The sequence below is a fragment of the Rhipicephalus microplus genome, chromosome 6 (genome assembly GCF_043290135.1).
Source record: "Rhipicephalus microplus isolate Deutch F79 chromosome 6, USDA_Rmic, whole genome shotgun sequence".
Taxonomy (NCBI): Eukaryota; Metazoa; Arthropoda; class Arachnida; order Ixodida; family Ixodidae; genus Rhipicephalus; species Rhipicephalus microplus.
In genome coordinates this window covers 177,422,405-177,566,583 of record NC_134705.1, presented here as the reverse complement: position 1 = coordinate 177,566,583, position 144,179 = coordinate 177,422,405, and the positions used below count along the sequence as shown (strand labels likewise).

The 144,179-nt window shown below is 47.5% G+C and overlaps 2 protein-coding genes across 2 annotated transcripts; one reads left to right on the top strand and one right to left on the bottom strand.

Annotated features, from left to right (window-relative positions):
* Positions 1 to 23,835: 23,835 nt before the first annotated feature.
* Positions 23,836 to 28,368, top strand: LOC119168291 (uncharacterized). The gene is made up of 3 exons (XM_037419694.2): positions 23,836 to 24,222; positions 25,074 to 25,586; positions 28,024 to 28,368. Exons 1-3 carry the CDS (start codon positions 24,014 to 24,016, stop codon positions 28,178 to 28,180), a joined length of 879 nt encoding a protein of 292 aa, XP_037275591.2. The 5' UTR covers positions 23,836 to 24,013; the 3' UTR covers positions 28,181 to 28,368.
* Positions 28,369 to 33,352: 4,984 nt separating this feature from the next.
* LOC142765689 (uncharacterized) lies at positions 33,353 to 142,397 on the bottom strand. The gene is made up of 6 exons (XM_075867131.1): positions 142,333 to 142,397; positions 61,688 to 61,785; positions 51,945 to 52,420; positions 45,379 to 47,075; positions 44,516 to 44,725; positions 33,353 to 41,937 (listed from the first exon to the last, which is right to left on the bottom strand). Exons 3-6 carry the CDS (start codon positions 52,389 to 52,391, stop codon positions 41,772 to 41,774), a joined length of 2,520 nt encoding a protein of 839 aa, XP_075723246.1. The 5' UTR covers positions 52,392 to 52,420; positions 61,688 to 61,785; positions 142,333 to 142,397; the 3' UTR covers positions 33,353 to 41,771.
* Between the last annotated feature and the right edge of the window lie 1,782 nt (positions 142,398 to 144,179).

Sequence of the window (144,179 nt, the reverse complement as noted above, 5' to 3'; positions counted from 1 at the left end):
GGCTTCCGAAGTCTGGCCGACTACAAGTTGGCGACCACGGCCAAGCTTGCCTCGTTCATCACCGGAGGGGGCGGCGGCCATGAGACCATCGTCGAAAAGGTACGATCGCGGGTCCAGGCGGCACGCGCGTCGACCCCTACGCCAGATCGGTACAGTACAAAGTGGGTAGGGAAGAGTATTTTTCCTACCTGTAAATGCCAACTCGTAAGCAATTACTGCTGAAAGTCGTGGCAACCGAGCACATGGACCTCGATAAGGAGAAAGTGGTTTACTTGTGATAGCTGCGGGTTGACGTTGATTACGCGAGGTTTCTGAGTGGGCACCTAAAGGCCTTAAGTATTGCCCACTGTCCCGAAATTGTGGGCTGACATTTGGCTCGTCTCGCCCACCAGTGCACGTTCATCGATGGGCGTACCTTCGTTCTTCTTCAGGACGACGTCGTGGATCCGGACGAAGGAGGGGCCGAGCTCGCCGCGGCCGAGCAGCCAGACGTCTCCGTGGAAGTGATCCAGCCAGCGGCGGTGCCAGCGGCGGTGCCAGCACCACCGCCATCGAAGCCTCAGGAGCTGCCCATCGAGGGTCCCGCGTCGACCGACCCTGTGTACGACTTCAAAAAGCAGTTCGCGCCGGGATACGCGGCCCTCGATTTCGCCAACCAGCTCGAAAAGAGCCGAATCGCTGCTCACAGCCGCACCACGCCGAAGCCCCAAAAGTTCGACTCTCAGGTCCTGCCAGTGCCTCTGGAAGACTACAAGGACTACGTCACCGGTGGCAACACCGGCGGATCGCTGATGCGAGTCGCTGTGGTGGCGCAAAACATCCCGAAGCCGTTCTACTCGTCACTGCCGCCGACCGCTCAGTTGTGGAACCAGCAGGGTGCGCCACAAACCCATTTGGGACAGCCTGCGGAACAGCAGCAGCAGCATCAGCCGCAGACCCAAGGCTCCAGGAACGCACCATCATCCCAGTCGTACTCCGGTGAACATCACCAGGCTCACATCTTCCCTTACGGAGGCTGGCCGACGGAGGGGCAACTCCCAGGCTACGTCGCGTATCCGTACTCTTCGTACCCCGTCGCCGACAGCGCAGGTACTGGCTCTGCTACCGAGCAAGCGACCGGTGAGGACCAAGCCACGCAGCTCGACACACAGCACGAAGGAGTCATTCCTGGTAGTCAGCTCCCCGAGCACTCCAAAGGTAAGTTGGGTGCCGTTCAGCCGCAATATGCTCGAGCTTGTCCACAACACAGTGCGACAGGCCCTCAGTATAAGCTTTTCTTCCCGCGAGCAAGTTTTATTCTTTGTTTCTTTTTCCAGCGCGACAAAAGATCAGGATTAAGACGTATGTGGCCGACAGATCTAGCCTTACCGAATTTGCAGGCAGACTGAATATGAAAGGCTATGTTTAGCTTAAATGAGTAACTACGCAGGACATGTTTGTTTTTCTTCAGACAGCCCAAATACTGATTGGACGCTCAAACTAGAAATTTTGGAAGTCAGCACTCGTTGGTGTCGCCATTTTTCGGTTCTTCGTACTCGTCTCGTTCGCGCCAAAAAAAAATTAATATCCGAGGTTTTACGTCCCGACACCACGATATGATTATGAGAGACGTCGTAATGGAGGGCACCGAAAGTATCGGCAATCTATTGTTCCTTTAAGTGCGCTTACACCGCACAACACGTGGGCCTCTACCACTCCGCCACCATTGAAATGCGACCGCCTTGGCCGGGATCAAATCCGCTGCTTTCGGGTGAGCAGTCGACTATACCGTTGCACCACCGCGGCGGCCTCTGCGTCGAAAATAAAGAACTTGCTCTAGACGTTGAACAAATCTACTCGCACTACAGTCGTGTTATTACGTCTTCCTTCTTTGCTTTTTATCCTCAACTAAAGCGTCCACTTAATACGAAGGTACGCCCGATGCCGAGCCCGTCCAGGAGACTGCCGAGCCCACGCCGGCCTCGCAAGTGGAGGAGAGTGGTGTGCCCGAGACCACCCAGGGACCCAGGAGCCGTCGTGAAGCGGCGCCCGAGGATGAAGTCGTCGACGTGACGGGCCGCCCCGACGGACCCGAGGCGGAGGAGCTGAGGAGCGGACCTCTTAAGGACATCAAAGTACTCGACCTCACGGAGTGCTTGGCCAAGGTCTTCTGCACGATGACAGCGCGACCGGGCGTCTTCGGCCCGCAGAGCGCCAACGTGACTGAATACTTGAGGTAAGCTTCGATAGCGTCCCCAAACCACTCGATAGGGGAGGGCTGTGGAAATTTCGACATTCACCTTCATTGAAAACGCGGCCGCCATGGCCTGGATTAGATGCTTGTATAGTACCTGTCTGCCCCATTCTGGCATGTTCGTCTTCATTAGCACTAATTTGATCTGTTAAAAAAAAGCTTTCATCTACCTATCACAGGCCAAGAAGCCTGTAGTTCAAAAAAAGACACGAAGCGGATTAAAGTGAGACACTGCTATCGCGCTCACGTATCATGACTAAACTCGCGCATAGATGCGCCTGCTCAGAAATAGCAGTGTCGCCAGTCAAATCTCCATGGTCTGCGCGAGAGCACTGGATGGTGTTGCTATCTCAGGCACTGTCCATTCCGAATAAACACAAATAGAGTTACGTCTATTTGTGTACGTCTATCATGCATGGTGTCGATATAAACAATTTTTATAGTTCCGTATTAAAACACCAGCATCTACGAAATTCTGAATACTAATCAGGGGTTCGCCACCCATCCTTAACCCCACTGGCCACAGAGCCACGCGTAGCAGTTCCAATAGATACTTACGCCAGATTTCCATCCAGCGTTGTTATGAAACTATACGGGTACGTTTTGTTGTCGTAGCCCCTATAGCTAATAGGGATTACCCCTTTCGTTGCCATGCTGGATGAAGCGTCATACGCTGTGGATGCTGTTGTCGTTGTTACCCATAGTTATGTGTAATAGGCGTTACCCATAGTTATGCGTAATTATTACCCGTTACCCGTGTCGCTTATCTTTCTCGCACTGATGATTTTCACCTCGTGATTTTCGTCTCGATGCAGGAGTCTGGATCAGGGGCGCAACGACCCGGGCATGGCCTTCTGGATGGAGGCGTCTGAAGCCGGCAGCTCGAGCCAAGACTGCGAGGCCCTGTACTACAGGTGCACCCTCCCAGCCGAAAAGCTGAAGGAACTCATCGACAACAGCTACGCTCTTTGAATCGCTCCTCTCAACTTGTACAGCAAATGTCCACTCGTCCAAACAGTCATCTGAACAGGGGGGCGTCGCCCACTGTTCAGTTGTGTAATATATGACCCAACTGTTTTTGTAAATAAAACGCATACACCGCATCCTCGCGTGTGAAGTCGAATTTCAATGGGAGTGCATCTGCTGGCGCTTGGTACTGGTTTCGTGTTAATTGACGTTTATTAGGCTGGAGTACATATACACTGTTTTCCCGGGTGTTCTTGTGGCGCGTACCGAGGTGACCGCTAGCTGCTAGGGCTTGTTAGTATAGTACATATTGGTCTGACTCTTGCGGGTCACGGAGAAAGGGTGGAACTCCACCTTGACCAGAAACAAAGAAAGCCATAGAACACTCCTCTTTGGGTCTGAGTGGGATCCGGAACGTAGGGTCTCTTTTTTGTTGTTGTTTTAAAGTCAAAAATGATTTTACTTTCGTTTGTGTCCCCCTGATCCATAATAATACCGGGGGTTTAACGTGCGAAAAACACGCTATGAATATGCGGGACGCCGTAATGGAGGGCTCGAGAAAGTTCGACCATCTTGTGCCCTTCATGGCGAACTTTGAAGTGAATCACCATGAAGGGCACCATCTGGTGCCCTTCATGGTGATTCTGTAGAGGCCCAGTACACGGGCCTCTACAGAATCGAACGCGCGACCTTCGAGTCACCAGCCGAGCCCCCTATTCGCCCGAGATTGGGCTGTAGGGGGCAGCACCGTCCCCGTGCTAGTGTGGATAAGCGGCCGGCGGTGCGCTTTCTGAGCGCTGCGAGCCGATTGCGTTGACTGCTATACCTACTGGTAATATATATATGCCGTCCATTGCTTAACGTATGCACGAAGCTCGCCGAACGTTACTATTACTTGTGACAGAAGCGCAGTCTGCCGTTAAAAAGGGATGCTCGCGCTTGACGACTGTCTGCGCTTTCGCGCTGCAGTGTGTCACGTTTATTGTATTTTTATTTTAGTTGTTGAGCTTGTGTCACGTCTACTATGCACTACTGTAGCATGACTGAATTCATTCTTCATGCACGCTGGTCATAATTACCCCCCCCCCTTCAAAAAAAAAAGAAGAAAGAAATTAGATATTTTTGGGCGATGAACCCAAAAATACAGCGATTACTCACCCACATTTTTGTTTTAATAATTTCTTCATGGAATGACAGCCAATAAGTTTATCCAGGAAAGCTGCGTGATTTACAGCGCTTGAGCACGCTTGTTCTTTCTCCTATAAGAGTAAAAAATGGTAATATTTCAGCCCGAAGCTTTCTTATATTGATTATCTGCATCATAATGATGGAAAGGTTCGATGAATTGGTAGTACAAAGGCTCTTTATTTTTTTATTTTTTTGAAGCGAATGTGTGTCCACTTCTTCCGTCGGTCTAGCACAACGCTACAAAAACTGTCAAGAAAATGTGAGAAAAAAGATGACTTCTTGAAATTATACGTCATATGTGAGGCACGTCGTCTGGAATAATTTTGACAATCTGGCCTCTTTTAAGCAACCCCAAATGTAAGAACAAGGGTGAGGCAATTGGAAACTCCAACCAAAAATTGTATTACAGCGGATGAGCCAGCGCTTGGTCCGGCTTCGAAACGTCGGTTTTCTGAATGCAATTTTTAGTTGCAGTTTTGGTAATTGCCTCATTCCTATCCCAACGAGGCAGACTTCTGCCAAATGTTCACCTTTGAGTCTGAGTCGACATGGGTCTGTGTATAGATGTCGCCCAATGCTAAACTTGCGCACGGCAACTCAAGTTTAATCAGCTCCGTGTCATTCAATTGAAGTACTGAAGTGTCAGAATTTACTATACAGCAGTGTCACTATGGGACTAGGACCGTACAATACAAGGTTATCTCAAGCACAATTAAAGCTCGTCGCATAACCGAAGCAAGAACACCACAATTTTGTTTTGAAGTATATACCTAACAACAATGCAAAAGTTTCGTTTATCTCTGAGTCGCTAAAACGCTGCATTGACACAATATTTATTATTCTTCGTGTTCGGGATGACGCCAAGTGCACTTTACGATGGGCTTCAGCTAAAAAGCGGCACCTACACCGACGTGATCCTTGCGAAAAGAGCTCTGACCGACTGGACTTGCTCTACGCCATCTACCGACACCGCCAAGAGCTCTCGCAAGTCTGTGCCTGAGTTTTCTATTTTCCATGCACTGCTTTGTATGTTTTTGCTTCAAGATACGTGTTCAAGTTTCAATTAACGGCTAAGGAGTAGCCGGCGCCATAATGGTGCGCCAACATCTCCTTATATATCATATCAATAAAAAAAAAAAAAGCTCTCGCAAGTGTGCCCCGTCCTCGGACTCCAGTGACCGTGTTTCCATCTTTCCTGTCTCTCCTATCCCCTCAGTTTGTTGTTGCTTCTTCCTCTTTTCTACACCTTTACTCCTACCCTTTTTATCCCTCCTCACCTCCATCCCTTGTGAGCTACTGTTGAGGTGTCGCTCACTGAAGCAGACAGTTACGGGGCTCACTTTTCTCTTCCTTTCGCTCTTAAGAATCACCTCTCTCTTATTGCGGTACATATATAGGCGAGCAAGGCCAAATGCTTCTGTAGACAGGGCTAGGCAAACGTACAATCAATTACTCTGCGTTAACAGAGTGGCACAAACCACGCTTTGAGCTCGAACATGATGTAGGCACACGTGCTATATAGCCTATGTGGATAGCAGGGAGCAATCCACACTAGGTGCGCTTCAGCCAGTGGCCACCAGGCGGTGACTCCACTCGATCTCGGGGTGATCCATCGCGGTGGGCATGTCCCCTTACCCCAAACACTGAGTAAGCGTTCAGAAGCATTCGCGCCTTTATGATTAAACTGGGGAGGAACCACACAACCAGACTGACATCTTCGTTCACCTTCTGTGCCGGTCCTCCCGACACAGGAGGTGGACCGCTTTGACAAAAAATGCTTGCCCAATCCGATCCAGGCATTTTGCTGCCCCATCGCATTTTATTGTAAACGAAATTAGGAGACGTTCGTTCAAACGTACAGTATAATCTCAATGAGGCGGACCCGCAGATACGAACTCGGTTAAGTTCTCCAGCCGAATTCCATTATTTTAAGTGGGCCGAAATTCGGATGTTCCGAACACTTTTTCTCATTGTGGCGGGTCGTATGTATGAACTTTTTAAGAACCGAAACCGTCGAGGGAAGGCAGAGAGCAGCGTGCTCGCCGCTTGGGAAGAACGCGTGCGGCCAGTGCACCGCACTATAACAACCGTACACTCTTAGAAAAAAAAGTGGTAGTACTTGCTAACTTTGGGGTAGTAACGGTTTGTCACATATGTTACAACCCTGGTAGTAAGAGCAGTTAGTAACGGCGAGGGCGGTAACAGTTACCACCTTTGCTGTTACTACCAGCATTTAGTAACTGTTACTACCCTAGCCGTCATCACCCATGGGCAGTAACTTTTAAAGGTTTCAAAAAAGTAGCAACCGATACTACCCTGTTCATTTATCATGGCATAGTTTTTTCTTCATTGCTAATGTTGGTCAATCAATGCCTCATTACTTCACAGCTTCTGGTAACCTTGCGTGGTGTGCAATGAACGCGAAGAATACATAGACCTAAGAAGTTCACTAACTTTTCCGCTACATTAGGAAGAACACGTGTGGTATATATAGCCCCTACTTTGCAGATGCATGTGTGTCATATGGAAGCATTTGTTTTTTTTTTTAATGAATTACAGCTAATGGTAATCTGCAGCACTATATCATACTACCTGACTACGTGTCTGTGGGGACGTAGCACAAGACCTTTAATCCGCCTTACTCTGGAAAAAATATATATGTCATATCTTTTTTATTGTAAAAGAGCCACAAAAAAGCATTATTTACAGTGGCCGAAACAAGGTACCGTATTTATTAACATAGTCTCAGTGCATTTGAATGCTTCACACAGCTAATATATCAGCGATTAAAAGATAATAATCGTTTTTGGAGTTTCACGTGCCAGAACAACAATAAATTTTCGAGAAACGCCGCAGTGGATTAATTGTGACCATCCTCCGGATTAATTGTGACCGTCTTGTGATTTTGAACCTTCTCTCTCGTTAATTTTCTGTAATTTACTAAGTTTGTTGTAATTGTCTATTACAACGCGTTTAGCACTTGCTTATGGTTTGTTGACTTGTACTTCTTCGTTTCGACAATATCAGAATGACGTTTACATATCTCGGTTGCGTAATTTAAACAATTTTTTCCTTATCTATGGATATCTCCTGCGTCATTTTTTCGTTTAATGATGATACGTCGAGACAATTCCTCTCATGAATTATCAGAATCGGAATCACACACTGTTTCAGATTAAATAGTCAGCAGCCGGGTAGCAAAAAGATAGTAACGAAGCAATAAAGGTAGTAACGGCTGCAGTTACTACCTCTTTCATTCCAGTTACTAACTGTTTACTAACATAGGTAGTAAACAGGTCGCAAAAAGTAAGTAACGGCTGCAGCTAGTAACTGTTCACTAACGTAGTTAGTAAACAGGTTGCAAACGGGTAGTAATGGTTCGAGAAAGGTAGTAAGTGCTGCAGTTACTACCTGTTTGCTTGCAGTTGCTACGTTTTTACTAACTTTTTTTTCTAAGAGTGTAGACGAAACTGTTGTTGCTCTTCGCGCTGTAATGTACGACGACGACGTAACCGACAGAACTCCAAAAGTACACGCACGTCGAAAGCTCGACCACAGCCAAAAACGACGTTGCTTTCCACAAACTCTGCGGACAAAACCGTGGCAAGTGGGATCATAGATAACAACAACAACAAAAAAACTACTTCGTTTTGAAGGCTCATGCGCAGCGAGCGCACGCGGATTGAAAACTGAACTACCGTTTTCAGCAGCTTCCGCGCGCGGTACCACGGTCGTGGTGATGCGATCAATAGCGACTATAGGCCCATTCTATGTTTGTAAACACAAGTAGGCCGATGTCGACATTATGGGTAAAAATATAGCTTCGTCCGCACTTAACTTCCGCCATAAGCGCTGAGGGCTGCGATGTGCGCCAAAAACAAAACTAAGTTGTGAGACGCGACTCACATCCAACCGCGACGCAGTTCGTTGGCATACCGTTTTTTTTTTTCCTCATTGCTTGACTGTGACACCACATGCACCAGAAACTGCGGTAGGCAGAGCGTCTTTCGCCGACCAAGACAGCGCCACCGCATTTTCGTGACGTAAGTCCGGTGGAATTTGTCTATACCCGAGGGCACACATCAAACGCAATGGTCTATAGATTAATGGTAATAATACAGATGTTAAAAAAGGCTAGAAGCGTCTTATCGTTCTTGTCCAAAGAACCTGAGATGGTCTACGTCTGCGTGCTTTGGCATTCAGTTTTCAGTTGGCCTCAAGCGAAGCTTTGACCCACGCTTTCCCGGCAGCCGGCTGCGCCGTCCCGTCTGTTCACGTCTGTTCCAGGAAAGCAAACGCGAGTTCTTTTGACCGAAATAGATTTTGCTTGCTGGTTGTTGAGGCGACGCGAAATTTCACGAGGTACGAATACTAGCGCACTCCGTTTGAGATCACACACCTTCTGCTGTTGGGAAACGTATACACCCTCGTGTGCTCGGCCACTCCAAGCATAAGACCGCAACGCCGACGTTTACGCCCCCCCCCCCCCCCCCCCCGTTTACGACGTTAAAGCCCCATCATTGAAAATCCCAAGGGGGGTTGGAATGCAATGGGTCTGTGGGCGGGGGTCCTGCGGCTTGAATTTCGCCCTCTATTGACCATCGGTACGAACACACAATATAATATGGCATGTTGGCATGGTTTCAAGCAGACTTTTTCACCAGAAAAAACTACAAAACTTGACTGTGCAACAGCTTTTAATTGTTATACACGATATATTGTTAGAATCAGTATATTTATAAGTGGGTTTGACTTACTAGCACTGGCGTTTACTAGCAGTGGCATAATATATACAAATAATGTTTGTAAAAGCGGTTGTTTTGTCCTTTTCGTTGTTTATCCGCATTTTGAAAAGTGAGCATAGAGCACGGAGTTCATTTTCATCTAGGCTAGCGTATTTATAACTAAAAAAAATTGTTTTTTTTCCTTCTGCATGTTTCTCTTGCGGTAGGAAGGTGCTACGATGCTGAAGACGGGCGCTGCATATTCATAAATGTGCGTGATTGGGTTTGACAGTAGCGCATCCCTCTAATTAAAATAGAGAATGCAATAAAAACAAAACGGCTTCACCCTATAGTCTAAGATAACAGCCCAGCCCCGCCGCGGTGGTCTAGTGGCTAAGGTACTCGACTGCTGACCCGCAGGTCGCGGCATTGAATCCCGGCTGTGGCGGCTGCATTTCCGATGGAGGCGGAAATGTTGTAGGCCCGTGTACTCAGATTTGGGTGCACGTTAAAGAACCCCAGGTGGGCAAAATTTCCGCAGCCCTCCACTACGGCGTGTCTCATAATCATACGGTGGTTTTGGGCCGTTAAACCACACATATCAATCAATCAATCAATCAATCAATCAATCAATCAATCAATCAATCAATCAATGGTTTCTATGTCAAAGCACCTACTCACCCAACAGTCAACTCTTTTTAATCAGAAGGAGGTTATCCGATTGGTGATTACAATCAAGCCACAAGAGAAATTTAATGCTTCACTACATAGTGATAATACTATACTGTATCACGGGTGACGACTCCGTCCTTATATATCCATTCATCCATCCACCGTTCATGTGATGCCACAGAAGGGTTCTCTATAGGCCACTTCTCTGGGCTGGTGGCGCATCATGGTGACCGTCGGTACTTTTCAAGTCATTCCCTAGCTACACCGTATCTGCGTTCTTTCGTGTTCTCCCAGTACTGTCTTCTTGTGTTCGCCAGAAGCGTCCAGGAGAAACGCAAAAAAACGCGAGGATTTGGGTATGTAAGCTGCTTTGGAGGCACCGACACTCTAATCCGATGGAGAACCCTCTCCTTCATGTGCACCGCACGTTCCAGCAAGAGTTTAAGCAGTGGCTACATCGACCACGGTGACTTCAAGGAAAAACTAAGAATAGGGCTTCGAAAAGAAGAAGAAAAAAGAAAACAAAAACGCTATTTTCGTTCTTCCTTTGAGGGGACGAGGGGAAGGGGTTGGCTTAGTGCCTGGGGAAGGGAGAATCGGTTGTTGAGATGTAGTGAGAAACAGAAACGAGCTGGATGCACAGCGTCGTGATTTGAACTCTGTGGACACCGGAGCAACCGGCTACATGGAAGAGAGGACCGCACGTTCCGCGAACCCAAAGTCTTGCAGAGGGTCAGGACGGATGCGCGACGTGGCAGCAAAAAAGACAGGATGGAACAAGTCGGCGCTTGTTCGGCCAGAGTGGATTTCACCTCGCACCAGCCATTGAATTTTCTCCGAATCGAGCTCAATTTCTGTCAGTTACTGTCAGATTTTTTAAACTTTTTCCCCCTTTTTTTCTGATACTGTCCTCGTTGTGCACCTCCTCTCGGTGCAGGCCCTCTCTAACTTTTCAGCCTCGCCTGTTTGCCTATCCTTCAGAAGATAAGCGAGGCGTGGAGGCTTAACCCTTTCAGACGCCAACTATTAAGAACTGTCTGTAAATGTGTCAAATCACTACAACGTTATTTCAAAGCACTCAATAATTATATATTGCAACAAAAAGAACGAGATAATTGTTGAATTTAAGTCTGCCTCAATAACTCGTTTTAGTTAAGTTCCAATTAAATATCTCTTCATCCTGAAGTCATCGATACTTACTTTTGGCATAAACAGAATCTAATCTCTGGCTAGAAGTATAGTGCAGATTTATTTTTGGTTATGTCAATTATGAGCAAGGAAAATTTCTGCTTCTCACATCGCTTGCAGGAAACTGCGCATCACATTACTCGTCAAACGTGGTAGTGCCTTCGGAAAAGTGATCATATATATCAGTACACGGCAAAATAAGGTCAAGTGAAGACAAATTAATCATGCAGGAGGTTCGATGCATTTAATGTGCTATATATCTTGAAAACGGGTGGCGTACACAAGTATGTACATGTACGTCTGAAAGGGTTGAGCAAGCTGTGAACCATCCTTTAACTAGAACCCGAACTTTGTGCATCTTCCTCCCTCTCTCCATTTTTTGCTCACTTCCTTACCTCCCAACCACCACCATTTACGCCGGCTCCGTGCGCAGACGCGTCATAGAGCAGGCACGCCTGGTCAAACCTAAATAGCGTGTGAAAGGGTTCCCAAATTGACAGGCGGCCGAGGTAAATCCGTCATTTTTTTCTCCCATTGCCTCTTGCGCCGCACAATAAGCTTTGTGGTCTTGACATTACGCATCTCTGCATTTTATAAATGAAGTAGCACACTACGTAATCACGCCGTATTGATGTTGCACCAAAATATGCGTAATATTTGTTTTTTGGTTGGCAATGTCAGCACGTATGGATGCAGAAATCAGATCAATATGGCTGGTCATTCCCCACCGGAAGACGACCAAGATTATTACTTACACACACACACACGCACACACACACATCATAATTTCTGCTTCGAAGATGCAAGATTCATCTTCGCTGGGCGAGACCTCCTTGAGATTCAGCTTCGCTGGGCGTGACCCCTTACGGGACGACATTAGGCTTTCCCATGGCAGAGTACCAAGTACTCTAAATCGTTAATTACTTTTTCTAAACACAATATCGGCGTCGAAGAATGACCACCGCCCGGTTATGCTCTCTCTCCGTCTGCCAGCGGTGACGCCGACGATTCACAGACCATTGCGTCTCGAATGCCGCGTCCTCCAGGACTCTTAGTCTACGAAAAATTGTCCCGACCGTTACGCGCATCGCTCATTGGCACGGATATAGCTGATTGGGATTGCCAAAAACAGTTGCGTCACCATTGCAGTGCGTCGGACCGAAAACATCATGCCCGTATTCCCAAAGACGCTTCATTGTTAATCCAAAAAACACGTATTGCCCACCGTGATCACAGCTCTTCCACCGTTATGCTGACATGGCAAGAGGAGCTCGTTGAACGGTATACCGACGTGCTAAGCGCGCTCCTTCGCTCTCGGCTGCAGCTTGGCGCAGTAGACGTGTACCGTGTGTGCACCCTGAAGTGCTAAGGTATGCACGCATGCTTCGTCCACCGGGCTCGCCTGCCCACTCGCTGAACTCTAGTGCGTCAGCTACTGCGGGTACGCACGACTTTCAGGCATTCACTCAACACTTTCACTCAATGGCTCTAGCTGTTGCTAGTGTCAGTCATCCAGCACCCGTTTCTTCGCATCCCCTGCTGAAAGTCTTACCACATGATTCCGACATGTCATATGACGATCTGCTATCACCGCCATCCGATGACGAAATGAATGGTGCATTAGACGCAATGAAACAGTGTTCGGCCCCCGGGCCTGACGGCCTCCCTGCAGAGTTTTATGTGCAGCTCTGGCCTATCATTGGTCTATTCATGTCACACGTCATTCGCAAGTGTTTTCAAGATATTACCCTTTCAGCCTCTCTCCATAGAGGCCGTATAACACTATAGTTCCCAAGAAAGACCCAAATTCTACGCGACCAAAAGATTGGCGCCCTATTACCCTGCTCTATATGTAGATTACAAGCTTTTGGTCAACATCCTGGTGTTGCGAATGAGTTCGTCTCTCACATCATTAATCGCTCCCCACCAGGTCTCTTCCGTTCCGGGCCGAAAAACACACACCCATACGTGGTTAACGCGCGCCATCATTCAATACACCATAGTCGATGTGCGCAAGGACTGTTAGTTTCCTTAGATCCGGAGAAGGCTTTTGATCTCATAGAACATGGCAACTTACTAGATGTTTTACATGCATTCGGATTCCCGGATAAGTTCATTGGCCTCATCCACGTGATGTACACTAATTCAGAAAGTATCCTTTTGATAGATTCCCGTGAAAGTCACCCTTTTCAAGTCACGCATGGGGTTACTTATCGCAGAAAAAAACGCAAGGTTCAAAGCTTTTGTGCGAGCGCTTCTTTGAAATCAAAGCAAAATATTTTGTACGCGTTGTCTGGATCCGATGTGTGGAGGACGTTGATAGTGAGCACCATTGAAACAAAGAGCGTCCCTCTTGAGACGTCAGGGGTTGAAGTGACGATGGGGGGGGGGGGGACAGTAGCGTGCGTGAATGGTGGGGAGAACGATATGCCTTTCGTGATCTCTTGGGCTCTCCATGGAAGGGTAGCACGCGGGCTTGTTGGCTTATGATTATCGCTTTGATCTAGCTCAGCGAAGAATAAGAACACACACGGAAAGAGCCATCTGACGACACACAGCGCTGACTTCCTACAAAATGCGTTTGGTCGAAGTTAGCGCTTTTGAGCACCTTTTCCTTAATCCGATTTCACGTAAGGCAGCTCTCATCGTGGGTCAGTGATTCTTCGTGGAAGATAGGCGAAACGAATTCTTCGCTACTTGCCAACATGCTTATGACTGATGACTTAGTGGGTGTAGGGACACTGGAAATGCAGCGAGCGCACTAAAAAAGTTTACTGCAGCACCGTGCAACAATGTATTCAAGACGCCACAGTAGCGACACCATGCAAAACTGGCAGAGAGTACATAAGATTTTGAACAGGCTGCCCCTGGGTTACGTAAGGTCTGGGTGTTAATTTACGCTATAAAACCAGTGAACGCGAAGTTTGAAGCATGAATCTCTTCAATGCTTTGACAGAAAAATCATGGGTTACAAAGGAACACACTTTTCGTGAGGTACAAACTCGCGATAAACGCCGGGGTGGCACATTTCAGCTTCGTTGGTTTACCCATAGGGCGGAGTGTTTGCGCGGTGATTAGGCTTATTTTTGTGTTGTTTTTCAGTCTGAAAAATCTTCTGTGCACTTTGCCTATCTACTCCCTTTCTCCAAACATTCTCCGCACTGACGAGTGTTTTTTTTTTTCCTTGTACAGTATGATTATAAGGCACGCCACAGTGAGAGACTCCGGGTTAGTTTTGCACGTCCGGTCGTTCTTCCAACGCGCACCGAAACGTAAGTCCGCAATAGTGTCTTCACATTTCGTCCACGTGAATATACTCCCGATGTGTTATGGAATCGGGCATACGCATGTTACCTGGCTTAACTACACCATAACAGTTATTAAGTCACCAAGGCAGTTTCACATCGATCCTTGTGCCTATTTATCATGTATTTCTACAGATGCTTCGAGTTGCGCTGTTCCTGTTCGTGCTGTCGCTGGTCCTGATGGCCGCCAGCGGCTTCTCGTCTCCGTTGGGCTCCATCCTTTCGAGATTGCGAAGCATAGCCGGCTACAAGATGGCGACCGCCGCGAAGCTGGCATCGTACATCACTGGAGAGCGTGCTAGCAAGGACGCTGTCACTTCGAAGGTAGGATCGTGGGCTTAGTCCAGTGGCGTAGCATACCGAGCCTGTGCCCCACCTCTTCAACCTCTTTTGACATTTTTGTTATAAATTCAATGTTCTATTCGGCGCTTGGTGGCACTTGACTTTTACAGCCAAACTTGCACGGCTTTTGTGCCACAGGTCTTTTGCATGACGCTCCTAACGGTGTACTCGCAAGACCGTCGAACTTCTTTTCTTTTAACCAACTTCCAGTGTCCAGTGTGTCCAACTTCCAGTGTCCAGTGTGAAATTCCAAAGTCCAGTGTGGAATACGCACCACTATACAATCTAGTATACGTGCCGGTTCATGTGAACATTATACCCATTCTTCACTCAGTCCACCAAAAGAACCACGTAACCTATAATGTAGACTCCAGGCCTCAGGTATATCCACTAAGCTTTTTTCCGACTATTGGCCTCTCAGTGAGAGGTGTCTTGCGTATAGCGAATTTTTCGCTGCCATGGCTACATGACTGAAATTGAATCGCACGAGCTTCATTGGCTCTTGTGTTGAATCAAATAGGGTCGCGCATTCGGCATTGAGATACGAGATCATACCTTCCCCGAAAGGAATTTCTATTTACGGCCCTGGTTTAGTCGACATGCAGATCGATCTCACTGTATACGTCAGCAGATTCATTATTGCGCAAGATGCACTGAAGCGGTTTCGACAAGCGTTCTGCTTATTGGGCGAGCTTGTGCGCCATATTCTTCTATTTCTTTAGCGCAACTCAGTGTGAGCATGAAAAAAATTAACATAAGGAAGGAACGAAAAAAAGATCAGCCGACAAGATTAGCGCTAATCTTCCTTGTGTATCTTGTCTTCATGCGCATATATACTGATCAACGCTCAAGAAATAGAGGAATACGGAATAGAAAAATTGGGGGAGAAGAGAGTCCTTCTTGTCAAAAGCTATTTTGCACTCGCGGTGATCCCCATTTTCGCTTTTGGTAAGTACCAATTTGTCCAGTGTGCAATGCGCCAAAACGAACCAGTCGCAAATTTGTCGGTGAAAGTATTCGCAATCAAGCTCACGGTTTAATTACTGTAGGGTTCCAAGAGCCTATAGTTTTCAATATGCTAGAGGCACTGCATAGAGAACCTAGAGGGGACAGCTGTGTAATATTCTTGACTGTCTGGATCATGGTGAAAAAGTAAAAGCAAGATGCCGATAAAAAAAACTTTCAAAATAACACACAGACGTTTTGGCTCCCGTACGAGGGCCTTGTTCATAGAACTAGGTGAACAAGGCCCCTGATCGGGAGCCGAAACATCAGTGTGTTATTATTTTTTTTTGTCACTGTCTTGCTTTTACCCTTTGACCGTAATTATTTTCGACCAGACGAGCTTTCGTCCAACTCTTGGTTCCCCTGTCTGAATATATTAACATGCGTCCAGGATTGAGTTACAGCGAGATCGAAACTCAACATGCCTTGTTCATTGACGTACTACTTTACTGATCGGGAGTTGGTGGATGATATTTGGCTCGTGCTTTAGTCTCGTCTACATGATATACATCGTTGATCGCTATACCCGTGGTGTACGCCTCGTGCTGCAGGATGTCGCCAAAGATTCTTACGAACGAGTCACCGTTCACGTCCCATCCGAGGAACCAGAGGCCTCTGTAGAAGTCGTACAGCAAGCGGGGCCGCCGCTGCCACCGCCACCGAAGCCGCAGGAGCTGCCCGTTGGCGGTCCAGCGTCGACCGACCCAGTGCACGACTTCAAGAACCAGTTCGGCGCTGGTTACGCTGCCCTGGACTTCGCTAACGAGCTCCAAGAGAGGCGCAAAGCTGCCGGCAGTGTCCCGATCACAAGGCCGCAGCACTTCGACGCTAAGGTCGAGCCCGGGCTCCAAAACCACTACAAGGACTACGCCGCCGGTGGCGACACCGGCGCCTACGGAGACTCCGCTCAACCTTGGAGCCAGCAGGGCGCGTCACATGTCCATTTTGAACACCCTATGGAACAGCAGCCACACCAGCCGCAGACCCACGAGTCCATGAATGAGCCATCGTCCCAGCCTTACTCCGGGGAACAGCACCAGGGTGCCATGTTTCCTTACACAGGCTGGCCGGCGGGAGGACAACCGTCCGGCAACGCCGCGTACCCGCACTCTTCGTACCACGTCTCCGACGCTACGGGTCCCGACTCTGCTCCCGAGCACGCGACAAGCGAGCACCATGCGACGCACTACGACAAACACTACGAAGAAGTCGTTCCGGGTAGCCAGGTCCCTCACCACTACAAAGGTAAGTTGTGCGTCGTACGTTGCAAGTCGAACGCCGTTCAGTAGCCATCTGTTCGAGCTTGAAGACAATACAGTGCAACTGTATATGCAAGTTTTCGTTTTCCGCTAGCGAGGCTTTTTTTTTTGTCGTTTTCTTTTTTCAGTTTGAGACAGGCGAGTACGAAATGCCAAGAAACGATAAGACAACCGCCGAGTGCCAACTACCAATGGTTTATTTTGAACGGCACCCAAGCTATACATATACCTAACTTTCAATCATATAGTTCTAAAAGGGTATCAGACAAACAGTCTATGCACATGCGTATACTGTATAGTTTAAGAGTCAGAATAAATGTTTTCCCCTCATAAATTGATAGCAACAGAGTACTGATACACCTAATACTCGCTTTTGCTTTAGCAAGGTTAAGTATACATATACTTGAACGCTTGATATGCACTGTTGGAATCCAGTGCTCATCTGTGTCATATAGTTTCTCGATCTTAAGTCGCCATCTGTATAACACTGGAAAAAATATTTGCTCATGAGCTTGAGCAAATCAACTAGCACTAGCATCCCACTGTTTATTCCTGCCTTTCGGTCCATGTTCTTAACTAAAGCATCGCATTACCGCCAAGGTACTCCCGATGCGGAGCCCGTTGCGGAAACTGCCGAGGCCGCGCCGGCATCACAAGTGACATATAGCGAAGGTCCAGAGAATCGCCAGGGACCCAGGTACCGTCGGCAAGCGGACATCGACGAGGATGACGTCTTCTACGTGAGAATACGCCACCCTGTACCCAAAGCTGACGTTGATCTTAGTGATCACGAGATGGAGGCCGAACCTGTCGCAGAGTGCGTGGCCAAGATCTACTGCACGATGGCAGCGCCACCGACAGTCTTCGGTCCACAGAGCACTAACATGACCGAATATTTGAGGTAAGCTTTCACCTGCAGGATATATAACTGGGGCTAGTTAATCTTGCATGGTAACACAGTCAAGTGACCGTGAAGAAAGGCGGATGCAGAGAAGGGTACCATTTGTCCTTGTAACCCTCGTCGTTGTGTATTCGTATTTATTGGCGCAAATTTTAATTGGTTAAAAGAACTTTCATCTACATTGGACAGCCTGAGAGAACTAGTTTAAAATGGACAGAAGGTAAGAGTTAATCATGGGTTGAACTTGCGAACAAGCTCAATATATCCGCACACATGCGCATGCTCTGAAACAGCAGCGCCATCAGGTATATACTTTGAATGGTACCATGGATAAGATTGACAACTACGCTAGCATGTTATGATTGTCCTTTAGATTGAAACAGCGCGAACAAGAAAGCTCACATTCTCAACTGATGGCGCTCACGCTTGTAAGAGAGGAAGAGTGGTGCGTCAAGTGTCATTTCAATTTTTTGGATGCTTCCTCTCCTATAAATACTTGCCGAATTGGCCTGATAATTTGTGATTGATGAGTGATTTTTTGAAAAGTGCTTTCATTAACGTTGCGATCGTATCGGTTCTTCGAGCACTTTCTCGAGGCACGTTAGCTTACAAAAAAGTCTCGAAATTCACGACGGAAAGTCTCATTGTGACAAAATTAATGAAACTGAAATATTGAACTCGATTTCCATCACAATTAATAAGCAATTGATGGTGCAATCTACGACATCGTAGTTCTCAGAGCACAATTTGTTGATCTAAGCAAATTCATTGTTTCCCTTTTGTGTCCTCTTAAAGGCGTAGCTATACTGACACCATTTTTCGAAGGTGAGTTTACTGTGCCTAATACGAATTTCCTTTGGGACGATGTAGCGAGTGCTAGAAAGGAAACTGATAGGTGTAACTTTTAAGAGACAAGAAGAGAGTAGAGTGGGTCAGGAAAAAAAAGGCGGGGTTAGGGATATCATAGTTGAAATCAAGCAGAAGAAATGGACATGTGGGCCGGGAACGTTGCCCATAGGCAGGATAACCGCTGGTCATCAAGAGTAACTGATTGGAATCCTAGGGAAGACAAACGCACGAAGGCGAGACAGAATGATAGGTGGGCCGATGAGGTTAAAAAGTTCGCAGGTATGAAAACACAAGACCGGATTGATTGGTGGATCATGGTTGAGGCCATTACCCTGCAGTGGGCGTAGTCAGGCTGCTGCTGCTGATGATACAAATATTCTGTCTACGGAGACGCCTTTAAACGAATGCGAACCTCAGGAGCTGCTGACAAGATATTATATTTTATTTTTCGTGGCACACCTTTACCGACATTGACCCTTTATAGCTTGGCGTCAGGCTACAGTACTGATTATGGTGAATTCACGCAGCAGCCTGGTTAGTTGCGATGACATTGGGTACATTCAAAATGGCTGCTGTCGCCAACGGAGTCACGGTGTGGAGCGGCCGTGAGAACGTCACGACGCCTAGCGCGTACACGTGACGAAAAGCTGAAGCCGCGTTGTGACGTCAGGGTGGAGTATTAACCGAAACTAGAAACAATAACGCAAGGTAACTACTTTCCTAGCGCGCATTCACGGTTAGCAGTAAATTTTCTAGGCTCTTGCGGGCGTCGCCTATCATTTTACGCAAAAAAAATCTACGAGTGAAAATTTTGGTGTCATTTTTAAGGTCTGACCACACATGTGCGTTTCAGCGTGTCACGCGCGGCTTTCTGACGTGGCGCCGCCCCTCTCTTTTTAGAGGGAGAGAGAACGGGGCATGCTCTCCCCTTCCATCTCCATAAGGAGAGGACGCGGCACGTGCCCTCTCCCTACACAGAGAGAAGGCGCGTGGCCACGCGAAGGTGGACGTTCTCTCTTTCCATATGGGAGAGGGCTCGGCGCTGCGTCGAAAAAGCACGCGCTGTTACGGATGATGTGGTCAGGCCTTTAGGCCGCGTTCACCTTTCGGAAGCGAAGAAGCGAAGAGAAAACGAAAACGCCAGAGCGGCCTGAAAAACACGACCGCGCGCGTCGATGTTGTTCGCATTCGTTCCGGCCCATCCCGCCGCCGCTGCTGTCGCTAGTGTCGCCTCCTTATCCGCTAGGCTTTCAGTTATTCAGGATGCGTTCTTCGCGCTTTTCCCCTTGTTTTTTTTTTCGTTTTGTTGTTATGACAAATATGTACAGATGAGAGTTACCAGTCAAGCTGATTCTTCTCACCCCAAAATTTTCATCTTCGTGTCACCGTTTTCTTTTTCTTCTGTTGCACGCAGGAATCCCGAGGTGGTGAACGGCAACCCGGACATGATCATCTTCAAGCAGGCGTCAGTTGCTGGTAGCGCGGATGAAGGCTGCAAAGCCCTGTTCGAAAAGTGCACCTACACCACCCAAAATTTGAAGGAAATTATAGACGGCAACTATCCATATAAACCACGTCTTTTAAACAGTCATAGTCATTTGTATAGCAAGTATAAATTGTAATTGTAAAGCAAGTATAGCAGTGTTTTTGTTGTACTTCTTATTGTTAAAGTTTTGACTCTCTTAAGTCTGTATTACATTTATTTCTTTAAATTATTCCACGTTGTTGCATTTTACTTGTACATATTTAACACATTTTCTGACAGGAGGTCCCCCTTCAGCCAAGTGCTCTGGGACCTTCTTCTGTACGTATTTGTAAGCATGTATGTTTTGTATGAAAGTAAATAAACTGAATTAAGTGTCCTCACGCCGAAATGGACGTCACTCATTTTTAATTGTCAATAAAACTCTCACAGTCAATTCACTTAAGACGACACGAAGGCACAAGCCACCGAGTCTTTTTTTTTCTTTCTTCTCAGTCGATATATTGAATCTACCCCATCTCCCGTCGAAAGCTTCGTGCAACTAACGTGGCTTTGCACGGCCCCCTAGATCGGAGGCACTTCACCTGCTTTTGCGTTGCCTCAGTGATCGGACCACCTTTGAACAAGCTAGGAAGTCATGTGACGGTACGTCACGTGGCTGGTGTGACAAATTTCGGCATTTTGTGAGTACATCGTGACGTCACCACGTCACTAAAACACATCGAGATGGCTGTTTGGTAATAGAGATTTGGCGATGGATAGCTTTCCAGTGCGCAGGAAATGTGATCAAAACAGAATAACATGAAAGAGACGAAGCGCAGATACAATTACAGGTGCGAGTTTATACACTATCGAATGGGGGAGGCGTGTGATGAGGAAATGAACTTGGCTAATAGCCCTTTCTAGGAATCGATGATTGATGCATGGTGTTTAACGTCCCAGAACCACCATATGATTATGAGAGCTAGACGCCGAAGTGGAGGGCTCCGGAAATTTCGACCACCTGGGGTTCTTTAACGTGCACCCAAATCTGAGCACACGGGCCGACAGCATTTCCACCTCCATCAAAAATGCAGTCGCAGCAGCCAAGATTCGATCCCGGGACCTGATGGTCAGCAACCGAGTACCTTAACAACTACAGACCACCAGTACGGGGCACCTTGTCTATCGTATCTCTTCTCATTGATAGAAGACCAACAAGTCTCGCAGCGGTGTGGTGCTGTCTGGGAAAACTTGGTGATTAGCGCCGTAACAAGATCGACAGTACGCTACACTCGCTCTAATACTTGAAAGGAATCCACCTACACACTTGGTAATGCGTATAAATTAAACTTCATTGAAACGATGTTCACCACATAGATGAGGTGTTGGCAAGAGACACTAGCATGCGGCACGAGACGCGAGCATGCGCAGCGAGAGTATGGACAGCACCGCCGACGCCGGATCCACGACACGGTGCTACTAAGAAATACTCCGCATATAAAACACCAGACGGTCAAATTCCCTTATTCCTTCCTTACGGCGTATCTCCATCATGTTGTGGTTTTGGGACCTAGAATCCCAGATATTATTGGCTTTGCAGCTACCATGTGGCGTGAGAGCGATCAGAGCTGATGTAGGATCCTTAGCGCTTGGTATGGTCACTGGAACGGGTGAACATTAGCGTTCTAGTGACATCACCTCAATGAAGAGGAGGCTCTTCTCGTGATTGATGCTCCTCGAGTAGACTTACCCCTGAAAATCCAGTCCTATCTGGCGTATTAGCTCGATGGGCCTTTCTAACGCATTACACCCGTTTACACGGGTGTAATGCGTTACAGTATTGATGCGATCCACCAGCTCCCGCATTGACGTAAACGCCGTCTATAAAAAAATGACGTTGGCTGTGTGCGCAAGTAGTCTCTCACGAAAACGGGGTCACGCTAAAGGTTAGTGAACAACTCCTCGACGTACACCAAATGTGTGTCGACGATGAATCACCAACTAAACTTTCCACATTTTTTAGTGTTTATGCGTTTTCCTAAAGATTTAAATTACTCCTACGATCTAAGATATTTTTGAGGATAGAAAATAATCATATTTGAAGTTGGAAAACAGGGGAAAATGGGGGATTTAAATGGCGTTAAACATTGATAATCTCACGAAAGGAGTTGTAAAGTACACAGAATGTGAAAAACTAGTTACATTGCCACCACCACCAGGGCCTGTTGTCAGATCATTGTTCAAATTTACAGCCCTCAAACGGAGGAGGCGTGGCAGGATGAACACAGCACAGGCACTGTGTTCCATCACGTTCCGTCCGTTTGAGCCATATAAATTCAAACAATGATGCATTGGCGGCCAACTAGCAAAAGTAATAGTGTCGTCTATCGGGCCGGCGACAAAGTCTGGGTATGGAGTCCTATCCGCCACCGGGGACTGTCTCAAAAATTGCCGAAGAAGCATTTGGGCCCCTACACAGTTTTACAACGCCTGAGCGACGTTAATTACGAGGTCGTTCCTGACAGCCCCTCGACAACTCGCCAGCAAAAACCAGAAATCGTGCACAGCCCCTCGACAACTCGCCAGCAAAAACCAGAAATCGTGCACATTGTGCGAATGAAGCCCTACTTTTCGGGCTGATTTACACCATACATCTACTACGCCATCTTTTGTAGAAGAGCATCAGGACGCTGCTCTCTGGAGGGGGGCAAATTCCACATTGAATATGCAGCACCAAGAGAACAACGAAGAACACGCGCAGCGAGAGAAGACAAGGTTCTCTTCCGATCACTTTGCCAGTGTTCTGGTACAATTAAAGTTAGTCTCCTGTATTCGACTGCTGATGTTTCTGCATTGTGACAGTGGTAGCAGAGAGCAGTACGACAAGCCCCAAGCGTGGATACGCTAAAGCAAGACGGAACGGTGAACTTGTTGGTACCGTATTGATTGATTGAATGATTGATATGTGGGGTTTAACGTCCCAAAACCACCATATGATTATAAGAGACGCCGTAGTGGAATGTTCCAAAAATTTTGACCACCTGGGGTTCTTTACCTTCCACCCAAATCTGAGCACACGGGCCCACAACATTTCCGCCTCCATCAGAAATGCAACCGCCGCTTGTTGGTATTGGTTCATGCTTACATTCTTACATATTAGATGCACAAAAAGGACAAAGACAAAGTGTACCACATGAGCTCTTTGCTCAGAAAGAAGGCTTCATTACTGCAACAGAAAGTAGATACATAAACCCGACGCTTGTCTGATGCCCACGCATGCGCACAGTTTGGACAAGCCAAATATGCTGATGATGAACAAGGAGTCAACCCTTTCCCCTTTCCGCCCACCAGCTACCTGCTTTCCTCGAATAGCTTCACTTCACACAGGCACTGCGCCGGGCTCCCGACCGGGTTGCAGAAATTAGGTGCCTTTCCTTATCTTCTAACCACTACCACCACCACCACTTCACGGGCCGACATGACCAAAGATGGATGGCTGATGTATGTGGACGCTCTCATGTTGTGTACTTTGTTCTTGCCTTTTTTGCGCTTCTATATTATAAGCTTGATACGTTAACGTTCCGCGAAGTCACTCCTTCAATCTTTCCCACGCGTTGTATCGGCCCCACACGGGACCTCTGATAGACAGCTGATTGGTCAAGAATGTTTGTGTGACTTCGCTTACGTCCTGGTCACGTGTTGAGACTGATAATGGTCCCCCCCCCCTTTTTTTTTGGCAGCAATGTTTTGCATATGTGCTCGCGTCGGGCCCTCGCAGTGTGACCTCCCGCCTTGGGAACGTATCGCGATGCGAGGCGATTGGCCGCGGCGTCATAATCACGGAGAGGAAAAAAAGCCTCGGCACTCACAACCCGCCTAGCCGCGCACCCGTAAGGCTCGCTCGAAAGGGGCAGCCATGAATGCGAAAATGTGCCTCGTCATGCTTCTGTTCCACTGCTGCGGCGCCCACGAGCCGTTCCCGGGCAACTCGCCGCTCTCGTGGATCAGGAGGCGCATCTTCGGCACGGCCAACAACGAGGAGCGCTTCGTCAACCGCTTGGCCACCGCTACTCAGAGCCTGGTGACCCTCATGAACGACCCAGTCGTACTCGCGGAGCTCAACAGGTTTTTTTCAACTTGCTTCGTAACGTGCTTTCGCCAGAGTTGCGAATTCTTTTCGTCTAGTCTACTTCTGAAAAGAATGAGAGATGCCGTTATGCTGAGCAGCGTATTGATGAACATACGTTAAACTGAAAATGTCATCGGAGCCAGTTCAGTCGACTTGTCCTGGTGAAGGCAGAAACCTCAAGGCAGTTTTTTTTTTCCCGTTCGAGTGTTGTTGTTTGTCCACAAACTTTGAGTTAGCGTTATGCCGCATACCGCAGTTATAAAGCGTGAGAGGCCAGATAGGTGTATCCTCCTTTTTTGCCGGTGCAAGATCTCGGCCAAATAGGGAATGAGTAGCCTTTTTAAACTTGTTCTCCTCAAGGGTACTAAGTGAAAACGAACAAGCGTCACGATATGTCGGTGCCGTCGTCCAGTAGCCCGGTATTCCGTAAACAACTTGTCTAAACGTTGGCTACATTTCCTGATAACCTGAGCTAAATAACTACTGCTGATTAACCTTAAACTAGTCTTGTATTGATTTCTACAGCATATTGCAGTACTACTGTGTTGATCTCTGCACATTACTGGAACTTAATCTGGCGGTGCGTCAGACGCGACGAAGTGACTATAGCATTGCGTGCCTGCCGTTCTTAATTCGTCTTGCCTCAAAGTTGCTCATTTTTTTATTTCTAAAACAGTTGCTTTGATATCCGCACAATTCTTTCTCAGGGCGAAGAACATATAACGAAACAGAGCTAAGATCGTGTTATGTCGCCTTTTTCTGACAACAGCGTTGTAGCATTTTCATAAAGCTGTACCGAAAGTTAGCATCTCGGTTTTGAAGAACTAACGTCTTTTTTTTTTTTCAGATACTACACAATGCTGATTCGCAATCCCGACGTCTCCCAAATCGTGGATTCGGTAAAGCCTTCGAGCAAGCGGCCATCGTCAACACGACTCACCTCTGTCGCATCCACGGCGAAGCCACCAACGACGACCACAATGTCGACTCCGTCGGCAACGGACGAGCTGAAATTGTCGATAAATGCTACAACGACGCCCGCGGGCGACTCGTCAACGAGCACGAGCACACTTCGTCCCGTCGCTAATAACACCGCCTCGGGAAGTAAGAATACGTCACCGTGGAAACACGACGGCACCAGTTTCGTAAACACCGTGAACGGTGTGAAGTACCGCTTCTACTTCGACCCCAGTCAGGTGTCTCGACCGATCGACGACGAAGCGCGGGCCCGAGTCCGCCGCCACTTGAACCTGGTGCGGTTGAACGACGTCGACAACTGCGTTTCGTACCTCATCTGCGAGATGGCCCGTTACCCGCTTCGCTACGGCACCCTAGGCGTCAAAGTGGACCGCTTCTTCAGGTACGTCCTTTTCTGTCTTGGCACGAGGCGGCCATTTTGTTACGCTGTCAAAGCAGTAACATTTCTCTGGACTTGAATTCGGTTCGTCTGTCTCCGGAAGCATCCGGCGAAGCTGTACATGGCGCGACAAAACGGCATGTACGCTGGCGTCACATGAATAGTCCAGGTGGGCTGGTGCGAAACGTACGGGTTCGAGGTTAACAGCACCGCGCCGAACTACAAGTGACGTAATAACACACATAATAAAATGGACGTTCATCGCCGAAAAAAAAAGTTCATTGAATAAACTTCCCGTTTCGAATGAGCCTTGAGGGTCTCAGGAATTTTTTTGGAAAAAGGCATCCTATAGGGCTTCTTACCGGACCACAACGATAGTCGTCCATCTATCGCGACTTGCGTTATCGCCGAGCGTCCCGTGTTCCCACGAACGGCGCTATCAGCGTGACGAATCATTCTTGATAGGATAGCATTAAGTGTCTTTTCTTCCAATTCAAGTCGGCGTTTCTCGAGAATGCCGTGTTAGATAACGAAATATTTTCAATCAACCATGTACTGTTGCGTTTTCGAAATTGTAACGCAGGTGCGTCTTAAGTACACAGGAAACAACACACGGACGAAGGCATGAAGACATAGTGAGCGAGCTCTGCTTCGCTTCTTCTTTCGTCCTTGTGCCGTTAGGGTCGGCCACGACGGTATACAACGTGATTACGGTACCGGGTGCGGGTTCCATCATGGCCGCGGTGGTCGCATTTTCGGTGGAGGTGAAAGGCTATAGTGAATCGTGTGCTGTCCGATATCAGCGCACGTTAAGCAACGCGAAATGGTCGAAATTACCCGGAGGTCTAAACTGCGGCGTGCCGAATAATCATATTGTAGGTCATTCCCGCAAAGGAATGTTATTATTGTTGTGTTGTTTACACTGTTTTAAAGATGAAGCTTTAGCGACTTGTCGAATCGTCTGTTCCACTTCGAGCAGACGATTCTGCGGCTGCTCTTCAGACTTCTGCTCGTGCACTGCTCTCTCTCGTGATATAACGTCATCGGTTCAGAATTTTTCGACCATTTATGGCATTTATTGACCGAGAAATTCGATCGCGATTCGATTTAACAGATCGTGCCCTTTGACACTCTAACTAAACTTATGACGATTATCTAAGAGAGAGGGATGTCATATGGTCACTGGGGAAGGCAAAAAAAAAAAATGTATGCACTAAAATCGCAGACGCGTGCGGTGCTGCATCTAATCAGTCATGGGGAAGTTAGAAACATGCCGATGTAAAACGTGTCTGTGAATCTAGTTTGCTTTGCCCGATTGTAAACAGCACGAGATTTTACGCGCAATAACAGGAGATAAATATAAATGATAATTGCTTGTCTTGTACAAGTTTTGGAGAATTTCGAGTCGAGTACAGAAAGCGTGAATAGCTAAAGAAGGCAACGTGCTTATGAAGAAATCAACATTAAAAAAAAAGAAAGAAAAGAAAAACACGAAAGTTCACTCTTGCGATAAGATGGCTGAAATATAGCTGTAGCAAAGAACAAACATGACCCTGAAAAGACATATTGGTATAGCCCTTGTTCTGAAAAGATAACCATTTTGTCGATATACTTGTCTATATAGTTTTCGCATGATAAAGGCCACGACACTTTGTGGGAACACTTTCGAGCGAATAAAAAAGAAATGTTCACAAAACTGAAAAGATTGCTTGTAATGATTACTTGGTTTCACGGGCTGAATGAGGGAAACAACTTTATTGTTGATCAGGCATAAAGGGGGGAAGAGGTGGGGGAATTAAAGGAAGACTCTAGAGCGTGCTCGGACATCCCGGAGCTGCAACCTACTCGCGTCAATCCCATGGGGTTGCCGCTTTCGGCCGCTGGCGTTACAGAATGCAAAACACGTGTTGGACCCCGCACTTGGACGCGGGCCCGGACCGCAACGAGGAGGTAGACACGCAGGTTTCACGGGCTAAAACAACGATGTGATTGTGAGCCACGCCGAAGTAGAGGAGGGGCGGGGGTGCTGCGGATAAGTTTCGACCAAGTGGTGTTCTTGAAAGCGCATACGACTTTAAGCGCACGGGTGAACTAGCATACCACCCCCATCAAAGAGCAGCCGACGAGACCGGTAATCAAATCCCAGTTTTATTGTCATTACAGTTAACTACAGCTAATCAAACCCCCTGGAATGTTCCAATACCTGGCAGCGCGACTCCAGTACTTATAAGGGCCGTACCTATTGGGTTGTTAATAGCATGCGTGGCACATTGAAAATGGTGCACGGGTAATTCACTCGCTTCCCATCAGTCGTGTTTTTTTTTACATTAAAAAAATCCGACTGTGATCGGTGATCGAGCTTTATTATTAGCACGACACTTTACCTGCTAAAATACCTACGGTGGATCGAAATGTTTGTCGAATATATTCTTTCTCGCAGGTACCCAATGTGGGACACCAACTCTGCAGCTGCACACTACGCCGCCGTAGCTCGACACGGCCGCCGCTACGGAGGCTGCCGAGGTCGCATCTCGTCGTGTCGTCATCCGATCGGGCCGCTCTTCCAGCGACACTACAGTTTCCGCTACGGACAGTAGCGAGCTTTCGAGCCCGAACGCAAAAAAAAAAAGACACTTCTTCATTGTCTTCGAATGAAATGACTCATCGATTCATCTGCGCAATCGACTAAGCAAGACGGAAAAGACCACGTGTCATTTTTTGAAAGAAACGCAGGGTGGTGTCGTTTCGTTGCTTGCTTTTCAATAAACGCCAAGGGCTACTCTTCTCCCCTGTGTTGCTTTCCGCTTTGAGCGTACATCGTTATAGCAATGATGACGTATACCGCATGTCGGCGTTTCTGTTTCTCTTATCTTTTCATCCCTCATTCCCCTTGCCCAAGCGTAGGATAGCGAACCGGCCGCGCATCTGGTTGATTGCCCTGCCTTTCCTTCCTCTTCTGGGACTGACACATTACTGCTAACTCCAGTTACAAGCAAATCACCAGTCCTGTTCTGAGCGTTATGTCTCCGTCGTTTTGCACTGTTCAAGTTCTCTTCAGTCAGGCGGGGCCCTTTCCCGGCATGCCACAGCCCATGAAAAGCGGGCATGAGCCTACAGGAGATTTACCCTTCGTATCTACCGAGAAAAGGCGACAGCACAGTTTGGAAATGTTAACACGATCGCGTGTAGGAAGGAGTTTGACCCCCGTATTCTTGAACCTCCCTTCACTCAATGCTTCGCATTCACTTGAGAAAGCCGATGGCACCATCTCTAGGTACGGCAAGTCACTGCATATCAGCTATAGTCTGCTGCAACTCTTGCGCAGCGCAGCGTCATTTTCAGCCGAGTGGGGGCGCAGTGCTCAACTCTGTCAAGCGAAGGGTGAAAGTCGAGTCGATGAGCATGTGTGAATACGGGAGTTAGTCGTAGAAAAAGGAGTCCCGGCGTCGGCAGCGTTCCCATGGTGAAGGAAAAATCAGAGGGACGAAATAATCGTAAGTCACGATTATAGCCGCAATGGATCCCAGCCCCTGTGCGTATTGACTAACCGAATTTACGCAAATGCTTAGAGCTGCCTTCGAAAAGCACCCTATATTGGAATGACATCACGGTTAAGTCGGCTGTGGTCTCAGTGTTCGTTGTCGGCGTAACAATGTTAAGGAATATTACGTATCACTTGACTTTGAGCTATGGGCAACCATTGCGCAATCGCAAGCGTCCCGACAAGGAACCACCTGTTACGAAAAGCACATCGTCACACCTTAGCGAGCAGTTCATTTTGATAAAACTGACATCTGTGTTCGGTGGTGATTACCGAGATCGCCTCGGACCTTAGGATACCCTTTGGGCGCCAGTGTAGTCGACGAACTTGGTAACGCCATGATCGATCCAGAAGCAAAGGGGGTGTAAACTGTTGACATTGGTTAGCGCAAAAAAAAAAACAGACAAGGTAGACTGTGTCGGCTTGTTGGTACTTCATACTATAGTTTTATAGCGCACGAAAAAAACACCAGGACAGGTCAAGATGGGACAGCCACTGCTCGCAACAATGTTTATTAAAAACGCTTATTGATATGTGGTGTTTAACAACCTGAAACCACTAAGATTATGAGAGACGCCGTAGCGGAGGGCTCCGGAAATTTCGACCACCTGGGGTTCTTTAACGTGCACCCAAATCTGAGCACACGGGCCTATACAACATTCCCGCCTCCATCGGAAATGCAGCCGCCGCAGCCGGGCTTCGATCCCGGGACCTGCGGGTCAGCAGCCGAGTACCTTAGCCAGTATATAGACCACCGTGGTGGGGCGCGCATAACTTCGACTCGGCATTTATTCGCAGGAGAAACGCGATTTCACAAGCTGCACAAGAGGTTGTGTAACACTAAGGATAGCACTTAAACACCCCCCCAAACGTCACTACTTGTAACCTTTTACGTGCTTACGCAGCCCACATAGCCACACCTATAGCCAAACGGTTCCATGCGCACATTTCTTTTGGGGATGTATGTACATTCTTTATTACTGAATGCGTAGAAGCCCCTTCACCCCCTAGATTGTTGCTTCCTTAAACAGCAAATGACTTCAGCAAGTGCTCCCCCCCCCCCCTCCATAAAAAAAAGCTATATTGCCAGGCGGGCTTTCTTTTTTTTTTTTCGGTACTCTCACGTAAACGGTCCGTCGCGCTTGTAAGCACTGTCTTGCACAAACCACGCCCGAATGTCTGCGAAGCTTCCAGATGTGTTTAGAATCTTCTGACCGGCTTGAGCGTTCAAACACGAACAGTGAAGTTTATTCAAAAACACACGCAGCCGTCAGCGACGAGGCTCGAATGTTTGAGGCCGCATGTGTAAATGCCTACGTTCCTTACTGCCGATCAGATTACCGACGGCTGATGCCCTGTTCCCCGCCATCAGTGTAGTGTGTTGCTTTTTACATTCGGTTTATCGGGCACTAACCCACCCCGCCCCCACCCCCCTTAAAAACGCAGGCTGTTGCCCTTCTTGAACGTCACGACTATGTGACGGCCACTAAAAACGTACACAAAGTCGGTCCAGCTCTCGACGTTTGACTCGATGCAATAAAATAAGATTCTGTACAAACTACTTCGCATGAAATCGGAATCCAAAATATATGACCGTACGCGATCGCGAAGCTCAATCGAAATTCGGCAGTGTCCCGGGTAAATCCGAAGGAGCCAGTAATGGCACTGACATACTGGCAGCAATGGCATACTGGTGTGGTTTCATTCGTGTAATACAATTTCAACCGTAGGCGTATACGCAGGGTGGTTTCGCCATCAGGGGGGGGGGGGGGGGGGTCGAATGTCCGTCGCAGCGCCTTCCTCCCAATTAAGTCAACGGCTGACCTTGCACACAACTCGTCCCGACTCGTAGCACATCCCCCTCCCTACTATGCCATTCCGTGAAGCTGGCTGCGTCCGCCCTCTTGGATGATTACGGAAAAGAAGCCCCCCCCCCCCCCCCTCGAGGGTACACGCCCATGATTTTAACCACTTTCGCTACAACGAGCAGAGATATAAGGGCTAGTTAGACTTCGTTCATCCTAGAAGTCGCCCTAAGCGAACACGGACACAACACAGGACGGTTTTCCTTGTGTACTGCGTCTGTCTTAGAGTACCTGGAGACACCGGTGTATTGCGTCATGAAGAAGTTGTTGGAAGAAGTTCTGTGTTCGGAACGTTGAGTACCAAGCCGTGAAGTGTACACTACACGGCTGATAACACAAGTTTTATGGTCGATACGTATGAGTTTGGTTTGGAAAAACTTTATTGACAAGTCCGAAGGCGTGCGCCCTAGCACACGGCGGGCCGCTCCCACGATGGGACAGTAAGGCCGAGCCCTAGCGCCGCATCGTGGGCCCTCTGGACAGCCCAAAGTTGCGATGTTATGTCTGGACTCCGGAGAGCGGAGTCCCACTTTCTGGACGATGCTGTATCGGTGCCACGTACCGAAGGGCACTCCCAGAGCATGTGGTGTAAGGTGGCTAAACCGCCACATTTTGTACACGAGTTGGTTAAATAAACATCAGGATAAAGCTTGTGAAGAAAGGCAGGGTTAGGGTACGTTTCTGTTTGAAGTAATCGCAATGTAAGCGCCTGCGCTCTATTTAGCTTCGCATGTGGAGGTGGAAAGATTCTCCTATCCATAGCGAAATGTTGGGTTATTTCATTATATGTAGTTGGCGGATCCCTGTTTACGAAATCTCCAGTTCGACCCAAAGGTCCTCCATGGCCGCGGACAGCTAACCCTCGCGCCCTGGAGTGGGCCAACTCATTGAGATTTATGATCCCTCCGTCCATGTTTCCCATATGAGCTGGGAACCATGTAATGGTATGGGTTGTAAGCAACTTATCACCGAGTATGTTTTTGGCCTCTTTGCACACAGCTCCAACACTGAAGGCACGAATGGCAGCTCTAGAATCGCTAAATATGTGTTCATTACGCTGATCTAAAAGAGCCAAGGCGATGGCAACCTGCTCAGCTGCATTGGCAGTTCTGGCGCATACCGACGCCGCATTAATTGTAATGCCTTTGTGGTTGATTGCCACTACCGTGAATCGGTCTCTCTGGCCATCATATTGCGCCGCGTCCACGAAACAGGCCCCCCCGTCAAGATCCGCAACTTGGCGAAGAAGGGCCCGAGCGCGCGCTCTCCTCCTTCCAACATTACGTTGGGGATGCATGTTCCGCGGGGCAGGCGAGACAATGATGTTTTCCTTCTGATCCCTCGTCAACCCTTGGTACAGAGCCTCAATCTGAGCTGGTGGAATACCCATTTCTGCGAGAATCATCCTCCCCGCTTTTGAGCCAGACAGCCTAATTACCTGTGTTCTTTCTTGTGCTTCCGCAATTTCCTCCAATGTATTATGAATTCCCAACTGCAGGAGACGATTGGTGTGGGTGTAGTTGGGGAGCCCAAGGGCATTCTTTACAGCTCTCCTGATCATTGCATTAAGCTTGTCCCTTTCCATTCTCTTCCAGACATGCATTGCCGCCACATATGCAAAATGACACAGCAGAAAAGCATGTATAAGCCTGACCAAGTTGTCCTCTGATAGTCCTGTCCTTCGGTTAGCCACCCGTCTTATGAGCCTAATAACACTGTCTGTCTTTTTTTCCAACCTTTTAATCGTGATGGTGTTGGTGCCCGTTGCTTCTAGCGTCATACCTAAGATCCGAATGGAAGCGACTTTGGGGATTGATCGTCCACTTTTGGTACGTAAGTGGATGTCATTTTCTAGGGGCGGCACCCAGCCTCGCGGTCGACGGCCCCTCCTGACCGGTTTATAGAGGAGAAGCTCAGACTTTTCCGGAGAGCAAGAAAGGCCTGTGTCTTCCAGAAAACTCTCGGTAGTGTCGATGGCCTCTTGCAGGGCCGCCTCTACAGTGCCATCACTTCCTCCTCTACACCAAATGGTGATATCATCGGCATAAATTGTATGACCAACATCTGAAATTCCAGAAAGCTGCCTCGAGAGACCAGCCATGACGATGTTAAAAAGTAAGGGTGATAGAACAGATCCCTGCGGGGTGCCCCTATTTCCCAGCGCTTGCACATCCGATTCTAGATCTCCAACTTTAAGTATGGCTTTTCGACCACACAGGAAGGATCTGACAAACGCATGAAATGAGGAACCTAGGTTGAGACTTGAGATCGCATCTAAAATAGAATCATGGCGGACATTATCAAACGCTTTTTTTATATCCAAGCCTAGGATCGCCCTGGTGTCTCTGGTATGATTAGATACGTATGAGTTGAAATATACTTTATTTGCCCTATGTACATACACACGAGGAGTGGAAGCATTGGCGTGTGTAACTTAACACAGTGAGGCAACCTTGATGAGCGAATAAATTCGATGTGATGCATGGGGCATTTACAAATACAAATTAGCATGTGCCACACAAAAGAGCAAGCGTACTATATAAAAAACTGAACAGCCTACAACAATCCATTCCTATCATTTTTTTAACAGAAACAGACGACAGGAGCAGTTCCTGCTGAGAACCAGGGATTTCGATCGAATGCGTTTCTTTTATCGTTCTTGTTTTCTTTCTTATGGTGGAGAAGAGGGCGAAAGAGAGAAGAGGATAGCAACATTTGCCGCAAACACAGCCTGAAAACCGCTAGCGTCTGAAGTTGGGCGTCTTGGTAATACATAACCGATAGCGTAGCGCGTAAAGAATGTGAAACACAGGACAGCACTTGTCATTGTCCCTGCCCTTGTCCCGCGTCTCACATACTTTACGCGCTGCATTATTGGTTACACAGCAGTTACACCGCAGTTACGTTTTGCTATATTCCAAACGATCTAATGCAAGAAAAGCTTCCGTGGTTATGTACGATTTTTAAAGTTTTTTTTTCTTTGTTATGATGAGGAGATGGGGGGGAGAGGATTGCAACACTGCAGGCAAACGCAGCGTGGAAATTAATATACACTAGAGCGTGTTTAACAGCTTCTTCCTTAGGAAAAAAAAAAGCAAACCCGGAGAATGCCCAGCTTCTACGAAAAAAAAAAAAACAGTTTTACATCTTGCTGTTACTTTTTGTTATATTCCACGCAACCTCCTACAAGAAAAGGTTCCGTTATTATCTATGATTTTTTTTCGTTTTTTTCTTTGTTATGGTGGGGAGAGGAAGGGGAGAGGATAGCAAAATTTGACGCAAACACAGCCTGGAAATTAGTACGACACTAGAATGAGTTTAACAAATTTTTCATTAAAAAAAGCAGGTATGGATAATGATATTCCAGCTTCTACGGAGGAAAAAAACATTCTTTTGAATGCCGCAGTTACTTTTTGTTACGTTTCACACAACCTCCTACAAGAAAAGGTTCCGTTCTTATCTACGATTTTTTTCGTTTTTTTTTTTTTGTTATGGTGCAGAGAGGGAGAGGAGAGGATAGCGAAATTTGACGCAAACACAGCCTGGAAATTAGTAAAACACGAGAACGTGTTTAACAGCTTTTTCATTTAAAAAGCAGCCATTGATAAATATATCGCAGCTTCTACGAAGGAAAAAAAAGGTTCTTTTGCATGCTGCGGTAATTTTTGTTACGTTGCACACAACCTCCTACAAGAAAAGGTTTCGTCGTTACCTACGATTTTTTTTCGTTTTTTTTCTTTGTTATGGTGTGGAGAGGGAGGGGAGAGGATAGCAAAATTTGACGCAAACACAGCCTGGAAATTAATACAACACGAAAACGTGTTTTAACCACCTTTTCATTAAAAAAAGCAAGCATGGATAAGGATATCGCAGCTTCTACAAAGGAAAAAAAACATTCTTTTACACGCCGCAGTTACTTTTTGTTACGTTTCACATAACCTCCAACAAGTAAAGGTTCAATTGTTATCTGCGATTTTTTTCGGTGTTTTTCTTTGTTATGGTGGGGAGACGGAGGGGAGAGGATAGCAAAATTTGACGCAAACACAGCCTGGAAATTTGTAAAACACTAGAACGTGTTTAACAGCAATTTCATTAAAAAAGCAGGCATGGATAATGATATCCTAGCTTCTACGAAGGAAAAAAAACAATCTTTCACATGCCGCAGTTACCTTTTGTTACGTTTCACACAACCTCCTACAAGATATGGTTCCGTTGTTATCTACGTATTTTTTTCGTTTTTGTTTTCTTTGTTATGGTGGGGAGAGGGAGGGAAGAGGATAGGAAAATTTGACGCAAAGACAACCTGGAAATTAGTACAACACTAGAACGTGTTTAACAACTTCTTCCTTTAAAAACAAGCATGGAAAATTACATCCTAGCGCTTACGAAAAAAAACACGGAAAGTCTTTTACACCCGGCAGTTACTTTTCGTTATATTTCACACAACCTCCTACAAGAAAAGGTTCCGTTATCTACGATTTTTTTTTCAATTTTTTTTCTTTTTTATGGTGCGGAGAAGGAGAGGAGAGGATAGCGAAATTTGACGCAAACACAGCCTGGAAATTAGTAAAACACTAGAACGTGTTTTAACAGCTTTTTCATTAAAAAAAGCAGGCATGGATAATGATATTCCAGATTCTACAAAGGAAAAAAAAAACAATCTTTTGAATGCCGCAGTTATTTTTTGTTACGTTTCACACAACCTCCTACAAGTAAAGGTTCCGTTGTTATCTACGATTTTTTTTCGTTTTTTTTTCTTTGTTATGGTGGGGAGAGGGAGGGAAGAGGATAGGAAAATTTGACGCAAAGACAGCCTGGAAATTAGTACAACACTAGAACGTGTTTAACAGCTTCTTCCTTTAAAAACAAGCATGGAAAATTACATCCTAGCGCTTACGAAAAAAAAAAAACACGGAAAGTCTTTTACACCCGGCAGTTACTTTTTGTTATATTTCACACAACCTCCTACAAGAAAAGGTTCCGTTGTTATCTACGATTTTTTTTTCAATTTTTTTTCCTTTTTTATGGTGCGGAGAGGGAGAGGAGAGGATAGCGAAATTTGACGCAAACACAGCCTGGAAATTAGTAAAACACTAGAACGTGTTTTAACAGCTTTTTCATTAAAAAAAGCAGGCATGGATAATGATATTCCAGATTCTACGAAGGAAAAAAAACAATCTTTTGAATGCCGCAGTTATTTTTTGTTACGTTTCACACAACCTCCTACAAGTAAAGGTTCCGTTGTTATCTACGATTTTTTTTCGTTTTTTTTTCTTTGTTATGGTGGGGAGAGGGAGGGAAGAGGATAGGAAAATTTGACGCAAAGACAGCCTGGAAATTAGTACAACACTAGAACGTGTTTCACAGCTTCTTCCTTTAAAAACAAGCATGGAAAATTACATCCTAGCGCTTACGAAAAAAAAAACACGGAAAGTCTTTTACACCCGGCAGTTACTTTTTGTTATATTTCACACAACCTCCTACAAGAAAAGGTTCCGTTGTTATCTACGATTTTTTTTTTCAATTTTTTTTCCTTTTTTATGGTGCGGAGAGGGAGAGGAGAGGATAGCGAAATTTGACGCAAACACAGCCTGGAAATTAGTAAAACACTAGAACGTGTTTTAACAGCTTTTTCATTAAAAAAAGCAGGCATGGATAATGATATTCCAGATTCTACGAAGGAAAAAAAAACAATCTTTTGAATGCCGCAGTTATTTTTTGTTACGTTTCACACAACCTCCTACAAGTAAAGGTTCCGTTGTTATCTACGATTTTTTTTCGTTTTTTTTTCTTTGTTATGGTGGGGAGAGGGAGGGAAGAGGATAGGAAAATTTGACGCAAAGACAGCCTGGAAATTAGTACAACACTAGAACGTGTTTAACAGCTTCTTCCTTTAAAAACAAGCATGGAAAATTACATCCTAGCGCTTACGAAAAAAAAAAAACACGGAAAGTCTTTTACACCCGGCAGTTACTTTTTGTTATATTTCACACAACCTCCTACAAGAAAAGGTTCCGTTGTTATTTACGATTTTTTTTTTCGATTTTTTTTTCTTTGTTATGGTGCGGAGAGGGAGAGGAGAGGATAGCGAAATTTGACGCAAACACAGCCTGGAAATTAGTAAAACACTAGAACGTGTTTTAACAGCTTTTTCATTAAAAAAAGCAGGCATGGATAATGATATTCCAGATTCTACGAAGGAAAAAAAAACAATCTTTTGAATGCCGCAGTTATTTTTTGTTACGTTTCACACAACCTCCTACAAGTAAAGGTTCCGTTGTTATCTACGATTTTTTTTCGTTTTTTTTTCTTTGTTATGGTGGGGAGAGGGAGGGAAGAGGATAGGAAAATTTGACGCAAAGACAGCCTGGAAATTAGTACAACACTAGAACGTGTTTAACAGCTTCTTCCTTTAAAAACAAGCATGGAAAATTACATCCTAGCGCTTACGAAAAAAAAAACACGGAAAGTCTTTTACACCCGGCAGTTACTTTTTGTTATATTTCACACAACCTCCTACAAGAAAAGGTTCCGTTGTTATTTACGATTTTTTTTTTCGATTTTTTTTTCTTTGTTATGGTGCGGAGAGGGAGAGGAGAGGATAGCGAAATTTGACGCAAACACAGCCTGGAAATTAGTAAAACACTAGAACGTGTTTAACAGCTTTTTCATTAAAAAAGGCAGCCATAGATAAATATATCGCAGCTTCTACGAAGGAGAAAAAGGTTCTTTTGCACGCTGCGGTAATTTTTTGTTACGTTGCACACAACCTCCTACAAGAAAAGGTTTCGTCGTTATCTACGATTTTTTTTCGTTTTTTTCCTTTGTTATGGTGTGGAGAGGGAGGGGAGAGGATAGCAAAATTTGACGCAAACACAGCCTGGAAATTAATACAACACGAGAACGTGTTTTAACAGCTTTTTTATTAAAAAAAGCAGGCATGGATAATGATATTCCAGATTCTACGAAGGAAAAAAAACAATGTTTTGAATGCCGCAGTTATTTTTTGTTACGTTTCACACAACCTCCTACAAGTAAAGGTTCCGTTGTTATCTACGATTTTTTTTTGTTTTTTTTTCTTTGTTATGGTGGGGAGAGGGAGGGAAGAGGATAGGAAAATTTGACGCAAAGACAGCCTGGAAATTAGTACAACACTAGAACGTGTTTAACAGCTTTTTCATTAAAAAAGGCAGCCATAGATAAATATATCGCAGCTTCTACGAAGGAGAAAAAGGTTCTTTTGCACGCTGCGGTAATTTTTTGTTACGTTGCACACAACCTCCTACAAGAAAAGGTTTCGTCGTTATCTACGATTTTTTTTCGTTTTTTTCCTTTGTTATGGTGTGGAGAGGGAGGGGAGAGGATAGCAAAATTTGACGCAAACACAGCCTGGAAATTAATACAACACGAGAACGTGTTTTAACAGCTTTTTTATTAAAAAAAGCAGGCATGGATAATGATATTCCAGATTCTACGAAGGAAAAAAAACAATCTTTTGAATGCCGCAGTTATTTTTTGTTACGTTTCACACAACCTCCTACAAGTAAAGGTTCCGTTGTTATCTACGATTTTTTTTCGTTTTTTTTTTCTTTGTTATGGTGGGGAGAGGGAGGGAAGAGGATAGGAAAATTTGACGCAAAGACAGCCTGGAAATTAGTACAACACTAGAACGTGTTTCACAGCTTCTTCCTTTAAAAACAAGCATGGAAAATTACATCCTAGCGCTTACGAAAAAAAAAACACGGAAAGTCTTTTACACCCGGCAGTTACTTTTTGTTATATTTCACACAACCTCCTACAAGAAAAGGTTCCGTTGTTATCTACGATTTTTTTTTCAATTTTTTTTCCTTTTTTATGGTGCGGAGAGGGAGAGGAGAGGATAGCGAAATTTGACGCAAACACAGCCTGGAAATTAGTAAAACACTAGAACGTGTTTTAACAGCTTTTTCATTAAAAAAAGCAGGCATGGATAATGATATTCCAGATTCTACGAAGGAAAAAAAACAATCTTTTGAATGCCGCAGTTATTTTTTGTTACGTTTCACACAACCTCCTACAAGTAAAGGTTCCGTTGTTATCTACGATTTTTTTTCGTTTTTTTTTTCTTTGTTATGGTGGGGAGAGGGAGGGAAGAGGATAGGAAAATTTGACGCAAAGACAGCCTGGAAATTAGTACAACACTAGAACGTGTTTCACAGCTTCTTCCTTTAAAAACAAGCATGGAAAATTACATCCTAGCGCTTACGAAAAAAAAAAACACGGAAAGTCTTTTACACCCGGCAGTTACTTTTTGTTATATTTCACACAACCTCCTACAAGAAAAGGTTCCGTTGTTATCTACGATTTTTTTTTTCAATTTTTTTTCCTTTTTTATGGTGCGGAGAGGGAGAGGAGAGGATAGCGAAATTTGACGCAAACACAGCCTGGAAATTAGTAAAACACTAGAACGTGTTTTAACAGCTTTTTCATTAAAAAAAGCAGGCATGGATAATGATATTCCAGATTCTACGAAGGAAAAAAAACAATCTTTTGAATGCCGCAGTTATTTTTTGTTACGTTTCACACAACCTCCTACAAGTAAAGGTTCCGTTGTTATCTACGATTTTTTTTCGTTTTTTTTTCTTTGTTATGGTGGGGAGAGGGAGGGAAGAGGATAGGAAAATTTGACGCAAAGACAGCCTGGAAATTAGTACAACACTAGAACGTGTTTAACAGCTTCTTCCTTTAAAAACAAGCATGGAAAATTACATCCTAGCGCTTACGAAAAAAAAAAACACGGAAAGTCTTTTACACCCGGCAGTTACTTTTTGTTATATTTCACACAACCTCCTACAAGAAAAGGTTCCGTTGTTATCTACGATTTTTTTTTCGATTTTTTTTTCTTTGTTATGGTGCGGAGAGGGAGAGGAGAGGATAGCGAAATTTGACGCAAACACAGCCTGGAAATTAGTAAAACACTAGAACGTGTTTAACAGCTTTTTCATTAAAAAAGGCAGCCATAGATAAATATATCGCAGCTTCTACGAAGGAGAAAAAGGTTCTTTTGCACGCTGCGGTAATTTTTTGTTACGTTGCACACAACCTCCTACAAGAAAAGGTTTCGTCGTTATCTACGATTTTTTTTCGTTTTTTTCCTTTGTTATGGTGTGGAGAGGGAGGGGAGAGGATAGCAAAATTTGACGCAAACACAGCCTGGAAATTAATACAACACGAGAACGTGTTTTAACAGCTTTTTTATTAAAAAAAGCAGGCATGGATAATGATATTCCAGATTCTACGAAGGAAAAAAAACAATGTTTTGAATGCCGCAGTTATTTTTTGTTACGTTTCACACAACCTCCTACAAGTAAAGGTTCCGTTGTTATCTACAATTTTTTTTTGTTTTTTTTTCTTTGTTATGGTTGGGAGAGGGGGGGAGAGGATAGCGAAATTCGACGCAAACACAGCCTGGAAATTAATATAACACTAGAACGTCTTTAATAGCTTTTCACTTTAAAAGAAAAGCAAACATAAAAATGACATCCAAGCGTCTACAAAAAAAAGTCTTTTACACCCGACAGTTTATTTTGTTATATGCCACACAACCTCCTACAAGAAAAGCTTCCGTGGTTATCTACGATTTTTTTCGTTTTTTTTATTGTTATAGTGGGGAGAGGATAGCAACATTGCACGCAAACACAGCCTGGAAATAAATATAACACTAGAACGTGTTTAACAGTATTTTCATTTAAAGAAGAAAGCAAGCATGGAAAATAGCATCCCAGCTTCTAAAAAAAACATGCCTTTACATCCCGCGGTTACTTTTTTGTCATATTCCACGCAAACTCCTACAAGAAAAACTTCCGTTTTTATCTAGAAATTTTTTGTTGTTATGGTGGGGAAAGGTGGGAGGGAGAGGGTAGCAACATTTGATGCAAACTCATCCTTAAAATCAATATAACTATAGAATGTGTTCAACAGAATAGCTTTTAGAATTAAAAAAAAGTTTAGATAGACACGACATAACACGCATCTTCAACAAAAAAAAAAACTGTTTCGTTTTGCACAATTCCACACGAGCTCTTACAAAAAAAGCTTGCGTGGATAGCTAAGACTTTTTTTTGTTTTGTTGCTTTGTTATTTGGGGAAGAGAAGGGGGAGGGGATAGCAACAGTTGACTCATACACAGCCTGCAAACTAATGTAACACGAGAACATGTTTAACAAAATAGCTTTTTCAATTTGAAACGGGAAGTTTAAAAGACAAAAAAAAACAAAAGAACAGATACATTTTGGTATATTCAACTCGAGCACTTACAAGACAAGCTTCCGTAGTTATGTACGATTTTTTTTTTCATTTTTTTCTTTGTTATGGCGGAGAGAGAGAGAGAGGATAAAGGATAGGGACATTTGACAAAAACACTGCCTAAAAATCAAGGTAACACTGAAACGTGTTTAACAAAACTTTTACAATTAAAAAAATTCGTGTTCTTTCTTCGGAGTGAGAGGCAGGTTGAGAGTAAAAGGAAGGGAAAGGAGAGGAGGCAAGACGCAAACACACTTTCGAAAATTAAGACTGACCACAAAACACACGATATGTGGAGCACATCCGCTAAGCCCCATCGCATCACCGCAAATTTAGGCACTCTATCGCTTCCGACTCTTCAACGACGCGACGCAAGACACATGCACCTTCGATCTGACCCGTTGTAGTAAGACGGGCGCAGACCAGAGACTGCAGACTGCACGAAACGGGTCACCGAGGCATCCGCGCTCGCGTCGCGCCACCCCGCGGAGGGCCTGTTCAGCCGAAGTTGGCGGACAGGCTCACCAGGTCCACGACGGTCATGGGACAAGAGTTGTACTTGATGCGGCAACCCTCGCCGCCGTGGGTGCGGCCCACTTCGTAGGCGGCGTTGTAGGCGGCGGCCAAGTCGTCCCCACCGTTGAGCACCGTGTCGTCCATGTACCTGGAAAACATGGCGTCAGCGAGGTCAGCTCTCTTAACGGGACACCACCGGGATATAGTTCCTGGCAACCGCTCGTGACTAGATTCTGCCATCTGCCTGAAGAACCCCCGGAAAATGAGATCAAGTCACCCAAGAAGCCACCAGCTCAACCAAAAAAGTCACCAACTCATTCAATGAAAACAAAATTATCTTCCTTTTTTTCTGACATTTACTTTTATTTGCTTTCCCTTTTTTCTTATGTCATTTTCCCTTATTTCATCATGAAACTTAGCTTTTGGCTTCTGCCCGATTCAATTTTTATCATTATTTTAAGTCGGTTATGCTTATGGTACAGGCCTGGGTACTTTTAGTACTTTTCCTTCTTAATTTCCCCACGATAAACGTACTCAAGCATGTATGACGGCATAAAAGATTTTCCATGGGAAGATTTCTCTCAAGGCGTCCTACTAACGAACATTTCCATTTCGGCGGAGCACGCTCAATTGCCCTAAAAAGCGGCCAGCCATTACGTCAACGCGCTCGTGAGTCCATCGAATCGACGCATCGTAGCAGCACGGCCTCTTGGATCGGCGCGCCGCACTGGCCGCGCACGCACATCCAGTCGGTCGTCGTACCAGCATGGCCTCCGAGATGGCGGGTGCACGGCGGATTTCTGCCGAGCGCCCGCCATCTCGGAGGCCATGGTACCAGCATCCCAGTTTATTACAAACCCACTAGACGACACTGGCGCTAGTGTCTATGGCAGGTGCAACGCGCGGTGCTTCACCCAGTACGGGAAGGATGAGTAGTGTGCGGATATGTCTAAACTCCACTCTTTAGGCTTCGTCTAGCTCAACGTGGGCTGGAGCCGCTTTGCTGCGAAACAAAATTTAGCAAAGGTTAAGCACCTACGCTTCTTTTTAGGCCGGATCACCAATTGAAGTCGGCTCATGAAGTTCACGGCGATTCTTCATTCGAGACAAAAATGAAACACGGGAATATATACATCCTCAAGCGCGCTAGAGTCACCTACAGTTAATTTTAGGAAACTATGACTAGCACAGCACAAAGTTGGTGAAATGTAGAATCAAAGAACACCTTGCATTCCACATGCTTGCGAACGGTGCAGGGGGAATACGTTACCGAGCCCCAGAGCTAGACGCGTTCAACGGGATGTCACATCCTAATGAAAGGGCAAACACGATCACTTAATCTGGCCTAATGCACGGCCTTCTCGATTCGCGCTGCCCAGAGCGGATCTCTGATGCTTGCGTTCACTGCGTTCAAGCGCTGCGGTTCTTTCATCATTTTCTGTCAACAGTTGTGAAAGTGTGAAAGCTCCGTTACGCCGCGACGACGCCGCGAAAGAAGAAGCGAACACTAGGGGGCGCGGTGCCCGTCGAGCTCTAGCCTATCAGCGGTGAGCGAAGTGGACAGTCCGTTAGCTGAACTCATTGAGAACACATCGACTGTGGCTTCCCACTGGATTTCTTATCCTTACGTTAATGGAACCGTTCAGGAAGCTACAGAAGTACGGTACGCAAATACGGTAGAGCAGTACTGTAGCGCTCCACCTTTCCAGTGACAGTGCGTCCCCTCGGACATAAGGCACCTCGTTATCTATGCGTAGGCTGACAGAACACAAGGAGGCCTGACACGAAAAAAGCTTTTATGGTGTTGGTACGGTAACCGAACCCCATTTGCGTACCATATTTCCGCAGCTTCATAAAGGGCCTTCATAAGTAAATAAACATCACGTGACCACTGTACGGAAGCCAACACGTGCAACAGGAATCATGAAGGGGAAAAAATTCCAAAGAAATGCCGCTGACGTGGTGGTGCGATGACCAGACTTACTGGGATATCTATTTCCCGTGAATAAATAAATAATACTTCCGCACAGTTGTGCAGAAGTGTGGAGTTTAATACTTTATTCTTTTGCATATTGATTGTGTGAAAGAGATAAGGTATCGCAATTAGTTGGTACACATTCCTGAGGCAGAAGTAACAGCGCAAACGCACCAGACGAAGAGATTGTCCTGTTCATTGAATCAATCGTCACTTTGTGTTTCCATGCGTCGGCTCCCACTTTGACTTCTTGCACATTTTGTATCGCCTTACCAAATCTATCTTTAACTCGCGAATGTCGACAAATACGCCCCGACCTATCACAGTGAATTTTCATTAGTCTTACTACTATAGTAATGCCAGGCGGTTCTCTTTTTCTATAATCCAAGTGAAAACGAACAAGCAGCATTTAATTCTGTCTCTTTATGCACGAGAGGTTCTTTTCATTTATGGCAGCTAGTTTAATTACTAGCGATTAATTGCACGCGGAAGCTCTCACATAATCGGAATCAGTTCCGAAATGGCCACGTGGCACACGTCATGTCATACATTTAGCGCAAGTTCTGGGTAAGTGGGGCACTGCTATCGATAATATTGCCGTTTTCGACGTTGCCATACATTGAGCTTTCGCTCTCATAAATTGTTATTTGCCTTTCGTGTCCCTTAAACGAAGCCGCACATGTTTTGGCAAACGTGAGCGTACCTTTTGATGTAACGGATGACGTAACGTAGAGTGTAAAGGGCGATGTACCTGAGGACGCGGGCGATGCTGTCACCAAACTTGGTGCGGCCGAGCGTGTGATCGTTGGCTCCGATGAAGCAGACCATCTTGAAGACGCACTTTCGATTGTCCATGGTGCGTGGGTTGAACAGCTTCATCAGGTCTGTCATCGCCGAGGCAGAGGAAGTGTCGCGACGGGCTCTAGGCTTCGCCGAACCGCTGATATGGCTGCTGGCGGCACTGTAGTGCAAAATAAAATGAAAGGAAGAGGCTGTTACAGTAGAAACGAATTTGTGGAGTCGGCACAAACGAGGCGTTTGCTTGATCCACGGAAAACGGTATCACAAACAGAATCGCAAGAAAGCCACGCAAATTAGCTCACAATGTTGCTTCTCTGCTTCTCACATTTTCTGCTGTCTTAGGGCAGAAACATTTTATTTTTGCCGATGGGTTTCCAAGCATTCACGAATTTTTCTATGCGAATACATCGGTGCCATAGTAGTGCGATTGGTTGGATGCATTCTGAATCAAAAGTTGAAGTCTATAGAGACTAAGTTCGCCACCTTTAATTAGAGGGTTATGGAGATGAATGAAGTTCCCGAGCAAAAAAATCTATCTTTTGATCGAGATTTTTTGTTTGTGTTTGAGCTGCGAATCGCCTCGTCAAAGTCGCGGCTAGGATGCCTAGCGGACATTTTTTTCCCCTTTTGAAAAGCTTTTTCACTTGTAGGTATGTCAACAACAAAAAAATCAACTGATGCAAGACTTATTCCGCTGGAATGATATGGCTACGCACTTATACCAACCCATACTAATACGTGAAATGTAAACCAACAATTCAGCCGCGAAATACTAGGTGCGCAGTATTAGCAAGGCTGCAAAGTGTTCTTTACCTGTTCTTTGTATCCTGGCCGTCTGATGAGGTCGGGTGGAACAGGGAAGCAGGGAAGCTCCCCACGTTCACCTCAGGCCTGCCCCTCTCATCTTTGCCGGGCCGGAACTTTCCGGTGGCCGGCACAAAAACAGGCCTTACCGGAGGTGGCCCTGCGGTCTTCTTCGGGGTGGGCCGATCGCTCCCAAACGGTGAGATCTGCTCGTCTTGGCCGCCAGAAAAGTAGATGTCACCTTCGGTTCCCATCGGGACTGGCAAATCCTGCTCGACCACCGGCTTCTCTGCAGTGACTAGGATGCTTTTAGTCAACGTTCCGGCTTGACCAGTGCTGCTGGGCGTGTACGAGGGCCCAGGTCTGCTAGTCCTGCTTGGTGTCTCGTAGCCTTGGTTGGCGGGAGCCTTTGTCACGGCTTCGCCCTGGTACGAAGGCTTGGCCTTAGTTGGTCCTTGAGTCTGGACTAGGGGTTGTTCTTTTGGGCGTGATGACTCCGGCGCAGGTGTGTATGCCGGGACGGAGGGTCGTTTTGGTGGACGTGGCGTCGTGAAGGCCGTCGTGGAAGTCGTCTTGGGTTTATCTTTCTGAACGGGGCCGTAAGACTGCAGTACGACTGGCCGCTCTGGTGTCACGTTCGTCGCATAGGGTGTCTTAGGCGTAACTTTTCGGACAGACCCGTAGGCATCTAGGGTGGACTTCGCCGGCTCCTCCGTAGTAACGACCGGCACGGGCGCTGTTTGGGGCTTCTCAGCAACGGAGACGGGAACCTGACTCTTGGTAGACTCCTGCTTCTTTAGGCGGTTCGTGTTGCCGTACGTTAGCTCAGTCGCCTGGTTTATGTAATTCGTGAACTTTGGCACATTGATTCCCTGAGGTGTCGGTGGTCGCCACGGGGCACTGAATAATCCGGCGGGCCGCTGTGGTCCTCCGAACCCGGCGGGAAATCCATAGGTTTTGTAGGGGGACGGTCCGTAGTTTGCGAGGGAGTAGAAATTTGGCGGGTAGCTCTGAAAGGAGTATTGACTCTGGAAACTAGTCGGCAACTTGGACGCGCTCTTGGGCACAGTAAACGGCAGGGTCAGGGGCTTGTCTTGCGCTGTGTCAATGGGAACGTTGGCCGGGACGTTGTCAGCGGACTTGTCTCCTCCTTCTGTGCCATTGCTGGACTGATTGAAATCGAAGCCGCTGAAATTGGCCGGAGGCGCGGGTGTGGGCTGCCGACCGCCCTCTCCCGGTATGCCCAAAATGTTGTTCACGAGGCTGGGCACGAACTGTGGGTCGGCCCTGACTATGTTGCGCACGAGGTTCGGGTCCTCGCGCACGAAGTTCAGGAGGGCCTCGATGTCTCCGCCACCGATTTTGCTACCAGTCAGCCCCGCCGTGCTGTGCGCCGTCCCAATGGGAGTCTGCAGCGGCTTCGCACCGACGATGCCTCGCAGGAACTTCACTACGAGGTCGGGGTTGTTGCTGACGATATTCGACACGGCTGGCGATTGGGCTATGTGCAGCAACTGGTCAAAGGTGCCGCCGGTCGCCGGCTGTGCTCCTTGCAGTATCTTGTCTGGCGACAGGAATTGTGTTGGCCTACGGCGGACCTCTGGTTGCGGGGGCGCGGGAGGGAACACGAACTGGAACGACGGCGGTGGTGGAGGCGAGGCAAACTTGGAAGGTTCAGGGAAGACTAATGGCGGCCGGATGGGTACCTGTGGATTATGCAAGATAGTCTCATTACTGACATGGCGTGTGTGCATTGCTTCCTGCCATCTGGACTTTTGTCCAGTGGCAGTTCATGTCATAGCCAACTCCGTTGTTTGCAAAGTATTCGATCACAATAAAGCATAACTAGGCGAAAGCGAAATTCACCCATCGAATGCAAGCCAAAACTCCAAGAGCAACTACGCCACAGTAATTTGGTGAGCCCTATTACACTCATGCACTAAAGATGAAGACGCCAACGGCGGGTAAGAACGTGTGAGCTACTAAAATTGGGCATATAATCGCTGGTTCACTTAATATGAAGAAAGGAACGCACGGGCTGCACAGGTGGCGAAACACCAGTTAAGCATTTCAGGATATGCACAGAAGAATAAATGAGAGAAACTTTACTTAACTGTTAGATTAAACCCGGCAATTTAACGCCAGGGCTACACGTTCCAGCTTCCCTGGTTGAACATCCGCACGTAGTGCTAGGGGGGGGGGGCAATGTTTTTTTTTGTTTTTTTTTTCATCCTTGCCACTAGACGCACACATTGAAGATGAAGGAAGGAGAACTTATCCAGGCACGTATTCACATTATGCACTTTAGCAGAACAAACTGTTGGGCTTCTTGGCTATCCGTGAGCACTGGAAGTGGTGAGATATTATACTTACATAAAAACGGTGCAACTATGATCGCACTTTAAAGTAGAAGTTCAGGGGAAGATGGAAGCTTGAAGAAGAGACGAATTCGAGAACGCACGTGTTGCCAAAGCTGGCGTTTCGACAAGCGCATTTGTCGTCTTTCAAGGCTGCAAATGATTTGCAGTCTTGAAGAAGCAGATTTGAAGAAGACCAGTCCGTTTGTGAAATCGTCAGCTCCCGTAGTACACAGTGTTCACAAATCGTCAGCTCCCGCAGTACACAGTGTTCACAAATCGTCAGCTCCCGCAGTACACAGTGTTCACAAATTTGTCACGTATTCGCATTTTGTACACGTTCGCAAACATGTACACACGCACGTACAGGGGACGTTGACAATTCTCAGGCCACGCTGCCATATAGGAATACGTGAGAAGGTGGCCTGGAAACTTTTGACGGCATCCTGTACATACAGACGTGGGCGTATACACAATGATCCCGGAATTAAAAAGAACACAATGATGACCCTACCGATATGCTAAACAGTGTAAATCGAGTGCAACCCGCTTCCAGTAGGCAAACAGTACCGGATATAAGGAACACGCAAATGCTGGTTTTGGCCCTTCAAAAGTGTATCAATAGGTGATGCACGGTAATGTCTACTTATAGGTTACCTCTAGCTTTGATTTGGAGCAGGTGATAAAGAATTTCAAAAGGGTTATAACAGCGTTTTCCTAAAGCTTCTTGGAAACAGCAACGTTAAATTTATTCTAGCACATAATCTCTGGAACGATAATGACTCGGTGAATTATATGCGTCAACGATACAAAACGTATAGGTTAAACATAAGGTAAACATAAGCAGCAATGTTGTCTTACAGTCAGCCCGATGAACTGTGTCAAAGAAGAAAAGTGCAGGCGCACCGGAGGCCACCTGTGGCAGAGCGGTGCGGCCTGAGAATGAACCGACAGGTACAAACTGCCCCAAAGGCTTCATTGTCTTGCAGTTTGATCAGCATGGTTTTTTACACTGGGAGTCTCTTATAGCTATTAAAAAAGTGGGCTCAAAGGAACACGGGTTCAATAGAACCAAGGGTGGCACAGCGACGAGAAGGTGAGAGCGGGTTGGGGTGACACTCGCCAAACCACCTACACTAGGGGATTCGCTCGCTGGATTTCGTACTGACCTGTTGTGCCCTCACGATCTCCGACGACGGCGAAGCTGCCTGGGCTTGCCCTACGCCATCTACTGACGCCGATCTCTGACGACTGGGCTCGCCCTACGCAATCTCCTGACCCCGACAAGAGCTCTCGCCAGTGATGCCCCGTCCTCGGACTCCTACGACCGTCTCCATTTTTCCTATCTTCTGCTTACTTCCGTCGTTCGCTGTCCCTACGGCTCGCTCTCTCCTTCCTCTCTCTCTCTATCTTTTTACCTTTTAATCCTATACTTTTAATCCCTCCTTTACCCCACCCCTCGTGAGCTACTGTTCAGATGTCCTCCCCCTGAGAGACAGTTACGGGGCTCACTTTTCTGTTCTTTTCATTTAAAATCACTCCCCCCCCCCCCACCTACACTATATGGTTTCATCCTTCGGGGAAGCATTGTGGCCCCTGAAGACCCTCTTGTCGCCGTAGCTGTCTCTACAGGGTCTTCACCCTCCTCCCTCCCTAACAGTCTCCCTCAAAGGGAAATAACTATCGCTTTCATGCTAAAGTAGTGAATACGCAAGAAATATCGTCTTGAAATGTTGCTTCACGGCAATGTTGTCCTTTATGCAAGAAAGCCACAATCAAGGACAAGATAAGAGCTGCCGTGAAGTCGCTTTTTCTGCGGGATAATCGGAAGAGCAGTATTCCCAATGGCTTATGAACAACAAGGGTACCAAACATGGAAAACTAAAATATATAACAGAAAAAGTGGGGGGAGTGAATCATAGATTGAGCGTCATACGATTCACGAAGTACGTTTCGTAGCTTTAGAGGTTCTACCAATTGAAGTAAGCATTCCCTCAATTAACTACCGTGGTTATGTGCGCCCAAAGATTGACAAACTCATCGAGATGCGACTGACCTAGATGGATTGAGGTGGCGATGAATGAAGAAGTCCAACACCGTGTCTCAAGGCTCTAACTTTCTTGACGTCTTTAGCTCGTCCAGCGGTGTGTGCGGAAAGGTTCACGGAATACAGTGTTATCGGGCGACGGAATGCACGTTTTGCAATACTAATTGCGACCATCCCGATGGATCATTTCGATGATAATAATGGTTTGTGGATTAGCCCTTTGTAAACGGGTGAACGCATATGAAACAAGGGTGTCTATGTAGGGTAGTTGGTTTTCCATTACAGGATTTTTTGGGGCATAGCGCCACGTACGAAAATTCTGAGAAATTGACAAGAAAGAAGAGCACTTGCAGCTAAGCTTTATTTTTGCATTGACTGCACATATAATGTCAAGAAAACCACCTTTTATCGATTACACTTACACATAGTAAAACAAGCTACAAGCAGATAAAACCAGTGCTCATCAGGCCACTGCGCACCTGATCTAGAGAAGACACGAGTGCCAAAAAGATAGAGAAGAGAGAAAGAGCAATCGAGGCGCATGTTATCAACAAGTTGGGGAGCAGGTGCATCAGTAAGACAGGTCGTTGGATCTGTTTTCTTGTGAAATAGACTATCTCGATGATTAGAGCGGTAGGCATCTGGTTGTATCTTGTTTTATATGTGGCAGTGTCGTCAGTAACACATGGTTTGCTTTGTTTTATATGTGCAATTAAAGAAAAGTGAAGCTTAGTAGCGAATGCGCCTATTTCCAGCCAACTTCTTTCCTGCGATTCTCGTACGCGGCGCTACACGCGAAAAATTCAGTAATGAACACATATTGTGTGTTCTAGCTTAGGTATGGAGAAAAATAAATAAATAAGAAAACAAAACACAAATCAGCGTTCACTTCTGGTATATTATTTCCACAACTGTCGGAGCTTTGTATGTGGTGACAACTGCCTCAACGAATTGCGGAGCTTCTTTGGGGGGGGGGGGGGGGAGTATAAAAAAAGTCTGAGCCTGCACAGGCCCTTAAAATAAATACTGAACAAAAATTGGGAAAACTAACGAAACTTCAAAATTCGACTCCGTAGATGCCACTGTTCCGATAAACGGAGCTTATTTCCCATATTTTTGGGCAGATCGTTTTATTTTGGGTGTACTGTGGTGCCTGCTGGCGAGCGCGAGCCGTGACGTCACACTCACCGAGGGGCACGCAGGTTGCACGTGTTCTTGTTCTCTTCCTTTTCGGCCCCTCTCTTTTAAACCCACTCTTTCCCTTCTACAAAGCACTGGTGCCTTGTTTGCCCCAGTCGGAAGCATTGATCGTTGCTGTTGCTGTTAATACTAGTTCTAGGAACCAAAGTGGAAGTTGAGCGAGTCGAGAGATGCGGGCGACGGCTGGCATGGTTGACTTGCCTATTTCCGATGTGTGTGATCTCACCCATGGTGACCTTCTCTAGTTCACGGCGTGGCCACTTTACATGGAAGTTTGTGAAAAACGCATCAAATTCTACAAAAAGGGAAATCTAGTTGGTAAAAGTTCATTTTTCGATAACCGTTTCATCATTTTTCGATAGCCGATTCATTATTTTTCCCATTGTCTGCCTGAAATGAAGGCTATCTCTATCAATTTCCGGACCGAGTCTTTCAATTCGACTGGAAATCTTGCCAGCAAAACTTTTTGTTCAATATTCCTTTAAGGAAAAAAAGTTTTAAAACACAAGTCAGTCGGCATTAGGCCACTGCCGAGGATTTACACCAGCAGAGAAGTGGAATGCCCTAGGTTTATGCAATAGCAATGCTCTCCTTGTCTGGTGCATTTCCACCTCCCCCCTAACTGATCTTAATTTCCAATTCTAATGAATATGGTACAAAAGCGACATTATATCGCAATAAAGTTCACAAAAGAAAAAAATTATTACTCTAAAGTAAACCCACGTTTGACTTTAGTCTCCCTTTAAAAGTAGTTATAAATGTGACTACTCGGTATTCACGAAAAAAGCCACCCTCACACCCACCAACTTTCATAGTTTAGCTACCACGCAAAGAAGCATCTTGGCACCGGACGAATAGAAACATTTCATTACGTTAGTTAGCTATAATTATGTACAAACAAAGAGAATCTGACAAGTACTTCGCGGATGTCAGTGTTTCGGCTACTAACTAAAACATTGTGGCTCGCTTACCTCGAACGGAGAAAACACAGTCTCAGCGAACGCCGTGGGCGGAACGCCACCGGGGAAGCCGTACGACTGCGGTCCCACGAGCGGTGGATGCTCGAGTGTCCTGGGCCACGGCGGCGGACCAACCAGAGGTCGAATCGCCCGGTGGATGTTCTTGGCGGGAACGTGGACGAACTCCTTGCGGACGGTGATGCCTCGCTTCCCGTCGCCTCGGCTCCCGAGCACGCCAGCGAGGAAGCTGAGGACGCGGGTGAAGATGGCCACCTTGATGCCGGCCAAGCCGATGCCCAGCGCCAGCGGACCCAACGGAAGGGGAAGGCCAATCAGGGCAGCCGGAAGCAGGTACGCACCGAGGGAGCCGCCGCCGAAGAAGGTGCCGTCAGAGGGCGAAGGCAGCGTCGCCAGCGTCGTGAGCAGCAACAGGGCGAGCAGCAATCGGGAAGTAAGCATGATTGATACTGATATCGACCGCTTAAAAGCTGCAAGGAGGAAAACGGGATTTCGTCCCGTTTTAAATGCGAAGCATTTCTTAGCGAACTTCGGTGACTTTGATCTATCTATCTATCTATCTATCTATCTATCTATCTATCTATCTATCTATCTATCTATCTATCTATCTATCTATCTATCTATCTTTCCTATCTATCTATCTGTCCTATCTATCTATTTATCCTATCTATCTATCCATCTGTCCTATCTATCTATCTATCTATCCATCTATCTATCCTATCCATCTATCTATCCTATACATCTATCTATCTATCTACCTATCCTATCTATCTATCTATTTATCCTATCTATCTATCCATCTGTCCTATCTATCTATCCAACCAACTAACTAACTAACTAACTAACCAGTCAGTCACCGAGAGCGTTCGGTTATATGGTTTGTTCTCCCGGTGTACCTTTGATGAAGGCGTTGGGGGCAGGCATCAGAGGCGTAACCGGGTGGTCTGAGGGAGGGGGTGTAGTTTGAATGTTCGTTGCCCCCAAATTTCTTCAATTTTGCATGTGATTATATGTGTATACACGCACATACAAACGCACTCACAACCGTGCATGAAGTGTTGAATCACCCGTATACGCTAAGGCCCCTATACTTCGGACATATAAGGGCTTTAGTAAGCGCCACTGTCTTGTACCTGATGTCCTTATATATAGTGTCAGGTTTGTCGTGGTTTCGCGCCTCATTTTAAAGCTAGTTAATATCAAGGGTAAGATGGTATGACGATTATGATCTGTTGGTCGGTGACATGAATAATGTTGCATTCCTGTCGCGTACGTCATCAAAGACTTTCCACCAGACAGTGCCACATGCCTGCGTGTGGGATGCGTACCACTGGTAGTCGGGTATGCGCCACATGTCACAGTTTAAGGGAAACGTTGCTGGGCCTAGTTGGTTCATAATCCTAACACTTGGGAGCGCGAAATCGACGAGTACAAGACGGGCGGTGGAAGGCTACGGTGCAATAGGGGCTGACAGGACAGACACAGCACTTCTATAGTGCAAAAAGACAAGTGTGTGCCCCGCTGTCTTTTCCGAGACTTTCTATCTCTCGCCTTCTTTTTCTTTTTTACTGGCTTGGTCACACTATCTGTGACCAACCGATTCAAAGGGAACAGCCACCTATCATCATCATCATCATCATCATCATTATCGTCGTCATCATCATCATCATCATTATCACGGCCAATCTGTTAAAATAATTTGACGTTTCATCTGCCTACGCATTGTAAGAACTGAGTATGTGAACCAGTGCTGTCTAGCAAGAGAATTGTGGGCAGACCTGGAAATGCTCTGGTGAGAGAATGCAGGCTTATCACATTAAAAAGAAAGGATGTGATTGTATTAGTGAGACTTCTGTTATGCGGCGTAGTCAGGAAAAGGCCGTTTTCAATGGCGGTTCCAACAACGAACTGGTCACCGTATTAAGGAAAATTATTTGCATTACCGTTGTGTGGGGAATGATTGTGGATCTCTTTAGTAGATTGCAAATAGCGCTCTAGGCGTACATAGTTTTTTCTGAACCCCCTTCGAAACTTGGTTGTGATAGGAATATATGTTGCTCTGCCGATCCTGACTAGTGTTCTAAATGTGATGTGCATTGCGCCTGCGTACGTCATTCGGCTGTGTATATTTTGCTTTGTCTTGTTATGTGACACTTTAACATGTGTTCCTCTTGCAATAATCTCGAATGAAATCGGTAGCATTCTTGAACAAAATAAAAAATATATAGTTGGGACACTCATGAATTAAGCTTAGTGGCGAGATTGCGCACTGTCCTGTGCATCTGTGTTCCTTCCTGTCCTCGTCAATTTCGTTTTAAGACCCAGGAACGACGACGATAGACATAGGCGCCTCCTCCTCACCCTCCTCGAAACAACCGCCGCCACGTCGACCAACCTCCTCGGATCTAACACGAGCTAACTTTAGAAATGTCAGAAGGAAGTCACCCCCTATATTGAGTCATGGGCCGCGGAGATTTCGAGAAAAGACGAGCCCCCTTCCCCAGCTTTGGCTGTGGGGCTGGCTTGGAAACTTCGAGAACCCAGGTCTAACGTATATAAGCAAGTAGCGGAGGGTGGCGATTAGGAGTTGAAGTTTTTTTTTTTTCTGCATGTAGACGAAGGCTTGTTCTACAATGACAAAGCAGGAGATGAAGTGAGTGTTTTCCGCCAGTGCAATAAGACGTGACCAGGAGTAGCAACGCTTGAGTGACCGATGTATTGCCGGCGAAGAAGTTTTGTTAGGAAAGCGCGGTCAGTTAATGAGTTTCCTGGAAGAGAAACCTCGGACGAAGTGGGACGACAGCCGTCGCTGGACTTAAGAGTGAGTGCTTCCTTGAAGAGAAGCATTCAAGTCTTGTACCAAGAACTTTGGACTGAATACGTTTGACGAACATTTTATTCTATGGGTGTCTTTGTTAGTTAATGCACGAGATTACATTGTAGCACGTGTTGTTTGTACCCATTTTCAATTTACTGGAGTATCTTGCGAAGAGTGTTGTATTGTATTTGATAACTGATGCCGAGTGTACACAAGTGTACACATTTGTGTGTCGTTTCTTCTGCCTTATCCGAGAATATACTTTTGTTTTCTTATCAACTCTCGGCTCTGCCTCGTTCTCTGGACCACAGCTGGCGTTCCCTAGCGCGCCGAAAGTGCCAACACTGAATTGTCCGCGCTTTCGCGGTGCATTTCGCGGGGCCGATACGTCAGCCCTTGGGTTAAGCCCGACGATTGCCTCGCTTATTACGCGACAAGTGACAAATATTTCATGTATTGAGGAGGACATATACAGGACGACTGTGTTTGATTGATTGATATGTGGGGTTTAACGTCCCAAAACCACTATATGATTATGAGAGACGCCGTAGTGGAGGGCTCCGGAAATTTCGACCACCTGGGGTTCTTTAACGTGCACCCAAATCTGAGCACACGGGCCTACAACATTTCCGCCTCCATCGGAAATGCAGCCGCCGCAGCCGGGATTCGATCCCGCAACCTGCGGGTCAGCAGCCGAGTACCTTAGCCACTAGACCACCGCGGCGGGGCAGGACGACTGTTTGTAAAGCATGAAAGTCACTTTCACTATGTTCACAATCAGACACGTGTCCTTGTGGTAGAACATCCGCTTGCCACGCAAACGAACCGAGTTCGATAGCCACTGTGTCCTAGAATATTTTATCATTTATTTGATTTGCATTGTTCTCAACTTTTCAGTCATGATTTTTCGCTCACAACCAACGAAACCGGCGCCGGGATTCCTGCGAAGCAAGCTCTTTAACGTTGTCACGTTCAAATTGACATCGATAGCGTTCTTGACCCGACAAACAGTGTACCAGCAGGAATCTAACGCAAGGATTCTGCGTGGCAATCAAGCATTCTACCACAGAGCCACGCCACGTCTCGGTATATCGCTTTGGAAAAATACGCTGTTCAAGTGCATTGTTGGTGAAACATCAATTGTTGCAACGCTGGCTGTCCAATAAACATCACATATGATACAGCAGTCATGTCGGGTTAACGCAAGTTGTAGTCAAGTGCCACCCACCGAAGTCAATTTATGTAGTAGTGTCCGGGGTTACTAATCTCGCGAGCACAAGCGTTATATATCAGCTTACCGCTTCTCGTGTTGCTAATACTGATGTTGCTGTTGGCATTCTTTCTCAATTGTAAACAAGAGAGAGAGAGAGAGATAAAGATGCAAGGAAAGGCAGGGAGGTTAACCAGACGCACATCCGGTTTGCTACCCTGCTCTGGGGAAGGATAAAGTGTAAACAAGTGGTTATACAAAACACATGCGACTGCTCAACTGGTCTCCGCGTACAACATTTATTACATATATTTAGCGTCATTTCATGACCTGTCGCTCAATAGCAATATTACGACACGGTCGTGCGATCTGCGAAATTTTTTTGACACTTCCTAATGTTTTTTTCGCGTTTGACGTTGTCTAAGTGCATTTATTTGTACATTCGCCACCTGTCTGGGCCCAATTTCGGGCCTGCGGTATTGTGTAAATAAAAAATAATTTCAATGAATGTACACAAACATCACAAATGTTTTTCTTAATTACTAAGAGATTGTCAATCTTCATAACTTAACCAATGTTACAGAGGAACCAGTCATTCGGGGGATGCTCTGGCATTTAGCCCAACAATGCCGTAGTATTCATCCAAGTACAGTGCTTGGGTGCCGCATTTCTGTTATTTGCTCAAAAACTTCTCTCCTGATCTTCCAAGTCTTTTCGGCACCGTGGACAGATAGCAAAAATTTTCAAGGCGGCTTTGCTGCATGGTTTGTTTTTCAACCAAAAACTTCTGTTCACAGACTGCCTTGCTCGCACACTGTTTTTACATCTCTGAATTGACCATTTGCGCAACCCAAGCTGACTTTCCCGCAAAGTTGTTTTCGAACCATGAGTTATCATTCCCAGACTGCTTTTCCCATCTCATTGTGTTTTTGCTTTCCCCCACTCCCTTCTTTACAAACGACGACGACAGGTGCTTCGGTTCGAGGAAACGTTGGTTAGAGCTGGGACAGCCGCACAGTCATTGTTGGGAGAAAACATCGTTTTGTCGCATTCGCCTGCCTTCACTTGAATAGCAATGAAAGTAGTCCGAGCACAATTTTTGTTTCCTTTTTTTTTTCGCTTGGCGGACTTGTCGTTTGTGAGGAACAGGGGAAAGGCAAAAAACTCAATTGAGCGAGAAAAGTAGTTATGTGAACGAGTTTGAGCGGTTGGAAAGCAAACCGTATACAGTAAAACTACAGTGTAGTAAAGCCGCCTTGACGATTTCTACAGACTGACCATTCGTGCCGCCAGTGGTCTTGTCACGTAACGTCGTGAGAACGTAAGCTCTCGATTGGGCCATCCGCAAGGGATATAGGCTCGCCAATTTTCTCCTTACCCTCATTCGCCATGCACTGCAGCCGCACGCCCGTTCTGCCTTGTTTCGATTGACTATCTTGCTTTTGTGCGTCTACAACTAGGCAAGCAGCGGAGGAGACGCAGCATGTATCCGTTTCTGCGTGTCTTGTGAAGAAATAAGAGGCGAGGAGTGCATTATAGCGCCTGGTAGCAAGGGTTGATATGTAAAGTTTCTGCATCCATACGTGCTGACATTGTCAATAAAAAAAACGAATACTACGGATATTTTGGCGAGACATCAATACGGCGTGATTCCGTAGTGTTACTTGATGCAAATATGCGCAATTGTCAAGGCCGCAGCGCTTATTACACGGCGCAAGAGGCAATGGGAGAAAAAAAATGCCGGATTTACCTCGGCAGCCTGTCGATTCGGGAACCCTTTCAGGCGCTATTTAGGTTTGACCAGGGGTGCCCGCTCTACGACGCATCTGCGCACGGGGCCGGCGTAAATGGTGGTGGTTGGGAGGTGAGGAAGAGAAGTTCGGGTTCTAATTAAAGGATGGTTCACAGCTTGCTGTGAACCATCCGAGTGGCGCACTTGTGTGCGCCACTAGTTTTCAAGATATATAGTACATTAAAAGAATTGAACCTCCTGTTGATTAATTTGTCTTAATTTAACTTAATTTTGCAGTGCACTGATATATATGATCACTTTTCTGAAGGCACTACCACGTGCCTTCAAAAAAGTGAAAACAAGTGGCGCACTTGTGTGCGCAACTCGTTTTCAAGATATATAGTACATTAAATGAATTGAACCTCCTGTTGATTAATTTTTCTTCATTTACCTTAATTTGCAGTGTACTGATATATATGAACACTTTTCTGAAGGCACTACCACGTTTGTCGAGTAGTGTGATGCGCAGTTTCCTGCAAGCGATGTGAGAAGCAGAAATTTTCCTTGTTGATAATTGACATAACCAAAAATTAATCTGCACTATACTTCTAGCCTGACATTAGATTCTGTTTATGCCAAAAGTAAGTATCGATGACTTCGGGATGAAGAGATATTTAATTGCAACCTAACTAAAACGATTTACTAAGGCACACTTAAGTTCAACAATTATCTCGTTATTTTTGTTGCAATATATAATTATTGAGAGCCTTGAAATAACTTTGTAGTGATTTGAAACATTTACAGACAGTTCCTAATAGTTGGCGTCTGAAAGGGTTAAACCTCCACGCCTCGCTTATCTTCCAAAGGCTAGGCAAACAGTTGAGGCTGGAAAGTTAGCGAGGGCCTGCACCGAGAGGAGGTGCACAACGAGGACAGTATCGGAAAAAAAAGGGAAAACAGTTAAAAAATTTGACAGTAACTGACAAAAATTGAGCTCGCTTCGGAGAAAATTCAATGGCTGGCGCGAGGTCAAACGTAGTCTGGCCGAAAAAGCGCCTACTTGTTCGATCCTGCCTTTTTGCTGCCCTGTCGCGCTTCCGTCCTGACCCTCTGCAAGCCTTTGGTTTCGCGGAACCTGCGGTCCTTTCTTCCATGTAGCTGGTTGCTCCGGCGTCCAGAGTTCAAATCACGACGCTGTGCATCCAGCTCGTTTCTGTTTCTCACAACATCTTAACAACGGATTCTCCCTTCCCAAGGCACTAAGCCATCCCCCCCCCCCTTCTCCCCTCAAAGGAAGAACGAAAATAGCGTTTCCTCCCCTTTTTTTTCTTCTTTTCGAAGCCCTAATCACAGCTTTTCCTTGAAGTCACCATGGTCGATGCGACTGCGTAAACTCTTGCTAGAACGTGAGGTTCACATGAAGGAGAGGGTTCTCCATCGGATTATAAGGCACTGCGCCGTGCTCCCGACCGGGCTGCAGAAATTAGGTGCCTTTTCTCATCTTCTAACCACTACCATCGTATTAGTGTTGGTGCCTCCAAAGCAGCTTACATACCCAAATCCTCGCGTTCTTTTGCGTTTCCCCAGGGTGCTTTTGGCGAACAGAAGAACACCGTAATGGGAGAGCACGAAAGAACGTGTAGCTACGGAACGACTTGAAAAGTCCCGACGGTCGCCATGAAGCCCCACCGGCCTGCAGAGCAGTGGCCTAGAGAACATCTCTGTGGCATCACATGGAAGAGTGGGTGGATGAATGGATAAATAAGAACGGAGCCACCGCCACCAATACAGTATACTATTATCACTATGTAGAAGTATTAAACTTCACTTGTGGCTTGATTGTAACCAGCAATCAGATAACCTCCTTCTGATTCAAAAGAGTTGACTGTTGGGAGAGTAAGTGCTTTGACATAGAAACCAGCATGGGGGTGCAAATAAACACAACACACAAGAAGAGACAGACGAGCACAGGCGCAATCTGTCCTCGTCTGTCTCTTCTGGTGTGTTGTGTTTATTGGCGCCCTCACGATGGTTTCTCCTTCGGATTATTTATGCTGGCTTAAATTCCATTTTGCCTTCTCTGTCCCTAAATTCGGGGCTTTGAAAAATGCTGCGCTGTTATCCTGGTTGATTTATATGTGAGGTTTAACGTCCCAAAACCACCATATGATTATGAGACACGCGGTAGTGAAGGGCTCCGGAAATTTAGACCACCTGGGGTTGTTTAACGTGCACCTAAATCTGAACACAAGTGCCTACAGCATTACCGCCTCCTTCGGAAATGCAGCCACCACAACCGGGATTTGATCCCGCTATCTGGGAGTCAGCAGCCGAGTACCTTGCCACTAGACCACCATGGCGGGGCATCCTAGTAGCAAGGGTAGTGAAGGTGATAATGAACCAATCAAATGGGATTGGTTCCCGGGCCTCTCCAAAGAAATGACCTCTTACCAATTCTCGTACGCGATTTGTTTCAACCAGTGATGACTAAGGATTGATATATTAAAAATCGGGTGGTAGAAAGTAACCATTTTCTGCGATCACATAATGAGCGTGGCCAGACAAGGATACCTATTAAGAAGCAAAATGTTCACCCTGAAAGCAGCCATTAACCAATATATACATTTCACAAACGCAGACTGTTCATTCACTAGCAAAAGCTACGTGTTGTTGACTGCGCAAACAATGCGGCTGTTTTGCGTGTCGAAAACTGTACATTGGTATTGCGCTCCCTGTGGTTAAAATACAACTTCAAGCTACCATTCTCGGTACAGTATACAGCGGCGGCAGTGAAATGTGGGTCGGTTTAACCTACCTTCTAGTGAAAAAAGAAAGAAAAAGAAAAAAAAACTTTCCTTTAGGCATCGCAAGTCCATTGACAACGCCCCCCCCCCCCCCCCCTCCTCTTCAAACGTAAGTTTCACTGTTTAACACATCTGTGCTGCTACGGAGCTAACTTGAGTGCCTTTTTTTTTTTTCATGAAATGGTTGTAAAGCTTTTGTTGCAATAATAAATATGCAAGTGAGCACGATTTTTACAGGTTTGCATGTTTCAAGAGCAAACATGCCTAGAAATAGGCTTGAATGTGTGTTCAAATTTCAAAGTTCATTATAATGGCGTGACATTTTCATTTGACCATTCTTTACCAGGGAGAACCATAACGTATGACACCCTTCTTCAATTTATTCACTTTTAGGGGTCCGTGATCGCTTACGCCAGTAAAAAAAGGTGTCCCCGAAACATCCTTGGTTGAGAAAATCGTATTCAAGATACAGCAGGAACGTTAAGTGTTCCCAACTGAAAATTTTTAAACTTAAAATTAGCTTTAGGATGATTCAGTCTGCACGACTAATGTCCGCATAGTCCTTTTCCGGCCACAGTGCGAACAAAAGCCCATTGCGTTTTTTTTTTTTACGTAAGAAATATAAACGTTGCACTTAGAGCTTTGCCTTCATTTCAACCATGATCACCGCCTCAATGAGTTAGACGAATGCGCAATAATGCAGGGAAGCGTGCTTCTGAGTTACGAGAAGGGCATACTGAACTTCCAAGTTATGTTTGGATGAACTGGATAACAATAGCGACGGCGTTTGAGTCGCCTTACGTTCATAGCGAAGGTGACGTAAGTGCGCAAACAGTGCACACTAGATATAATTGCACAGCGCAAGACTACGAGTAGTTACGACGTAAGTACAGAAGAAGAGACAAGGACAGAAAGAGTGCTGACTCTTTTTGTGTAGTTACGTTGTAACTACTCGTCTTGCGCTGTGCAGATATGTTGATTTCCAGTCACGAACTAGCCCAAGCATGTCTTATCAAGGCACACTAGACGAAATTATGAGGGACTACGCAAGCACTGCCTTTCAAATGAACGTTTCTTTTGTTTTGTTTTTTACGGGCAGGCATACACGTCGTCGAGAGACACAAAGCAGTTGTTGAGCAATTCAAAATTTAACGAAACAAAGAAAAAGCTTACCGGACGCAGTTGGAGTTTGGAGACGCTTACAAGGAACGGGCGCGCGACCCCGAACTCCGCTTTATAGACGTCCGGTGGTGGTGGTGTCGGTAGTGCCTCTGTTGAAGGAGGAAAAAAAAAAAATCGCTAACCTTTGCAGCCCAATAGGAAGTGCAGCCAGTGGTCTTACGAGTGGGAGGGAGAGAGAGAGAGATGGTGCTTGGAAGTCAAGAATGAGGATTACTCTTGGGACCAACCAATAAGAAGACGCGATCGTATTCGTTGGAGATAGAGAGAGGAGGGGACGGAAGCAGCTTCAGAGCGTGTTGAGAGTGTAGATGGACAAAAACCAAATGGCCGGCATGGGTCGGTGACCACGAGCAGGTGCGTGGGTACTTAGAACTCACCGCGAACTAGGTAAGCTCCCAGTACCGCGAACTGGCGAACTATGCCTGGTGCAGAAATGTGTTTCGAAGCATGGCACAGCGTCCAGCAAAGATTACAGAAATACCCTGTTTTTCTTTTCTTTAACCTCTTACCCCACCGACATACTCACAGACAACGTCGTGGGGGGGGAGAAGGGGAGGAGGTACAGGAGGGTAGGGGCCACCATTTCGAGATGATCACGCACACGCTAAAGGAAGGACAGGTTGGAGTTCCTTTCTCCCCTGTAGACAGATCCTGCAGCTACACGCCAAACGCCATGACTCATGTGTAATGCAACTTCGGAGAGTGAAGAAGAAAAAGTCACTGAGCATCTTTTGGGACGTGGACGGCCGCGCCGAAGCGAGCGCCGACCGCCATTGTGTCAAAAAAAAAACGAAAAGCGCGTAGCAGGAGAGCAGGGAAAAGGGGGACGAGTGGACATGTTCCTTGAATAGGGCGCAAGGGCTACTCGTTTCTCCAGCGCTTCCGGGAGCAGAAGAACTGTATGCCATTGCCACTGCTCCTTTTTCTTGTTTGATACATCCTCATCCGTGGAATGGGGGTAGTAAGGAGTAAGGGGGAAAGCAACACTCTAAAGAAGTAAACTAAAACCTTGGGACCTCGCAGCGCTGGAATGTGCGAGCAGAGACCACCGAAAAATGAACGTAGACTGCCTCACTGCCGTGACCAGCCATCTTGTTGTGTTCTTTCAAAAGCAAGTTATTTATCCTTGTTATTTTCAATAAAGTCGCGTCAACTGAGTTCAAGTGCGCGCTTTCGTTTGAATACGAGATATCTTGTGGTAACGTCGTGCATGAAAAGTCAGAAACGAAAACAAAGTAGAACAAGACGGACGAGGCAAATGCTGCTTCACGAAGGAAGGCTGAGTTTCCCGGCCCATCTTGTCCACACATGCTTCGCAGGCAGTCTTGGTCACACCAGAACTGCCTGTTTATCGAATGTTCGCATTTTCACCCTTCAATCAACGTGAACGGCCGCTTTAGTTCAGTTTCACTACACTCGTCAAAGCGAGCCTCTTCTTACGCTGTGTTCACGAATGTTATTTATTATATTTATATTCATTGTATGCGAGCTGCTTTCCGATAAATCTGAGCTTTCCCGTAGTAACCCATATCGTTCGTCTCGCCTGGTTAAATAAGGCATTATGCGTCACCTGAATGTCGAAAGAGACTGCTATGTACGAGTTGGCTGGAACGGGTTGGTACACATCGGGACGGCGCCTAATGAGAAGCACCGATCTCGTGTTCGTTAGTAGTAACCCCTACTAAACTGCGCCCACAAAACGAGGGCGCGGCTGCCGTTGGCCCCTGAAAAGGCAGACAGTGCTTAAATCCTTCGACCGCTTTTTTGTGGCAGCGCAGACAAAACGAAGTGTCGAAAAATACAATTTCCGAAAAACATAATCAATCACTTGAACCATGCCGAAAACCAAATTAAATTTCAAGTCACGCTATTTCCGTCTCATGAACAACGAATCATGAAACCCGGTGAACAAGGAACCATGAAAGACAGATTCGAAGTCAACGTAGGAGGAGCGATTAGAGGCCGACTCCGCCATTCAGAGAGCAAGAACCAAAGGTTACACGAAAATCGTTTGGCACCTGCTTTGGGTTGCCGGGACAATGTCGACGTTTTAAGTTTTCTACAAAGAATCGTAGGCAACTAGAAATGACTCTGCTACGCGACGAAATGTGAGGAAGTATTTTTCCGATTTTTTTAATTCTTTTTTGAGACCTTGAACCGTAAGCGAAAACAACGTGGCTCTTGGAAAAGAGGACGAAACCATGTCTAAATCGTACAAGGCCGGCGGAACCTTAATCTTAAAACCTTTGTGTATAGTTCGGCGAAACACTTTGGTGTTTCGGTGTTTCGGCATTTTGACGTTTTGGCGTTCCAATTTTCGGCATTTTAGACTTTTAGTCATCTTTTTTTTTATTCTCTACTTTTTAACTTTTCCTACTTTAAGATTCGGCATTCCGATAATTCGTCAATTTTTTTGTTTTATTTTCGGAGGCGAGCGAGACTTCTTGCAGCCGATGCGTTGGCAACGAAAAATGACTCAATGATTTTACCACCAGAAACTCGTTTTTTTTTTCCACGCTATAACGGCGAGAAGTAATCCAAGAAATTTCGTACCTTACAAGCAAAAACGCCGTAAAGAGTCTGTAGCGCCACCAGGGTCTTCTAGATGTTTCTATCTCAAGACACCTGGGCCCCAGAGAGTGGTGGTGGTGGTAGTGGTTAAAAGATGAGAAAGGCACCTAATTTCTGCAACCCGGTCGGGAGCACGGCGCAGTGCCTGCCCCCCCCCCCCCCCCCTCCCCTGAGAGTCGTTCCGATGCGGCGTTCTTTTGTGCTCTTAGCGTTTTCACTATCGCGCCGAGGGAACTCAGTGGTTCACGGAATGTAACTTAGAAGTGTGGCAGCTTGGGCTAGTTGGTATGGCATGACGATAGTTATAGCGCGAGAACAAAACGACGACACAGAGACAAGAAGGACACGAAAGACACGAGCGCTAACTTCCAACTGAGTTTATTGCGCAGAGCACGAAAATATATAGAGGAGACAGTGACCATGGGACAAGAGCAGAACATGAGTAAGAAAACCAAAAACAAACAACACAAATACAAAGGCACTGAAAAACAGCAAAGAAAAACCTAGAAGAAACCGAACCAGAAAGGTAAAGCTACCTGCCCGCACCGAATCCTTCGAGGAACCTGCGTTCCTTCTCGGACTAAGCCACGGAGGGCTTGCTAATCCAAGGCACCTGTTCGCATTACCTGCCCGCACCGAATCCTTCGAGGAACCTGCGCTCCTTCTCGGACAAAGCCACGGAGGGCTTGCTAACACAAGGCACCTGTTCGCGTGCCATCTGCGCAGCCTCGACAATGACCCGGGTGCTTACATCTCTGTGTTTGTACAACGTCGCTGTTTCCTCGAAGAGGGGAACACACTTGCACTCAGTGCAGTGCTGGGCAAGAAAACCATCTTTCCCGTTTTTAACATTGTTCGCGTGCTCTCTCTGCCGATCGTTCAGACACCTTCCGGTCGTTCCGACATAACGGAAGCACGCAAAGACATAAGCCCTCCTCTGGCGCACAAGAAGGAGACGAGACGGGGCACCGGCGCTAATCGTGTCCCGCGAGCTACCACGAGACGCGCGGAATTTTACATGTCTTGCTCATCGAACTGGGTGCATGGTTGCCACAGCGTTGCACCTGATGGGCGCAACGTATTATTTCAACTGCCTTCCGTACTCGCCTCCAGACAGCGTTAAGTTTAACTATGCTTCGGAGCGTCGTTAATAGGAGGAGAGTCGGTAATAGGATGGGCCTTCAAGCCACAGCTTTTGTAGGGGGACCCAGAACCCTGAGGCCAAACTGCGTAGCCAAAGACGATTCTAAAGGAGCACAAATATTCAAGCCACACGGAGTCCGTGGGAGAAGAAATCGACGTAAGCACAAGGGCCGAGTTAAGTCAGACGTAGGCTATATTAACACGCAGGGTGGCAGGAAGAGGTTAAAGTGGGAAGAGATAGAAGAGCAGTTGAGGTAGGAGGAGCTGATGGTACATGGGATTGTGGAGCCACATCTTCGGGACATGGAGCAACCACCTTGCAATCCGGACTACGTATGGGAATATTGCAATAGAACAGAAGGCAGCAAAAGGGGGGGTGGAATCGGTGGATTCCTACATAAAAGTATGGGTTGGCGAACAGTCAAGCAGAATGCATGGAACATTTATGGTCAAGAAGGAAAGTAGCTGGGCAGATGACACTCCTTGATGTGGTGTACTTGTGGACGGGAGCAAAGGCCAGAGAGGAAAACCAGGCAATAGTAGAGTGTATATCGAAGGACCTTGAGGAATGAGGAGGAGAGTGCGAGATAATTATACTAGGAGATATGAATGCACACATGGAAGATTTAGATGAGTATACTGACCGAACAGGCAAAATGATCATGGATATGTCTGAAACGCATGATTTGATCATTTGCAAGAAGCATACCGCCAACTAGACGACTCACAATTGTACGAACGCCTCCCAGGTGATCCGACAGACGAATACAAACGTATCGTATCAACAGAACTAAAGAAAATATCGGATCCAGGAAAGATAACCAACACTGACCACAAACTAATGCGAGCAGCATGCCCTCGTACAGGCCGCTTCTACATCCTCCCAAATATTCGTAAACCCGGCAAACCAGGTCGACCAATCGTATCAGGCATCGGTACAATAACTGAACCCATATTGGGGTACGTGGACAAACAATAAGCCACACTCCATGCACCCTCGCGTCGTACATAAAAGAGACCACACATTTTCTTCGAGACATTGCAGGTCTGGTTGTGCCGGAAAACTCGTACTTTGTTACTCTTGGTGTCTCTTTGTTGTATACAAATATTCCTCACGATGACGGCATAGCTGCATTACAAAACAAGTACACAGACCTTAGACAATCTAACACCCCATATTTCTCTGCCATCGCAACTTTGACGAGGATGGTCCTCGAATTAAATTCATTCGAATTTAACCAAGAGTATTTTCGACAAATCAGCGGGACCGCTATGGGCACCAAAATGGCACCCAATTATGCCAACATATTTATGGGAAAGCTAGAATTGAAATTTCTTGCACAAAGATCCATCCATCCATCCATCTATCCATCCATCCACCCGTCCGTCCGTCCGTCCGTCCGTCCGTCCGTCCGTCCATCCGTCCGTCCGTCCGTCCGTCCGTCCGTCCGTCCGTCCGTCCGTCCATCCATCCATCCGTCCATCCATCCATCCATCCATCCATCCGTCCGTCCGTCCGTCCGATAATGGTATCGATAATGGCCGTTTCGATAATGGTATCGAAACCAAAATTGGTATGGTATAACATGAGTGTATGACGAGCATAAGTGGTTAATCATAACATGAAAATCATGACATGAAGGTCGTTATCTACATTCCATTATCTTGTTGCAGCTCTTGCGCGGGCTTCCTTCTCATGACATATTGCAAAACTGGTATGGTGCGAGATGGTATGGTGCATGGCGAACATAAGTGATAGACCCTAACGTGGAAATCATGACATGAATGCATCATGTAAGTCATCACTACACATCACGCTCATGGTGCGCTCGCGGTCGTTTCACTAGCTCGACATATACCGAATTTGGTATTAGGAATCGTGAATGGGTGATGAAGGTATATGAAGGAGTGGTGCAAACACGATAATCATGAGATGCGTTTCATGCAAAAGCATGACTACATGCCACGTTCATGATGCGCTCGCGGCCGTTTCACTAACTTCACGTATACCAAACTTGGTATTACGTGACATGAATGGAAGGTGAGGGTATATGAGTGGTGCAAGCATGATAATCATGACATGCGTGTCATGTAAGAACATGACAACATACCACACTCATGATGCAATCGCGGCCGTTTCGCTTGCTTCCCATATGCCAAATTCAGTATTACGTGACGTGAATCGACGACGAAGGTAAATGACACCTCCAAAGATGATACTCATGACAAGGAAATCATGTACGGCGTAACGTACGTCGGCCACGAAACGTTGTGCTGATTTTAAAGAGACATACCAGCCTTCCTCATTCGTGCTTCCAATATCATCGATTGCGACTGGACGTGGAATCTGTCATTTTTTTATTTTCATGATTTTGCTAACTACAAAAGAATGTCTGAGCAGAAAATTTCGAAAAGCGTTTTGAAGGTTCGTGTTTACAAAAGTGCACATGTTTACGCATAAAGCCAACAATTGGTAAAACCAGCAGTATGAGAAGACTCAATAATGAAAGTTTTTGAAGAATTTTGAAGATTTTATACCATTTTAGAAAGAAGCAGAGGGGGCATGAAACACTTATTTGGTTTATTCTCTCTTCTAAAATGGCATAAAATAAGCAAATTTTCACGAGTCAATCATTTTAGGCGAACAGAACTTGTGCTGCTCCCTGGTTTTGGTCACTAAAACTATTTGTGGCAGCTCGCGGCCTTCGGGATTCAATCGACACGGCTATTTCGGAGGCTGAAAGCGCGACGTTCAGTTTTGCTGCGAGTAAATAGATGTCGCCACGAGTGTATAAACATCTAGCTCACGCGCTTGGCACTTCGTGTTGTGTCGCGCACCTAGTAGTCTCCAGCGGACGAGACAAAAATAAGTTGGAGGTAACCTAGCGCACCCAGGTTGGAAAGAGCGGTAAGAGGTTAGCTAGGCAGGGAGAACATATGCGTAGCACTTGATTTTCACGGCGCGCAAATCTGAAGTACTCAGACGGTCTTGTGTTTGACCAATACGTGGACGTAACGGAAAGGGGGGGGGGGGGGAAATCAGCCAGCTTCGCAATAATGGTGTGGGAAGCATTAATCCTGAGAAAAGCTCGCAACTGGGCGGTCTTGCTTGTTTCGCCTAATTTTTTTTTCTTTCTCTCTGTTTTCCTATTTTTCGTCTCTGTTTACTTCTAATTATATCGCTCTGTGTACTTCCTCCTTAAATGCATGGTTCTTGAAAAAGAGGAAAAAGACACATAATTTCAGACTGACTTGCAGGGTGCGGGCCACCGTGCTATTCGGTCAGCGCTACATAAATTCATTCAGGCAACCGGAAGGATACGCAGCTTGTGGTACTGCTAGATATATCCAATTCTTTGTCCCCATTCTTCTTTCTTGCTAATTTCTTTTATACATTCTGGTTTATCAAATTCTTCTGCACTTTTTCACTTTTTTTTTCAAAGGAACATTAATAATGTTCTTATCTAAGTTCTCTCTCTTTTTTTAGCAAGCGTTGTATAAAAAAAATTTCCATTATAAGCAACAGTGTGGCCAATCCCCCTTGTGAGTATGAGCCAAGATCTGGGTGACAAGACAAGACACGGCACAGTGCCTTGTAGGGGATGGGAGAAGCCGGATAAAATAATAGCAGAAAGATAAAGAAGAGAGAACCCTCGCCGCGCAGGAGGAACAGAAATCGGAAAGACATAGGATCTTTCTAATTTCTCGTTCTTCTATTTATTTCTCTCTCACTCTATATTTCCCGCTTTTTTTCTTTCTTTCTCTTTCCCTCTGTATATATTTGTCTCCCTCACTGTTTTCTTTCTCCTTCCTAATTTTCGTTATGCCCCCTTCATCTGTCTTTCATCTTTTTATCTGTATCAGCCGTTTCTTTCTATATCTTTTTCTCTGTATTTGTTGTTGTCCATCTATACTTCTGTTTTTCTTTCTTTCTCTACCTCTAGTTCTCTCTCTTTCTCTCCTCTTTTTCGTCAATCAATGTTACTGCATCTTACGCAGGACCAATCGGCACACGTGTTCTGTGCGAGACATGAGATCAAGGAGAGGAGGAAGAGCGCGCGCCTGCCGTTCCGTGACGATCATATTTTTTTTTTCTCTTTCATTGATGTCGGAGCTGGCTTCTTTACAACCTGCTGCTATTTCACAATACGGCCTCGGTCAAACAACAGTTTTTTTTTTTTCGTTTAATGCCTTTGGTCCGCTATATATCCGCAGGGATAAGTACCTTCGACATTGAGGGTTTTATGACTGAAAATGAGAGAATGCCTTGCTAAATTCTGCACCCTGATCACGTTCGATTAAAATTTTACCTTTAGAAGTGTAGTAGCGTTATTGACACCTTCAAAAACCTAATTGAAAAATCCACTCATTAACGTCAGTTCCCGGCGTTGGGTATGAGCCATCGTCTGAGGACAAAAATATGGGAATTCGAGCGTATTTTATTTTCTGGCGACCCTGTTTATAAAACAAAGGGTCAAAGTTGTGGATGTCTTCGATGAGTTTACTAAAGTTTCAAATAGATTCCGACTGTAGGCCATTTTATTACTCCTAAATTGCTTTTTCGCAATTGCTTTCTTCATTCATTGTTGTTGATGAAAAAAAATCTGCCCCATTTTTCTTTTATATCCGTTATCTCTAATCGTTAATTTCTCATATTGTTTCCCTTGATCCCGCTCATTACTCTGATAGACGTGAGCTAACAAATTAACAGTATTTCGCCAGAACTACCCTGTTCTTGGTGCGATGTCCTAGCGTGAATGTGTGCCACAGTTTCCAGGCACTTCCTTCCTTTCTTTTATATTTGTTGAAGCGAGAAGCACTGGGTAGGCAACCCCGCCGCGGTGGTCTAGTGGCTAAGGTACTCGGCTGCTGACCCGCACGTCGCGGGTTCAAATCCCGGCTGCGGTGGCTGCATTTCCGATGGAGGCGAAAATGCTGCAGGTCCGTGTGCTCAGATTTTCGGTGCACGTTAAAGAACCCTAGGTGGTCGAAATCTCCGGAGCCTTCCACTGTGGCACCTCTCATAACCATGGTGGTTTTGGGACGTTCAACCACACATATAAATCAAATCATCAACACTGGGTAGGCATCTCAAAGTTTGTGGATAATAATTTAGCCTATCGGGAAGCGCACCTACCGGCATTGCTTTTTTCGATTCCGCATCTTAATGGTGCAAACATATTTTTATAGCTTACCGCCAAGATCTGAACATTCATGTAATCCAGGCGCTCTTTTTCTCGCCCACCAAGTCACGGTTTCACACAGACCAAATATTTGTTCGAAAGAAACCTGACAGTAAACATATGGATGTTAGTAAAGCAATTGAAAGAAATGGCTAAAATCTAACTATTAGACAATATTATTACGATATTTTTTCTAAAATTCCAATCTCTCCATTGCTTAAAGTCAAGTTACAAGATTGTCCTGTGAATATGCAAACAAATAACGTGATAGCCACAGATGCTTCTGTGAATTCTGACGGCAGGCTTAAGAATTGCTTCCCTCTTAGTTGGCTGGTCCTTCTCCGTGAGAACGCCAGATTTCACTCCTTTTTTTTTTTTTTTTTTGAAGCTTATAGCTCTTGGCTATCATTCTGGCGCCTCGAAAACTCCCATCGAATGAAACCGGGGTGATTTTAACAGCAGTTTCTCCTGCGGTATGTACAGCTCTTACAGCTTTAGAGAACTCAGAAGCCCTTATGACATTCTCCACATTAGTATTAACCCTAAGCTCATAAAATTACCATGGTGTGCAGGTAACTGTTGGTTGCAATTTAACGGAACAGCTGATTGCCTAGCACGAGCATCGCTAAATGGTCCAATAATATTGGTACTTCTAGCAGTGGAATATATAACGCGATAAAGTTAGCTATCTTATAAATATGACGGAAACATTAACGAAATGGACTGAATATCAGAACGAAAAAATTTTGTGGAAACCTTAGTGCACTCTAAAACACTTATCACCCGTAAGGGAGTTTAAAGCAAGCAAATCTCTCTTTTGCCTAACCACAATTTGCAAAATAAAGGTGTAAGGGTGTCTCACCTTCACAAACAGCCTTAGTGTTCTAGCCAAAACACACTCAATGAGTCAAGGGTCTTTTGAGTTATCGAAGTACCCATGACCCAACAACAAGTAAAATAACATATGGTACTCGCTAAACAACAACGAGTAAAATGACAGATGGTACTCGCTAATTAATAAGTCGTTATATCTTAGGCGAGTTTAGTTTAAAAGATACGTCTCTTTCAGAGCTATCTACAGTGATAGCAATAATTTAAACCTATTATAGTGTTCATTTATACGGAACAGGAATATTCCCGCTGGCAATGAACAGTGGCTTAAGACATTGTCGCTACATGTGTAGATCAGATGGTCGCTTTAAAGGTATGTAGCGCGAGTGCTCCATCGACGGGGTTATATTACAATACGCTCATTTGTGTGTATGGTATAGCGTTTGCGTGCATATTCTATGTCGATGTCATCTGTATATGCACATTCCCTGACTGATAGATTTTATTAGATGCGAAGCAGCCTTTGCTGAGTTTTGCTCGGGGTTGTGTGCGTCCCTCGGCGACCTTCCACTGCCCCCCCCCCCCCCCCCACTGCGCATGCGCCAACTCTCGCCGCTCTCCTCCCGTGAGGGCGAGAATGTGGAGTAGAGAAGGTATAGCAAATCGCAGCTTCCTTCTCATTTCCTCTTACCTGTGAATCTCTCCTCCCCAGCTGTAAGCTCTTACATAATGCTGCGCTCGCTCGCGCCGTTGCCCTCTCCTAGCAACGCTGTGTGATCACTTTGCGGTACGCACACGGTAATACACAAAAACGGGAAAGGGGGCAGCAGAAGCGGTACACAACTCCACGCACACATGAAACATGCATGAAAACATAGTGGAAACAAACAAAAATGGAAACACAAGCGAACACAGCGTTGCATGCTTCGCATCCCCACATGGTTCCCTTTAGTGGAAGAGATGGTGTAATATTTAAAAAAATTTTCAATAATAAAGATGTGGAGACGATCCTGTGGACTAATAAGGCGGAGCAGAGGACGCGACAGAATCTGAGCAGCACGGATACAGAACGTGAAAGGATAGCCGTGATTCCATACATACACCAGATATCACATAAGCTCAAAAAATCGGAAAACGTGTTGGAGTTCGTGTCCTGTTCTCAGCACCGTTCAAATTAATCAGCCTCACAAAATCTACCAACCCCCTGAAAACGAAATCATCAACAGATTGCAGAGTTCAACATCGAAACAGGTATGCGGCCTGCTCCCGGGAAGTCGTCTATAGGACCCCCCTTTCATGTGGTGCTTGTTATGTCGGAACGACCGGAAGGTGTCTGAACGATCGGCTGAGAGAGCACGCGAACAATGTTAAAAACGGGAAAGATGGTTTTCTTGCCCAGCACTGAACTGAGTGCAAGTGTGTTCCCCTCTTCGAAGAAACAGCGACGTTGTACAAACACAGAGATGTAAGTACCCGGGTCATTGTCGAGGCTGCGCAGATGGCACGCGAACAGGTGCCCTGTGTTAGCAAGCCCTCCGTGGCTTTGTCCGAGAAGGAACGCAGGTTCCTCGAAGGATTCGGTGCGGGCAGGTAGCTTTACCTTTCTGGTTCGGTTTCTTCTAGGTTTTTCTTTGCTGTTTTTCAGTGCCTTTGTATTTGTGTTGTTTGTTTTTGGTTTTATTACTCATGTTCTGCTCTTGTGCCATGGTCACTGTCTCCTCTATATATTTTCGTGCTCTGCGCAATAAACTCAGTTGGAAGTTAGCGCTCGTGTCTTTCGTGTCCTTCTTGTCTCTGTGTCGTCGTTTTGTTCTCGCGCTATAACTATGGTCATGCCATACCAACTAGCCCAAGCTGCCACACTTCTATGTTTACACCATTGGAAACGCTTCATGGTATGGGCATTTCGATACGCGAAAACACCCTTTTCCTAGGGTGTAAGCGCGTTAGTTATCAAATACCAAGTTGACCTTGATTGTTGAAATAGCGATCCCGAAACTTCGTATTGCTACTTTTGTGCCAAAGTGCTCATTTTGAAATAAAATCACGTTTTAATGGCCCGCATCGCGAAAGCGCACTTCAAGTCAACCGGCCGAAAGTGGACTCTCAGAAGTCCGTGTTAGCGTGCCCAATTTTGCCCGCCTTTACGACGCGGCCACCAACCGAGGAGGATACATTCTATGTATCCCTCTTGCCACCGACACCAGTAAAAGCAGAACGAAAGAAGCAGGAGCCCCAGAAGTAATAACGCCCGTTCAGCAATTTTCTGCAATCTCGGATGCCATAATTCTGCTTTCTTGGTTCAATTGAGCCCCGCTGGATGGCACCACATATCCAGCCTAGTCAGCCGAAAACTGAAATTTCGAATCACTCACGCCAATCCCCATAGTACCACCAGAAGTTCTTCTTTTTTTTTTTTTCAATCAATCAAACTGAAACAGACAAGCAGCATTTTATAACGGATCTCGATGCATGAAAGATTTTTTTATTGAAAATAGTTTGATTACCAGTGATCAATTGTGGTCGGGCGCTCTCACGTCATCTGGATCATTTACAAATGTCACACTCATGGCACACGTCATGTGATACGCTGAGCTTAATCTCTTGATAAGTAAGACCCTCCTGTTAATAATATTGTACATTTAGACGTTTTCATACCAGACTATGCCCCCCCCCCCCAAATAAACTCAAAGTTGCTCAAAGTTGGCCTGGAAATACAGCTTGTCAGTCAATTCTGCGAAAAAATAGAAACTACTCAGCAATATTTTTATCATGTCGTAATATTATTTACTCAGAAAAGCACTTCTCGTTATTCCTTTTGCGAAGGCAGGTCTAAATTTAACTGCAGAAATTGTATAAAGCTTAATGTGGTTTGTAACTATATTCAAGCTACTAAACATATCCAATTTTAGGTATAAAGGTCTGTCGAAGTTTAAAATATCCGTCAAAAATTTTTGTGGTCATATGCATGCAGCTGTCTGGTCTGCTCGGAATTCCCGAATTTCGTGAATACATAAGCTGTTAACATCCTTTCTTTTTCTCTATGAAAATACTTTTGTTACCAGGCATTATTAGAGTTATCAAATTTTTACGCATCGAGATGTCGAGCACCAACACCATCACATTTTTTTTACAATAGTCAAGGGACAATTTCACGGTGATTTCATTGCCGAGGTCATCATACGTGTCACGACCACAAAGTAACGATTATCAGGAACGTACGCATGAACGGCGGCACTATTGTCCACCATGGTAGATCAGTGGCTGCGGTGCTATGGTCCTTGGGATACGCTGGCCCCAAGGTCACGGGTTCGACCCACATCCGGCTGCGCGATGTCAGTGCACGTTAAAAAAATCACCTGATATTATTATTATTATTATTATTATTATTATTATTATTATTATTATTATTATTATTATTATTATTCGGTTGGTCTATAGGTTCGATATCTTCAAGCAAACCATTCAATTTGAGTCATTTTGACCCTCTGATGTTCTTTAACATGTAGTTGAATCTAAGCGCATGGATCCTCCCAGAGTTGCACCCCTCTTGGAGGAGCAGCCGCCTAGGCCGAAAATCTCAGCTGCAACCGCGAGTTTAGGAGAGCTTCACCTCACGTCTCAAGTGACCACAGCAAACCACTATGGCGGCACACGAGAAGCCCTGGCTGGTGCGTACAGCATTTTCCCATAATTATGAGCGTTATAATCGTTATTAAATTGCCCCTGCAACACTTCTGCGGCGTGACCAGAAACACACGAGCCAAACATTGCAGGGCAGCATACGGCCTGGACAACTAATTGTCAGGGTCAGCTATAAATCTTTCCCTCTTCTTTCTATGAATGACGTCATATACCCAATGACCATGCCACGTGTCCAGTTCCATAGCCACTGGCTGGTTTGAGCATCGTCATCTGCATAGTTCCAGCGGCCGCCGCAAGAGGGCGCCACGTGCCCCACGCGCACTGGCGATCACACTGAAAGTAAGCCGCGCGTTCGAAGGGAAAGCAAATGGTCAAGGTCATGACGCACACGTGACGTAGATTCTTTCTCCCATGTCATCCTTCGCTGCTTAGTTTCCAGCACGCTTGTCGGAACGATGGAAGAGACAAAGCAATTACTGCGGACGACAGATATATGTAAGCCCGCTCGTATTCATAGGAGATAACGGGAGGGGGGGGGGGAAGCTGGAGCTTTTAGAAGTTTTTCTAGCTCCCCATAAAAGAAAATATAGTCAAGAAAGAATGAACAAGTTACCATTCTTCCTGCCCCTCTTTAAAACGAACTCGCTTGTCGTGGGTGCCCCCACCCCTGCCCCGCCCCCAAGTGAAAAAATTTCGGGGCCGCCTCTGAATACTTGAAAGAAAAAAAAAATGTTTGCTGGGGTATTTGTAGGGCACCAAACTCCTTTAGTAAAGCCATTGTAGGCTACTTAGAAAAGTGTCGTAGGCCCGGGGCTGCCTCTGCATACTTGAAAAAAAAAATATGTTTGCTGGGGTATTTGTAGGGCACCAAACTTCTTTAGTAAAGCCATCGTAGGCTACTTCGAAACGTGTTGCAGGCCCTTTTAAGCGCTCGCACACAACAGATAAACTCTGAGATAAAAATGATAGAATGTAGTGTTTTTAAATGGGCCTGAATGTAGTCACGGTAATTATGTCTCTCACACAAATATAAGCTCACTGAAATAAATACATTATGCAAAAGTCACTGTTTTCAGTTAGCCTATAGCTGGTAGTGTCTGCAATCGAGGGCGCGCGTGTGACAGGCTCATTCTTCGAAATAAATTCAATAAATGCTACACAGCGCTTTTCAATAAAATCCAATCGTGAGACAGCATAGTTGGGGACTCGTGCTCAGGCACACTTGGAAATAAATAAAACGATCGGTCCTTTTCCGAGGTTGTTGACTCGTACGCGTGAACGGATGCCAACTGTTCTGGCTTCGCCGCAGTGCACCGCATTCGTGCTGCGAAGCAGATTAACGCGTGCGTGTGCCTGGTGAGTGAGTGCATGGAGAAAAGGGCTTTCCCCAAATGGGCGCTTTGTGAAAGCGCCACTCTCTCTTTCTGTCCAGACACAATGACTGGACACTCGAAAATTGTTGACCGGCCGGCGGACCGGACGCGCAACCCTTTCTGTCCGAGCGCGCTGCCGTCCGATGTAGAGCAGCTTGCACGGTGGTGGCCCAGCGATACCCCTTTTTTTCGGGATGACGCAGATGGACCGCGATCGCTGGGAACAACGACTGACCAGTCGACGCCGCTTTTCCCCGTTAACACCACGAGAGGTCTTTTGTCTGCTGACTCCGTCGTACACAGTCGCCCCCGCGTCCCATCGAACGAGGTTTTGCTTCGTTGTTGCTCCACTTCAAATGGAGAGAAAGAGAAACAGAAGGCGCTAAACGAAAATGTCGAAGAGTCCCGCGACTCCATGCTGTGCTTGCTCTCAGTCGATGCTTTCAATGCGATTTCGTTGTTGGTATCGTTTGTAAATTCTGCTAATCACAGCAACGAGTGTGAAAAGTTTGGAAAGCTTTTTCTATCGCGTGACTGTGCATGCACGAATACAACGGAGCTCCTTTGGCAGGTGGTGGCCGTCGGTTGCCGAGTTTCGCCACCGGGCGAACACTGGCCACAGAAAACAGAAAGCGCGAATAGAAAGACACCGGGCGAAGGTATGCTCACGCACACAGAATAAGTAAACACGTGCATACATCCAAAAAGCTGCACATTATTGCGCATGCGTACTGCACCCCCGGCCCCCTATAGAATTGGAGATAATTTTCTGTGCAGTATAAATAAGATACACAGATTGATTAGCACACTCAGGTCCCACATGTCTGTGTGGAACAGCCTTCCATATTGCCAGTCAACATTGAACGTTACACTGACAGTCATGTTATGGCAATGAAAGAGCGCCTATACTTGTGTTTAGTAAATACACGCATGTTATATGTGTGTATCTTAGAAAATAATTTAGTGAATACACACATGTTATATGCAAGTTTAAACAGACTTTTATTTCTCCCAAACACACCGCTCGGGAGGGCTATAAGTCATGGTCATCATTTCAAAATGACATTAGATTTCGTCGCGTGCCAGCACGCAGGTAAAATGACGTTAGGCGCGCCTCATATCATTCGTTGTAAATGGCATTAGATTTGCCGTGTGACATGTACAATTGACTTGTCTGTATGTTTCGACTATGCTTGTTTTTTGTAGGTTGGTGGGGGGCAAAGGGGGGCGGCGCAAATTTTGGACAGGCTACAGACCCCCCCCTCCTCCCATGCCCCACGCCGGCAGCCCAACAAACGCGAATGTGCCACGGATCGTGCGTCCAATCAGACAACTATCATCATCCCAACGAATGCGTGCTACAGAGATGGGCTGATTCGCGCTACTCACAACAGTTAGCCCTACAAATGGCGCGTTGCCATTTTAGTTGTGATTACAAATTATAGTTGCCATTACAGTTTCCATTACAAATGGCGCGTTGCCATTATAGCACTGCCACGCGGTACTTGTTGGTTAGTAAAGGCAGTGGCTACTTAAAGGCGGTGCTTGTTTAATAGAGAGTAGTGATATAACAAATATGAAAGACATTCAAAACGTAGAAACATACGTTACCGTGACGATGGGAAGGCCATTAGTTTCGCTGTGTCATCGTTGTCTGCGAAGCGGAGTTTATTGAATAGTTTTTTTTTTATGTGCCAAATTCGCCATGTCTGGTTCGCAGGCCTCTCCCATTCGTATGCAGCTAGAGAAAGCGTAAACTTCGACCGAACTGTTCTGCCATGGTGAGAAAGCCGTCAAACGCAAGGCGTAGATTTGGACGTTAACCATTCTGTGAATAGTTAATACGTAAAAGCAGCAGGCTGTGTCCCAGCTACGTCAGCGGCCCTATACAGTCGCGATATATAGAGCGACGGGCACCGGGGGTGCATCTGTCGCGCGACAAGGGTCATCCGAAAGGGGAGCGACGGGGTCAAGCAGTGGTGCGTGGCCCCCATCGGTCCGAGGGGAAAGGGTACACGCACGGAGACGTCCAGCTGCCTTCAGCCAAGCTTGGCCAAAAAGAGCAAGAACCGAACCTTTCCCGAGGCACCTTTCTTTCTTTCTTTCTTTCTTTCTTTCTTTCTTTCTTTCTTTCTTTCTTTCTTTCTTTCTTTCTTTCTTTCTTTCTTTCTTTCTTTCTTTCTTTCTTTCTCTCTTTCTTTCTCTCTTTCTTTCTTTCTTTCTTTCTTTCTATATAGACCATATTTTACTGCATAAAAAATGGCGAGCGCTGTTTTACTTCAGTGCGACTGCACGACAAAATAGACACAGACAGGAAGACACACCCAGTGCGAACTTTTAACTAAGTTGATTGGGCCACGGAATTGGTCTATGTACTGACTCAATATACACTACGCGTGCGCGCCCACGGACGCAATTACAGGCTGCACGAGCACGTAGATTCAACTGCTCGCGGGCGTAGAGTAACACTCAGTGCGTTACTATTGACTGGTGTTGTAAACTATGCCATTTAATTACTTTTGTACAGACGGTCTGAATAAAATCGATGAGGATGGGACTTCCTGCTATGCATACATGTTTGTAAGATCACGTATAACGTTTAATAAGAAATTTTCGTTCGAACTCGAGCGGGCTGATCGACCAAGCCTCCAGGACCTACAGACCACCTATATAGGTGACGGCTAGGAGTTATTGCCCGTTTGGATCACAATCCGCGCCTCCGGAACAAGGCAAAGTCCTTAAGTTGTCCAGAATGCCTTTGCGCGTGGTTGTTCCATTCCGCTAATTTCGCTGTCAAATTCCGTTGAATTGCCGCTCGGACGTATTTGAGTGTCCATGACCCAATCCGATGATTTACTCGTGCGGGAACTGGAGCTTTCTGACTCGGTGCTGTCGCTATCAAGCAGAACAAGGAATCCGCATGATTTGCCCGCTCTGGCATCTGCCGTGTCGTCCGCCATTACTGCCAGAACACACGACAGCGGTAGCGCCCTCAAGCGTGCGAACGTGTTAAAGGGAGCGTGCCACGCACAGTTCCGGTCCACTCCACCAATTTCGGCGGAGCAACTTTTCCTGCTCCTCGAATTCACTCTCGCTCCGAGTCTACTTTGACTCTCTCATTGGAACACTTGACTCCCGCCTTCACTCTGTCATTGGAACACATTTGCTCCAGAAGGAGCAGAAAAACTTACCCCGACTTCGCCATTGGAATTCAACAGTACTTCGGCCCACCCCACCAACAGGCGGAACTCGTAATAAAGTTGTGCATTTCCTTCCGAGTCTATAACACCACATGCAGTGCGTGTGTTTTAAAACGAGTGCGATGTTTGCTTGGGCTCTTTGTTGATCTGCGTCTCGAGGGAAAAAGAAAATGGCGAAGCATGCTAAAGTCCCGCAAGGCTTAAAAAATGAAAGCCGGCGATTCTAAAGTTTAATCTGGTTCCTTTTATAGGTCGCTTTTATATGTGATGCAGGTTCAATAGGTTGTCGATAGGCTTTAGCTATAGGCGATGCTAAACTGTTTCCACGTTGATTCTCAGCGCAGAGAGATTCAAGTCAAACCACACGAAGTCTCAGACACGACACGGTTCTCCCAACTTCACAGAGACTCGCGCTGAAACCGAGCATTCGCACCTCTCGTATATCTTCGAGCGCGTCATCGTTGGCGTCGACCTTCCATCGCTTCGGGGTCTTCTAGAAGCTGCCGTTGCCTTTCCCGTTCGCAATCAGCCTCGTGATCGACTTACAGGTGGCCCCACCGTCACCGCGCTATATAGTGTGGATGCCGGCGGCGGCACGGATACAACTGTACGAAGCGGTGATTTTTTGTAAGCTGTGTGAGCCGATTGCGGGCGAATAAAATGCGTTGACTGCAGCCTATACCCTTGAAAGGGCCCTGAAACACTTTTTCAAGTAACCATGCAGGGGCGGCGCCAGGGGGGGGGGGGGCAAGGGTGGGCTGGAGCCCTACCGAAATTCTCGCCTGCCCCCCCTATGCCCACCCAAGTGCCCGGAAGCATATATTGAAAACCTAGTAGGAGCAGAGCTAGCTCGCCCCGCCGGAGGAACTCACTTTTCGTGGTTGCCCCCCCCCCCCCCCAGTAAACACATCCTGGCGCCGCCCCTGTAACCATGGAACGAATTCACTAAAAAAAGCTTAGCCATCGCTTCGCGAATTCAAAGCCTCAAAATTTTCAAGTATCCGTCCAGTACGAGCGGGTTTACAAAGATTTCTCGCACGTTGCAGTCACATTCTCTCTTCTCTCGTCCTGACGAAAGCGCTAGAGGCTAAGCAGGGGGCGGTGGGATGGCATAGGCAAGGAAAAGACGTCACGCGCCCCTCGTGACCTTGAGCACTTTTTCTTTTTTTTGCCTTCGAATACGCACCTTCTTCAGTGTGTTCACGCGTTTACGCGTGGACAAGTCGCGGCCTCCCGCGGCGGTCTATGTAACGACCGAGCGCGCCATGTTAAAATCAGCCAATGGCTGATAGAAAGCTTTTTACGGGTGATTTTTTTTAGTTGCCTCCGTCATTTGTCGAGAGAAATTAATTTCTAGCCGACTTTGATAATTCATTGTGAATTGCGGGCTGCGCTACAACATTTGGCTCAGGTGTTCTCGGGAGCTTCTAGCTACTACCGATCGGCAGCGTTTTCTTACCATGTTCAAAATGTGTTGCAGGGCCCTTTTAGTATGTATGTTGTACATTGCCGAATGGATGCCCGGAGCTTTCAGAACGTTGCCATTACTCGTGAGAGAAACGCAGTCTGCCATTAAAAAATAATGTTCGCGCTCGGCGACTGTCGGCGTTTCCCACTATGTCACATTTATTGTATTTTCGTTTGTAAATGTTGAGCCAGTGTGCTACGCACTGTTGCAGTGTGACTGGATCTATTATTCCCTTCATGCATGCAGGTCTTGTACACCTCAAAAGAGAGAGAGAGAGATCACAAATTTATTTAGCGATAGCTAAAATAACCGTGAATACGCATCCGCATTTCACTTATTCATTTCTCCACGGAATGAATGTAGTGCACGGACAATTGATAAGTTTATTCAGGAAAGCTGCGGGGCGGACAACGCTTTATCGAGATTGTTCTTACTTCAATACCAGTATATAAAAAGGCAACAGTTGAGCACACAACCTTCTTCGATTAATTATCTGCATGACAGTGATGCAACAAAGGTTTGTTTATTCGATGAAACAAAGGAAATATTTTTTAGACAAAGGACGTCTGCTCCTTTTGTCGGTGCCACAAAAGCGTGCAAGATCATGTTAAAAAGAAAAAAAAAACATGGTATTTTGCATGAAAATATACGACAAGCTTTCTGAATTAACTTGAACAACCTAGATTCTTTAATGATAATTAAAATGTAGCCATACGGGCATGTCTGTATAAATGTCGCCCAGTATTAGTTTCTGAAGATTCAATTTTGCGTTCATACTTCGAGTTCTGAGCCAGAAATTGAAATTTTTCGTAGTGAAACATGGCTATTGACTCGATTCAGGTGCAAATCACTACTCTCGCAACATCAAGTCGAAAATTCAAAATGTTAATATGCATTTATTGACTCCTCCTCCGGCCTTTCTCGCAGTAACCAGACCACATTTACTAATAAAAGTTGTACATCTAGGCGATAGTTATAGCGCGAGAACAAAAACGACGGCACAAGACACAAACGAGACAAGAAGAGCATTTTACTGGCATGTAAGCTAGGCCATTTTTATTATTGTTCTCTTGTGCGTGCAGTTGTTTTGCCGTATTTATGTATTTATGTACTGTAACAGAACACACACACACACAGAGACAGAGAGAGAGAGAGAGAACTTTATTTCAGCACGACACAGGGCCGCAGCATATGTAAGTACATAAATTGCAGCCGAGAAGCGAGATGGCATCGAATATAGGCTCAGGAAAGAAAGGCCCGGAGATTTCGTGACAGCTATTGCACGCCTTTTAACCTAGGCTGTTGTTACTGTAAATAAACCCGCTTATAAAATAAAGTAAGAAATAACTTGAGAATCTGTATATGCTATAGGCCGAATAGCACGACTTCAGTTGAACTGCCTTCCGATGCACCCCTTCATGGCAGACCGAAAGGTTTGCAAAGAGCCACGTTTCAAAGCATTCACGAAACGGGAAAGTGAGTCGGAAAGTGACCCGGATACCCTCAACGCACGGACACGGCTTTCACCCCGAGGACACGAAGTTACGTGGGACTCCCGAATTCGCGCGGCTCACACGATAAGTCTCGTGCAATGCGTTCACTATTACTTTCGGGCTCAAAAGGCGTAGCCGAATTTACTCATGCGCGATTCCTCCACGTTCGAGCATCGCTAACCCATTTCACGAAGGGCTGCCCTAGAGAACTCCTGCGCGCACGAGCACAAAAAAGGAACCGCGCTTCTTCGCTGACCACTGCGTCGACGGCAGCTGGAAAAAATAAAGGGGGGTGTTCCTCGCTGACCATCGGCGCTTTTGTGCTCGCACGGACAATCGGCCGGCGCTCGCCTACAAATCTAGCAGCCGTCTGGAAGAAGCGTGCTCCTCGAAAATACCGCAGTTTTCGGGATGATACCATACACCGATGTCGGGTTATCGGCAGCTTGACGTGCGTTCGCCAGGAGAACGAATGACGGCGTAAGTGCATCAAAGACAGAGAGAGAGAGAATCGCAAAGGAAAAGCAAGGATGTTAATGCAGGTGACACCAGGTTTGTTACCCTATACGGTGGAAGAGTAAGGTGAGGAAAATAATTGAGAAAGAAAGAAGGAAAGAGATGACGAAAATTTCACGCACGCACACAGCCGCGTTCACCATGCGTACCCAGAAGCTCAGAAGAACGGACAGTCGGGCGAGTTGGGGTTCCATTACCAGGACAAATGCTGTGCTGTTCCCGTCTCTCTTCGTCCGCATTTCCCGAGTTTTTTTGTTTTTTTTTTTTGCTTGATAAATTACCCAGAAACTAGCAAAGTGGGAACAGTTACAGAGTACACTTCAACCCGCAACTGTCTCAAATTAACGCTGCTGCAATCCGTAGTGTTAATGTAAATCCACCGTGCCATGAAGAGCATGCAGGCGCAAGACACCGCTTACGACCACCGCTGGGAAGACCTCCGCGACATGTCATCGCTGGGTTGAGGTCATTGATAATCACGATACGAATACTCCGCAATGGAATCGCTACACCATTAGCTCGAAGCGCACAGCAAGTGTACTGGATATCTTGGAGCCAGTCATTTCAGCTATATCGGTGATTTCACAAACAGGACGGATGCGGACAAGTCCGAGATAAAACTTATGGAGACCTACGGACAAGCCGGAGACAAGACCTATGGATAAAAACACTTCTGCTTCAAACTATGTCGTTTAAATGTCAGCACAGATAACCCAAGCGTACCGCAGAGTTGGAATGGAGCAAGATGCACAGAAGATGACTTCAAGAACGAATACGAGAAGATATTACGTTCAAGGATTCCAGTTCCGGAGAAGAAACATCATCGGTTAACAGTGCCGTAAGCAGCGTTGAGACACATTGGGTAAAATACGGCTAACAATCGTGACGGCTGTATGGAAGACCATGCGGCATACTCCCCCGCTTGTGGGAGTTGCTTTCTTTTAATGTTTTTTTTAGGGTCAATCGCATCGTTTTTGCTTTTTGTTTGTTTGTTTTTTCATCCAACACGCAGACGTCTGAGTTGTATAGAAAGTCTTTCTGTCTTTCATTTTATTTTTGTCCCTTAAAAGTGATCGAGAACTGAGAGAACTGAGCGAAGTGGACACCGGCCGATAAAAAAAAAAAGAAAGAAAAAACGAGCCTGCCTGCCGCGGGGTGTGCCGCCACTTTCCCCTTCTCGAAGAAAGCGAAAGGATTTTCACCATGGGAGCGGCTTCGTCCTGCCTTTTTTCCTTTTCTCCGCAAAGGAAGCCGTTTTTTACCCCTTCCTGACAGGCTTTCACTTTTCTCGGACACTGAGGACTTCCCGTCCATACAACGAGACTCAAAGGTTTGCACGCTATTTTCAGTTTGCTTTTTTTTTTCTTTGGCCCTCGTTCATTGCTTTTTCTCGATAGTTCTGTAGGTCAGCAGGACCAACAAAAACGCCCTACTGAGGCACGGCCTTTCCTCGGACTTTTTTTTTAAACCCTTAACTTTTTTTTTGCTCGAGTTCCGAACGGTCAAGCTGCCGCACCACCCGTGCTTTTCAAAACGTCTCCCGCGGTGACGGCGATTGTTGACCACTGGTCGAGAGTGATGGTCCGGCATGCGCCAGGTAGGGCCATTTCATCCCCGTACTCTCAAGACGCTTTCCAAGCGGTCAGCGGAGTGGGCAGTTCGTGCTTACCGTGGAAACGTCAAAACAAACGACAAGAAAAAAAACATCTCGAAATCTGCGCTAGCGCGCAAACACTTTGTCGACGACTAGTGGGGTACACATCAGCTGCCCTTGGCGTTTGCGAGGACAGATGTGCCTGTTTGGCGAAAACTCTCAAATGTGGCATGCGAACTAGTTGAACATGTTTTGCTGCGAAGCGGTACGAAAAGAGAAAAAACAACTTTTTTTAAATAACGAGAAACATGCAGGCTTTGCGTTGTTTAGATAAGCCAGCTATATGTACAAAAAGTGATAGCAACCATGCCACTCTACGAACGTGAACGTCCAGCGGAGTACCAAACAGAACACATATGCTGATCGGTTGGGGGGGGGGGGGGGGAGGGGGTTAGAGACAGAAGTAGTCAAAGGCAATAGTGATAACATAACAAGGTTAATACGGAGTTTCTATTCCCACAACATGCGATAATGCCACGAATCCATAAACTTCGCTCACATCTAGCATTGCTACGCTTTACGCAGCGACAAGAAAAACATTTAAGAAGAGTGGGACGCAACCCTTTGCTAGGGCGACATTAAAGGGGCAGTTATAGGCAGTCCAACGGTCCAGCGAAGCGGCCGGGAAGCTATAAGTCTTTCGGTCTCAACGTGGGAGCGGCCCGCATCGGGCTAGGACACTAGCGCGACCTATTGGACCTTAATAGAATGCTTTCATCCATCCATCCATCCACCCATGCGATGGCAGTGACAATCGCCTTGTGGTTGCTGTGGCATATCACGGTTTGTTCTGCGACCACTTTCAGCAAAACGAATTTGTGTCTGTCGTCGCGCAATGTATTCTGCCTTTATATCCGCGCTCTAACTTCTACGACGGGTCTCACTTCTATGCATGAAAGCGGCGAACGCACGTATAGGAAGAAGAAAGGGTCGTTTGACGTCATTCGAAGCCCTCGCATGAAGTGCCAAGAAGCTGCAACTTAATCTTTACCGGAAACGTGTAGGAGTGTATTTTCACGGCCGCTCAATCTTTCCTTTTGGAGGAGATCCAGCGGCCGTAGTACACGTCAGTCTAGCACGCACCAAGCATTGCTCCGATGCCTCCATTTTTAGGAAAAGGCATCTTAATTTCTTTTTCTTCTATACTGATATTAATCGGAAAGGCAAACGCAGGGGCTCCACATCATCTCCTCCTGCCAGTAAGAAGGGGGATATTGGAGCGAAAGCCTCTCGCGAAATCTCGCGAGATTTGGTGGTGAGTACATCCTCGAAAACACCCCCCCCCCTCCCCTCTACTTACCCTTGCTCTCACAAGGATTACAGAAGATGACGCCATTCTCTTCATTCTTGAGGAACCCCTTCGCATGACTGTGGGCAACGATTCGGAGGCTATACGAAGAAGAACCAACAACTTCTTTTAGCCAAGGCCGTCCACTTGGTCGGTGGCCAGTCATTCGCTCTTTTACCTCGCTCTATATTGCAGGCCTTCGAGATCATGTGACGGCCGTGGGCGTCGATATGTATGTGGTCCTCGACGCACAAACAAGCTAGTCCGAGCATGCGCGGCGAATCCGTGCATCGCGCCCTCCTGCACACAAAATACCCAAAGGCGCCTTCGCGTCTCGAGGAACAAACAGGCACACAAAAAGTTCCTAGCCGTACAAACGGGGGCGCGCAGTTCTGTGCACTGCCTGGTACGCAGTGAACGAGGAGTTCATGCAACTTCAGAGCCAGTGTGAAGGAAAGAAGCGTAAACTTAATTAAGGGCTCATTTTCTTTGTTCGACACGGTAATAATGAAAACTGACAGACAGTGATGCTAGGAATGATACCTTGGCATCATTATCAACGATACCAACAAAAAATGATGTCAAAGAAAGACAATGATGCCTTGGCATCATTGTCTGATGGTTATAGATCCAGTATGCGAGGTCACTTGTGAGCACCACCGTGTACTTGAAAACATGTAGTTCTTATCAATACAGCAGCAGCAGTGAAAAAAGTGCACCGGAAACTTGCGTACTAATGAGAGAAGTATCAAATGCGAAGAGATTTTCTTAATTTGGGAGCGTCATTCTATTTTCTGTATCAGTTATTCATTGTGACCCAAACTTTCACGTTCTCGATCCTTCTTCTTACGATGAATCTTTCTTTGATGGATTGTTTTTTTTTTTTCGATAGTGCCCAAACAAACCTTCTTTCAACCTATTCATACGGACGCAATGTTGATTGACATAGCGTTACTTAACCCCAACCTAACAAGGCTAAAAGTCTCTAAGTAACCAGAACACCAAATCTATAAAGCCGATGCAACCGATGTTCCCTATAAGTGTCCCTTAGTAAGAGGAATCACATCGAAAGTTCTCAAACTTGAACACAAATAAGGATGATTACAAATGTGTTTATCAATGGAAAGAAACTCCACCGAAGGAAGAGACGGCACGCAAGGTTACATTCGCTACATACAACTTTGATTACATGGCCAATGGTCAATATTTTTTTATTACTTTCGCGTAAACTCAGTCAGAACTTTCACTCGTCGCGCACGTAACTCAGGTGGAGCTCAGCCGCGCACTGCAGCCAACAAATCAAAGGAAAAGCAGGGTTTCCAGACGGACTGCACCCCGTTCGTGCCGCTTGAGCGCGCAGAATGGTCCGATTATACGCAACTCCCACAAGAGGGTGGCGGCGGAGGAGTCCGTCCGTCCTTTGATTCGCTCGCAGGATTTCAAGCTGGACGGTTGTGCCCTCGCGATCTCCGACTTCAGCGTAGCTCCCGCCGACTGGTTCGCCCTCCGCGGTCTCCTGATGCCGTGTAGCTCTCGCATTGTGGCACCCCGCCCTTGGACTGCTTCGACCGGATCCCCACTTTCCTATCTCCTTCTTTTTCCTCTCGTTGGCTGTCTTCTTCTGCTTCTACTTTCCTTCTATTCTTTTTATCCCTCCTTCCCCCCACCCCTATAAGGCACTGCGCCGTGTCGCCTGAAGGCAGACAGAAATTAGGTGCCTTTTTCCTCTTCATTGAAACCACTACCACCACCGTCCTTCTTTCCTTCGTACCCCAATGTGACACCTCTCCTTGAACTGCCCCTCCTTCCCCACCATTCCTTTTCCGGCGACGCGCGCAAACACTGCGCAGTGGCCCTCTTTTCCGCTCGGATTCTTGGTCGTCTTCGGCTTGACGACTCGCGTCAAAGCTTTCGAGGGGCGTTATATACGTTATATGCCCACACACCACCACACCACTTCGAATAAGAGAAAACTCTTCTTCTTTCCGAACGAATGCGTCCAGCCCCCTACCGGCCAACCCGCGAACAATCTCTCGGTATCGACGTCTCTCGCCTGCCAGTCAAGTGACGAAGGAGTTCTGTCTTTCGCCGTCGGAAGCCAATATTGCGCGGGGCAACCCTTTTCGAGAGGACCTTCTTCTTTGCCTCTCGGTATATAGTGTCCTTCTGCCCTCGGGGTGTTTAAGGTTGAGTGCGCTGCATAGATTAGGAAGAAGCGAGAAGTATAAGGACGAGGTATATTGCGGTTGACAAGAGAATCGGCGAGGAGCTGCTGACTGGCCGTTATCGACTGCTCGCAGGTCCCGTACTTAGGGGCCGCGTAAGAAGAGGCTCTGTGTGCGTGCTTTTGTCGCCTGTGCGAAAATACAAAGCACTCGGTGTGGTGGACGCCGTTTTCTATATATGCCTTTCCTCAAGGTGGTACCACGGGACCACTCGTCATGTGTGTGACAAAACTACGAACTTTTCGGAGTGCAGCATCTGGTTGAACTTATCTTGCTGCTCGGTTTTTGTGAGCTTCAGTCAATGCCAAAGTTTATTAACGCCGCTAAACGAAAACGCGTACGACAGAGATGCTTAAGCAACATAAAAATCGGGTCAATGACCCCCTTGTATATATGCGTGCGCGAAAGTAAGTACTGTAATAAACCGGTTTATGAGGCAAATTTCCTATTTATGCGCAAGTGTAATATCGCAAATTTATGAAAGCGTTGCGAAATCTTAGAAACTGGGGTATCAATGTAAAGTATTTGTAACTCAGGAGTTATCACAAATAGCTAGCGCGATTCTGCAAAAATCACCTCTCGAGACTACTGAATATGACGCGTTCTGCACCGCTCTTATGTAAGCTATACCAACTTGTCAGTAAAAAATTCGCAAAAAAAAGGCTCGAATTAGCCGCGACAATAGGGCGTCGGCTGCAGTGCAGACATGTCATCGTTCTTTTTTACAACAGGCCGTGCTTAAGCATACTGCGATATCTGTCTGTCGTGCAGGGTATCGGAATTGAATATTATGGCTTCAATTATAGTTTTTTTTTCACTTATTGAATCCGTTCTTAAATATACCACACTCCCTGATACAGTTGCATAAGCCGACTTGATGGCGAAAGACGTCTTCTTCTTTGTCTTCTAAGTTGATCGTATTGACCCCACCCCCCCAACCGATGTTTTTCTGCACCCAAGATGGAGCTGCATAGCCTCCGGGATCGGATGCAACTGAAGCTTTCTGCACCTCACGTGGTTTTGCAATGTCTCCGTGATCGACGTATTCCAAGTTGATCGTATTGACCCCCCCCCCCCCCCCCCAACCGATGTTTTCTGCACCCAAGATGGAGCTGCATAGCCTCCGGGATCGGATGCAACAGAAGCTTTCTGCACCTCACGTGGTTTCGCAATGTCTCCGTGATCGACGCACCTCTGATCAAGCGACTGTTTCGTGGGATGACGTCATAACGTGATGACAATTTTCTGCATCACTCGCATTGAGACCAGTAGTCACTTTTGACGTTAGATGAAAGCGTCTAACGCTTTCGCCTTCGTAACTTTTCAGTGAAGCCTCTTACACAGTCACGCAGCAGTATGCAGCTTTAACGCTCTCGCACTGAATAGCTCGTTTCGCAGTAATTCCCGCGTCGGCGTCAGTCAGAGTGGAGAACGAGCCCGCGTCGTTCATGTGGCATGCGGATGTTCTACCACACAGCCACGCATGCATCTGCTTATTTATTTATTCAGGTTACCCCTAAAGGCCCTCTAGAAGAGGGTATTACATAGGGGGGGGGGGGCAATACAACATGGTTTACAGCAAGATACAGTGCAAGCTGACAACCGCAACAAAGCGCAAACCATGAATACGGGCAGCAATTGCATGGCGTTATACAATAGTGAAAAAAACGAAAGAAAACAAACAACAAAAGCAAAAAATATTTAGTTAGTCACCGTAGTGCGCATGAGCTCTGAAAACTTTACCGAATACAGTGAATATAGTGTGAATACAGTGAAAGTAACTTTCTCTGTTTGGAAATGCAGTGCGAGTAACTTTCACGATCTACAAACACACGTGTCCTGGGTACGTGCGCCACAATACAGCGTGAAATATTGCAGTAACAATGAGTGGTACAAGCGCCGCATTGCCATCGGGCGCCAGAACTGGTGATCGTCACGATGACTTCACGGTACAAAGCCGGTCCCCTGTACAACAAAATGCGCACACGTTAATGCGCCTATTCCTTCAAAGCCACATAAGTGGGTGCATATACCAAGTTCAAATAGATTTGATGCACTAAGGGTTTGAAGTACGTACTATAGGAACAGAACATCACTATCACGTTCAATTCCTGAAGGCGAAGCTCAATAGTCCTACAATTTTTATACCCGCCACAGTGATCTATAGCTGGTTATGGTGCTATAGAAGGCTGACCCAAAGGTCGCGGTATGGAATCCCGACCACGGCGCCCGCATTTTCGACACAGGTGAAAATGCTTGAGGTCTATGTGCCTATTGATTTGGGAACGCGTAAAAGAACCCCAGGTGGTCGACATTTCCGGAGCCCTTCACTACGGCGTCTCTCATAATAGTATCTTGGTTTTGGGACGTTAAACCCCAAGAAATGTTAGTATATGTTAGTATACAAGTTTCTCTCCGAAACCACTCGTCAACACTCAGCGTATTTCCAACGTGAACTTATTTACAGCGCAACACCAGAAAAACAAAGGACAGGGAAGGAGCAAAAAAAGAAAGAAAAGATGGCGCTGCTTTTCTTTCTCTTTCGCTTCTTCCCTGCCCTGTGTTTTTCTGGTGTTGCGCTGTAAATAAGTTCACGATGAATCCTAACCAACTGGCCCAACTTTCCGTCTTAACTCAGCGTATACCCAACCGCTATCATCATCATCATCATCATCATCATCATCATCATCATCATCATCATCATTCTGACTACGTCCACTGCAGGACAAAGGCCTCTCCCATGTTCCGCCAGTTCACCCGCTCCTGTGCTTGCTGCTGTCAATTTATACCCGCAAACTTCTTAATCTCGTCTGCCCACCTAACCTTCTGTCTCCCCCTAACCCGCTTCCCTTTTCTGGGAATCCAGTTAGTTACCCTTAACGACCAGCGGTTATCCTGTCTGCGCGCTACATGCCCGGCCCATGTCCATTTCCTCTTCTTTATTTCAACTATGACATCCTTAACCCCCGTTTGTCCCCTAATCCACTCTGCTCTCTCCTTGTCTCTTAAGGTTACACCTACCATTTTTCTTTCCATGGCACGCTGCGTCGTCCTCAATTTAAGCTGAACCCTCTTTGTAAGTCTCCAGGTTTTTGCCCGGCCGCTATATAGCTCTATAAATAGCGTTTCAATGCGACCACTTTCGTAATTCCCGATGCGCGGCGATATGTTACGATCATCATACCTTTCGTTGTGACAGCCTTCAGTCAGTGATCATACAGATACCTCTGATACACAAGCATCCTATGTACAGCGTGGCTGCCACGGTATACGCAGACGAGTCATACCCACATTTGCATCTAATGAACGGTGCGTGTTCGCCGGTGTTTGCCGCTTGCCCGCACAACACGACACGGCCGCGGTGCTGTGTGGGGTAGGCCGAGCCCGCTAATACGATGCAACGTGCAGTGACTTAATCGACGGGCAGGGATATAAAAGAAGAGATAGCACTCTCAGACCCATTGTTTCGCAGCAGCTGCTATACTTCGCTGCGCTTAAGCGAACTTCATGAGCGAAGCTGAAGATGCCCGTCTTGCATAACCGATCGTTCTGTGAAAATACGGGAAGCACCTACGAAAGTCCAGTAGTCCGAATCGCGTTTTACCGCGCGACAGTTTACAAGTGTAAATCTATAAATGAACATGGACAAGACAAGCACAGGTAGTTCAAGAGCAATAACAAATTATAGTAAATATAAAACGTGACAAAATTGCTCCAGGAATACAAAACATAATACGGAGTGGTACTATGAAAATCAGAAAATAAGATGGCGTAGACTGTTTTCTACAAACAGAACTTTCGTAACTGAGAGATACAATATGAGCATAGAGGCAGCGGAACGCAAAATGTCTTTACAAATTGTTTTCCTTTTATGTTAAACCCGAGCCCTTCAATACATTCAACAATTCATAAGTGAATAACTCTGGTGAAGCGTATTATCTGCATAAAATAAAATACGGGAAAAAAAGGTTACCCTAACATGACGCTTCCTTCCGTGAAATTACCGTACCTTTCACCACACACATATGAATGCAGCTATAGCTGCAAGTGCACGAACGGTCTTCTTTTTTTTTTTTTCCTTCGTCATGTGCATGGAAGATACGGCTGTCGGTATTGGTGGCACTCTAGTATATTCGATCTCCATTAGTGTCCCTCGAGAATAGCATTGCATCGGGACCAATCATACGCATGCCGGCGAGTTCTTTGTTGCTTCGCAGACACACAAACTAAACAAAAAAAAAACACGGCGGTATGACGGGTGGTTCGCAGTGGGGCGGATGATTATGAATAAAAAAGTATGCTTCCGGACGAACACCATGGCACTAAGCATTCGTACTGGTATAACCGATAAAGATAGGGGAAAAAAAAGAAGGTAACGGAGCATATGCACGTCCAGGATAATGTAAGAGGAAGACAGGATGTGGGCACAAAACCGCATCCGGTCTTTTTTCAAAGGGCGCGCCCCGGTACTGATGCAGGTGTGACCGTTAAGATAACCAACAACAAGAAAAAGGTGTACGCTTGTTACACGATGCAGAAGCGAACGAAAGAGGGAAGACGGGGGGTGGGGGACGAATTTAAACAGCAAAGGCTTAACGCCTGTAGCTACCGCTGCCTCTATGCAGCCCTAGCCCGCACAATACGAGTTTCTTTTTCGTGTCCACTTTTGGTCGTTGCCTAAGTCGATACACTATATATGTACCGTCACCCACTGTCCGGTTAATCCTCAAGAGCGTTCCCTGCGCGTTAGATGGGGGTGGGAGGTTGGTCCCACCGGAAAGAGACAGATAAAAAGAATAAATGATAAAAAAAATATCGCAGGGAGTCGGGTTGGGCATAGCGAAGACAGAAATGAACAGAATGGGAAAACGAGAAAAAAAATGGGAAGAAACAAGCTTCCCGCACTAAAAATGGCGTCCGCGCAGCATCAGAGGTGGGGCGTCCACGGTTGCCAGCCCTGATTGTGCGAGTCCGCTGGGTCTGCAGCGCCACCGATCACAGTGCCTCCACGCGGCGTTTTGCTGTCCCTACTTGTTTACGTCTGCTCAAGTGGAGCCCTCCTGCCCCGTTTGGAACGATTTTCCGTTCACACTTTCACTTTTTTATATATATATTCGTACGCAGGATGTACGCCCATACCCTTTTCTTTTTGGACCCGAAGTGCATGACGGGAGGGTAAGTACCCCCCCTCCCCCCTTTCTGCCCATACCCCATTCATGCCCTATCCATCAAAGCATCACTCACGCCTTCGTTCTGGAGCGCAGACAACAGCGGCGTGCGGAAAGCTGGATCGCGCGGACGCAAGGCCCTGGCCATTAAAGCTGGCCCAGCTCTGGGGCTATCCACCATTTTTCCCCATATGCAGGCTTGTCTCTTTCGGACGGACCCCATATGTGTTTCGGAAGCGGAGGTTCTTGCCCTATCGACGTTGTCTACCTCAAGTCCCGAGAACGTAGTACATGTTTCACTTTAGAAAGACATTTGGGAATTTCTAGAGTACGTAACTATATCTAATGATAAGAATGCAAAGCACCAGCCAATATACAAAAACACAAAGAAAGCACAAAATAACACAGCCACGGTACACACGATATATATATATATATATATATATATATATATATATATATATATATATATATATATATATATATATATATATATATATATATATATATATATATATATATATATATATATATATATATACCTCCACCCCTTATCCATTTGATAAGTTTTGCAGATTTCGGATCACTGCGCCGAGGTAAATTATAAATTGATTGGTGTGTGCTGGACCTCATGTTTTTTTTTTTTTTAATTTTGCGTGCTAACTCTCTTGCGGTGGTGTGACGGTGTTTCCAACGAGTTTATTTGTATACATACGCGCGTTTCAGTGCAATACGGTATTTTTTCCTTTTTGAAAAGCTCTGTATTTAGCTCTTTTCTAACATTTTATAAGCTGTAGAGTCCATATTTACTGACCTTAGACCTGTGACGACAGCATCGCGATCCGTGACTTCACGACGATCCGGCTGTCACGAGAAATTCACGGTGGAGACGCCGCCATGGATCCAGTGTTTTGCTTTCGTCATTTCTGGCTTATCAAATATCTTCCCCGAAATTCAGGAATCAGACTTCTCCACACTCAGCTGACAACATGGTAGGAGAACAAGCACAGCGATAAGCAGGCCGTGTGGGCGATTCACTCACATCAAGCAAGTAACTTTCGCAAAAATGAGCTCACCAGGCTAGACAACAGAAATTGCTGGACGTTTAAGAAATCGCCAGTGCCCAAAAGAATACATTTCCAAGCATAACCGAAAGCGGCACAGATCATCGAGTTCCCCATGAATGAAGCCAACGGAACAGGTACATTCGCAAAACCAGTATTGCGTGCAAGGCTGACATCTGGGCTTAGTTGGTGTGCGGTTCTTGCGGAACAGTAAGGGCAGAGACATAACAATACACACCACCAATTCCTACGTTCCTCTTCACAACGGAGACTTGCGTGATGCACTTAAGCTCACTCTGCTGATCTTCGGCCCAAATGGCACCACGAGTGCTAATGTGTCCACGTGGGCTGTCAGACTTGGCCGTGGTCTTGGACGTGCGCACGAGGAGACAGAGGGCGCTACTGCCCCCCCCCCCCCCTAGTCCCCTAGGTATAGGATGGGGGAAGTGAAATCTGTCCCATACATTGTTTAAATAAAGAGAGATGCGCTGCGATTAACCATTCGCCTCCCCCCACCCTCCTAAACGGGATCCCTGTGCACTCCCTAAGGCCGTGCTCATCAAGAATGATACCGGCGATACGGACAGCCAACGCCTATATACAGGTGAAGTGAGAGTCAGCTCTGACTGCTATCAGTGAGAGTCAGCTCTGGTGCTTATAGTTTTCATATGGACGAGTAGTGGCCAATCCAGAAGAATGCAAAGTGGATATAGCGTTTAAAGCGAGCTCCCCAGTAATCTCTTACACACTCCGCACCCTTTCTTCCCACGCGGGTTATGCGCATGGTCTGAGCACATATATGACCAAAAGTAAACGCCAGAAACGCCGAAACGAGAGACAGTTAAGGACATTTATGCTTCTATTTCCGTCGCGGCTCGAGAGGATGAGTGTCAGCTACGGCCGCAGATTGAAAGCTCGGATCGGTGAGGGGGGTTAATTCATCCATTCGAACGTGGCCGGGCCGTTTAATGCCCCTCTCCATACACAGAGCCCCGAAACCTGCAAAACTGCAAAAAGCGTCTGGCCCAGCGAGAGACGGCTGCAGTGCGCGGACTGGGGCCACAGCACTACCAGGGCCAAGGACACCGCACCCTTTGTTCCAGCAGGGGCTCGGCGGATGGCTACGGACTCTCCCGCTGTGAGAAGGACGACGTTTTCTATATTTGGCACCGTCGCCGCGCCGGGCCGACGGGCCACGTATACATACGCACGCACGTGCTGCAGTGAGTAGCCAAGACATGATTTGTGGCTGACCGTTGGTCAAGCTCGTCGCTTGTGCGGCGACGAACCCCTTTTCCCCCGTAGCGCCTCCTCGGTTTCCGAACCAATCTCCGGGACCATACATCTGGGACGCCGTCGCTCTAAGTGAACTCAGATTCAGCTAGCCTTTGAGCTCACTGGTGCTCCCCCCTTGACCCCCCACCCCTTGTGGACACCAGCCATCGCACAGGGGGATCGCTACTGGTTTCATTTTAAAGGCGATGCGCGTGTGTGGGCCGCGCCGCAGCTTGCACTGGTTGACCGCTCGCGTGTTTGCGACGGTCAGTGCGATTGGAACTGAGGGTTGCAAGGGGGGGAAGTGGGGGGGGGGCGGACTTAGAGTCGGGGGAGCTATACTAGGCCGTCTGTCGGCCCTCGTCGCGCGAACTCTTGCGCGAGTCGCGTGACTCAGTGGCCCGTCATCTACGCTTTCTTGCTTGCGCGGCGTCGATGGGCGACCGGGATAATCGTGTGACCTCGGCTTTATGGCCACCCCTTTCCTTTTCGCCCTCCATCTCTGCTTCCTGGGAAAAAAAGGGGTACTCGAAATTTCCACTCCTGGCCTCCCCGATTTTCTCGGACCCCGGGAATCGCCGCAGTCATAGCGGGAATAAGTGGATCGCTCTATGCATAACGGTAACTATTAGGTGTCCTGAGGTACCACAAAACGCAGCGAGCCGCTGAAGTTCCTCGTGGCAAGTGTCCTGAACAAGAACAGCGCGATATACGGACGTCCACGGCCATGAGTTTGTGCAAGCTATAGGGCGAGCTCGATCGAGTGACGTTATTACATCGAGCAAAGCTATAGCTTCACTGGGAGTCGGTTCAAGAGATTTGATTGTGAGGTTTTGTGTTCGGATTACGGTCAGATTATGACGCAGGCAGCCCAATGTACAAGTGGAGAAGACAATAGGAAACATTTCGACCAAGTGAGGTTGACATTTATCTAACAGTTTATCTGTTAGCGTGGGTCTCAGATGATTTGATTACCTTGTGCCGTTGTTAATAAGGTTTTGCTTGCATACATAGATCCCCATAATGGGGATAATTAAGAAAGACCACTATATCTGACGAGTGCAGCACCAGGAGTTGTACCATGTCATCCAGCAGTAGCACCAGACACATTTTTCCAGAAGGGTGGGAAAGGAGGTTTATTCATAGTTTATGTATGTTCGTACGTGCTTTCGTATGGTGCTTGTGTATACATAAGCAAAAGTGAAAGATTTCAGGAAAGTATAGACTTCTCCCTTTTTCCCCCGGCTACGCCAAATTTACACAGAACAAGATAGTCACTGCATAATACATGAAATCACAAAATAAAAGTTAAAAGTGATAGGCCATACAGTGGACAAAAAACAAACAAACAAACAAGGCCTACTATAAGGGAGAAAAGGGGGAAGGTGGAGAGCCGGACGAGACTATACAGCATTCTCATGAAGTATTGACCGAAGCCGCCATCTGATTGATACAACATAAGCTTCGCAGCGTTGGTAACTCGACCGCTCTGCAGCATCGCGCAGTCGCATTTTAAGTAAGCGTCACCACGCGAAACGAAAACCGAAAGACATATATGCCCAAAAAGGCGAGAGAGAAAGCCCCAATGCTCTCATGGGCTTGTCGATATAACCCTAACTTAGTGACACTCTCTGAGGCACAACGCTGGGAAAGGCGTACGGGGTACATACAACACAGGGACGGGGCCCCGAAGAGTGTTGCTGAGAAGGCATTTGCCAGTTCCGCTTGGGTGATCAAAGCGTCTCCAATTATCAGCGCGTAGAGGCAACCGGCGGACGCTGCCGATCTGAGGAGACGTGCCGTTGTACATTATGCATGGGTTTTGCGTCAAGGTTAGTATCTCGCCGTATACTTGTTCTGTAATTCTTCAAGTCCTTGTCATCTCCTTTCTTAATACATAAGAAAGGAGATGACAAGGACTTGAAGAATTACAGGTCGATCAGCTTGCTCTCTGTAGTATACAAGCTATTTACAAAGGTAATTGCTAACAGAGTAAAGAAAACATTAGAATTCAATCAACCAAAGGAACAAGCAGGATTTCGAACAGGCTACTCAACAATTGACCACATTCATACTATCAATCAGGTAATAGAGAAATGCTCAGAGTATAACCAACCACTATACATAGCCTTCATAGATTACGAGAAGGCGTTTGATTCAGTAGAAATATCAGCCGTCATGCAGACACTGCGGAATCAGGGCGTACATGAAGTATATATTAACATCCTGGAAGAAATCTACAGGGGATCAACTGCTACCATAGTGCTTCATAAAGAAAGCAACAGAATACCAATCAAGAAGGGTGTAAGGCAGGGGGACACAATCTCCCCAATGCTATTTACCGCGTGCTTACAGGAGGTTTTCAGAAGCCTACAATGGGAACAGTTAGGGATAAGAGTTAATGGAGAGTACCTTAGTAACCTGCGCTTCGCCGATGACATTGCATTGCTGAGTAACTCAGGGGCGAATTGCAACTCATGATTACGGAGTTAGACAAGGGGAGCAGAAAGGTAGGTCTTAAAATGAATCTGCAGAAAACGAAAGCAATGTACAACAACCTCGGAAAAGAGCAGCGCTTCGAGATAGGTAATAGTGCACTTCAAGTTGTAAAAGACTAGGTCTACTTAGGGCAGGTAATAACCGCAGAGCCGAACCACGAGATTGAAGTAACCAGAAGAATAAGAATGGGGTGGAGCACATTCGGCAAACACTCTCAAATTATGACAGGTAGATTGCCACTATCCCTCAAGAGGAAGGTATATAACAGCTGTATCTTGCCGGTACTTAGCTACGGAGCAGAAACCTGGAGACTTACAAAGAGGGTTCAGCTTAAATTGAGGACGACGCAGCGAGCAATGGAAAGAAAAATGGTAGGTGTAACCTTAAGAGACAAGAAGAGAGCAGAGTGGATTAGGGAACAAACGGGGGTTAAGGATATCATAGCTGAAATCAAGATGAAGAAATGGACATGGGCAGGGCATGTAGCGCGTAGACAGGATAACCGCTGGTCATTAAGGGTAACTGACTGGATTCCCAGAGAAGGGAAGCGGGTTAGGGGGAGACAGAAGGTTAGGTGGGCAGATGAGATTAAGAAGTTTGCGGGTATAAATTGGCAGCAGCAAGCACAGGACCGGGTTAACTGGCGGAACATGGGAGAGGCCTTTGTCCTGCAGTGGACGTAGTCAGGCTGATGATGATGATGATGATGATGTATACTTGTTCCTCACACAGACCGTGCATGCAGACAATCCAACGTGAGAACGAAATCGGAACGCAGTGTGCTTGCTTTGAATGAACAGAGGCAGAAAATGATAACGACGAGTCTGTGTATCGATCACGAAGCACGAAGTCTGTATCGATCACGGAACTCACCGAGAGTCTGAAACACTCGCGCTGCATATGCGATCTCGAGTTGCTGCGACGGCTAGCACTTTTCGCGTAAGCATATATAGTCTTGTATAGTTTAGTACAGCGAAAGGGCCGGAAAGGAATATGATTATGAGGAGAACAGATGGGGGGCTGAGGAGGAGGAGGCAAAATGAGGAGGGAATAACGAGTGCAGAGAGAGAGAGAGAGAAATAGATGGAAAGAGGACAGAAGTAGAAAGAGAAGAGAAAGAGAATATATATATAAACAAGAGAACAAACACACAGAGAAAGAAATAACAGGATAAAAAGAAAGAAAAGAAAATGACTAGAAAGAAAAGGAGAAGGGAGAGACAGAAATTCAGAGAAGGAAATAAACACAGAGAGAAAGTGGTAGAAAGAAATAAACACGAAAGTGATAGAAAAAAATGGCCACTGTGCTGATCCGCGAACGTGAATATGTCGACCAAAGTTGTATAAAACGCCACACATGCCAATGAGGACGGAGAAGGTGGGTGGCATGTTTTGTAATTACTTTGAAGTAATGCTATTGATATAATCTATTTCAGGTCGCTACTGCAAACCATGATTGATTCCGCGACACTTTTGAGCAAGACGACTTCGTTCCTTTTGTCAAGCATTAAAACAGATGAAAAGTTTATTGCATACTATACTTCAGGTGGATACAACTGTCTGGTGGGACAAAACCATTTCAGTAGCGCGTACAAACAAGATAACAGAGACACGATGTAGCTTACAGCACTGAAACGCTCTCAGAGATCCCGGATCACTGAAGGAACCGAAAAGAAAATGATTTGATTGATTTGTGAGGTTTAACGTCCCAAAACCACCATTTGATTATGAGAGACGCGAACCGAAAAGAAAAGGATACACAAAAAAAGCACAAAGCGCGTTTAGAAAAAAAAAAGTGGTTTACAATTTAGAGTACTTGGTACTCCACTATAGGCACCCGGCAGTGCAGTTCACGAGATCTGATGGTAGCGCCAGAACATACAGCCTAGCGAGTAGGCGCAGCAAAACCGAGTCTTCCAATGCGTAGCCTATAGTAGACGCAGCAAATCCGGACTTGCACGTGCATGTCATTTTCTCTTTTTATTCGTGAGCAAGCCGGTCAGGGCTGATTATGTAAGCGCCCAGGAAGCGTTCTTTGAAAGCGTGCAAAAAAGGGCACTGAAACTTCAGCGTGTCACTGTGTTCAGCGAGCGTTCCATTTTCTTGGTATCCCTGGCGGTCGGTACCGACAATGCTGAGGCGGCCCAAAAAGCTTCGTCGCGCCCTCTGGTCCACTGTCGGGTGCCTATGGTCCACTGTCGGGTGCTTAAAGCCGTACCGTTCGCCTCGAGGTCCAAGCGGTGAGTTCAAGTGATACCAGACTAAACTACGCGTTTAGACAATGAAGCAGCAGAGTCGAAGCGTGCGACCCAGGTGTTTGTCACTGGTGTTATCCCGACTTTTCATCAAAGTCTTTCTTAGTTATTTGTTGCATCGATCCTGAAAACTAAACAGGTATTTCTCGTCTTTGTGTTCGATTCTTTTTTTTTTAGTGTGCCAGTATATAGAGAAATTCACCCTATATTTTCTGTGGCACATACGTGATAAGAGTTTCAACGCGACGGCGTTAAAGATCTCGTTTCCTAGAAGTTCTGGTGCCGGCGTCGGTGTAGTTGATTATATGCGAAAAACCATCATCTTGTCCATGACCGAAAAATCCAGAATGATGCAAGTAATAAAATTTTACGTCCGAGTGAGAGTCGAAAGCAGGCCGCTTGAGTACGTGGCAAGCAGATCTTCCACCACTGTGCACGAAAAAAAAAACGCTATGTGAACGTGATACTGTCTCCCAAACACATTTAGTAATGCGTGGCAGAAGCATAGAAAAGTGCCAGGCCGTCAAAACGCGTGAATTGCCCAACGAGTCTGTGTTTTTTCTAAAGGCCCGCCCTTTGCAAAGGGCTCAGACAAATTTTATCATCAGCTCCTGCAAAATGATCAGCAAAGTGAGTCGATGCGCCTATTTGCGCGTATTGTATAAAGACGTGTAGTGAGCCATTCATTGATTCGCAGAAGAAAAAAAAAATATGACGTGCTCAGGTCATTACAACTATACGACCCGCTTCACGGTCTTACCCTCGCGGTGGGTGGCGCTAGTTTAATAGGGTTCAGAAGGGTTGACAGGCGGGCTAGTTGGTACAAATTCATAATGAAATAATTGGAAGCGCAAACCAACGGGACACAAGAGAAGAGACAAACAAGCGCAGACTGAAACTCAGTTTATTCAGAGAAGAAATTATATACCAGAAAGAAGAGAAAAGAAAAAAAAAACTGGGGAGAAGGTTCCACCATGATCAGGCGTCGTCCAGAAACGATATTTCACAATCTAACAGTGATATAGACGGTGAACTAACACAACTATCAATATTCTTTTTAATAAAAAAGGCTTCCGCAATCTCTCTAGCTTTCGTGTCATGATGGCTGTATAAGACAAATGTGCGTGAAAATTCAGGTATGCAGCCACACTTTTTGCAATGGGCGGACAAATGTAAACCCGGGGCTGAATTCAGCGCATTGTCGTGTTCACGCAGGCGAACATTCAAGCAGCGCCCAGTCTGCCCAATGTGTAACCTGCCGCAAGACAGTGCACGGAATACAATAAACGACATTAGATCGAGAATTGGTGAAAGAATTGATATGCTTGACACCACAACCTTTCTTTACAAGACCTACCTTCATTCTGCTTTGTAAGTCAATTCTAGAACACATTTGCCGCAGTTTTCCACTTGTTTGTCTCTTCTCTCGTGTCCCGTTGGTTTGCGCTTCCAATTATTTCATTATAATAGGGTTCAAACAACCAGCCAACTGTACTTGCAGTAGGCATTCCAGGACAAGTCTCAAACTGCTGATGTCATGACAAGATTTCGAGACTGAGAGAGAGAGATAATAAAACATTTATTTGCGACCAAGGAAGGAATGTCCGTGAGTGGGATTCTTAGTCCGGCATCCCATTGGCACGGGCCGCTGTCCTCGCTCATCCCACGAGTGCCCCTCGGGTTTTGGGATCCGAACTGGACAGAGCAGCCTCCCACCCTACAGTTTTGTGTTGTACTCTGGGTTGTGGAGGTGGATTTTGTGGGCATTCCCATACCACGTGGTGCACGTTTTCAACGCCCCGGCGAGTCTTACACTTCTTACATTGAAGATGTTCTCGCCCTTTGCCGCCGCATCGACAACCATATGGCGGAAAACGACCGCGTGCGCCACCTGCTGAAAGGCATTGCGATGGTCGCTTTTAATGCGCTTGTGGTGCAGAATCCCCAGACTGTCGCCGATGTTGTAGCTACCTGTCAGTGCCTCGAGGAGCTTCAAACCACTCGGGTGCAAGTTTTATGGACGCAGAACCTGCACTCTGGTGCGTTTGGGTCGAGATCTATCTTGAACAGTATGTATGGATTGGAGCAAGACAAGGTCTGCAGGCGACGCCTGCAGACACTGGAAACATGGGCATGTTGCGCCATCTCTCGTCGGCCACAGCGGTGACCTGCCGTAACTGAATGGAAGATAGGCGAAAAAAAATTACGTCCGACAAAAAAAAAATTACGTCCAACGAAAAAAAAAATTACGTCCGACGAAAAAAAAAAGCTAGTTATCAAAACGCCTCCCGGCGTTATATCACAGGGTCTTTCTTGAACAGTCTGGAGAAGTTATAGAGCCACACTACAAACCATCTAGCTTCCCACAGCGTTTAATATTTAACAATGCAATCCCCCACCAATCGGGCGGCAATCAATTGTCCTGCAAAGCTACACGTTTCGTGGCGAGACAGTGCAACTTTGCCAAAATGTACCAGTGGGTCTCTGCTACATATTACCCGGAGTGGTTTTTGATAAGTAATGTTTTTAAAGAGATATGATTTTTCGCCCCTATTTTCCATTCACTTATGGCAAGCCACCGTTCCTGCTGCCGAGAGATGGTTTTTAGCCCCTATTTTCCATTCACTTATGGCAAGCCGCCGTTCCTGCTGCCGAGAGATGGTTTTTCGCCCCCATTTTCCATTCACTTATGGCAAGCCGCTGTTCCTGCTGCCAAGAGATGGCGCCACGTCAAGATGTCCCCCCAATTCCTGGGAATGCGCGCGCAGTCGTTCGTTGCCATACGACACGGTTGAGGCATGCACTGAGAGCTGAAGCCAGGCTTTAGCTAGTAAGAAAGTCGTGTGCACAGGGCCAGATAGCGCAATCGCGTTCAGATCTTGAAGGCGAAGCTTCAATGTCCTCAAACTCTTCTTTTTTTTTCTGCTGCTTACGCCCCCGAGATTTCGAAACGAAAGAGGGGTGCACTGGTTCGCCATGAAAACACTTGCTCAGCAAACATTTTTGTTTGTTGACAGTATTATCTCTAAACTAATTTTTAAGATTAACTTTAATTTCATTTTAGTTTCATTTAAGTATCCTGCCACCCGGTTCTTGGCCCATCCTCCTCTGTGGGTGAGCGCCATCCGTCTAAAGGTCATCAGCATCAACATCAGCACTGCTCTGCTGTGAGCCAGCTTTGCCCGATATTGTGCAGGCAGAACTGATCGATTTCCTTCGACACGAATAATTGACTTTCCTTACTACGTATTTGCGTATGCGAGTCGTACATCAATCTCGGAACGATTCTGAAAAATATTTTGCGTCATTTTGCGTGCACGTCATTCTGCCTCACCCAGTCAGAGAGGCGTACTGTTGTTTGAACACTTCGCACACATTGATGTCGGTTAGACACATTAAGCAACGTATAGGTGTACTATGAAAATAAGCGGTTACCACGCCTTTCCCGCAATTTCACCACCAAAAGAACGAACAACATTGTAGCACACTTCAGACAATCATTGGGCCATACAGGGCCACTTTATTGAGTAAGGTAGGAGGCTAATATAAATTGTTCATTTCGCATAGTTGTGGTCTACGCGCATCTTTGTCTGTCAAAACCGTTTGAATTCTAAATTGCACGTAATCACATATTCACCCGTCTTGAATTTTCTCTTCATGCAGTTGGAGGAGTTGCCAACCCCCTTGCGCCTCCGATATCTGGTTTGAACACCCGCTGCTCGAAGCTTTCCTCGCATTCAGGTGGCATCCTACATGGCTCGAGGACGCACGAAGACGAAGATGGCCACGCTGCTTTCCGCACTTTCAATGCATGCTCCTTGGCGAGAAGCATCTTGACACCGGGCATGGCGGCCGCTCTTGCCGAACCTCTGCATTCTTCGCGCGTCTAGCCGAGCTTCCATGCAGGGCTTCGGCCTTTTCACGTGCATCCTTATGACGATTGCAGTTCACCTTCCTCATGGCACTGCGACCCTTGGGAGCCCCGCAAGCCGTGTCGCTGGTGCTGCTCGGGGAGAGGCTAATCGGGCGCTTTCTATGGCTCACTCTTGGCGCTTTCTTTGCGAGCTGCCTTGCTGGTAAAAAGATTTTCGCCAGCAGGCTGCGCTTCATCAGCTGCCTTTCGCAACTTTCAAGCCACCGTCGCAGGAACGGCCTTACACGCTAGTGACTCCATTGACACGCCCCGGAGCGGATGACCGTGTGCCTTTTTGGCAGCTGGAGGCTCATTGGTAAGGCCAGAGGCATTGTTAGCGGCATCATGATGACTGGCAGCTGCAGCCTCGTCGGAACGGCCAGCGAGCAGCCTGACGACTGGCGGTCCGAACCTCCAAGGAAGGGCCAGCACCATTTTTTGTCAGCAACAGCCTGGCGAATAGCATCCAAAGACTCTTTAGAAGGGCCAGCAACATCGATCGGGAGCAGCAGCCTGATGACTGGCAGCTGTAGCCTCGTTGGAAGGGCCGGCACCATCGTCGGCAGCAGCATCCTGGCGACTGGCAGTTGAAGCCTCGTTGAAAGGGCCATGCCATTGTCGGCAGCAGCAGCCTGTAGAGTGGCAGCGGGAGCCTCGACAGAAGGTCCGATGCCATTGTTGGCAGCAGCAGCCTTGTTGAAAGAGCCAGCGCCATTTTTAGCAGCAGCAGCCTGGCGACACATAGCCGAAGCCTCGTTGGAAGGGCCAGCGTCATTGTCGGCAGCAGCAGCCTGGCGACACACAGCCGGAGCCTTGTTGGAAGGGCCAGCTCCATTTTCGTGAGCAGCAGCCTGGCGAATAGCAGCCAGAGACTCGTTTGAAGGGCCAGAGCCATCGATCAGGAGCAGCAGCCTGACGACTGGCTGCTGGAGCCTCGTTGGAAGGACCAGCGCCGTGGATCGGGAGCAGAACCCTGCGACTGGCAGCCGAAGCCTCGTTGGAAAGGCCAGCGCTATTGTCGGCAGCAGCAGCCTGTCGAGTGGCAGCGGGAGCCTCGTCGGAAGATCCGACGCCATTGTTCGCAGCAGCAGCCTCGTTGGAAGGGCCAGCGCCATTTTCGTCAGCAGCAGCCCGGCGAATAGCAGCCAGAGACTCGTTGGCAGGGCCAGCGCCGTCGATCGGGAGCAGCACCCTGCGACTGGCAGCCGAAGCCTCGTTGGAAGGGCCAGCGCTATTGTCGGCGGCAGCAGCCTGTCGACTGGCAGCTGGAGCCTCGTCGGAAGATCCGACGCCATTGTTCGCAGCAGCAGCCTCGTTGGAAGGGCCAGCGCCATTTTCGTCAGCAGCAGCCCGGCGAATAGCAGCCAGAGACTCGTTGGAAGGGCCAGCGCCGTCGATCGGGAGCAGCACCCTGCGACTGGCAGCCGAAGCCTCGTTGGAAGGGCCAGCGCTATTGTCGGCGGCAGCAGCCTGTCGACTGGCAGCTGGAGCCTCGTCGGAAGATCCGACGCCATTGTTCGCAGCAGCAGCCTCGTTGGAAGGGCCAGCGCCATTTTCGTCAGCAGCAGCCCGGCGAATAGCAGCCAGAGACTCGTTGGCAGGGCCAGCGCCGTCGATCGGGAGCAGCACCCTGCGACTGGCAGCCGAAGCCTCGTTGGAAGGGCCAGCGCTATTGTCGGCGGCAGCAGCCTGTCGACTGGCAGCTGGAGCCTCGTCGGAAGATCCGACGCCATTGTTCGCAGCAGCAGCCTCGTTGGAAGGGCCAGCGCCATTTTCGTCAGCAGCAGCCCGGCGAATAGCAGCCAGAGACTCGTTGGAAGGGCCAGCGCCGTCGATCGGGAGCAGCACCCTGCGACTGGCAGCCGAAGCCTCGTTGGAAGGGCCAGCGCTATTGTCGGCGGCAGCAGCCTGTCGAGTGGCAGCGGGAGCCTCGTCGGAAGATCCGACGCCATTGTTCGCAGCAGCAGCCTCGTTGGAAGGGCCAGCGCCATTTTCGTCAGCAGCAGCCCGGCGAATAGCAGCCAGAGACTCGTTGGCAGGGCCAGCGCCGTCGATCGGGAGCAGCACCCTGCGACTGGCAGCCGAAGCCTCGTTGGAAGGGCCAGCGCTATTGTCGGCGGCAGCAGCCTGTCGACTGGCAGCTGGAGCCTCGTCGGAAGATCCGACGCCATTGTTCGCAGCAGCAGCCTCGTTGGAAGGGCCAGCGCCATTTTCGTCAGCAGCAGCCCGGCGAATAGCAGCCAGAGACTCGTTGGAAGGGCCAGCGCCGTCGATCGGGAGCAGCACCCTGCGACTGGCAGCTGAAGCCTCGTTGGAAGGGCCAGCGCTATTGTCGGCGGCAGCAGCCTGTCGAGTGGCAGCGGGAGCCTCGTCGGAAGATCCGACGCCATTGTTCGCAGCAGCAGCCTCGTTGGAAGGGCCAGCGCCATTTTCGTCAGCAGCAGCCCGGCGAATAGCAGCCAGAGACTCGTTGGCAGGGCCAGCGCCGTCGATCGGGAGCAGCACCCTGCGACTGGCAGCCGAAGCCTCGTTGGAAGGGCCAGCGCTATTGTCGGCGGCAGCAGCCTGTCGACTGGCAGCTGGAGCCTCGTCGGAAGATCCGACGCCATTGTTCGCAGCAGCAGCCTCGTTGGAAGGGCCAGCGCCATTTTCGTCAGCAGCAGCCCGGCGAATAGCAGCCAGAGACTCGTTGGAAGGGCCAGCGCCGTCGATCGGGTGCAGCACCCTGCGACTGGCAGCCGAAGCCTCGTTGGAAAGACCAGCGCTATTGTCGGCAGCAGCAGCCCGACGACTGGCAGCTGGAGCCTCGTCGGAAGATCCGACGCCATTGTTCGCAGTAGCAGCCTCGTTGGAAGGGCCAGCGCCATTTTCGTCAGCAGCAGCCCGGCGAATAGCAGCCAGAGACTCGTTGGAAGGGCCAGCGCCGTCGATCGGGAGCAGCACCCTGCGACTGGCAGCCGAAGCCTCGTTGGAAAGGCCAGCGCTATTGTCGGCAGCAGCAGCCCGACGACTGGCAGCTGGAGCCTCGTTAGAAGGGCCGGCACCATTATCAGCAGCAGCAGCCTGGCGATACACAGCAGGAGCCTCGTTGGAAGGGCCAGCGCCATTGTCAACAGCAGCAGCCTGGCAATTGGCAGTCGGAGCTTCGTTGGAACGGCCAGCGCCATTGTCGTCAGCAGGCCAGTGTTTCGTTGGTCCCACTTTTGGCGAATCAAAGTTGGCCTTCGCCGCAGTGTCGTCGCTGGTGGAAGGTTTTCCGACTGCGGACTGCGTTGTGTCCGCTGCCTTCCGCAACGTTCGAGACGACGTGATTTGGTGGGTGACCGCGTGGCCGCTAGGCAGCCGGAGCCTCACTGGGAGGAAAGCAGTACTGTCATCAGGGGCTGCCCGACGCTTTCTCCCGACCTTTGGTTGACCTGGGTAAGCCTCGGCGCGTTCATTCACCGTGGCGTCGTTGCTCCAGGTCTTGATGCCACGTCAGCTCCGTCTCCCGCGCTGTGCTCCTTTGCGTTTCCAGTCACCGGCAAGCGGCTGCCAGAAGTACGCCTTGATGGAAGAGCGGTGGGAGCGTGGCCTGAACAGCCAGCTGGACTGAGCTCCTGCCACGGGCCGAGTAGAGAATGGGTGAGCAGGACGTAACGACAACCCCGCCGGGTGCCAGGCGAAATCAAATTCTTAGTGGGCAACGTTCGGTTCTCGTGCACCGCGCGCATGCATTGCTTCTTTTTCGTCTCCCGAGGAGGTTTCAAGCATTTGAAGCCACAGGGCGATTTCCAAAGTGAAAAGCATTGCGTGGCTTCCTAATCAACGTTAACGTTGTTCATGTTTATTCGACGGTATTTAATATTACAGAAACAGAACTGTTAGCGTCGATGTTCGCCGTGTGTCGTAGATAAATCATTATCATCAAGATGAACGTGCACGTGCTTTCTTGAGGTCTTCTTCTTCTTCTTCTTCTTCTTCTTTTTCTTCTTCTTCTTCTTCTTGTTTGTTAGCTTGTAGCCTCTAATCCATGGCTCGTACCCACTCTGGGGGATTGGCCAAGAGAACATATAGTCTCATACGGACGATAACTGCATTATTGCTTACAACGAAAAAAAAAGGGGGGGGGGATTTGTATAGCGAAGAAAGTATGTTAAAAAAAGAAAGCAACCAAAGATTTAGATAGTGAGAAAAAAAGAATCAACAAGAAAGTAGACACTAATAGCTATAACTTGATTTTGGGAGCCGACCAGACAGCTGGTTTTGCCAAACCCGATTACCAGTTAACGTGGGTTTTAGGTTGAAAAACGTTTAGAGTCTTCAATAAAATTACACAACGCATCGAATGCATCTCTGTGGCAATTTCCCAAAACAGAGGCACCAAAACTTAGAACATTTTCTGTGGTTAAATTTAAACCTAGCTTCGCAAATGGAATATCTAAAAGTCGTTTCCTAATTAATGCATAGTTACGACATGAGCCAAAATAATGTTCAATAATTTCTGATTCTTCGCAAAACGGACAAAGGGGGGAAAGTGTCAGACCAGCTCTGTGTAAATAAAAATTTAATGGGGGGACACGGCACCGGAATCTGGAGATTATAATTTCAAGTTTTTTTGATGGACTCCACTGGGCTTTCCATGGAAATTTGAGGTGCTGATAATCTGTTCATTGTGGGATATTTTCTAAACTATCTGTAAAAATAGCGAATTTCCTATATCTAACCCATGATAAATATTCTAACTCGGGAAGTACTGAAATTACTGGTCCATCGAGTGATTCTTCCTCCTCTTCCTCCTCCTCTTCCTCTTCCTCGTCGTCCTCCTCTTCCTCCACCTCTTCTTCTTCTTCAGATAACGATGATGATACCTCAAACATGGCTCATGCCCGCTCAGGTGGATCGGCCAAGAATTGATTATGTGAGTCAACTTCTACTTCTGATGGTACTTTTTTCGAACACGTGCGCCAATTTTTCTGGCACGGTTTGCATTAACTCGGTGGAACGATGCTCCACAGAAAGAGAGAAATGCAAGGAGAGAAAATGAGAGTAAAAAGGGTGGAAATTCTTGGAGAAAGCACTTTCCTAGCGACACGGGATCCAAACTACGCAACCAATATCCCAGGACGAGCGCTTTCAGCCATCGGTTTCCGGGCACGCCAGTATACAGCATAGCATAGCGTTGTATATATGGTATAGCATAGCAACATGGTGGGGAAGAGATGTGATGGTGAGGAGGACAGAAAGGAGTATGGGATAAAGAGTCAAGGGGTGAAGTACAAGTTCTTCCTTCTTCTACCAGTTTCTGTTGTTTCTTTCTTGTACCAACGGCAGAAGGCGTTAAAAAGGCTATATATATATATATATATATATATATATATATATATATATATATATGTGTGTGTGTGTGTGTGCCTGTTTGTGTGTGTTATCACAGAATAACTTCTAAGACGCCAGCAGAAAATATGATTTAAAAGACACGTCGAGCTTACACAATGTTTCCTTTACGTTCGGGCCGGGGGACCAGCGTTTGTCAGAATAACAAGATTGATTGTGGTGATACAGCATATAATCACGTAAATTTTCGATTAGAATAATCCCGTGATCACAAAATCTATAAAATTAGAACAACCAGACATCATATTTATCCATCGGGGACCCGTTTAGCATTCACTTATAGGTGATTGCGACACGTGCACAGGAATCACAGGCGGCACAAGCAATGATATCGACAGCAGTCACTGATGCAACACACACAGTTTTGCCGCGCTTTCATTCAGACCGCCTGCGATTGCATTAAATTTAAAGGTGAAAAAATGATTCGCGAAAACTTCCCAGTCATGATGCGTTCGGAAACCAGATTCCAGAATCGTAGCTGGGATGTCAAATGAGTCGGCCATTATAGCATGCTGCGATGTCGGAAGGTGAAAACATGAAATGAGACATGACCCTTGTGGCTGTTAAACCAATATTGGAAGGGTGTTTTGGTTTCGCCTACATTCACTACATCTCGCCTATTGAGCATTCCAGGAGGTACACTATGCATTACGCGTATCGCAGCTATAGCCACCATTTATTTTCAGGTATAAGTTGGATGCGGTGCTGTTTGCGATAAGTGAAGCGGTCATGTGATGACAGACTTCACAATAGGCGTTTGTTGCGTGCGTGGAGGGCAGCCAGTAGGTATATTGCGTGTGCTTTCCGACGACGTGAGTGTTTAGGTCAGGGAGATTTTGAGCTCTTCTGCACGCCACACGTGGTGGTTCTGGCAAAAACTCATTTTAGTCGTTCGCTTTGCAGACGTATGTTGTAGCGATTTCTTAAATAAAATCATCGTTTCTTCTGCTTCGCTCCCAGGGGAAGTGAACCAGATTATCCGTATTGGGAATTAACAACACTGATGGGCGAGAGGAGTATAGTGAAAAGAGGGAGAAAGAGACAAAGATAAATCAATAGGTACAAATAAAGGGAGAGAGAAAAAAAGAAATAGAAGAAAGAGAAATCCTTGGCGAAAAACTTTACTGGCGAGGCGAGCCGAGATTCGGACAGGCGAACACACGACACGAAGGCAAGCGTGCCAATGACACTCGGCACAAGTAAGCGATGCAGCGCGTCAGCGGGTTGCTTTGTGACGGGGTGTCGTGCTCTCTCATTATGTAGAGAAAGGTACGCTCTCTCTTTCTCTCTCTCCATAAGAATAAACTGTGTAACAGAGCAACAGAAAGCCGTTAAACTATATTTCTTGCCCCTCCGCGGTGGTCTTGTGGTGAAGATACTCGGCTGCTGACCCGCAAACCACGGGATCGAATGCCGGCTGCGGCGGCTGCATTTCCCATGGAGGCAAAAATGCTGTAGGGCCCGCGTGCTCAAATTTGGGTGTGCGTTAAAGAACTCCAGGTGGTCGAAATTTCCAAATTCCTCCCTTACGGCGTCTCTCTTACTCATATGGTGCTTTTGGGATGTTAAACACCACTTATCAATAAATCAATTGATGAGCCCCTGTGATTACGGCTTGTGTTTAGAAAAACTTTTTTTTCAGCGATTAAGAGTTCTTAGTGCTCTATTGTGGGAAAGTATCCTCTGTCGGGTCAGGTTCAACCCTCCAGTTTTTGGCCCAGTGTTTTTAGGACTGCATAGACTAGAACATTAGAAGGGTAGACCGCGCCCTTCAAGACTGGCACCTACCCCACGCAGGATCCTGTGAATGAAGTCTTTTCTCTCTCTCGCTTTCTCTCTGGGAAAACAAAAAGTCATCCCAGAAAAACAGAACAGAGCAAACGGTGAGCGTTCATCGTGCTTGCACGAAATGTTGTCTTTCAAGAGGAAACCCAAAAACATAAAAGCGATAACTGACGCGGTACTCTTTAAGTCTATACTCATGATTAACCTGCAGACCCAAAGCGTGCAGCCCTGGTGTTTGTCACTGGGGTAATCCTGAGTTTTCATTTGGGTATCTTTCAATTATTGGTCCTGTTCAGTTCTCTTTTTTTTTAGTGGACCAGTGGCGAGTACAGAGCGTTTCGCCAATTTCCGCGGCACATACGCATTCTAAGTTTTAACGTGACTGCGTCAGTGACCTCGTTTCTTAGAAATACCGTTGTCGATATCTGCGTCATTCGTCATCTTGACAGTCCCGAAAATGTGACAAAGACGCAAATTGAATAACAAATCACGGCATATCCACGGAGCGAATGATGATGTGTGGGGCGTAGCTTTGGAGGGTTTTATCGGAAAACCGTGAATTGTCCACCCATCTGTCCCTGTGTGTGCGCGTGCGTTTGTGCATGTGTGTGCCACGAGATTTTCCGACTAACGAGAGGTATGCAATTTCGCTGCCATGTACATAGCCATGTACATGGGCCGGGCATGTAGCGCGTAGACTGGATAACCGCTGGTCATTAAGGGTAACTAACTGGATTCCCAGAGAAGGCAAGCGGGTTAGATGGAGACAGAAGGTTAGATGGGCAGATGAGATTAAGAAGTTTGCGGGTATAAACTGGCAGAAGCAAGCACAGGACCGAGTTAACTTCCCGACCATGGCAGAGGCCTTTGTCCTGCAGTGGGCGTAGTCAGAATGATGATGATGATGATGATGATGGTGGTGGTGGTGATGATGATGATTATTGATGATGATGATGATGATGATGATGATGATGATGATGATGATGATGATGTATAGATACACTATGTCAAGGAGTAAGAGAGAGGTGAGAGGTAAGAGCTTCGCCAAGCCAGGGACCATGTTATGTGCCCACCGGCTGGCTGGGACCCATCCTTGAGTGACTTATGTAAAGAGCACTAATTGCTTCATTTTAAACCAAACCATTGACATTTCTATATACCTATTTGCGCATGCGAGTCGCACCGCGACTTGCGCACGATTCTGAAAACTCTTACGCCATACTGCGGAGAATCCCTTACAGAGCCTGAGCGATGTACTGTATTCTAGTTGGACAATCTCACCTTCATAAATTTTTGTTGAACAAATAAGGCAGCATTGGTGCACTGTATTAAACCGCTGTCGCATCTTCCCCGCTATATCACCCGCGAATTACATGATAGCACACTTTAAACAATAATTAGGCCATACAGAGCCACTTTATCGGAAAAGTAGGAACGAAATACAATTTGTTCATCTTGCGTAAAGCTCAAGTCTAGGCGCATCTCCGTCATTTCTCACGGATCGATATTTTCGTTTTAATCACGGCTTCACCCGTCTTCCACTTCCTTTTGAAGCTCTTGGGTGTGTTGCCAAACCTCGTTCGCCTCCCGTGCTTAGTCGACGAACCGCTGCGCGAAGCCTTCCTCGCCTTTAGACGGCTTCCTGCGTGCCTCAAGGAAGTGCGACTATGGATGTGGCCACACTTCTTTCCGTACTTCCATTGCACGCTCTCTGGTGTGGAAGCTTCTAGAACGGCAAGAAGGAGGCACTTGTGGCGCCACTGCATTCTTCGCGCATGTGACCGAGCCTTCACGGCTTCAGGCTTCATGCACGCGCCCGTACGACAAGAGCGGAGCGAGCGCCTGGATCCTCCGCGGCTAACCTTCCTCTCGGCACTGCGACGCTTCGAAGCCTCGTTGATCGTGAGTGCTGCTCGGGGAGGAGCTTCTCGGGCGCTTCCGGCAGCTCACTATAGGGGCTTTCGTTGCGACTTCCTCGCTGGTGCAAGCGTTCTCGCTAGTGGGCTGCGCTGCATGTGATGCCTTCTTCGACTTTCGATTCGCTGTGGCAGCGATGGCCTCAGGTGCTAGCAGCTGCACCAACACGACCTTGGGTGGTCGACCGCGCGCCTTTTTGGCAGCCGGAAGCTTGTTAAAAGGGCCAGCGCCACTGTCGTCAAACGTTTGGTGACAGGCACCCGGAACTTCGTTGCAAAAGCCAGCTCCATTATTTGCAGCAGCCTGGCGAATAGCGAAAAGAGCTTCGTTTGAAGGTCCAGCGCCATTGTCGTCAGCAGCAGCCTGGCGACTGGCAGCCGGAGCCTCGTTTGAAGGGTCAGTGCCATTGTCGTCAGCACCAGCCTTGTGACTGGCAGCCGGAGCCTCGTTGGAAAGGCCAGCGCCATGGTATGCAGCAGACTGGCAATAGTCAGTCAGAGCCTCGTTGGAAGGGCCAGCGCCGTTGTCGTCAAAAGTTTGGTGACAGGCACCCGGATCTTCGTTGTAAAGGCCAGCGCCCTTGTTTGCAGCAGCCTGGCGAATGGCGAACAGAGCTTCATTTGAAGGTCCAGCGCCAATATCGTCAGCAGCAGTCTGGCGACTGGAAGCCAGAACCTCAATGGAAGGCCCAGTGCTATTGTTCGCGGCAGCCTGGCGACGATCCGGAGCGTCATTGCAAGAGCGAGAACCATTGTCAGCAGCAGCCTGGCGACTGGGAGTTGGAGCCTCGTTGGAAGGGCCAGTGCCATTGTCCTCAGCAGCAGCCTGGCGACTGGCAGTTGGAGCCTCGTTGGAAGGGCCAGTGCCATTGTCAGCAGCAGCCTGGCGACGATCCGGAGCGTCATTGCAAGGGCGAGCGCCATTGTCAGAGGCAGCCTGGCGACTGGCAGTTGGAGCCTCGTTTGAAGGGCCAGCGCCATTGTCGTCAGCCGCAGCCTGGCGACAGACAGTCGGAGCCTCGTTGGAAGGGCCAGTGCCATTGTCGTCAGCAGCAGCCTGGCGACTGGAAGCCGGAACCTCGTTGGAAGGGTCAGTGCCATTGTCAGCAGCAGCCTGGCGACGATCCGGAGCGTCATTGCAAGGGCGAGCGCCATTGTCAGAGGCAGCCTGGCGACTGGCAGTTGGAGCCTCGTTTGAAGGGCCAGCGCCATTGTCGTCAGCCGCAGCCTGGCGACAGACAGTCGGAGCCTCGTTGGAAGGGCCAGTGCCATTGTCGTCAGCAGCAGCCTGGCGACTGGAAGCCGGAACCTCGTTGGAAGGGTCAGTGCCATTGTCAGCAGCAGCCTGGCGACGATCCGGAGCGTCATTGCAAGGGCGAGCGCCATTGTCAGAGGCAGCCTGGCGACCGGCAGTTGGAGCCTCGTTTGAAGGGCCAACGCTATTGTCGTCAGCCGCAGCCTGGCGACAGACAGGCGGAGCCTCGTTGGAAGGGCCAGTGCCATTGTGGTTAGCAGCAGCCTGGCGACTGGAAGCCGGAACCTCGTTGGAAGGGCCAGTACCATTGTCGTCAGCTGCAGCCTGACGACTGGAAGCCAGAACCTCGTTGGAAGGCCCAGTGCTATTGTTCGCAGCAGCCTGGCGACGATCCGGAGCGTCATTGCAAGGGTGAGCGCCATTGTCAGGGGCAGCCTGGCGACTGGCAGTTGGAGCCTCGTTTGAAGGGCCAACGCTTTTGTCGTCAGCCGCAGCCTGGCGACAGACAGACGGAGCCTCGTTGGAAGGGCCAGTGCCATTGTGGTCAGCAGCAGCCTGGCGACTGGAAGCCGGAACCTCGTTGGAAGGGTCAGCGCCATTGTCAGCAGGAGACTGGCGCTTAGCTCGCCCGACCTTTGGCGAACCACGGTTGGCGTCCACCTGTTCCTCCGCAGTGATGTCCTCCCTAGTTGAAGGCTTTTCACTACCAGGCAGCGCTGCATCTTCAGCATTCCGCCACTTTGGAGCCGCCGTGGTAGCAATGGGCATCGGTGCTGGCAGCTCCACCGACACGTCTTTGGGTGGTCGACCACGTGGCCCCTTGGCAGTCGGAGCCTTGTTAGAAGGGCCAGCGTAGTTCTCGTCAGTAGCAGCCAGGCGCTTCGCTCTCACAACGTTGGGCTTAACATGGGTGGCCTCCGCCGTGGTCTTGTCGCTCCAGATCTTGATGTCACGTCAGCCCTCGATGACGAAGAGCTCACTGTGCTCGTCAGGGTTGCTGCTACCCGGCTAGTGGTTCCCGGAAACACAGCCTTTGTGGAACAGCAGCGAGAGCCCAGATCAAACAGCCAGATGACTTGAACCCCGACTACTGTCTGAGTAGAGTACGGCGGAGTAGAACAATGGGACCTTGGCACTCATCGAAGCCGGGGATATTACAAAATGCCTAATCAGCCGCGTTCGATTCTCGTGCACCACGTGCGTGCATTTCTTCTTCCTCGTCTTCTGGAGCCTTACTCGAGAGCATTTTAATCCACATCGCCAAATTTATTTATCTACATTAGTATCACTTGTATAATCGATGGTATAGAATTAAGTTTTATGGTCGAGGTGTGCCGTGTGTGGTAGATAGAAAATTACCATAATTATGAACCAACAAGTGCTCTACGTCTCATCTTCATCATCGTCTTCTGCTTGGCTCCTCAAGACGCGCTCCAATTTTACCGGTGCGTGATGCAAGATGGCGATTTCGCGAAACTTGCACGTTAGACGGCGTGACAGAGAGAGACAAAGAGATGATTCATTAGAAGGCAGAGATGTCTACTTGAGCTAGTTCGCTCTAGCCTGCTACTCTGCACGGAGGAAGAGAGACAAGGGGAGAACAATATAAGTGGTGAAGGGTGATGATGGGGGCAGAAACAAGTTACACGTGTATGCAATAGCGACGCAGCACTGGGGCTTCGCTAGAGTCTAATGTGCAGTCCTGTAGTTCTACATGCGGAGCATGTAATTTGGAAATTGTAAAAGGTGTGTAGTATATATAGCATTGAGATGGTAAAATGCAGTTAGTTCTCCGAAGAGAGAAATGAGGATGGGAGAACAAGTGGAGAGATAGACAGGGAGAGATAAAATACTTTTTTTTAAAAACGAGAAACGGAGAAATGACTAGAAATAAAAATAAAAAGAAAAGAAAAGTGAGAGGACGACTACATAGATATAGAAAAAGAAAGTGACGGGTAGTAGAAAATATAGAGTGGGAACAAGCATATCAAAAGGTAGGAAACGAAGAACTCAAGGGGTAAAAGGCGACTTCGTGCAAGCTGCACTAATTTTCTTTTTACTACACAATTGGTCATTTTATCCCTGATTTGTACTTATCCACCGCGCATAAAGGTGTTGCTGGCGTGCTGTCGTTCGGACATACCAGTGCGAAGGCAACGGCGCCACGGCGCGCTGGTTTGAGGCTATTAATTATCATCGATCTGAAGCGCTCGTGAAGTGCTTGACGTCACGAAAATAAGTCAGCGCCATTGGATGGAGCATTTACGCGAATTATCCGCAATAAGTGCAGCCATGGCTTTGGGCGCCGACGACATTTTAGGTTGTAAATGTAATAGACCCCCCCAAAAAAAAAGAGAGAAAGAAGGTAGAGCTAATACAAGAAGGTTGGTCAAAGAACATCTCCGATTGGCTATAATTTACTTCAGAAAAGGAACAGACAGAGAGACAGACAGACAAAGAACTTTATTGGGTCCTGAGAAACGCTGCTCCTTTAGAATAACGTCGCGGGCCGTTCCCACGGAAAGGAGACGTGAAATAACCAAAGTGGAGAAAATAGTCCGTAACAACACCGCCAAGTGATGTCAATAACACTGTCTAAGAAAAAAAGTGAAGGGAGCTTCTCAGTAATGAAGCCGAATCTGTAGAAGCTGCTCAGCGGGGATAACTTCTTTATCTCTAGATTATTTTAATCTTTCTTTCTTCCTCTCCTTACTTTTCCCTCGTTGTCTACTATTTCTGTTTCACTTCTCTCCTTTTATTTTTTCCTTTGTTTCTTTCATCATTCTTTTTGTGTTATGCTTTACCATTTATTTTTTACCGTTCCCTCCTCCTAGGCCTCACTTCACCTTTCCGGTGCTGACCCGCAGGTCGCGGGATCAAATCCCGGCCGCAGAGGCGGCATTTTCGATGTAGGCGAAATCGCTGTATACTCCCGTGTGCTCAGGTTTGAGTGCACGTTAAAGAACCCCACGGGTGGTCGAAATCTTCGGAACCCTCCACTACGGCGTCTCTCATAATCATGCTTTTGGGAAGTTAAACCCTACTTATCAATAGATCAATTGATGAGGCCCCGTGATCACGGCGTGTGTTTAGAAGAAAATTATTTAACGAATAAGAGTACTTAGTACTCCACTATGGGAAAGCAGAAAACCATCCCAGAAAGACAGAACAGGGCCAACGATAAGCGTTCATCGTGCTTGCACGAAATTTCATCTTTCAAACGGAAACCACAAAACATAAAATTGATAATTGACCAGACACTTCTCACTCATGGTTGACCTGCTGCGGACCCAAAGCGTGCAGCCCTGGTGTTTGTCACTGGGGTAATCCTGACTTTTCATTTGGGTATCTTTCAATTATTGATCCCGTCAACCCTGAAATCGTGAATGGAGTTTTCCGTTGTTGCGTTCAATTTTTTTTTATATAGTGGACCAGTGGTGAGCATACAGAGCGATTTGCCGATTTCTGCGGCACGTACGCACAAGAAGTTTTAACGTGGCAGCGTCAGTGACCTCGTTTCGCTGAAATTTTCTTGTCGGTGTCTGCGCCATTCGTCATCTTGACAGTCCCGAAAAAGTGAGAAAGACGAAAATTCAATAAAAATTACAGCATATCCACAGAGCAAATGATGATGAGTGCCGCGTATACCTTCGGAGGGTTTTATCCGAAATAAGTGAATCGTCCATCCGTCCATCAGTGTATGTGCGTGTGCGTGTGTTCATGTGGGGATATGTGTGCCACGAGGCTTTCCGGCCAACGAGAGGTATGCAATTTTAAAAGCATAGCCATGTACATGGGCCGGGCCTTCAGCACGTAGACAGGATAACCACTGGTCATTAAGGGCAACTAACTGGATTTCCAGAAAAGGCAAGCGGGTTAGGGGGAGACAGATAGTTAGATGGGCAGATGAGATTAAGAAGTTTGCGGGTATAAATTGGCAGCAGCAAGCACAGGACCGAGTTGACTGGTGGATAATGGGAGAGGCCTTAATCCTGCAGTGGACGTAGGCAGGATGATGATGATGATGATGATGATGATGATGATGATGAAGAAGAAGAAGAAGAAGAAGATGATGATGATGATGTAAAAATACACTATATCAAGGGGTGAGAGAGAGGCGAGAGGTAGAAAGCTTAGCCAAGCCCGGGACCATGTTATGTGCCCACCGGCTCGGCTGTGACTCAGCCTTGAGTGACTCATTTAAATGTCACTAATTGCTTCATTTTAAACCAAACCATTGACATTCTTTATATACGTATTTTCGCATGCGAGTCACACTGCGACTTCCGCATTATTCTGAAAAATCTTACACCATACTGCGGATAATTCCTTACAGAGCCTGAGCGATGAACTGTATTCTAAGTGGACAATCTCGTCTTCACAAATTTTTGTTGAATATATAAGGCAGCATTGGTGCACTATAATAAACCGCTATCGCATCTTCCCCGCTATTTCACCCGTGAATTATATGATAGCACACTTTAGGCAATAATTAGGCCATACATGGCCACTTTATCAGAAAAGTAGTAACGAAATACGAATTGTCCGTTTTGCGTACAGCTCAAGTCTAGACGCATCTCCGTCATTCCTCACGGACCGATATTTTCGTTCTAACCACGGTTTCAGCCGTCTTCCACTTCCTCTTGAAGCTCTTGGGTGTGTTGCCAAACCTCGTACGGCTCCCGTGCTTAGTCGACGAACCGCTGCGCGAAGCCTTTTTCGCCTTTAGACGGCTTCCTCCGTGCCTCTAGGATGCGCGACTATGGACGGGGCCACACTTCTTTCCGTACTTCCATTGCACGCTCTCTGGTGTGGAAGCTTCTAGAACGGCAAGGAGGAGGCACTTGTGGCGCCACTGCATTCTTCGCGCATGTGACCGAGCCTTCACGGCTTCAGGCTTCCTGCGCGCGCCCGTATGACAAGTGCGGGACGAGCGCCTGGATCCTCCGAGGCTCACCTTCTTCTCGACACTGCGACGCTTCGAAGCCTCGCTGATCGTTAGTGCTGCTCGGGGAGGAGCTTCTCGGGCGCTTCCTGCGGCTCACTATCGCGGCTTTCGTAGCGACTTCCTTGCTGGTGCAAGCGTTCTCGCTAGCGGGCTGCGCTGCATGTGATGCCTTCTTCGACTTTCGATTCGCTGTGGCAGTGATGGCCTCAGGTGCTAGCGGCTGTACCAACACGACCTTGGGTGGTCGACCACGCGACTTTTTGGCAGCCGGAAGCTTGTTAGAAGGGCCAGCGCCATTGTCGTCAGAAGTTTGGTGACAGGCACCCGGAACTTCGTTGCAAAAGCCAGCTCCATTATTTGCAGCAGCCTGGCGAATAGCGAGAAGAGCTTCGTTTGAAGGTCCAGTGCCATTGTCGTCAGCTGCAGCCTGGCGACAGACAGTCGGAGCCTTGTTGGAAGGCCCAGTGAAATTCTTCGCAGCAGCCTGGCGACGATCCGGAGCGTCATTGCAAGGGCGAGCGCCATTGTCAGCAGCAGCCTGGCGACAGACAGTCTGAGCCTCGTTAGAAGGGCCAGTGCCATTGTCGTCAGCAGCAGCCTGTCGACAGACCGTATGAGCCTCGTTAGAAGGGCCAGCGCCATTGTCGTCAGCCGTAGCCTGGCGACAGACAGTCGGAGCCTCGTTGGAAGGGCCAGTACCAATGTCGTCAGCAGCAGCCTGGTGACTAGAAGCCACCAGAACCTCGTTGGAAGGCCCAGTGCTATTGTTCGCAGCAGCCTGGTGTTGTGAGTGAAGTGCGCGAGTCAAGTGACTTTCAAATTTGGCGCGTAAGATGAACTACTGACAATGTGTGCAAGATGGCGTATTGCGCCAGTGCGGCGAACACTGGCGATTGGAAAAAGAAGAAAATTCAAGGGAATGGGAGAAAAATCCAGAGCCAGGGCATCGAAGAAAGAGGAAGAGGAGATTCGGGCTCGTGCTTGGAAGAAGAAGGCTAGGGTGCGGCGTGCGACCTCGTCGGGTGCGAGTACCTCCTGGGCGTCAGGGCATCCACCTAGCTGGCGACTGTTTCCACGGGGTCCTGGTGACCATTCAACCGCAGCGGCTATTGGCGAATCCTTGGCAAGACCTTGGTCTGATGTTCGAGCGGAAGACAGCGCAGCAGATGACGTCTACCGGGAGCGGGAGCAAGCCGTCGGGCTACGGGCCCGAGCTTATGCACTCTCACCACGGCAGCTTCCCCAATGGACTATTGAAGGGCGTGAACCGCTGGTGAGCCGTATCCGTCTTCTCTCGCGTCCGGACTCAAACACGCGGACTTTAACGAAAAGGACTGTTTAGACTCTTAGAGGTTTCCGCTCGCTAACGAAACTGACAGTGCTAATTAGTTAACATTTTTCTGATCTTAGTATTTTCCTTTTTGTGTTTTTTTTTTGTGTGTGTTTGTGAAAGTATAATTTTTTTTTTGCAAATCAAACGCTCACTTCCTTTTCTCGTGAGAGATTAACGTTTCACAGCTAGCTCGACTTGCTTTATTTACTGAACCTGTCACAAATTGGCGTCCGCTACGACAGGACGTGAGTGTTTGCCACTAAAAAGTAGATTTGAGTAAGGCTAACTAAAAAAGTAAAATGGGCTCGCGAGAGTTGATGGCGCTGGCAGAACGCATGGGGTTGGAGGGAGCAGAATTGCAGGCTTGGTTTGACGCACGAGAAGCGCGTGAGCGCGATGAACGAGCCGCGGAGAGAGACGCGAAGAAAGAACAGTTGGAGCTGGAAGGCCGCAATTTACAGCTACGTCTTGAAGTAGCAAAAACGGAGAACCAAACCCGAGAAGCAAGCCAGCGACACTTGGAAGTAGAAGAGAGGACGCTGCAACTGCGCCTGAGAGTAGCTGAGGCCGGTGTCGGTCAGCCTATGGTGGCTGACACGGGCAACCAAAGGAACGCGCCTATGGTAGTGAACCCGCATAACTTTATACCCGTTTTCAACGAGGACAGAGACGACCTTGACGCCTACCTGAAAAGGTTTGAGAGAGTGGCGACAGGTCAAGATTGGCCACGGGAAAAGTGGGCCACGGCTCTTAGTTTGTGCCTTGGCGGAGAGGCTCTGAAGGTATTTGGACGGTTGTCACCGAACGATTCCCTGTCATACGACGAAGTCAAATTGGCACTGCTCCAGCGTTTTCGCTTCACGGCTGATGGCTACCGTGAGAAATTCCGGAAAAGCAAGCCTGAAGACGGCGAAACTGGAAAACAGTATGCCACGAGACTCCAAAGTTTCTTTGACAGGTGGATAGAAATGTCTCAGACAGAGAGGAATTTCGATTCAGTCTGTGACTTGATTGTAGCCGAACAATTCATGGCGAACTGCAGTAGTCAGCTGGCGCTCTTCTTACGGGAGAAGAACTGCAAGACTCTGGAAGCCATGGCAGAGGCAGCTGATATATATATAGAGGCAAAGAGATTGAAGAACTTATTAATAGTTCAGAATAAGAGTGAGGACACAACTGGGAAGGCTAAATTGATTTCAAGCCCAAGAGCAGAGATGCAATGTTTTGTTTGTGGCCGTAAGGGGCACAAGGCTTCTGACTGTCGAAGTAAACCTAAACAAGTATTTTGTACAAACTGCCGTAAGTGGGGGCATGATGTGAAGGGCTGTCAGAAAATGACTGGCACTTCGAAATCAACTACATCTTGTTTAATGCTACCCAAAGAAGAGACCGGTCCACAACAATCCATGATTGATGGCGACGACTCGGACCGAGACGACAATGTTATGGGCACGGTGAAGACGCAAGCGCAATGTAAGAAACGTCCCATGCCAGTGTTACCAGGGGAAGTGAATGGACAAATTGTTCGAGTCCTAAGGGACACCGGAAGCAACACGTTGGTAGTACGCCGGTCATTAGTACCTGATGAAGCACTAACTGGCACTACCGCGACGTTGTGGTTGGCTGATGGCAGCACCATCGTAACCCCTGAGGCGGAGATACGTATCAGATCTCCATACTTTTCCGGCATGGCCATCGTCAAGTGTATGCCGTCGCCACTGTATGACGTCATAGTTGGGAACGTACCGGGGGCCCGTGACGCCAATGACCCCGACGTTTCGCGGAAACTTTCTCAAGATCAATTCATTAAGAAAAAAGTTCATTCTGCGGACGAAGGTAACCACCCAAATTCTCAACTGGTTGGTGCCGCACGTCTCAATAGTTCGCGAAGGGCCATCTCTGTTGGGCTCCCTGGCCAGATGTCTCGCAAAATGTTTCGCGAAGAACAAGAAAAAGACCAGACACTTGACATCTGCAGAGCCAGAGTGGGTAAGAAGTTTGTTAGAAAGGGCTCGACATCTTTTTCTTTCGTAGCCAAGAATGGTATTCTTTACCGACAATACTTCCTGTCCCCTGGTAAGATCATTGAACAAGCCATAGTCCCGAAGTCCCTGAGAGGCCAAGTGTTACGTTTGGCTCATGAAAATGTCATGTCAGGTCATCAGGGTGTAAAAAAAACAATAGATCGAGTTCTGGACGCCTTCTACTGGCCCGGGGTACAAGAAGATATTGCCACCTGGCCATGAACTGCGGCGAGCACGAGCCCGCATCGAGGAGAAAAACGAGGAAGAAGTTGTTGGGCTAGCGCGCTCTCGCCGAGGCTTTTGTTTTTTTTTGGTTGTGGTGTCCCTGACCTGCGCCTCTGTGACTACGCGGTATTCTTTACCTGAAGTCCCTCTTGTTCACGCGCGACAACTGGTGGAGTCGCTGGGTATTCCCAGTCAATGATCCAAACGCCTCCTGGGAGCCCTATACCCGCAGTCGCAACACCTGTCCACCGGGCCAGCCGGAGAATCCGAGGATTGTCCCCCGAGCGTGAACCTCTACCGGAGATGGCATCAACTGCACCACCCCAGAGCGGTACGGAAAATATTCCGATGGCTAATTACACGCTGCAGAAGCCACGAGTGCCGAAGGTGTTCCGTGGCTCCATGTTGGAGGATGTTGTGGACTGGTTGGCTCACTTTGAACGCGTTGCGGCTTTCAACGAGTGGACCGACGCCAACAAGCTGCGGAATGTATATTTCAGCCTTGAGGACGGAGCTCGTACTTGGTACGAGAACCGCGAACCCTTCTCGTCGTGGACGATGTTTTGCCGTCAGCTGCTGGCAAGTTACGCTGACCCCCATCGCCGTGAACGAGCGGAACGGGCCATCCAATCACGCATCCAAATGCCGAACGAGAGCGTGATGGCGTACGTGGAGGACATGACGAGCCTTTTCCGTCGCGCTGACCCAGGTATGGGAGAAGACAAGAAGTTGCGCCACCTAATGCGAGGAGTTAAGGAGCAACTCTTCGCTGGTCTCGTGCGAAGTCCCCCGAATACTGTGGCAGAGTTTTTAACTGAAGCAACGACAATGGAAAACATGCTGCAGCAGCGATCAGCTGTGTACGACCGCCACGTGAATGTTGCCTCGCCGGTGGACCAGATTGGAGTTGCGGGGAGTAACGTCAATCTCGAAGCTCTCTGCGACCTCATCAGATCGGTGGTACGCGACGAGCTGCAGAAGATTCACGGGCCGCCTCCACCTGCTGCGGGATCCATCTCCAGCCTCATCAGGAGTGAAGTACAGCAGGCTTTGCAAGTCCCGCTGTCCAACGATGCTTCCCCGCCTGTACCGATCGAGCCTCACCGTGCATCTTATGCCGAGGCTGTGAGCTGTTACGTCGCTCCTGCATCGTACGCCGAAGCTGCGAGTCGTTACGCTCCTCCACGCCGTTTCGTACACCCTGCACATCGCGATCCACTCCCAGCAGTTCAACCAGTCCAGCATTTCGAGAATCGGCAGCTCCTCCCGCGGAAATCGGACGTATGGCGCACACCGGACAGGCGGCCGCTGTGCTACCACTGTGGCGAAGCCGGACACGTGTACCGCGAATGCCAGTACCGTCGCCTCGGACTTCAGGGTTTCGCCGTCGACTCACCCAGGCCAAGATTTGGCGAAAGACCCAGAGCGATTGAGGAGTACCTGTCCGAGCAGCGCATGCCACTGCTCCCGCGGCGCCAGTCACGATCACCATCTCCAAGAAGGTCTTCGTCAAGTGTCCCGAACTACCCAGGGGCGGCGCCAGCACGGCCGCTCAGCCCTAGGCGGGAAAACTAACGACAGCGACCTTCGGGGGCGGGGCCGCTGATAAACGACACGAACAAGGGCCCCAATCCATGCGAGTACGTACCAGCAGTGGTTCAACGACGACAGCTCCCGAATCAGAAAGCCGACTTTCCCTAGATATACCTGTAGTGCTCGACGGCCGCCACGATATTACAGCTTTATTAGACACAGGGGCCGACTACTCCATCATGAGCAGAAAACTGGCGACGCATCTCAAGAAAGTGGGTACGCCGTGGTACGGGACACGAATCCGTACAGCCGGCGGGCACGTCGTCACCCCTCTCGGTATCTGCACGATTAGAGTCGGCATTCGCAAACGCACATTTCTCTGCAGCTGCCTTATACTTCCTGAATGCTCCCGAGACCTCATCCTAGGCGTCGACTTTTTACGTGAATACGGCGCTATCATTGACCTCCGACAGCGCACAGTGACGTTCTCTACAGACAAAGCAGAAAAGCCTGATGACAGCCATCTCAGTTCGCTTCGTGTTTCGGCCGACATAATCACGTTGCCTCCACGTTCAAGCATCCTGGTTGAAGTCGTGTGTGACGAGATACGTGACGGTGAGGCAGTCGCCGAAGGCAACTTGACACTTTTGTTTAGCATAGGTGTCTGCGCAGCCCGCAGCCTCATTACGCTTCACGACAGACGTGCCACGCTGCTTGTGACAAATTTTAGTAATGAGCAGCGGCACCTGTTTCGACGCACCGCTATCGCTTTCGCCTACCCCATCGAAGACGTTGCTGAATGTTTTTCTGCCGCATCAATAAATAGTGGGCTACAATCGACATCGACCGGCGTTTCTAAGGCTCTTGAAAAGGTGGACATCAATTCGAGCCTCACGCAGAAAGAACGCACAGCGCTGCAGGAGCTGTTGCTTGAATTTCAAGAGTGTTTCGCTTCATCCTCAAAGGTGCGTCAAACGCCCCTTATGAAACACCGGATTATTATACACACCGATGTCTCGCCCATAAAGCAACAACCCTACCGAGTTTCTGCCAAAGAACGTGACGCGATCAATGCTCAAGTCGAAGAGATGCTTCAGGATGATGTTATACAGCCGTCCAATAGTCCATGGTCATCGCCAGTCGTTCTTGTAAAGAAAAAGGACGGAACGTTGCGTTTCTGCGTGGACTACAGAAAGCTGAACGACGTGACAAAAAAAGACGTGTATCCTCTGCCACGCATCGATGATTCACTAGACAGACTACGGCGAGCAAGGTATTTTTCATCCATAGACTTGAAAAGCGGATACTGGCAGATTGAGGTTGATGAAAGAGACCGAGAAAAAACTGCTTTTGTTACACCGGACGGCCTGTATGAATTCAAGGTGCTTCCCTTCGGCCTGTGTTCTGCACCAGCGACATTCCAAAGAATGATGGACACTGTTCTTACCGGTCTGAAGTGGAACACCTGCTTAGTTTATCTCGATGATGTCGTCGTATTTTCGGTCACTTTCGAGGAACACTTGAAACGTCTGCAGGCTGTTCTGGAAGCACTCCACTCTGCGAACCTCACGCTGAAGCCAGAAAAATGCCACTTTGGCTATAAAGAACTTAAATTTCTGGGGCATGTTGTGAGCGCAGACGGTGTTCGACCTGACCCCGACAAGACAACCGCCGTAGCCTCCTTTCCCGTTCCCCGTGACAAGAAAGCAGTACGCCGCTTCCTCGGTCTGTGCGCCTACTATCGTCGCTTCATCGCCAATTTTTCTAGAATTGCCGAGCCTCTGACTCGTCTCACACGTGACGACGTACCATTCGTTTGGAATGAAGAACAGAACGCGGCTTTTATCGATCTACGTGAGCGTATGCAGGCACCACCAGTTCTTGCTCACTTCGACGAGGATGCTGCCACGGAAGTTCATACCGACGCGAGCAATGTAGGTCTCGGCGCCGTGCTTGTCCAACATCAAGAAGGCACCGAGCGCGTGATAGCTTACGCCAGCCGTGCCCTGTCTCGCGCCGAGATGAACTATTCCACCTCGGAGAAAGAGTGCCTAGCAGTAGTGTGGGCCACTATGAAATTCAGGCCTTACCTCTACGGTCGTCACTTTAAAGTAGTTACTGATCATCACTCATTGTGCTGGTTAGCCAATTTACGAGACCCTTCTGGGCGTCTGGCACGATGGAGCCTTCGTTTGCAAGAGTTTGACCTTACCATTGTCTATAAATCAGGCCGCAAGCACGAAGATGCTGATTCCTTGTCACGTGCACCTACCGGAGTTTGTGATCCCGACAATGACGATGACTGCGGCTTTCTCGGAGTCCTCACTGCAACAGACTTGATCGCACGACAACACGATGACGTCGAGATTCGCGCAATCATTGACCAACTAGAAGGACGCAACACACCCGTACCTCGGCACATCTCTCGCAATCTCTCTTCGTTCTGCCTGCGGAACGGTGTCTTGTATAAATCAAACTCGAACGGCAATGGAAAAGCCTACTTGCTAGTGGTCCCATCTGACATGCGAGACGACATTCTTCTGGCCTGCCACGACGAACCCACATCCGGGCATCTAGGTTCTTCACGAACTCTCGCCAGAGTTCAACAGGCGTACTACTGGCCGAGACTTGCTATGTACGTCAAGAGATATGTGAAAAGCTGCCGTGAATGTCAACGCCGCAAATCTCCGCCACTGAAGCCTGCAGGCCTGCTGCAACCAATCACACCACCAAGGTCGCCGTTCGATCAAATAGGCATGGATTTACTGGGGCCGTTTCCTCTGTCATCTGCCGGTAACAAATGGATAGTTGTAGCGACAGATTATCTAACGAGATACGCCGAGACAAGAGCCCTGCAACGAGCTACAGCTTCCGATGTTGCCCAGTTTTTCGTCGAACAGATCGTTCTTCGCCATGGCGCCCCGTCTTGCGTCATCACTGATCGCGGAACAGCTTTCACGGCTCAGCTCATTGACGATGTATTCAAGCTAAGCTTCACGAGCCATCGCAAGACGACGGCGTATCATCCGCAGACTAACGGCCTGACGGAACGACTTAACAAGACCATCGCCGATATGTTGTCCATGTATGTAGACGTTCAACACAAGACGTGGGATCAGGTCCTTCCATACGTAACATTCGCCTACAACACTGCCATCCAAGAAACGACACGATTCACACCGTTCCGTCTCGTCTATGGGCGTGAGGTCCAGACCATGTTGGACGCTATGTTGCCACACGATTACGACGGGTCGCTCACACCTGACGCTGAGCAGCTTGCTCAGTTTGCCGAAGAAGCTCGACAGTTGGCACGCCTGCATATTACGCAACAACAAACTGCAGATGCACGCCGCTACAATCTTCGCCATCGACAGGTCGAATACCACCCAGGAGATCTAGTTTGGGTATGGACTCCGGTTCGCCGCCAAGGGTTGTCCGAAAAGCTCCTGAGTCGCTACTTTGGACCCTACAAAGTAGTGCGTCGCATCAGTGACGTGAATTATGAGGTGGTTCCATATGGAACCATGTCACCCCAGCGTCGAAAGCACTACCCAGAGATTGTTCACGTTGTACGGCTCAAGCCGTACTTCGTACGTTAGTGGGACCGTGCCTCAGCCTTGTTCTTTTGTTGTTGTTTTTTTCTTAAGTGTGCCCACAGTGTGCATGTCTGCTTTACTTCCGCTTATCCACTACCATTCGCGCGAGCATCGGGGCGATGCTTTTTTTTCAGTGGGGGAATAATGCCACCTGGCCATGAACTGCGGCGAGCACGAGCCCGCATCGAGGAGAAAAACGAGGAAGAAGTTGTTGGGCTAGCGCGCTCTCGCCGAGGCTTTTGTTTTTTTTGGTTGTGGTGTCCCTGACCTGCGCCTCTGTGACTACGCGGTATTCTTTACCTGAAGTCCCTCTTGTTCACGCGCGACAATATCCGCAGATATGTCCGATCATGTGACGCCTGTCAAAGGACTTTACCGAAAGGCAAGGTGGGCAAGGTGCCTCTAGGGCGTATGCCGTTGATCGACACCCCTTTTGAACGTGTGGCGGTCGACATCATTGGACCGATAACTCCAGCCTCGGCAAAAGGCCATCGGTATATTTTGACTCTTGTGGATTTCGCCACTCGCTACCCTGATGCAGTGCCTTTGACAGCAATTGACTCAGCTACAGTGGCCGAGGGACTTGTCGAGATGTTTTCTCGCATTGGTTTTCCACGAGAAGTCTTGGCTGATCAGGCATCGTGCTTTACCTCAGATCTAATGAAGGAGGTGAATGAACTACTGGCAGTCAAGCATCTTAGCTGCACTCCATACCATCCTATGTGCAACGGGATGGTAGAGAGGTTTAATGGAACACTCAAGCAAATGCTCCGCAAAATGGTTCAAGAACAGCCTAAATGTTGGGATCGCTTGCTAGCACCTCTTTTGTTTGCTTATCGTGAAGCCCCACAAGCAAGCTCCGGGTTCTCACCATTTGAACTTATTTATGGCCGACATATTCGAGGACCTCTGAGCATCCTGAAAGAGCTATGGACTCATGATCAGGAGAACGAAGAACTTAAGACGACGTACGGATATGTCCTGGATTTAAGAGAGCGAATTGAGAAGACACTAGAGCTGGTACGACAAAACCTGAGCCGAGCACAGGTGTCGCAGAAAAGGTATTACGACCGCCACAACAAGCAACGGGACCTGAAAGCTGGTGACCGTGCATTGATCTTGCTTCCCACAAGCAACAACAAGTTATTGATGCATTGGAAAGGGCCGTTTCCAGTCATAGAAAAGAAAAACGACTATGACTACTGGCTGGACCTTGGACACAGCAAAAAACTTTTCCACATAAACATGCTGAAAAAGTATGAAGAACGCCGTGAAGAACAGCTTCCTCAGACATCATCTTTTGTCGTTCTGGAGGAAGAGGAGTCTGAGAAACCACTACCAACTTTCAAAGTACAGGGTAGCTGCGGTATTGACTCCATAAAGCTTGGAGATGAAATCGGGGAGCGACAGCGGGTGGAGATACGGGACATCTTAAGTACCTACGAAGACGTATTCTCGGAGATCCCAGGTAAAACAAACCTTGTGGAGTGTCGGTTACAAACGACCAGTTCAGAACCAGTTAACACCCCACAATACCCATTGCCATTCTCTATGAAGGAAGGCGTTGAAAAGGAAGTGCAAGACATGTTGCAACTTGGCATTATAGAACCCTCAGAGTCACCATATAATTCTCCTTTGGTACTAGTCAAAAAGCCAGACAATGGCTACAGGGCCTGTATAGACTTTCGCCGTATAAACAATGTTCTGGTATCTGATGCAGAACCTATACCCAGAACTGATCACTTGTTTGCCGAAGTGGGAACAAAGAAATGGTTCTCGAAGTTTGATTTAACTAAAGGATATTGGCAGGTTCCTCTCGCAAAAGACTCGCAGCAAAAGACCGCCTTTTCAAGCCAGTCAGGGCATTATCATTTCCTGTATATGCCTTTTGGCATCAAGACCGCATCCGCGGTCTTCACTCGTCTGATGAGAAAGTTATTGCTTGGAATACCCAACGTCGTTCATTACATAGACGACGTACTGGTGGCTACCACTACGTGGGAAGAACATCTAACAACTTTGAAGCAATTTTTTGCCAGGATACGACAAGCCGGACTAAGGATCAAGCCACAGAAATGTGAAGTGGCTATGAGCACAGTCACCTTTTTGGGACATCGATTGGGAGATGGCAACATACGGCCAGTCGAAAGCACGATACAGAAGATCACCTGTGCTTCTAAGCCTGAAACAAAGAAGCAACTCCGGTCATTCCTTGGACTGGCTGGCTATTACCGTGACCTGATACCTCGGTACGCCGAGAAAGCACAGCCGCTCACTGAGATGACGAGGAAGATGGAGAAAAACAAGATTACGTGGACCACGGATAGAGAAGAAGCGTTTGAATCACTCAAAAAGGCTTTGTCTTCTGGGCCAATCGTCAAAGCACCCGATCTGAAAAGAGAATTCGTGCTTCGGTCTGACGCCTCTGATTCTTGTATAGGCGCTATCCTTATGCAAGAGCATGATGGCATCCTCCACCCTGTGTCATATGCCAGTCGTCAACTTCAGCCTCGCGAAAAGAGATACTCAGCAATCGAGAGGGAATGCTTAGCGTTGGTCTGGGCGATAGAAAAGTATCATGTTTTTCTGTACGGAACGTCATTTGTCGTACAGACCGATCACCAACCACTGCAGTATCTCTTAAGGGCAAAACACCTGAACAGTAGGGTATTACGGTGGAGCCTCGCGTTACAAGAATATTCATTCCGAGTCGAGCACATTAGAGGCTCTGAAAATGTCGGCGCAGATTATATGAGCCGGTTGTGAATTTTTACGTTTTCTCGAGACAAGCGACTACTTCAAGTTGTTTGTTTGTTAAGGACATCTTGTGAATGGACGACGCGTGGTGACTTCTCGCGCACTGAACTGCAGTTTATTTTTCTTCGCAAAAGAAACTTTTCAAAGGGGGGACTCTTGTTGTGAGTGAAGTGCGCGAGTCAAGTGACTTTCAAATTTGGCGCGTAAGATGAACTACTGACAATGTGTGCAAGATGGCGTATTGCGCCAGTGCGGCGAACACTGGCGATTGGAAAAAGAAGAAAATTCAAGGGAATGGGAGAAAAATCCAGAGCCAGGGCATCGAAGAAAGAGGAAGAGGAGATTCGGGCTCGTGCTTGGAAGAAGAAGGCTAGGGTGCGGCGTGCGACCTCGTCGGGTGCGAGTACCTCCTGGGCGTCAGGGCATCCACCTAGCTGGCGACTGTTTCCACGGGGTCCTGGTGACCATTCAACCGCAGCGGCTATTGGCGAATCCTTGGCAAGACCTTGGTCTGATGTTCGAGCGGAAGACAGCGCAGCAGATGACGTCTACCGGGAGCGGGAGCAAGCCGTCGGGCTACGGGCCCGAGCTTATGCACTCTCACCACGGCAGCTTCCCCAATGGACTATTGAAGGGCGTGAACCGCTGGTGAGCCGTATCCGTCTTCTCTCGCGTCCGGACTCAAACACGCGGACTTTAACGAAAAGGACTGTTTAGACTCTTAGAGGTTTCCGCTCGCTAACGAAACTGACAGTGCTAATTAGTTAACATTTTTCTGATCTTAGTATTTTCCTTTTTGTGGTTTTTTTTTTGTGTGTTTGTGAAAGTATAATTTTTTTTTTGCAAATCAAACGCTCACTTCCTTTTCTCGTGAGAGATTAACGTTTCACAGCTAGCTCGACTTGCTTTATTTACTGAACCTGTCACACCTGGTGACGATCCGGTGCGTCATTGCAAGGGCGAGCGCCATTGTCAGAGGCAGCCTGGTGAGTGGCAGCTGGAGCCTCGTTTGAAGGACCCACGTTATTTTCGTCAGCAGCAGCCTGGCGACAGACAGTCGCAGCCTCGTTGGAAGGGCCAGTACCATTGTCGTCAGCAGCAGCCTGGCGACTGGAAGCCACCAGAACCTCGTTGGAAGCCCCAGTGCAACTGTTCGCAGCAGCCTGGCGACGATCCGGAGCGTCATTGCAAGGGCGAGCGCCATTGTCAGAGGCAGCCTGGTGAGTGGCAGTTGGAGCCTCGTTTGAAGGGCCAACGCTATTGTCATCAGCAGCACCCTGGCGACAGACAGTCGGAGCCTCGTTAGAAGGGCCAGTGCCATTGTCGTCAGCACCAGCCTGGCGACAGACAGTCTGAGCCTCGTTAGAAGGGCCAGCGCCATTGTCGTCAGCCGTAGCCTGGCGAAACACAGTCGGAGCCTCGTTGGAAGGGCCAGTACCATTGTCCTCAGCAGCAGCCTGGCGACTGGAAGCCACCAGAACCTCGTTGGAAGGCCCAGTGCTATTGTTCGCAGCAGCCTGGCGACGATCCGGAGCGTCATTGCAAGGGCGAGCGCCATTGTCAGAGGCAGGCTGGTGAATGGCAGTTGGAGCCTCGTTAGAAGGGCCAGCGCCATTGTCGTCAGCAGCAGCCTGGCGACAGACAGTCTGAGCGTCGTTAGAAGGGCCAGCGCCATTGTCGTCAACCGATGCCTGGCTACAGACAGTCGGAGCCTCGTTGGAAGGACCAGTACCATTGTCGTCAGCAGCAGCCTGGCGACTGGAAGCCACCAGAACCTCGTTGGAAGGCCCAGTGCTATTGTTCGCAGCAGCCTGGCGACGATCCGGAGCGTCATTGCAAGGGCGAGCGCCATTGTCAGAGGCAGCCTGGTGAGTGGCAGTTCGAGCCTCGATTGAAGGGCCAACGCTATTGTCGTCAGCAGCACCCTGGCGACAGACAGTCGGAGCCTCGTTAGAAGGGCCAGCGCCATTGTCGTCAGCCGCAGCCTGGCGACAGGCAGCCGGAGCCTCGTTGGAAGGGCCAGTGCCATTGTCGACAGCAGCAGCCTGGAGACTGGAAGCCGGAACCTCGTTGGAAGGGTCAGTGCCATTGTCAGCAGCAGCCTGGCGCTTAGCTCGCCCAACCTTTGGCGAACCACCGTTGGCGCCCACCTGTTCCTCCGTAGTGATGTCCTCCCTAGTTGAAGGGTTTTCACTACCAGGCAGCGCTGCATCCTCAGCATTCCGCAACTTTGGAGCCGCCGTGGTAGCAATGGGCATCGGTGCTGGCAGCTCCACCGACACGGTTTTGGGTGGTCGACCACGTGGTGCCTTGGCAGCCGGAGCCATGTTAGAAGGGCCAGCGTAGTTATGGCCAGTAGCAGCGAGGCGCTTCGCTCTCACAACGTTGGGTTTATGGAGGGTGGCTACCGCCATGGTCTTGTCGCTCCACATCTCGATGCCACGTCAGCCCTCAATGAAGAAGAGCTCGCTGGGCTCGTCAGGGTCGCTGATACCCGGCTCGTGGTTCCCGGAACAACAGCCTTTGTGGAACAGCAGCGAGAGCCGAGATCAAACAGCCAGATGACTTGAGCCCCGACTACTGTCTGAGTAGAGTACGGCGGAGTAGAACGTTGGGACCTTGGCACTCACCGAAGCCGGGGATATTCCAAAATGCCTAATCAGCCGCGTTCGGTTCTCGTGCACCACGTGCGTGCATTTCTTCTTCCTCGTCTTCTGGAGCCTTACTCGAGAGCATTTTAATCCACATTGCCAAATTTATTTATCTACATTAGTATCACTTGTATAATCGATGGTATAGAATTAAGTTGTATGGTCGAGGTGTGCCGTGTGTCGTAGATAGAAAATTACCATAATTATGAACCAACAAGTGTTCTTCTTCTCATCTTCTCCATCATCGTCTTCTGCTTGGCTCCTCAAGACGCGCTCCAATTATTCCGGCGCGTGATGCAAGATGGCGATTTGGCGAAACTTGCACGTTAGATGGCGTGACCAAGGAGGATGAAAAAAATTGCTGGAGTGGAAATGGTTGCGCAGAGGTGAAGCCGTTCCTCTGGCAAGATGGCGGCTGTGGCGGACATCTTACTAGGAGCATTATAAAGCATCACCGTTCAGCGATTAAAAACGAATCGTTACCCTCACACGGCCAACGAGTTTATTGAGGGAACTTTTTCGGGTCACATAGCGCTCCAAGTGCGTCTTACAGTTACTAGTTTTCCTTAGTGAGCCTCTAATGGGAGGCAAAGTTCTTTGGAGATTAAGTCATTCATTCTCGTTTCTGTGTGTTCTTTCGTCGGGAACAACTATCTTTTTTTAATATAGAACTGACGCAGCATTTGCATAACTTATCAAAGACACTTGATCTTTTTTGCCCCGCCGCGGTGGTCCAGTGGCTAAGGTACTCGGCTGCTGACCCGCAGGGCGCGGGTTCGAATCCCGGCTGCGGCGGCTGCATTTCCGATGAAGGCGGAAATGTTGTAGGCCCGTGTGCTCAGATTTGGGTGCACGTTAAAGAACCCCAGGTGGTCTAAATTTCCGGAGCCCTCCACTACGGCGTCTCTCATAATCATATAGTGGTTTTGGGACGTTAAACCCCACATATCAATCACTTGATCTTTAAGTGGGCACTATCAGAAAAGAGCATATTTCCGCAGTTTTGGCAGTGGCAAAAGCTGGCTTCATTACTGCTGGCAAGGCATTCCGGGAGCTTCCACTCCAGCAATTTTCCTTTAATCCTCCTTGGGCGTGACAGAGAGAGACAAAGAGATGATTCATTAGAAGGCAGAGAGGTCTACTTGAGCTAGTTCGCTCTAGCCTGCCGCTCTGCACGGAGGAAGAGGGACAGGGAGAGAACAATGGAAGTGGTTAAGGGTGATAATGGGGGCAGAAACAAGTTATACGTGTATGCAATAACGACGCAGCACTGGGGCTTCGCTAGAGTCTAGTGTGCAGTCCTGTACTTCTACATGCGGAGCATGTAACTTGGAAATTGGAAAAGGTGTGTAGTATATATAGCATCGAGATGGTAAAATGTAGTTAGTTCTACGAAGAGAGAAATGAGGATGATAGAACAAGTGGAGAGATAGACAGAGAGAGGTAAAAGATTTTTTAAAAAACGAGAAACAGAGAAATGATTAGAAAGAAAAATATAAAGAAAAGAAAAGCGAGAAGACGACTACATATATATAAAAAAAGAAAGTGACGGGTAGTAGAAAATATAGAGTGGGAACAAGCATAGCAAAAGGTAGGAAACGAAGAACTCAAGGGGTAAAAGGCGACTTCGTGCAAGCTGCGCCAATTTTCTTTTCACTCCACAATTGGTTATTTTATCCCTGATTTGTACTTATCCACCACGCATAAAGGTGTTGCTGGCGTGCAGTCATTCGTACATGACAGTGCGAAGGCAACAACGGCGCCGCGGCGCGCTGGTTCGAGGCTATCATTTATCATCGATCCCAAGCGCTCGTGAAGTGCTTGACGTCACGAAAATAACTCAGCGCCATTGGATGGTGCATTTACGCGAATTTTCCGCAATAAGGACATCCATGGCTTTGGGAGTAGACGGCATTTTAGGGCTGTAAATGTTATAGACCAAAAAAAGAGAGAAAGAAGGTAGAGCTAATACAAGAAGGTTGGTCAAAGAACATCTCCGATTGGCTATAATTTACTTCAGAAAAGGAACAGACAGAGAGACAGACAGACAAAGAACTTTATTGGGTCCTGAAAAACGCTACTCCTTTAGAACAACGTCGCGGGCCGCTCCCACGGAAAGGAGACGTGAAATAACCAAAGTGGAGAAAATAGTCCGTAACAACACCGCCAAGTGATGTCAATAACACTGTCTAAGAAAAAAAAAAGTGAAGGGAGCTTCTCGGTAATGAAGCCGAGTCTGAAGAAGCTGCTCAGCGAGGATAACTTCTTTATCTCTATAGTATTTTAATCTTTCTTTCTTCCTCTACTTACTTTTCCCTCTTTGTCTACTATTTCTGCTTCATTTTTTCTCTCCTTTTATTTTTCTTATTTTGTTTCTTTCATTATGATTTTCGTGTTATGCTTTACTACTTCTTTTTTACGGTTACCGCCTCCTAGGCCTCGCTTCCCTTTTCCGGTGCTGAACCGCAGGTCGCGGGTTCGAATCCCGGCTGCGGCGGCTGCATTTCCGATGAAGGCGGAAATGTTGTAGGCCCGCGTGCTCAGATTTGGGTGCACGTTAAAGAACCCCATGGGTGGTCGAAATCTTCGGAACCCTCCACTATTCGGCGTCGTTCATAACCATAGCGCTGTTTTAAACCCCATATGTCAATCAATCACTTTTCCGCTCCCTTGCTATACTACATATACAAGATACTGCGCTATAGCGTGACTAGATTTCCACTTGAGCTGTTGCAATACTCACCTTCTATAATTGTTCTTACGCAGTTCAAACCTTCAACTTGCAAAAAAAAAATATCATGAAAAACAGTTGTTACGGCATCCATGTTCTAGTTGTTTCTACGCAGTTAGAACCTCAGTATTTTGCATAAAAAAATCCCATGGAATGATTCTTTTTCTTCCTCCTTTCTTTCTTTCTCTCGCTCATCAGAGTTATTGCATTCCACGCCGGACACCTGGGCGCACGTGTTCAAGGAGCGAAGCAGAAGAGGACGAAGTGGACGAAGAAAGCGTGTGCCGGATATTGATCGTTATAGTTTTCTGTCACAGACTAACAGCACTCGAACGTATAAAGTGATTGAACTGTCACAACGTGTCGCTCAGTCCTGCTTCACTAAGCAATCGCCGCAAGGCGCTCAAAGCGGCAGGCGTTGAAGTCCGGGTAAGCCATTGTCCCGTAGAATTTTGTGCAGACCACACTAGTGTGTACGGTATAACTAGTATAAATTTAACGTGCTCTCGAGTTCACAAACGGCGCACTTTCCAGGTGTTCAGTTGGCCGGCATCCTTCAAGCTGCAGTGTTCGGTCAGTGGGATCGGCAGCATGTTCCTCCTCGGCGCAAAAGGCGGCACAGGCTCTAATCTCGACCATCGATCAGAGCTTAGGGAACGGGAAAGGGGTCGGGTCCATTCATGGGCGTGCAGCCTGTTCCACGCGACACTGGCACGCGACGGACTCGCACGGCACGGACCAGTGTCCCACTCTAAGGTCACTGCTCTCCGAGGGTCACACGGATAAGAAGAGAGAGAGGAAAAGATGCGATTGCGTTGAGCTTACGACCCAATGTACGCCTCCATCAGCGCATGAGAGAAAAAAAAAACATATCGTTTCACACGATCGCGCGAATGAAGCGACTTTCGGACCTCCTGCACGAATAGCACCTTTTTTTCTGTCTTTTCTCTTCTTTTTTTTTGCGTGTGCGTCATGTTGGCTTAGCTTAGAGTGTATCACGCATGTACACGCACTGAATGAGATCAAGATTTTTTTCGGAAGGACCTTTGCACCCGCACTGCACCCCCTCATCCACGTGACGTCACCTATGCCATCTGTATAAATTTACAAACCTTCGGGTCATTCCGTATTTCTTCAAAAGCACTCCACTTTTGATCACTTTCTCTTGATACATGTACATTTGAAAGTGTATTTATTACGCGAGAAACAGAGTGAGCTCCATTAGAGAGCCTGCACCAACGCCGGGTCCCCATCCCTTATCTCCCATCCGGCTACTACCCCGCGGGGATGGAAGGTATTTTAAAGTGTCATATATATACATGCCAATAAACCTATCCGTTTTCCAGATACCGGATGACTTTGCAAAGCACTGCGTATGCGACAGCCGAGTCCTTTGCAGAATCGCACTCTTGCCAATATCGGATGGCACGCTTAACGCACACGACAGCTGTCAGTTCTGCCGGGCGGCTTGCATATTCAGCTTTTGGGGACACACATCACCGTTGCCCAGTATGCGAATAACGCTCGCTGTTTACTCCTTCCTTCCCCCCTTCCCCCCTCCGCCCGAGCTCTCGCGCAGTGACGCGCGCACACCGTGCACAAGAGTGAATCCATTGTGGTTGCACAGCTATTAGCGCTTATAGACGGCTCCGTGGGGCCTATATACCGGGTGCCAGCGCTTGTGGTGCCACCGTTGCTCCGATGAGGCCATAACTCTTTCGCGAGGCGCCCGTTTGCTGCCACGTCTCCCTTCACGCGCAGTCTCGCAAAGATTACGTGCAGTGCTGTTCGAGCAGTCGCATGCGAGAGGTGCGGACAGGACGGAAGGCTGCATGCAATGAGTTAAAATGGGGGTTGTATGAGTTGATGGCTTTCGGTCATTATGTTTAGAAAAACGTTTATTTTGACGTAGTACGTAAGAGACAATTGGTACAACAAGGGCAGCCAGTTTATACCTTACATATCCTAGTGGTGGCATCGTAAGCTGAAGGCAACGCACAAGGGAATCCAAAGAAATGCGGCCGTGGAAGGTTTGCTGGCCACTTGCATATTTACACGCGCCATTTCCGAGCAGTTGGTGTTCTGTTGATAATGATCTTATCACTGATGAACCGCTTCTGATATGGCAAACTGATCTTTTTTTATTGCAGTGACTTGTCGTTTCACGTTTCCACATTTCATCGTTGCATGAACAGATCACGTGACCATCGACGTTGCCAGTCGAAAGGGAAGTGTTGCGCTGCTAATCGCGTGAATGAAGGTTCAGTTCCGGGCAGGGAGGAAGGAAATTGTCAGGAGGCAGCATTGCACGATGCTATAGAAAAGATGAACGCAAGACAACAAAGAGGACAAGTGGAACACCGGGCACGAGCACGCCAACTTGTCCCTATTTTCCCTATAGTGGAGGGGCTCCTCAATCTATTTAGGAACAATAAAACGTAGTACACAGACCTATACATAGGGCCTTTCTATAGTCTATATATATATGTCTATATATAGACTGCAGTCTTTAATGCCTCTTTAATACGATAGCCTCTGTGCATTGCCATTGTCTCAGCGATTACAAACTCACCAGCCATTTGCATTTCTGCTCTTCGCTATCCCCATCTCTGTCTTTTTGTGTGTGTGTGTGTGATTCAATAAAGAATTGTTCAGAGCCAGTGGCGAGTTGGTTTGCGGGGAACATACCACGCAGAGTGCATCAAACGACTGATTCAGTGTGACGCGTACGTTGCTGAGAAATTACAGGCTATTCTTATTACACGTATAGCGAAGCAGTGCTTTTACGAAGGGCGGGTGCGTTGAAAAACGCACAGCGGTGACCTGTAACTGTAGCTGGGAACGTAGCCCCAAGTGCATTGCTGTGTGTCATCTCCTCCCCTCCTCCTACCTCTTCAAGTCGGCATCGAAGTTTGAGAAAGTGACTTTGGAGATATTTGGTCAGATGCACCAAAAGTTGTCGCAGCGCAAGCAGACAGGAAGAAGAATTAACGACTTGACTCGACGAACAATACTTTTCGTTGTTAAAAGTTAGCACTCTTTCCGCGTTCATCTCTGCTGGCTATGATAAGTTTTTGTTGCTTCATCAAAAGACATTCGAAGCCACCTCTGTTGTGATACTCATCCAATTCTCTCCCAGCCGTTCAAATTCAGAAGCATGCCGAGTGGAGCCTACCATATATACCAAGCGACAAGTATTCGTAAACGACAGCAAGTATAAGCAAGAAAGCTGCCGTACAGACACAACTGTCCCGGACCACGTCGTTCGCGTCGACAACAAATGCAAATGGAAAGACGCATCTTATCCGAACAAGGAATCGGTGCGCCATTGCCGCTCGTTTCATCTACCCGACATGCATGGCGTGCTGTTCTTTCACCCCCTTCGTCTGCTCGGCCAAACATCCGCAGCTGCTGCGTTAAGACTCGTGCTGCACAGAACTGAATCTTTAACACTTTTTGTCCTTTGGTCGAGCATTCGCATGCGCACCGGTTCTATGTACAGTTCACCGACCAGCGACGGTGGTGGCTGCGGTCGCTCATTGGGTCACTGCGGCTGTACCCTTTCAGCCAGTGGCTGATTCAGCCTAGACGAGTACGCGACGCCAACAACAAAAAGGTGTTTCCCGGGGGGGAAACCTCGGGTCCGTCCTCTTGCGTCCGCGGATGCACATGGGCAAAGCCTGATGGATGACGCCACGGCTGTCAACGAAAGGCTGCGGCGCAGCTTGCGCGCATCGGCCGTGCATGCACGGCCACGATGTGGCGCGTCCATGCGTGCGTGTTCGCTTGGACGGCATGTTTAGGCCGCTGCTTGCTGCGAAGTCGGGCAACCTTGTGATCGCAATGGGCATTGGTAGCGGTGTGCCACGGTGTTCAAGAAGGACAGAATATGCATTATGATGCGTAAGGCAGCTACATTTTTCAAGGTAACTTGGTCCGATGCCAATACTTTTTTTTTTTGGTCTGTAGACCCTTCCTTCCCCCCCGTGAGGAAAAGCAGCGATAACCCAAAATAAGGACGGAGAAGGCACACTTCGAAGGTGGTGACTCATAGCCGATCCTCCGGAGTGGGTGGGTGGGTGGGTGCCAGTCATATATTATCATCATCATCATCATCATCATCAGCATCATCATCATCATCATCATCATCATCATCATCATGTGAGTCAGTGTGCTTGCCTTCTTTTTCGTTTTTGTTTTGGGTTTTCGCTGGCTTTTCTTGCGGGTAAACATGAACGAACCACTCAGTCCAGCTCTTCATCTTCTCAAGACATTAGCCCTATAGTTGCGTTAAACCTTGACGGAAAATCCACGAATTCATCCGCCCATTTATACACTGCATGCGCGTTGACTCTTGAGAAGTCGCAGCTGCGTGTATGCATACATGCGCGTGCCATTTCAAGCCCCGTGTGTTAATGAAGACGATGTAATCGCGAAACGCACGGCATGCCGAATGAGACGCGCCTATCGGCCGCAGCTATGGTGCCGCGGTCCATTCTTCGAGGTAACGGAGCACCACGGTCCCCACTGCAACACAGCCCATTCAACTATACATATAGACGGTATACGGTGACATAATCCTGGACACCCCACCTTTACATAACCGCGCATATATACCGACCTATACGGCCGACACACACACAATAGTGAAAACGACGTTTTTCCCGTAGGCTGCGCATTTTGTCGCTTGCGCTACACGATGGCCACAGATTCGTCGCCCATGCCTTATGTATATGTTTTTCTTTTCTTTGACACATCTCTTCACCGACATTTATACCGCTTACGTTTTTCGACGGTCTGTCAGATCGACAAGAGGGCGTGATGATGTCATTGTCAAGGTTGCCAATGCTGTCCTGCTATAACAGCAACACAGCGTAAATCCCGCGGGAGCGTTTATATTCGCGAGGTGGGGAGAAAAGACAGCGGTGAAATGACGTACGGTAGCACGCACACTCCTCCACACTAACACACAAACACGCGAACGGAAAAGTGGGGGAACAAAAGTGATAACCGAAACCGGGAAATGAAAATTTAGTGACTTGGAGTTGCGGGTACACGAGTGCGATGACCGCATTTGCATAATCTCACCGACTATATGTTATCGGCGAAAAAAAAAAGATCGCTGTCAAAATTAAGAGAGCAAAGCATGAAAAAGATATTGAGTGGGGGTCTCCTTTGCTTGCGTGAAATGTAACAAGCAGGCCATGTCCACGGAGCCCATCTCAATGCATCGTACAGGGTAGCCAGCCGGTCTGAGAACTGGCTAACCTCCCTGTCCTTCCTCATTTATTCCTCCTCCTCCTCCTCCTCCTCCTCCTCCTAAATGCATCGTGTCGCGTGCTATATTTGCATGTGGTTGGGGAAGAGAACGTTTCTGGTCATTTTTGTTTTAGTGTCCTGCGCTTGGAAGCATGTCCGTCATGAGAGTTCCCAACTAACTATAGAGGTCTATATCGCTCTATAACACGTACATCGCGGGACTGTTTCGCACTGTCACCTGGTAAGAAGTGCGAACCCACTGGAAAGATCACGCTAATCCAGTACATGCGAACAAAAAAATAATAATCTTTCGACCTCGAAATCGTACTATACATCGCTTGCGGACAACAAAAATGGACACCCGTCATTCGGAACGCGCGTTCATTCTTTATGGACCGTCGACGGGTCGTTGACAGCTGTCAAAATACCACTGTGAGAGCTTTCGCTCTTTCATTCATAATAAAAAAAAGAAGCATATACTTACGCTTTCAGCGATCCGCGCACGCGTCCCGTTCTTTTCTCCTGCTTCGATTTCGCCGTCGTACGACCCGCCATGGCCCTGCAGGGCGGTTTCGGACAAGCGTAATTTACTTGTTGAGCCACAAGGGCAAGGCATATTGTACCTACATTCAAGGAGCCTATATATTTTGTTTTAGACAACATGCGTGTGTGTCGTACGCGTGTGTTACTACTACAGGCGTGACCAGATTGCTAACTCTCTTGAAAAAAATTACGGCATATTCACGGGGTGAATGATGATGAATGGGCGAAGCTCCGGAGGGATCCATCGGTAAACTGTGAATCTTCCGTGTAATTCGCCCAGTCGATCATCATGTAAAGACGTGAGAAACGCTGTGTGTATATACACAAATCAACTTTTATTTGTTCTTAGACGATGGATGGCTTGCGATGTCCCTTTCCTCGCGCGCTCGCACATCGGGATTCTGTCTGCGAGCGCGCGCTGCTGCCGCCTTGCGCTCTCTCCGCTGTGCAGCCTTATCCATCCGGCGACTCCGAGCGCGCGCCAACAGCGAACGGATTTTATTACAACGCTCCCCCTAGCGTACGTCGCCGCACTAAATCGAACGATTGCCTTCAACCAATGACACGCGCCATGTGTGACATCAATCCTATTTTATAAGATCTCGCGTCTTTCATCAACTACAAGTACCGCTTTCTAGTTTATAACATCTTGCATCTTTTCATCATCAGCTACAAGTACCACCATCTAGTAAACACTACAAGAACTAAACGAGAGGTGGCTACATACAGGAGACGGTACCGCCATCTAGTGAACACTGCAAGAACTAAACTAGAGGTGGCTACATACAGGGGACGGTACCGCCATCTAGTGAACACTGCAAGAACTAAACTGGAGGTGGCTACATACAGGAGACGGTACCGCCATCTAGTGAACACTGCAAGAACTAAACTAGAGGTGGCGACATACAGGGGACGGTACCGCCATCTAGTGAACACTGCAAGAACTAAACTAGAGGTGGCTACATACAGGCTACAGGGGACGCACAGCCCACGCCCTAAGGAGCTTCGCCCCTAAAACAGATTAGGCCTCGCGTTTACAGTCCTTTTTTTTGTGTGTGTGTGTCGCTGTTTATTCGTGTTCACGTGGATTTTTTCTTTGTTTCTTTCTTGTTCTGTTTTCTTTTTTTTTCTCCCCTCCCGTCTTCATTTCTTCGGCGTAGAAGCAGGCAGGCACGTTGTGGCCTTCTCGTGGCAGTTGTGAGCCTGTTCTTTCCCAATTTCCTCCTTGTCTCCATGTTTTCTGTGTATACAAATTAATTGATTGATATGTGGGGTTTAACGTCCCAAAACCACTGATGATTATGAGAGACACCGTAGTGGAGGGCTCCAAAAATTTCGACCACCTGGGGTTCTTTAACGTGCACCCAAATCTGAGCACACGGGCCTACAACATTTCCGCCTCCATCGGAAATGCAGCCGCCGCAGCCGGGATACGAACCCGCGATCTGCGGGTCAGCAGCCGAGTACCTTAGCCACTAGACCACCGCGGTGGGGCATACAAATTAATTAATTAATTAAGTTCTCATTTTGTGCAGACACTTTCGTATTGAAAAACAGACTAACTGCGTGAGTTTTGTACCATATATATACATGCCTTAAGTAAATGACCTATAACGAAAAGCAACAGATAACGAAACCAAGAAAGTTACGTCAAATCTACTGTTCAAAGTTTATTCTAATCATTACGATATAGATATAAAAAGTATAAAATGAATTAAAAAACTTGTACTAGCAGGGGTCGAACCTACGACATTCGAAGAATTGGCCTTAAGGGGAGATAGAGGGGCA

Coding starts and splice junctions, on each gene's coding strand:
- LOC119168291 (XM_037419694.2), top strand. CDS start 24,014: ATGAATGCGAAAATGTGCCTCGTCATGCTTCTGTTCCACTGCTGCGGC. Junction 24,223..25,073: donor GTACTCGCGGAGCTCAACAG/GTTTTTTTCAAC, acceptor TTTTTTTTTCAG/ATACTACACAATGCTGATTC. Junction 25,587..28,023: donor AAAGTGGACCGCTTCTTCAG/GTACGTCCTTTT, acceptor TCTTTCTCGCAG/GTACCCAATGTGGGACACCA.
- LOC142765689 (XM_075867131.1), bottom strand. CDS start 52,391: ATGCTTACTTCCCGATTGCTGCTCGCCCTGTTGCTGCTCACGACGCTG. Junction 47,076..51,944: donor CTGTGTTTTCTCCGTTCGAG/GTAAGCGAGCCA, acceptor CATAATCCACAG/GTACCCATCCGGCCGCCATT. Junction 44,726..45,378: donor GGCCAGGATACAAAGAACAG/GTAAAGAACACT, acceptor TTTGCACTACAG/TGCCGCCAGCAGCCATATCA.